The sequence below is a fragment of the Pinus tabuliformis genome, chromosome 1_2 (genome assembly GCF_031772625.1).
Source record: "Pinus tabuliformis cultivar Carrire ecotype Pingquan chromosome 1_2, CPIR1, whole genome shotgun sequence".
In the NCBI taxonomy this organism is placed as follows: domain Eukaryota; kingdom Viridiplantae; phylum Streptophyta; class Pinopsida; order Pinales; family Pinaceae; genus Pinus; species Pinus tabuliformis.
Genome location: NC_142298.1, coordinates 1,001,101,713 through 1,001,245,891, shown reverse-complemented (window position 1 = coordinate 1,001,245,891; position 144,179 = coordinate 1,001,101,713). Strand labels below are relative to the sequence as shown.

At 36.2% G+C, this 144,179-nt stretch overlaps 2 pseudogenes; one reads left to right on the top strand and one right to left on the bottom strand.

The window, feature by feature from the left end:
- The first annotated feature begins 86,911 nt into the window (after nt 1-86,911).
- Nucleotides 86,912-88,004, top strand: LOC149209465 (ACT domain-containing protein ACR4 pseudogene; annotated as a pseudogene).
- A 5,565-nt stretch (nt 88,005-93,569) lies between these two features.
- Nucleotides 93,570-128,103, bottom strand: LOC149209464 (UDP-glucuronic acid decarboxylase 2-like; annotated as a pseudogene).
- Nucleotides 128,104-144,179: the final 16,076 nt, after the last annotated feature.

Genomic DNA, 144,179 nt, shown 5'->3' with positions numbered 1-144,179 from the left:
AGACCTTTGTTACTATTCTAAACCTAAACAGAGAGAGTAGAAGAAGAAGAGGAACCTGGATGGGGTGGACCCTGACCTCCTTAATACTTTTCAAAATTTGGGCATGCCCTTGACTAGAAGAATAGATTGACCAACATTCTTGTAGATGTTCTTTTTGACACTGTTTACATTGCTACCATGCATAGGTAGACTCTATAGGAAGTTGAGGTTATCTTTTGTTCGTTTATAAGGGGTAATTTTGGAGTATATTGATATATTTAGGAAGTAGCTTGGAAACACCACCCCCACATCATTTTATTTCCATTTGTATAAGATAATATTGAATAAAATTATGATCACTTCCATTTCAATTGACCTTATAGAAAATAGCAAACAAGGTTGATGCTTTTAATAGTTATATCCATTATCAAATATAATATATGACAACTATGGCTCATAATTTTAAAGGCTATATCCATTACCAACTATAAGATAAGATATAAGATAGTCATAATATAGTCACTAATAATTAACTAATAGTCATAATTTATAATAAAATATTAGTATGATATGATTAATATTATAGGAAACGGCTATAGGGTCGGACTATGAGAGGCATTGTGACAATATATATACACTTCTCATTGTATTAGACAATCATCTCTCAGAGTGTGATATCCATCCAACGAAATTTACTCCCATATGCCATTGTGGGATTTAAATTTTTTCTTTCAGTGGAAAAGGGATGATATATTTTCTTAGGCCTTAGTGTTCTGCTTCCCTAAGGTTTTGAAACTACTCACAGCTAGCACCTTCATTCAACCAAGTGAGGTACTCATCTTGGAAAGTTGAATCATTTTGTCTCCACAATCCAATATGGTGTTGGATCAATCTCATGATCCTAAAAACATAGGCCATAATAGCAAGGAACTTTTACACTGGTAAAAAGAATATGCAAATTTAAGGAACATGACTCTTTTAGAACAAAAATAAGGATATCTTTTACACTGATCTTTTGTTTCTTCCATTTGTTTTCACAAGTTATCTATTGTCTGATATCTTTAACATGTAACTTGGTATGATTATGCCTAAGGTCTTGTTGAATGTTGAATATTAAGTTCCTAAGGTGTTATTTTCTATGGTGACGTTTTATTTTCTTTGTTTATATAGGTCATATAGTCGCATAGAGGCCACTATCAAATGTTGATGTATATTTCATATAAATATTTTATAGTCTACTTGATTTTATATTCAAGTATTTGTCGTCTTTCATGTCTTATAATCTGCATTGTATCTTCTTTCATTTTTAGGAGAGGAACTCAATATTGATGGTAAGAAGTGACAATTGAAGATTGAAGAAAGAGGAGAACAACAACACTGGAGCAACAAATGCAAAATGAGAGAGACAAGAGAATATGTCTAGTGATGCCCTTAGAGCCCATATCTTTCATAAGACATACTCATAAAGGCTGATGGTCAAGCCTTTAGAGTTAGTGAATTCAGTTGCAATGCTTTGGCAACACAATGATAATGCTTTGAAATGATGAAGCAATGTGTAAATTGTAGTCCAACCGATATTAAGTTGGAAACTCATATTGTAATACTTGATATTTTATACAATAAAATTTATATGGTTTAAATTATTTTTATTTGCACTTGATATTATTTAGTCTTATAATTAACATATGTAACTTTGTGTTATCATATTAGATAAACATGCACATTGTATCGCATTTTTTTTATATTTAATCGCAAAACCATACTAATTAATTTATGTTGATTAATAATTAACACATAAAATTAATCTAAAAATACTAAATTAATAGTTTATATTAATTAATGATGAACAAGAATAAAATTAATATATGACTAAATTAGTCGTTTATAATGATTATAAATGAAATTAAATGAAATGAATAGAAACTACTAAATCAGTCATTTATATAATGAATATGAAAATACCAAAAAAAGATAAATGACTACTGCAAATGATAATTTTTTATTAAAATGATGATAAATTTTGCATATATATGACTATTAGTATCTAATTTAGAGTATCTCATAACGCAACTCAAATTTATGCATTAATTGGTTTCAAATGATGACTAAAATTTCCATATATATGACTATTGGTAGCTAATTTATAATATCTTATAGCACGACCAACATTTTGGTCATATTTCTTTGGTAATTAATTGGTTTTCTCGAGGATTCATATAGTAATATATTTTTTTGTCTATTTTATCATTAATTGTGACAATTAATGACTAAACCAATGAAAAATTTATGACTAAATATACTACTAGATGGTAAAATTGAGGAAACCAATTAATGACTAAGTTAAAAATGACTAAAAGTTGGTCGTGTTATAAGATACTGTAAATTAGCATATAGTAGTCACCGACTAGAAAATGGTCATTTATATACAAATTTTAGTTGTTTTTTTAGTAATTAATTAGTCATTTTGTACTAGTGAAAAAACTCCCATATCCATGTTGCTGAATGAAATCCCATAGATTTCCCTTAAAACAAAGATAGCATTCATATCATCAGTTGTCTTCAAAAGTAGACATGAGTAGCCAAATCAGATATATTTATGTATTTATTATGATATATGATTTTTCTTTTCTCTCTCTCTCTCTCTCTCTCTCTCTCTCTCTCTCTCTCTCTCTCTCTCTCTCTCTCTCTCTATTTTGAGACTTTGTTGGTCGGTTTCCTATTTTTCCAACGAGAGTTAATCTTATTGTGCCTCCAAATAGGTTTTCACAATAAGAAAGATATGTTTTCCTAGTGGCTTGGCTAAAACCAATTTTCCAATGTGACTACGTGATGGAGGTGCTCAAGACTAGGTTTTCACTACCATATCTATTTAGTTTTTTTTTTTCCTTTTTTTATGCCATGACTCAAAGTTACAAAACCAGAGAAGAGGGTGGATTGAAAAAAATTTCTATGACTTCTAAATGAATTTTCTTATTCAATTCTTCAACAAACTCTTCCTTAGATTTACACTTCCAGTACAGTCTCAATCGATGTCCATTAGCCATCAATGGAATTTATGCATGTTCGATTATATGTAATCTCATTGATCCATTGTTGAACAAATCTAGATCTCATAAGGTCCTAACCACTATGTGTGAAATTTTCCTTTAACATCCTTATGTCTTGAATCAAATAAATGGGCCTTATGTCTTGAATCAAATAAATGGGCCCAATCACCTTCTTTAAATTGTTTATTTTTTATGAACGTATCGTGCCATTTTTCCCGTTCTTATTTGATGATAGTCATTTGTTAAATAACTTCTTGTTGCATTTCATCAATCTCATTCAATTGGTCTATTTGATGCTTCTAAGCCTCCTAGAGGTCCATTCCAGATTTTAAGAAAACCCATAATGCTTTTACTTGAAATTCAATAAGAAAGACAACTTGCTTACCATAAACTAGTTCATATCGCTTGAATCCAGTGCAATTTTTGCAACTCTATAGGCTGACAGGGCTTCAAGAAGCTTCTCAAGCCAATATTTATGATGATGTTGGATTTTCTTTATTATGATAATTTCCAAAACCTTATTGGTAACTTTCACTTGTCCATTTTCTTTAGGATGGTATGGAGTGGAAATCCAATTCTTTATTTTGAATTTCTTGCTAATGGAATGAGCCATTTTGGAGTTGAATTGGGTACCTTGATCAAGGACAATTTATTGAGGTATATCAAACCAAAAAAAAAGTCTTCATACAAAAATTTAGTCACTACTTATTTTTTTTCTTTTGGTAGGGCTTTGGCATCAACCCACTAATTTATATAATTATTACATACTAAGAGGTATGCCTTTTGTCTTTATGGAGGGTTGATAGGCCCTACAAAGTCAAGAGCCTACTATTCAAAAGGTTCAATTAGGACTTGGGGTTGTAATGGTATCTCTTGTATTTGTGTTGGTTTCCCCATTCTCTAACACTCATCACAACTTCGAACATACTTCTTAGCATCCTAGAAGATTGTGGGCCAAGAATAACCTTGTCATAGAACTTTATTTGTAGTTCTTTTGTCTGTAAAATGATAACCACAATGTTAATCATGATATGCCTTTAGGATATCATAAATTTCATCTTCTTGGACACATCATTAGATCACATGATCTAGCTCGGTTATGAATAGGTACCCTTGTATCCAAGAGTACATATCACTATTTTTTATGACCCTTTGTTGCTCTTTAGGTGACAAATGCTATGGAAGTTTTTTTGTAGCCTAGTATTTAGAAATATATGTGAAACAAGGTGCATTAATAGATAATTCACACAAATTTTCATCAGGGAAATCATCTTATACTTGAATAAATTCATTAGTATGATGAATTCGGGACAAAAAAACTGCAACAACATTATCCTTTCTAGGTTTATCAATAATGGAAATATCGAATTCCTAGAGAAGGAGAAGCGACGTGGTCACTTTACCATGTGTAACTAGTTTATTCATAAGATAATGATTGGAAGACTGAATAGTATGTACAAAAATATGGTATCCTATAATAAAATGTTGAAATTTATTTATGGCATGGAGTACAACAAGAAATTCTTTTTTAGTTACTATATAATTTAATTCGGGTAGAGTTAAGTTTTTACTAATATAGTAAGCTTAAGGATTTTGTTCGTCCTTTTCACCCAACATAGCGAAAATGGTTGTATATGAGGCATCACTATGTATGTTGAAAGGTAAGGACCAATTAGGTCCAAGAAGAATATGAGCAAAAGATATATTTTCCTTCAGTATTAAAGGATAATTGGCATTGATCATCCCACTGAAATTCAATAGTTTTTTAAGAGGAGAAATAATGGGGAAGCCACCTGTTGACAGTGAAATATGCCATCAACATTATAAGGGGATTTCCCCGATGTGAATTCCCAATTAGAGCTCACACCATTTTGTGTAGGAGTCCCGTCCAGACATATGGCCTGGGAACCATTGGAATGATTTAAATATATGCCTTGGGTACCAACCAACACAAGAGAACACACACTGCTTTGGGGAAGAAATACTGCAAGGTTTTTGAGAAATCCAATGTATGCTTTAATAGGGATACGTCAATGGCTGGTGAGGGAAATGGGCCACTAGTTAGAAAATTAGTAGTACTATCTTAAAGGAGGACCCAAGGGTAAATAGAGAGACTTGTTGAGTACATGCACATTAGTCCACACAATAAACAACAATCGTTAAAGCATAAAAAAATTTGTTCAATAATAGTCATAACTAAGAAATGAATTAGGTAATTAACTTAATATGTAAATAAAACAATATATACCATAAATAGAACCAATAGTCCAATTACATCTTCGATAGATGTATCAATTAATGTCGGCTCATTGACCTTCTGATTAAAACTGTAAGATCCCAAGCACATTGTTACATGAATGAAACACTGTATCCAATAGTGGAACATGAAGATACAAACTACTTCTCCAAATAATTATCTATCTCCTGTCTTACAAGAGAATCCAAGGCAATACCTCTAGAATCTAAAGCCTTCCAAAATCCCTTTGCTTGAGTTATGAGGAGCTATTTATAATAATGGATAATGACCTTTGAGATTCCTCATATCTCTTTGAATTTTATGACTATTCATATTATATACACGACTCATTACATTCCAATATGTGGCTTTTCATATTCCAAATGTGTCCCTTGGACTTCATTACATAACATTTATTACATAAGACAATTTACAAATGAGATCGTGGCCTAATAAGATAAAACTCACAATGAGACAAAACTCATCAAATGGATAAATCATTTGCTTCCTCATGAAGTTCACTTGTAATGTAAGTGTGCCATGCTTTGAACTCCTTTGCGATGGCTTCAACCCAAAGTGGTAAGTCCCCTTTGTAGTGCATATTCATCTCTTGTGCCTTTGTAAGTATGTTCTTGAAGTTTGACTGTACATTATTCCACATCCATGAGAGCTTCATGTATGCTTTGACTGGTGCAAAGGAATATTGTAGAATAATGTCTTTGGCTACCTCCAAGCCTTCTCGTTATGTTTCCTAGTTGACTTTTTCAATAGATTCCCTTATCTCCTTGAATATGACTTCCCTGCCTCTGATTACTTCAAGAGATCTGATGTCGAACATCCCATGTTTATGTGTTAGAGACTCAAAACCACTATGCAACTAATTGTATAAAGCCTTAATTCTAACCAACTCTTATCCAAGATGATATTAAATCTATAGGTGGATTCTGAACTAAGCCCACTCTATTTTTGCAAAAAATTTATCCCTTTCTTGCAAATGTGGAAAAGCATCAAGATATTTGGAATTCCACTCCTACATCTGGTCAACTAGTCTATTTTCTATCTTCAAGAGTTTCACCACTTTTTATATGTTCTTCTAAATGGAAATGAGAGGAACCACAACCCATTTCATAAGTATCATCTCATGATATAGTCTCACCATGGTGTCCTCCATTGGCCCTAACTCTTCTTGCATGGATGACTGTAATTCCATAGCATTGAAGTTCTTTGATGAAAGCCATTGATTCTCTGCAGCAAAATGTTCTGCCTATTGCTTCACCACAAAATAGTTCTCTTCTTAGCCTCAAATTCTCATTGAACAAGTACTTAGAGTTATCATGTGCCATTCTAGAGAATGCAACATTTGCCACCATGACTTCCCTCATATTCTTTCTGGTGTTGCTAGTTATCAACTTCTCTATAGACACTAAGAATGAATTGTGAGGATCTTTGAGAAATGTGTATGCCTTTATTGATGATCCTCTTCCTTAGATGATTGAACGTTACACTACATGCATTTAAGACTTTGTTTACTGATGAAGGCGTGATCCCCATCTCTCCAAATGGAAGATGTCAACTTATGAGAGGATGATCTCCTCAAGTATCTGGTTATTCCTCCATTGGTTGGATGGTATCTTCTTCCTTAAGTTTCTCCTCTTTTAGTTCTTGATTCAACAGTTCTTCTTCTAATATTTGTGATGCTTCTTCCTCCTAGAACTGCCTCTCCTACTCGCCATCTATCCTCCTCTTCTCTTCTTCTTTTGCTTGTTGCTTCTCAAGAAACTCATCCTAATGAATCTTCCTCTCTTCTTATTCTACTTCTCCTCTCTCCTCCTCTTCTTAAATAGTTCCTAAGTTTAAGGGAATAACTTTCCATTTCTTGTGGCTCTCGCATATCAAATAATATTTGATAATTTTCTTGGGAGCTAGATTCCTCACTTGAGGTGTTATCTCGTCCTCCTCCTCACTTGCGAGTCTTGAGCTGGTGGATCATGGGGTGAAATGGAATCCATTAGTGGATGTTTCTTCATGTTGGAATTATACATGTTATTTATCTTCTCACCCTCTCTTGCGGACATTGATGAGTACCTTGTATTATGACCGATCCTTTGACAATGTTGCCTAACAATTTTCCTAGGATCATATCCATGGAAGTATTTAGTGGAAAAATTTAGACGATCTAGCTCCTGTATCTTTTTTTCGTCACCTTGTGACTCTATAATTCATAAAATATGATCCTAAATGGAAGGATAGGCCAAGGATATTTCTTCCTCCTATGGAAAATTCCTCAAAATCCCTTGTCGCGCTGATTGGAAACTTCTTGTATGACCACTTTGTTGGTCATATATCATAGCATAAGATGAGGGGATATCTAAAAATTGAAGCTCCTAATGTATGTACCCTTTGGAGCTAAAAACCAGTATGTGATATCTCGAAGTGTCTCCTTCACTTGATCGATCATTCAAGGAAGGTCAATCTCAAAAATCATGTGAAATATGACTACAAAGAAGTGTTCAACTATTTTTTCATATACGCCTCTGAATATTTTTTCTAATAACACTCTGTAGTGAAGGTAAACTAGGAACTTCTCTTCAGGATTCCAATTCTAGTTCATTCCCAAGAACACACACTACGCACAAATTCCATATAACAAGAATGTAGACAGATAAAGTTTTGGTGCCTAGTTCACCCATAAATATTCATTTGCCTACCTGACAAGACACTGCAACTCAAATGTTAGGATATTCGCCTAGTTGAAAACTCTCCCATGAATAACTACTATATTGAGTGTGTATATCAAATTCTCTTGGAACACCTTGAACATTCATAAGCCCATATAACCAATAATACATGATTATCAAGTACCGATAGACATCTATGAGAATATTTATCAGATAAACTATATATAGGCAATGGAAAAACATGGTAGGATCTCAACACCATGTTATGATAACATCAGTAGTGTTAAGGGTTGTCCATATCATGTAGAAATCATCATTTTCATATTTTTTGGGCTTGAGAATATTATAATATGTCTACATGTATTCACCAAAATAGGTGGTAACCTGATTTCCACTCTCACTGTGTAGCATAATGTGAGAATCATCAATATGTAGAATGATCCATTCAATTACTTATGCACATGGCATGACTGGGAATATGAATGCGATCTTTCATCCTGGACTTCTTGATGTTGATATATGCATACAAATCCTCTAAGTCCCAAGGAAACATCTCCTTCTTGACTGTCTTGTATATTTTTCTCCATGTAACCTAGGTATATTTATCAATAAAGCACTAAGTATCTATGTATATGGGAATATTGGGCCTTGTAGCTTCCACAGGTTCATCAGTGCTTTCTTCTTAAAGTTCTTTGGAGGTCACTTTGTGAGGAAACATGTCTCCAACAGATGATGGCACCATGGCAATACTTGTAGCATGAACACTTGTTTGGGGCAACACACTAATAGTGACAATATTATATTAAAACATCCTAACTGTGTAGTAATACTTATAATTCACGTACAAATAACCATCACAAATGATAGAAAAAGAATAACTATGAATGACAACATAAAATAACTTGCATGCATGAGAAAATGAGCATAAAAACTAGGAGGGTGCACTTTCAAAGAATGAATGTACATGTAGGGTGATTTAGGGCCTTGCAATATGCTCATGTGCTCAAGCAAGGGGAAAAATCAACTAGGGAACATTGTCGCATCCTCAAGGGTCGAAGGGATGGAATAAGGGGCCTTCAGGTCTTCCCTATGGGCCCATGCACTCAAGGAGATAAGGAGGGTGCACTATAACACTCCGAAGGGACGAAGGAGGAGGTTAACAAGGTTTTGGGCCTTCACAATATGCCCATGCACTCAATGAGAAGGAGGGCACACTATCGCATGATGAAGGGATGAATGGAGATGTTTCATGTCTTCATGATGTGCTCATGTGCTCCAGAGAGGGTGCAATACTTCATGGTGAAGAAGTTAACTCTTGAGGAAAAATAGATCAAATAGGGAGAAATTTTTAGGGTTGATTAGGCTTCAAGCTCAAGAAGTATACTCTACCTATTCGAAGCTCAAAAAAAGTTTGAACAACAGAACTTGATGCTAATATAAGGAAGAGAAATACCTACAAACATTTATAGTTGTTGTCGCATGCATGGTGGAAGATGAAAGGTTTCAAGAATGTGAAGAATTTTTGCATGAGATAATAGATAAACACTTGCAACATGAAGATTCAACAAAAAAGCCAGCAAACAAACTGAAAAGTCAAGGATCAACAACAAGAAAAGCAAGATTTAGTAGTGGATTCATGATATGCAATGGAAATATTTGACATGAAACACAAACTTGTTGCACCGATTGATGAAGAGATTCTTGATTCCCACTTGTGCGCCCACCTTAGGTGGAATGATTATGAAATAATAATGATTAATTGATTTGATTTAAATAAGCTAACATGTAAAAGTCATTTATGCATGAGTGCCACTTTTTTTTTACTCAATGGGTTAGCTAAAGAAGTTAAGTGGGATCCTATTTTCTAAGAGTGTGCCTACATGCAACCACGTTGTATTATGCATCCATATAGATAGGGTGTATGTATTTGACATAAAGAAATGTGCTCATAGAGGGTGCATCTATTCAACATGAAGGAGTATGCTCAAGGAAAGCACACTCCTCCGTGTGGAATGAGTGCGCTCAATTTGAGCACATGTATTCATCAACTTTAACTGTGGTTTTACTTAAATCTAAGTTTTTTTCTTGCTTTTTGTTTTCTTTGTCATGCTTTTTGCACTTTTCAAGTGTGTGCATGATGATAAGGTAAGTTTCTAAGTCAAGAAATACTATGAGTTTACATAACAAACAACTAACTAACTCAAACACTTCTAGTGATTAAGTGATGACGCTTAGGAAACATTGACATAGGAGGATGCGAGACTAGGAAAAATCGCGTAGATAACAAAACAAATAATATGATGACTCAAGGGGGCTTGAAATGATAGTCATTGTAGGCTCCAAAATTGACATAAGAAAAAACCTTGGGCGGTTTTTGTCGCAACGAAAACACTTGGAGACACACTGGGAGAACCTGCACTTCTCTCAAATGGTTTGGTTATAAGCACAAATTATCATTCATTCAGGAAGTATTAATTTGATCAGGGGGTTTCCTTAGCTCCCTGCCTTTTCCTGGTTAAAGATATAGCCTTCCCTATTCCATTATTTGGTGTTACACAACAATATAACAAGCCATATCATTATCCTATCGATGTAAGTAAGGGTAATATAATATGGAGAAATAAAAAAATACAATCTGAGTATGAGTTTTGCATTTTTGGCATTGCTCTACTACTAGAAGGCTTGGACATTACCCCAACAAAGTCACTTTAGGAACAAAAATGTTGCTTCGATGCCAGCATAGAAAATACCTCAACGAAGTCACTTGCTTCACCTCCCTACGCAGGAAGCCTTTCTCTTCTTTAACCCTTTATATATATATATATATATATATATATATATATATATATATATATATATATATATATATATATATATATAGGACTATGCATAGGCACTTATTATTTTTCAATAGGTGGAAGAGCGATCCCAACTTATTAAGAGCAGAGGAGGTTTCTGCTTCAGAGAGAGGTTTTATACCTCTTATGCGTTAGTTGCTAAAATCTTTCCCCTTACCTTACTCTACATAGATAGATAATCTAGAACACACATATATTCAAAAACTAGATGGAGCATCAGAATGAGAATCCTAAACGGATGGAGGCTTTGTGGTTTTCTTATAGCCTCCCAACTAAAGTGTTCATATTTTCCATCAAAAAATCGTCGACTCACAGTAATGAACCAAATCAAGAAAGAGGGTAATAGATAAGCCAAGGGTTGTGCAGTACTATTGATCTAGATTTAAACAGGAATGCAAAAAATTACAGCGATAACCATAAACTCAAATATGTAGTGGACATAATACTTCATTTCATTAATGTAAAATACTAATATATGCTTACAAACAGAATATGGAAATAAACAGCTAAGGCGATGGTAGCTTATCTCTGAGAAGAGATGTGGTGGCTACATGCCTCTCAACTGTGTTACAATGAGGCTCGAAGGCCTATTTATTGTTGAGAAACAATGGAAAACCCTAAACATCCAAAAACCTAACGCTAGAAGATGAAACGCCAAACAATGGGCCCCGTTTGGGTAAATTGGTACATCAACTTCCTGAGGCCATAACTTTGGCATACAATCTCCGTTTGACGTGCACAATATCTCATTAGAAAGATCTATCCATGAACTACAACTTTGGGAATAAAAAAAATAGTACATGGACCCATGTTTCTCCCATTTTCCCAAAAATAGTCATTTAGGGCCTCAAAACAGCTTCGAAAGTTCAAAACCCAAAAAACTGCTAAAAATGGTAAACTATGCTATAATTAAGGAAACTAAAATGCTGAAAGAAACAATGGTGGGGGTCCAAGTGTACTTGGAGGGGGGCCAATAATATCCACATGGATCATTCCTCCCCCCTTAGGAAGAAATGGTCCCCATTATGTTGAGTTCCTACATGAGATGAGGAAACTTCTACTGAACTTGGTCCCTGGTGAGCCACTTGCCCTGGTGAAGGAGTGGGCCTTCTTTGACAACTCGATACAATTGAATATTCTACTGGCGAGTGTGCTTGATATGTGTGTCCATGATCTAATCAGTTGCAGCTTGTTCCATGCAATCTAGATTTGACTCTGTGGGTTTGAGTTATTTTGCAATGTTGGATGTGTCTAATAATGGTGGAAAGTATGGCCGAAGGCAGTTCACATTGAACACTAGGTGCAGGCCAAGGAATGGTGGAATGTTGAGTTCAAATTCATTGTCTCCCACAACCTTGGTAATGATGTAAGGACCATATCGGAGTGTTCTGAGTTTCCGATAGGCTCTGGTAAGGCGTTCCTTTTGCAAATGCAACTAGACTTTGTTGCCCACCTAAAACTTTTGTGGCACCCAATGTTGATCATGTCGTTGCTTGTACTTGGCATTTGATTTCTCCAGAATGTCATGGACCTGCTGGAAAATATGTTGGATGTGCTCAATGCAGTTGTTTTCCTTATCTTTTTTGGACTGGACATGAGCCGAATCTACGTGAGTGGCTGCAAATAGCATGACCACATTAATGGGACATAGTGGCTGGAATCCCAAGCCCAGTTGAAAAGGGTTGTGGCCAGTTGAGCTGTTGATCTAAATAGGATCCATGAAAAATAATCAAAGTACCATGACTGTATCAAATTAGGACAAAACTTCGAATTCAAGAGCACAAAGTAATTAGAAAAACCTCTGAACAATGGCAGTTGGCAACCAACATGGAACTACGAGGACCTCGGTCAAAGCGCACTGACCGAGGCCCATGGAGACTGTGCAGGAGGCAAAACTGGCACCTTGGAAGCTCAGATCAGGAAAAGAAGGAAGTTTCTGATGCATGATTAGCGTTGGGAAAACCCCTCAAAAAGGAAAGGCCCCGAAGCGCTCGGTCACATGGAAGCTAGGAAAACCATGGGGAAAGCGCTAAAGCCTAAAGGTGGGACCCGTGCTCCAAAACCTGGCAGTATATCGAGGGCACCCTTGGGCGGCAAGTGGATTTGGCTGAAACCTAGTGATTCCATTCAGCACCTGATGCATGGCAGGAGGAGGAGAGAGAAAACCACCGCTCATTGCACGCTAGCAGTCGAGCAAGTCAACCGTACGAAATGAGCGAATGACATTGGATATGGAGGCCCCAGATCTAACGGCTGAGAATGCACCCGATGAAAGAACCGGATTTGACAGGGGATTAAGCCGAGATCTATAAGGATTTGAGGTCTGATTTGGCCACAGAGTTGGCCGATGACTCATTCCAGAGTGTAACGGGAAAACCAAACTGACGAGGAGGAGCTGGCATAGTTCGCGAGAGGACAAGTGGCCACTCCCTGTGAGCCGATGACCATGATGCAGAGATAGGGAATTACAAGCAAACAGCAGCAGGTGATTCGATGGATGTGGAAGGGGAATCAAACAGTCATGAGATCGATTGGTTTTAAAGCCATGAACAAAGAAGCCAGGACACGGAGAGAAAAGAACTAGAGAGAAGACAAAGAAAGAGAAAAGAAGAGACAGTGAAGCAAAAAGTAGAAACACAGAGGGTCAAGCTGACCACAGGCTACATCGAGCACCAGAGAGCTTGAGAGGTTCAATCCATCCCTGAGGGGATCTATCAGGAATCGAGTACCATATTAGGCTCCTCCCCTTAAAGACCAAAAAGGTCAAGAGCTGGTAAGGAAAAGAGTTTGTGCACTCTAGTGGCTTGGGGAATCCAAGAACCACCCTGCCAAGTAATTCTGTTTCAGGAGACTCAGATTGAGCTCCTCATTGTAATTTTTTGATTAAAGACACAATAAAAGAAGGCCACCACTGAAAGTTGGACCAGAGACGTAGCCCTGGAGGATAGGGTGAACTCCTTATTAATTTGTTGTGTTCTTATTTTTTCTTACTGTGTTTCTCTGTTGTTTTCCATTTTCCAGTGTCTGTATATTTTGCAATCTGATCAATCCTTTGCCTAAAATAACATAGACACACACTAGCACATGAGTTTGTAATACCTTCATTCAATAATTCTTTAACTGAGATCACTCAAAGGGTGGTTTTCAGATCAAGTGGTATCAAAGCTTTAGGTTGTTAAGGTTAGACAAGCTTATGTTGGTTTAGCTGTGAATACTCACTAGATCAAAGCTCAAATTAGGAGAAGGAGAGTTGGTCGAAACTAATCCTGAAATTAGGAGAGTCTATCCTCAGAAGACAATGTCAGAGGAAGGTTCTGTGGGGTTAGACCCTCAATTCATAGAAAGTTTCCTAGCCATAAATTCCATGGTAGAATAAATGTATAAGGACTTTAGTAAACACGACGATGAAGATTCATCAGGCTCTAAACAAGATAAAGGAGAAGATGAATCACATTTCCATGACCACTCAAAAGGAAAAGGGAAAGAGGGAAGCTTTCTCACACCTCCTAATAGCCCTGTACATAACAATAAAACATCTTTGATCAAGCTAGATGTTAAATTTGATTTGCCTATATATGATGGAGAGTTAAATGCATAAAATTTGGACAATTGGATTAGACGAATTGACATGTATTTCAGAGTGAAAAACATCGACCCAGACAAGAGCAAGATTCAACTAGCAAGCCTACGCCTTAGAGGCACTGCCTTGGTTTGGTGGGAAGGAAAAACCCAAGCTAACATGAAAAGACATGGTAAGACTATCTCTCTCTGGAGTGAATTTCTGTCTGCAATCAAAAAGCAGTTCCATCCAATGGCCTATATGCAACAAGCCATGATGAGTTGGTAGACTCTTCAACAATTGAAAGGGAAAAGTGTGCAAGGGTACACTCAAGAATTTAGAAAGAGAGCATTGATTCTAGGAATTTCATTAGACTCACTAGAGACTCTTTTGAAGTACATTGGTGGTCTACACAGCTACATGAGGCATACCATCCTCATGTTTAATCCCACTAGTATAGATGAGGTATCTGTACAAGATACTCATCTAGAAGCTAGAGGAAAGCATGGAAATCCAAAAGTTGGGGGACCATCCCAACCCACTGCAAGCAAGAGCAAGGAGAAAAGAAAGTAGAAGTGAAATGCAAGGAAGGCTAACACTGCATAGAAAAGCAAAGCTTCATGCACTCACTGTAAAAGGGATGGGCATGGTGATAAGCATTGTTGGATTCTACATCCAGAGCTGAGACATAAGAAGTTCGAGGGCAAGAAGAAGAATACTGCTGCAGCTATTAAGAAAGATTTGGGGTCAGACTCGGGAGATGAAAAAAGCATTATAGCCATAGGTATAAAAGGTTGTCTGCTTTAGAGAATACTGAAATCAAGAAGCAGGTGCAGGAGTTACTCGAGAAGGGGTTAATCAGGCCCAGCACATCACCATGTGGGTCACCAATCATTTTGGTGAGAAAGAAAGATGGCTCTTGGAGAATGTGCATTGATTATCGAGCACTCAATAAGATAACAATCAAAAATCATTATCCCCTTCCTTGCATAGATGATCTTTTAGATCAATTGAAAGAATTTGTTTATTTCACCAAGCTAGACTCGCACAGTGGATACCATCAGGTCAGAGTTACATAACAAGATGCATGGAAGACTACTTTCAAAACAAAGCAGGGATTGTATGAGTGGCTGGTTATGCATTTTGGCTTAACTAATGCTCCTTCTACTTTCATGAGAATAATGAATTATGTACTCAGACCTTTTCTTGACGATTTTGTTATTGTGTATCTGGATGACATTCTGATTTTTAGTAAAATGTGGGAAGAACACTTAAAGCATGTTAAGCAAACATTAGATGTTTTGAAAAGAGAAAAACTTCATGTTTAACTCTCAAAATGTGAATTTGGAAAAACATCTTTAAATTATTTGAGTCATATAGTAGGGGCTGGTGAATTGAAGATAGATCCCTCTAAGGTGGTAGTCATCGTAAACTGGCCTAAACCAAAGTCTGCTACAGAAGTGAGAACCTTCTTAGGGGTAGCACAGTATTGGAGGAAGTTCATTTCCAACTTTTCCTCAATTGCAGCTCCCTTACATGCTTTAACAGGATTGAACAAGGTGTTTCAGTGGGGAGGAAAACATCAAAAAGCCTTCGATGCCTTGAAAGAAAAGATTAGCGCAACACCTGTACTAGCACTACCCGATTTTCAAAGGCCATTTGAGATCCAAATAGATGCCAGTGACTATGCCATGGGAGCAGTGTTGACACAGCACGGTAAACCCATATGTTATCATTCTAAGACTTTTAACCCTACAGTAGTTAACTATCCTACATATGAATAAGAATTGTATGCATTAGTTCAGAGTGTGAAAAAGTGGAAGCATTACTTAATTGGAAAAGAGATAGTAATACATACTGATCATCAACCACTTCAATATCTACACTCCCAAACTAAGTTGTAGCAATTAGGACACTACATATGGATGGGTTTTCTACAATAGTTTCATTTAGTCATCAGATATAAAAGGGGCATACATAATAAAGTTGCAGACATGTTATCTAGACCCATTATAAATGCATCCACTATACTTAAGCATAATTCTATGCTACATGAAAGCTACATTGAACGATATACTCAAGATATAGACTTTAAAGATGTATATGCAACTTTGAGTCAAGGCAAACAGGTAGAAGAATTGGATTATAATGTAAAGGATCAACTCTTATACCATTGTGGGAAGTTGTGTATTCCACAAACTGAGAGAGTAAAGATAATTAGAGAAGCACACACTTCTCTGGTATCAGGTCACTTTGGGGTAAGTAAAACAGTTGCACAGCTACAAAGATTTTGTTATTGGCCAAAAATGAATGATATAGTTTCTAGATATGTAAGAGGGTGTACTATGTGTGCTAAAAGCAAGCCCAGCAACAGAAAACTAGGCTTGTACACTCCACTACCAGTACCTTCTCACCCTTGGGAAAGTGTTTCCATGGATTTTGTTGGAGGACTGCCTAATTCTAGGAAAGGTCATGATTATCTATATGTTGTTGTGAATAGGTTCAACAAAATTTTTATTTTGATACCTTGCAATAAACAGAGTACAACTAAACAAACTATAAAATTGTTCTTTGAACATGTATGGGTTCATTTTGGGTTACCCACTTCCATTGTATCTGATCGAGACACCTGATTTGTGGGGAAGTTTTGGTCAAGGTTGTGGGAACTGATGGAAACCAAACTGAAGAAAAACATAGCTTTTCATCCACAAACTGATGGCCAGAAAGAAGTAGTTAATAAGACAGTGATCTAGTTACTCAGAGGATATTGCAATAAACATCCTAAGCTTTGGGATGAACATTTGTGTTATGTGCAGCATGCTTACAACAGAGCAAAACATTCTTCTACATAGAGATCTCCTTTTGAGACCTGTTTTGGTTTCACACCAAGATCTCCTTTGGATTTTGTCTTTGGTAAAGATACCATAGTTGAGGGACATAGTGATGTGGACAAGGCAATTAGGTTCATTGAACAAATCCAAGAGATCCACCAAGCAGTACAGGAATAGCTGGAAAAGAGCCAAGCCAGATACAAGGCAAGGCATGAAAAGCATCGGATGGAGCATAGTTTCCAAGTTGGTGACCAAGTCTAGCTGCATATCAACAAGGACATGATGTAAGGTGAAGGTAAAAAGCTAAAGCCTATCAGGTATGGACCTTTCAAAATACTTGAGAAGAATGGTGAAAAAAAATTTGCCTTGATCTACTAGCTTACATGCACATCTACTCAATCATAAATGTAGATTGCTTGAGATTATTTGAACCCTCTCTAATTGAGGATCTCGAAGAGCAGAGTCAATTTCCTTCTATTGATGACCTGCTCCCTGAATATCTTAATGAATTGCATGAAGACATGGTTCTAGACAACAAGGTGAGGACGATGCACAAAGGAGATGTTGAGTACCTCAGAGTAGGGCTCAAGGGTGTTAGTGTTGGTATCTTCATCCCTTCGTTAGTGATCAAATTCTCTTGTTGCATTGCATGTTAGGTGTCTCACTCGATCAGCTACATTCCATTAGGATCATAAATCATCTGACGGTAGTGGCTTATTGTACATTTTCCCTCATGTCCTTTACCTGCTGGTCCGTTTTCATTCATCTAGATCATCTGCAGTCAATTTTTGTCTTTAAATATGCAAAAGTCATCTTTAGCATTTTAGGTCTCATTAGGTCTAGGGTTTCATCATTAACGTCTCCAAAATTCTCATTAACAGTCAGCAGGCATATGAGGAGGTCAAATAAAGTTCCAGGAACAATAATTTCCATAATCACATACTCAGTGATTGTTTTTTCCTCAAAACCCTGTTTTGAGAAAAAATAGAGTATTTTATGTTTTCATGTGTAAATTTGATGTAATTTCAATTTTTCCATATGTAATAACTTCAGTGGCAACCTTGGTCACCTTTCCAAGCTTTAGCATCTCCATCACCTACAAGGCAAACAAAAAATCAAAGCATTCATTTCATTAAAGGAAAAAATAAAGCAAACTGCCCAAAACAAAGTTTGAAAAGTAAGTCAAATGCAAACATTACAAGGTGGGTTTTTGACAAGTGAAAAATTAAAATATTTTGTATATAAACCATTTCTCATGTTTAAAAAGTTCATTTGCATTTAAAGGAGAAAGAGGGAACAAGAGAAAGGTTGTGTTGGAGAAAAAGAGCAAAATCGCAGCAACTTAGGCAAGTTTCAGGGCCGCGGCGCACTAGGTCGTGGGCGCGGCACATAGGGTTGGCGCGATGCATTGCGCCACCCTCTGCAGTGTTAAACTTACACTGTCACAGCGCATTGAAGTGGTGCGGTGCACTGGGTTTAAAAAGTCATTAAGGTTTTTGAGCATCCTTTAGGGTATTAATCAGTACAAAGCAAGCTCTTGCATCCTAAGGCTCGGATCCAGGAGTGAGTTAGGTATTATTAATAATTAACCTCTTGGAATCAATTCATCCTAAAGTCTTGGTTCCAGGAGTGATCGGGCACAGTCTTTAATAGAATGATGTTCTAGAAGGTCATCTAGAAGGTAAGACTACTGGAGGTGACAACTGTATTACCAGGTGTCAGGAGTCAAGGAGAGAAGGTTTGAGGAGTCAGAGTAAGTGTCAGGAGGTACTGTGAGTGATGGTGTCTTGAAGTCTATATGTTAGAGTTAGGAGATCAAATTTTAATGTCAAGTATTTGGAGGGATAAAGGATGGAGGGATGGAGGTACTATGAGTGATTGTGCTGAAGTCTACATCTCTCATCCTGAAAAAGTTAATGTCAGGACCAATCATTTGGAAGATCTGTCTGGGAGTTTTTGTTGAAAGGAGGGATGAAGGATTTGGATGAAGGAAAATATTTGAGTCAAGGAGGTACTGTGAGTGATGTAGGTGCTGAATTCTTCATCTTAGAAAAGATAAAGGTTTGAAGGTGGGGTGATGGGGCCCCATCAAGGTTGGCCGAAGGCTGGCCGAAGATTTGAGCCTGCCTTGCCGGGTGATGGAGATTTGCAGTTGACCCAAATCTCATTTGAAAGCCATAGGGCTTCAAGCCGATTTCACCCACAAACTCTCCCAAATTTGCAAAATTTTCTCAATCTTTAGGTGTCCAAGTAAGTCAAGCATTCTTCCACTACCAGTGAATGAGTTTTTCTTAGAGTTTATGGTGATTTAATGAGAAAAACTTGAAACCCTACCTCCTTGCAATTTTTTCCAAAAAAACAGTTGCATAGGGTTTACAATTTGTGTTTTTGCTGCCAATTCCACTCCATCACTCCCTCACTCTTTAATTCCTTCATTCATTTTCCAGTTTCATCAAACCATTCCCTAATCCCCATATCCTTAAATTTACTATCCCCATATCCCTAACTTCCACTATCCCAAACCTTAGTTAAAAATCCCCAAACCCTAATTGTTGTCCCAAGAGCCTAAATACTATTCCCTAAACCCCCTATTCCCAAAAATCCTGTCAACAACATTCCCAAAACCCCTCATACCCTCTCCCTCCACATTCCCTCATACATTCTCATACGTTTGGCAACAAAACCTAAAGACACCATAAATCTCTTCATACTCATCTAAGAAAACTCAAACATTAGCAAACATGGAGTCTGATCCTTCCTATGACCAAGATGAGGAGACACTCAGTGATTCTTCTAGAGAAGTGCATGCACCAAGGAGACCTCACAAGGGTGGTAAACATATACAAGAGGAGCCTACTTCACTTTCCGAGTTGTGGGCCTGTCCTCTTTCTATCACATGCTTTCAACACCAATCCTGTTATTAGTTCTGTGAGATGGTAGAGAGAGTCCAGTACCATCATGAGTTGGCCAGGTTGTTTGTGCTCCATCTTCATAATGGCCAAGTCACTCTAGTAGGTGCGACATTCACCTTGACACCGGAGTCTATTTCTCTAGCAACTGGCATTCCAAATGTCGGTGAGCAGTGGAATAAAAGGCAGCATATTGACAGAGAACATTATGAGCCTTACATCAAGGCTGGTTATCAAAGGCATCTCAGTAGAGTTTTTCTCTTCTGGTATCTCATAGATACTTATGCTCCCTTGAGGAAACTCATAATTGAATATTTCAACTGTGAAGGCCAGTTTTCACGCCTGTATGCCTATCACATTAGATTTTTGAAGCACTTTACTAGGGTGAGAATGATGAATCTCCCCTATTTTATTTTCTGGAACATTGAGAAGATGACCACCTTAGTGCACAGGAAGTCTCCTCAGCAACAGTATAACAACATATATCATTTTGCACTAATCAAAATTGTGGTCATACATCAACTTGGTTTATAGAACATCTCATGGGAGGATTTCATTTCACATGAGGTCTTCACAGGTCCTCAAGTACCTCCAGTAGCTTTTCATGAGACAGGTGGACCTTCACATCAGCAGGAGATTCATGAGACATAGGCCGCTAGTGTGCCAGTGTTTGTCACCTACCAAAAGGGCACTAGAAGGTTGTTTGCAGCGGCAAAGCGAGTATTACCTCCACCCGGGGTCGAAGGGGTCTCGCTTCCTCCATCAGTAGAGTAGGTACAGGACAAGGGAAAGCAGCCATTACATGATGAGGGGCCTTTAGGAGGGCAAGAGATAGATTTCATTCTTATTCAGGATGATGACACTGATTTGGGCTCACAAAGCTCAAAGCTCAAGGAGATCATCCAGGAGAAACAAGCAGACATTAATGATTTGTATCTCAACCTAGAAAGAGGCAAGTGGATAATCAAATATCTAGAGCAAAGAAACAAGTAGCTAGAGGATCAGCAAGCCATTATGGAGCTGCAAAACATACGAGAAAATTGGCAAGCTGCCAAGAGGAGGAAAGTGAAGCTCACACCACTTGAACAAGAAATCAATGTTGATCATGAGTCTTGAATTGAGAGGGAAAATATCCACTTGGAAAAGTTTCTAGAGAAGGCCAACAAGGAGAAAACTATGTTGAGGGACATGGCCTACCATTACTTGGCGAGAAACAAAGCGTGCAAAGCAAGAATCAAGAACTTGAAGGCCAAGTTGAAAAAAGAATCAAGGAAGTGAAAAGAGCGAGATAGACTTCAGATCTTGGCTGAAGCTTCCTTGGCCCAACATGGCACTTAGTGGAGGACACTTAGCCAAAATTTCAAAAATTTTGGGACACTTTTTGCAATTTTGCAATTTTTGGCTTAAAAAACATGTTTTTCTACCCGATGCGCCGCGCCACCTGGCGCTTGCTTTTGATGGAGACCTCCTTTTGAGGAAAACTTAGAATTTTTGGATTTTTCATGGAAAAATATGCATGCCCACAAATGGCCCAGAAATTTTGACAGGTTTTGAGCTTCCAAAAAGGTCAAAAACACCTCAAAAATGACCTTTCTGCCCCTTTTTGGACACAAAAGAAGAATTGTTGGGAGAACTCAGTTTTGGAGGGGAAAATGGAGGACAAATTCAAAAATTCCACTTGTTCTAGAAAGTAGACAGGTATACCTTTCCAACAAGCCCACTTGTAGAAAATGTTGACACCGGGAAGGCCTCCAAAATCAATGCAAAATGTCGCTATGCATAGGGAAATCAGTGCGGCGCATTGGAGGAATTTTGCTCAGTTTAACCAAAAAACTCTGTTTTTCGCCTAGTTTCTTGACAGTTTGACTTTTCTCCTTCTAATTGTCAAACTCCTGATGTAATTTAATGTGACTTGATGGATTTTTTTGTAATTATGCTAAATTTTCACTCATAAATGTAGATTCATCCATGAAAAGGTAGTTTGCAACTGAATGAATTAGTTCCCTAGTTTTTAGAAGCAAACTGTTCCACTACCTACTTTTTAGTTCTCAGTTTAGAATTTTTTGGAACAGCTCCTAAACTTATGAGCTTGACTCCTAGAGTCTAGGATGAGTTTTTGATTGCCTATATCTACTTTTTTTTTCATTCATTAGCATGGTTGGACTTTTGGGAAAGCTTGGAGCTTCATTGTATACACATTTCAGCAGTTTGGCTAAGGAATAGAACAAAGTTTGTAGCACTTTATGGGATTCATGTGGCATCTTGCTTTGCTATTTTGTTTCCTTCTGTAATTGTAATTTTACATGTGTTTTATGTATGCCATCATCTCTCTTTGCTTCATCTTAACTAAATCAAACAAGATTAAAGGTAGAATTCATTGATTTGCAGTGCTCTACCTAGGGTTTGTTTAGTTATTTATGTTTTCAGCTGTTTGAAGAGGATCCCTGAGGTCTTCTTTCCCTCTTAAACTCCTCACCTATCTAAGAGCTCTCCATATCACTCAATTTGAAGTACCAAATCATTTGCCTACCTTTCCCCATAGAGATCTCTGCAAAACTAAGCCTCATTCCCCAGACCCAAATCTGCCTTTCCATTTGAGCCAACAAAACATCATCAAATTCAATCAAACCTTTCTAAACACATACCTATCCTAAAACAAATTTTCACATCAGTCATCTCAAGCCTCATTGATCATATTTTGCTGAGATTGACAAGGAGAGAGCCCTCTCCTGACCTGGTATGGCTAGCTACCAGGCTAAGCGTGGTTTGATGTTATCCTAGATCCTACCTTTCTCAGCTTGAGTAGATTTAGGCACTAACAAAGGGTTCAAAGCCGAGAAGTGCAAAGTGGATCGAGATTGGACAAGTGAGACTATAGTACCCTCACTTAATCGATGCTTGAAAACTAACTTTTGGTGCTCCAAAAGCTTTTTCAGTGGGAAGGCCATGATCCGAATTAGATCCATGAAAAATAATCAAAGTACCATGACCATATCAAATTCGGACAAAACTTTGAATTCAAGAGCACAGAGAGATTAGAAAAACCTCTGAAGAGTGGTAGTTGGTAGCCAGCATGGAACGACAAGGACCTTGGTCAAAGCATGCTGACCGAGGCCCATGGAGACTATGCAAGAGGTGAAACTAGCACCTAGGAAGCCCAGATCGAGAAAAGGAGGAAGTTTTTGATGCACGATTAGTGCTAAGTGCTGAGAAAAACCCCTCAAAAGGAAAGGCCCCAAAGTGCTCAATCACATGGAAGACAGGAAAACCATGGGGAAAGCACTAAAGGCTAAAGGCAGGACCCATGCTCGAAAAACTGGCAGTATATTGGGTCACCCTTGGGCAATAATTGGATTTGGCTAAAACCTAGCGATTCCATTCAGCACCCGATGCATGGCAGGCAGAGTAAAGAGAAAACCACCACTCATCGCACGCTAACGGTCGAGCAAGTCAACCGCACGAAATGAGCAAATGACATTAGATCTAGAGGCCCCAGATCTAACGGCTGAGAATGTGCCTAATGAAAGAACCAGATTTAATAAGGGATTCAGCTGAGATCTATAAGGATTTGAGGTCCAATTTGACCACCGAGTTGGCAAACGAATCATTCCATAGTGTAACGGAAAACCAAACCGACGAGGAAGAGCTGGCACAGTTCGTGAGAGGACAAGTGGCCATTCCCTGTGAGCCAATGACCATGATGCAAAGAAAGGGAATTCCATGCAAACAGCAACAGGTGATTCAAAGGAGGTGGAAGGGGAATCAAACAGTCATGAGATCGATTGGTTTTAAAGCCATGAACAAAGAAGAGCGAACATGGAGAGAAAATAACCAGAGAGAAGACGAAAACATAGAAAATAAGAGGCAGTGAAGAAAAAAGTAGAAAGATAGAGGACCGAGCTTACCACAGGCAGTGCCAAGCAACAGAGAGCTTGAGAGGTTAAAGCCATCCCTGAGGGGATCTATCGGGAATCGAGTACCATATTGGGCTCCTCCCCTTAAAGACCAGAAAGGTCAAGAGATGGTAAGGAAAAGAGTCTATGCACTCTTGTGGCTTGGGGATCCAAGAACCACCCTGCTAAGCAATTTTGTTTCAGGAGACTGAGATTGAGCTCCTCATTATAATTCTCTGCTTAAAGACACAATAAAAGAAGTCCACCATTGAAAGTTGGACCGGAGACATAGCCCTGGAGGATAGGGTGAACTACTTATTAATTTGTTGTGTTCTTATATTTGCTTACTTTGTTTCTCTGTTGTTTTCCATTTTCCATTGTTTGTGTATTTTGCAATCTTATCGATCCATTTTCTAAAATAACATAGACACACACCAGCACATGAGTCTGTAATACGTTCATTCAATAATTCTTTAACTGAGATCACTCAAAGGGTGATTTTCAGATCAGCTGTGGAGTGCCCAGTTGTAGCTGTGCTGAACATATGGAAGGCCCTCATCCCATGTGCATGGATGCTTTGAGTTGTACATGTGCAGAACATGTACGATCATCATGTTAACAACCTCTGTCTGGCCATCAGTTTGAGGATGGAAGGCTATGGACCTAGTGAGTTTGGTGTCCAACATCGACCAGAGACTGGACCAAAATGCACTGAGGAACCTACTATCCCGATCTGAGATGATAAACTATGGGATCCCAAAGTGTACCCACACTTGTTCAAAGAAGAGTTTAGCAGTGGATTTTGCTATGATATTCTTCTTGCAGGCCACCATAATGGCCATCTTTGAGAACCTATTGACAACCACAAAAACACAGTCATTTCCATGCTTAGTGGAAGGTAGGCCTGACATGTAATCCATGGAGATGGATTCCCAAGGTCGACTAGTGGTAGGCAACAGGGTATAGAGGACTTGCTTTTTGATGGTTAGTTTTGCAATGGCACAAGCAGTGCATGATCTGATGTACTTCCCAACATCCTGTCAAAGATTTGGCCAATAGAAATACTTCTATAGTATTGCCACCATTTTCTTGACCCCGAAATACCCAATAGCTCAACTGTAGTGTGCTTCCCAAATCATCTTGGCATGCTCACTTGAAGGAACACAAAGGTGACCCATGTGGCATAACAGGGCATCCTGGAGGTGAAATTCCAAAACATGTCGACCCTCTAAGAGTGTCTGGTATATGTGGCCAAATTCTAGATCGCTTTTTGTACATACGTGGCCAATCCGAATTCTCCTACCCACAAAAGTACGGTGGGTAATGCCATGATCGGTGGTCAACTGAGGCAATCTACAACATTATTGGTGTTGCCCTTCTTATACTTGATATTCAAATGGAACTGTTGCAGGTATGTGGACCACTTCTGATGGTGATCATTCTACAATTTCCCTTGGTCTGTATGAACTAGAGGGGTCGGTGGTCTATGTGGATGACCGTTTCCTTCCCCAAAATGTAATGTCTCCATTGTCAGCAGGCCTGCGCAATGGAATACATCTCCTTGTCATAAGTGGGATACTTCTGGACTATGTATGAAAGTGTCTTATTGTGATATGCCACTGGATGCCCATGTTGAGTAAGGACTGCCCCAATAGCATAGTCAAAGGAATCTGTCTCAACCTCAAATGGTTGTTGCAGGTTTGGTAATGCCAGCACTGGTGCCGACCAGAAGCAATCTTTCAACTTTGTGAATGCCTTCTATTGAGATTCAGACCAAACAAAAAATCATTTTGATCCTCCCTTGGTGACTTGACTCAAGGGCCAAGTGATATGAGAAAATCCTGACACGAACCTATGGTAGAAGTTGGCAAGACCTAGAAAGCTACGAAGCTCTGTTAGAGTGGTTGGAGAGGGTCAATCCCGAATGACTTGGATCTTGGCTAAATTCACATGCACCCCCTGTTCATCAATAATGTATCCCAGATAGTGAACCTGGGTCATGCCAAAAGTGCATTTCTCCAAATTGGCACATAACTTGTGTTGCCACAGTGTTTGGAGAACTTTTCGGATGTGGTGGAGGTGCTCTTCCCAACTCTAGCTTAAGATAAGGATGTCATCCAAATATACCACTACAAATGAGTTGGTGAATGGTCACAAGATGTCATCCATTAGCTCATGAAGGTTGCAGGAGCATTCATCAATCCGAAAGGCATAACTAACCATTCAAAAAGGCCCTCCTTGGCTTTAAAGGCAGTCTTCCACACATCAGAGGGTTCTATTGGTACCTGGTGATATCTTGACTTGAAATCGATCTTGTTGAAATATTTTTCCCCCTTCAGTTGGTCCAGGAGGTCATCAATCCATGGGATCAGCTACCTATTATGAACAGTGATCTTGTTAAGCGCCCAATAGTCAATACAGAGTCTCCAAGTCCCATCCTTCTTCTGTACCAACACGATCAGGCTCCCATAGGGCAATGAACTCAGATGGATGTGACCTTTCTGTAGAAGCTCCTGAATCTACCTCTTGATTTCATTGTTCTCCAGAATGGAGTGTCGATAGATTGGTCCATTGGGCAGTAGCGCACCTGGGGTTAGATCAATGGAGTGCTTGACCTGATAGTGTAGAGGAACCCCTGTGAGGGAGATGAAGATGTCCTTGTACTCCTCCATGACCTTGTCCATCTGTAGTTGTCGTGCAAAGGGGCCCTATCTAGAGGTCGTGGCCACCATCTTCTTCTTTCTTTGAGGGCGTATCATTAGGAAAACAAATTTCTGGGTTTTGGAAATGAGCTTACTGCATTGCTTTGTAGTAACCAAAGAGATGGCGGTAGGCAGTGCTACCTCTGGTATCCTGTACAACTTATTTCCCAAAGTAATAATAACAGCATGAGGCCTTGATTCATACACATCATGTCACTTCCACAAGTATGGTTGTCCTAATAATACATCACAAACTTCAAGGGGAGAAGTGTCACACAATACCTCATCTGTGAAGGGCTTGATGTTATATGGAAGGCGACACTGTTGGCTCATGTGAAGATCCCATCCTTAGTGAAGCCACTCGACGATATAAGGTTGTGGATGTGTTGTGGATGGTAAGCCCAACCGCTTCACAACCTCTGCCGAAATGAGGTTCTTTTGGCTCCTGCTGTTGACAATGAACTATATCAGGGATCCCTTTACCCACATCTAAGAGTGGAAGAGATGCTCCTCCTCATTTGGATCTTCAAATTCCTCCTTCTAGATCTTCGTGGTGGTAACAGTGGTGTTGGGCTCCACATCGATAATCTACTTCCCTTTGTCATTCACCTTGTTAGGTTCTAACTCAGAGTCGGAACATGCATGTGATTCTAAAACCTTTAGCTCAATGACCAGTGATTGATTTGCTCGACACTCACTTGTGTTGTGAGTGGAGATCTTATAGAATTCACACCATTTTCCTGTGTCCATTTTCGGCTTCGCAGCGCTATTCTTTTCTTGCAGCTTTGGCGGGTTGTCTTGGGCCGCCCCGCCTTGGCCTTGTCCTTTGTTCTGTGGTTTGGGGGCACCTTTCCCTTGCTTCAGATTCACAGATCCAAAGTCTCATTTCTTCTATTTGAAGTTTTTCTCGACCTTGACGGTATATCGGTATGTCAAGCCGAGCAAGGAGATGTTCAGGAATTCTATTTCTTCCTAGATGTACTTGTGCAAGCAGCCGCGGTATTTGAGTATCAAATTCTACTCTGAATCCTTGATACCCAACTTTGTGCGAAGGGTATGGAAAATATTGGTAAACTCCAGCACGTCTTGGTCCCTTCCCTGCCGCAGCATGGTCCACTTTATGTATTGATTCTCATAGCTTCCGACAGGGTAGTACTACTCCTTGATGGCATCCCAAAATGAATTCCAGGTGGGTGCAGCTGAAAATAGTGAGCCGATACTTTCATCCTTCTGCTTGTAGTAGCTTTCCCGCCAATCCTTGACATCGGGGGTTGCTTTGAGAAGAGCGAAAATAATCTTTTCCCAACTGGAAAAATCATGAACAGAAAAATAACCCTCTAAAAAATTTAACCATTTATCAACAACATCTGCGTTTATTTGACCCTCGAATATGGGGATTTCAAAATTAACTTGTACCTTAAATGGTGTGGAATTTCTAGAGTAGCTGTTGGAAGTCGATGTGTTGCCCCTAGGTAGCTGTTGAAGGATCTGGGCAAAGTTGTCCATCATCCCGTTCCTCTATCACTCGAGGGCTTCTTCGAGCAAGATTTTGATAGGATCTCCTACCCCTCATCTTTATTTTCATCTGCCATGGGAGGCTGTTAGGATTTTCGAGGCTGGTCTTGCAAAGGTTTGACTAGTCCTAGCCCTAACTCCTTATATCCTGACCTCCTTGGGGACATGCAAAGAAAAACAGAGAATAAGCAAACCGCTCTGATACCAGTGATCCAAATTTAAACAAGAATGCAACAAATTACAGAGATAACCATAAACACAAAGATGCAATGGAAATAATACTTCATTTCATTAATGTAAAATATTGAGATATGCTTACAAACAGAAAATGGAAATAAACAGCTAGGGCGATGGTATCTTATCTCTGAGAAGAGATGTGGAGGCTACGTGCCTTTGAAATGTGTTACAATGAGGCTCGAAGGCCTATTTATTGTTGAGAAACAATAGAAAACCCTAAACATCCAAAAACCTAACCCTAGAAGATGAAACGCCAAACAGTGGGCCTCGTTTGGGTAAATTGGAACATCAACTTCCCGAGGTTGTAACTTTGGCATATGATCTTCGTTTGATGCGCACAATATCTCGTTAGAAAGATCTATCCAAGAACTACAACTTTGGGAAGAGCAACATCAATCCATGGACCCATGTTGTTCCTAGTTTTCCCAAAAAATGTCATTTAGGGCCTCAAAACGGCTTTGAAAGTTCAGGACCCGAAAAACTGCTAAAAATAGTAAACTGTGCTACAATTAAGGAAACTAAAAAGCTGAAAGAAACAATGGTGGGGGTCCAAGTGGACTTGGTGGGTGGCCACCAATATGCACCTGGATCAACTACAACTTGCCTTACAAAATATTATCCATGTCATCTCAAAGCTCAAAACCAACTTTATTCAAAGAAAAATAAAACCAAAAGAATAAAATCAAAATGTTAGAAAATTATATATTATGGAGCAATGGAACACATAAAATATTTCAGAAATATAAACACAGAAAACACACAGAACAAGAGAGACACAGATATACGTGGTTCACCCAGTTTGGGCTACGTCCACCCTGAATAGCCAATCCTTCCTTTATATTATCCAGCAAAATGAAGAGACACAACCTACAGCAAATCCGCTGTAATATCCTCTGTTTTCTCTCACAGTCTCACCTCTCTGTTTCTCGCTCACAGAATACACATCTATTTCATAGCCTCAAATACAATACCCTCATACAAAGAGAGGGGCTACCTTCTAGGGCAAAAAACCCTAAACTAAACATAAGTTCTACCGTCAGATCATCCGCCTAATGAATGGCCCAGATTGACTCGAAATTACTATACTTTTACAAGGCAATTTTACATTTGTTTTTAGCTTCGGGGGCGCTGCCCCCGAGCCCCCGTCGGGGGACCGCTAGCCCCTAGACCCCCCAACCGGGGGGGATCAGCCCCCCGGACCCCCGCGGGGGGGAAAAGTCCCCCCCGCACCCCCTCGCGTGGAGGGGTGTACAAGACTTCCTGGGGTATACATCCGGCTGAAACAAAGACCTTTGAACAATCATGCTCCACACACAACACAAAATGTGAAAGATGAAAATGCAATGCAGCTAACCACATGCAACTTATCCTAACCTAACCTAAGTAGTTCAGGGTTGGGTCATGTAAAATCAAATTTCCAATCCAGCCATAAAAGCTACTCCCAACCTTTAGACTACAAGATGTGATTATGAAGAATCAAAACAAAAACAAGTGGAGTGAATGAAAGAAATAGTGCAAACATATGCACTGACCAATGGAAATAGAGAGTGCAACCACAATGGTGTATTTGATTCAACTACTCTTTTAGGAAATAAACTCCACAAGAACAAAAAATATCCAGCCATGACCATACAAGGGTTTGCGAAAATCATGCAAGTACAAGCCATATGACATGGGTCTAGACTGATAAGAATATTCTAATGAGTCTGCAATGAGATCATGGAAGCAACCTCTAGGAAAAGATAAACAAGAAATATTGAACAAGGATAGATCTATGTTATAAGCCATATTTTGAGGTTGACCACAATCCAAGCTATTATGCATGTGGTATTCTTTGATGGATGAGGGAAAAAATTCGCTAAGATTCTTATTTGTCTTTACGTTATAGATCAGATATTTGCTTGAGATGGGATGTAGTGGTGGAAGATCAATATTCAAATTAAATCTCCTCCCTTAGAAGTTGAATAATTTTATGTGGATAAAATTAGCATCCCTCAAGAGAGAGCTAACATCCCATATGAAGACTATTGGGTTTTGTTATATTCTTTCCATGACTAGCCCACGTAGTTAACCAGGGGGGTTAGATGGGGGGCAAAGCCCCCCGTTCATTGCACCGATTGCGTAGCGAGGGGGTCACAGGGGGTTTGAGGGGTGTAGGTAACCCCACTCTATGGGGTCCAGGGCAGCACCCCAGAAAATTTTGGTTTTGGAACCTATGTTAGGTTGGCCGGACCCACCTATGGTTGTGTGCATGATTTTCGCACATGTTTTTGGACGCGATGGTTTTGGTCCATGGTTTTGGACACAATTATTTTCAGTCCATGGTATTGGATGCTTTGGCGTGTATAAATATGTATTATAACATTGAAAGGAAAATAATGAGAATACAAGCTCGCAGTCCTAGTTTTGGGATCCAGGGGAAATCTCTGTGTATATGTGTTTTATGTGTTATGCTCTCACATTATTTATTTTATGTGTTTTAGAATTCGTATGTAAGTAATTTTTGTACGTGGTTAAAACCTACAATGACCTCAATGATAAATATTTGTAAAAGAATTATAAACTGGCCAAATTCACAAACATCGTCATGGTGATAGGAACCTGAAATAACCATCAACTTAGGATGAAGTTTCCTACTAAGAAACAAAATTTCTCATCTAAGAAATGCTAGTGCACATCCTCATTTGGGAATGCATAGCAAAGATGAAGTAATTGATCACTGAAGTTTTCTAGGTATTCATTCGGTTCCATTCTAAGTTGATTGATTTCACTAAGAACATCTTGATATTTGTACTTATTAAAGAAACGATGAATTTTGTTAACCAAATTTTTGAAAGATGTAATAGAAGAAGTGGGTAGAGAGTAGCACCATTGCTTGACATGGCCATCCAATGTAAGGTTAAACAAATGTGCAAGGATTTTCTCAGAATAAATTCCACTTGAAAAGAAAAATCAAATGAATTCAATCACGTAATCAAGGATGGTTGAAACACCCTTTCCATAAAATTTAAGATGTGACAAGTTATGTAAAACCCTTGTAGGGATTGAAATATTTAAAGATTCGTTAAAACACCTTGGGATTATGATTTGGGATGAATCCATTAAAGGTAATAGAATCAAACAAACGTCATAGGCTTAACTTCTAATATGACCTCCTTATAGCACCAAAAATTTTGACAATGTTGGATGTTTCCAACATTGTAAGGGGATCTCCCCGATGTCAAGTCCCAATTAGAACTCACACCATTTGGTGTAGGAGTCCCATCTAGTCATATGGTCCATGCGCCATTGGAATGATTTAAAGATATGCCTTGGGTACCAACCAACACAAGAGAACACACACTACTTTGGGGTAGCAAGACTATGATATTTGCGAGATATCTAATGAAAGGTATACAAGGGAGACTTCCACAACTAGTGAGGGAAATAAGCCACTAGTTAGAAAAGTAGTAGTACTATCCTAAAGGGGGACCCGAGAGTAAACATAAAGACTTGTTGAGTACCTACATATTAGTCCACACAATAAATAACAATTGTTAAGGAATAACAACATTCATTGAATAATAGTCATAGCTAAGCAAAAAATTAGTTCATTAACTTAGTATGTAAATAAAGAAACATATACCATAAACATAACCAAAATATTCCAACTACATCTATGATATATATATTAAGGAATGTCAACTCATTGATCTTGTGATTAAAAGTGTAATATCCCAAGTACATTGTTACATGAATGAAAAACTATATCGAATATTGGAACACGAAGTCATAACTTTCTTCTCCAAAGAATTATATATCTCATATGTCTTACAAGATAAGCCAAAGCGAGACCTCTACAATCTAAAGCCTTCCAAAATCCCTTTGCATGAGTTATGAGGAGCTATTTATAACAATCAAAAATTACCTTTGAGCTTCCTCATAACTCTTTGACTTTGATGACTGCTCATATTCTATACATGACACATTACATTCCAATGTGTGGCTTTTCATATTCCACATGTGTCCCTTGGAAGTCATTACATAACATTTATTAGATAAGAAAATTTACAAATGAGAGGGTGGCCTAATAAGAATAAACTGACAATGGGACATAACTCATCAAATGGAAAAAACATTTTCTTCCTCATGGAGTTCACTTGTAATGTAAGTGTCCCATGCTTTAAAATCCTTTGCAATGGATTTGACTTGAAGTGGAAAGTCCTCTTTGTAGTGCATCTCCACCTCCAGTGCCTCCGTCAATACATTCTTGGAGCTTGACTATACATTATTCCATAGCCATGACAACTTCATGTGCTCTTTGACTTGTGCAAAGGCATAATAGAGAATAATGTCTTTGGCTACCTCCAAGCCTTCCTGTTTTGTTGCCTTCTTGATTTGTTCAATATATTCCCTGATCTCCTGGAAGCTGAATTCCCTACCTCTGGTTGCTTCAAGAGATTTGATGGTGGGAATTGCATGTTTCTCTGTTAGAGACTCAAACCCATTATGAAATCGATTGTACATAGCCATAGTGCTAATCGAGTGTGCTCCAAGATGTGAGAAATTCTATACGTGGAGTCTCAACTAAACATTGTATATTTCTACGGAAATTTTATCCCTTTTTTCCAAATGTGGTGGATCATTAGGAATTTGGCGATTCACTCATGCATATGGTCAATTGCTCTATTTTCTATCTTCAAGAGTTTCACCACTTCCCATGCATTCTTCGGAATGCTAATGAGAGAAGCCATGACCTACTATATAAGTCTCATCTCATCATATAGTCACACCATGGTGTCATCCATTGGTCCCAGCTCTTCTTGCATGGATGCCTACCATTCCATGGCATTAAAGTTGTGTGATGACAATCATTGATTCTCTACTACAAGATGTTCTGCTTGTTGTTTCACCACAGCAAATTCTCTTCTTAGCCTAACATTCGCATTCAAAAAGTACTTTGAGTTTTCATGTGCCGCTATATTGAATGCAATATTTTCTCCCATGACTTCCCTCACATTCTTTCTAGTTTTGGCATTTATCACCTTCTCTGTAGACATTAAGACTTGATTCTTATGATCCTTTGAGAAATATATATGTCTTTATTGCATGATCCTCTTCTTTAGATGATCAAACGTTACACTGCATACATCCATGACTCGGTTTGCTGGTGGACATGTGAACCCCGTCTCTCCAAATGGAAGATGACCACCTATGAGAGGATGCTCTCTTGGTGTATCTAGTTCTTCTTCCATTGTTTGGATGGTATCTTCTTCCTCAAACTACTCCTCTTCCATCTCTTGAGTCAATTGTTCTTCTTCTAATCTTTGTGTTGCTTCTTCCTCCTTAGACTGCCTCTGTTGCTCTTTCTTTATCCTCCTCTTCTCCTATTCTTTTTTTTGTTGCTTCTCAAGCAATTCATCCTGCTGACTCTTCCTATCTTCTTCTTCTAGTTCTCTTGCTCTCTTTTTCTTGGGAGCTAGTTTACTTTCCTGAGGTGTTATCTCCTCCTCCTCCTGCACTTGCAAGTCTTGAGATGGTGGATCATGGGATGAAATGTCCTACATTAGTGGATGTGTCTTCATGTTGGAATTGACCAATTCTTTATCTTCTCATCTTCTGTTGTGCACATTGATGAGTGCCCCTATTGTGACTGATCCTTTGACAATGTTTCTTAGAAATTAACGTAGGATCATACCCATGGAATTGTTTAGTGGTGAAATGTAGATGATCAAAATTTTGTATCTATGTTGTCATCAACTTGTAACTCTTTCATTCATACAATCCATTCCTCAATGGAAATATAGGGAAAGTGGCTTTCTTCCTCCTGTGGATAATTCCTCACAATCCCTTGTCCAACTAATTGGAAACATCTTGCATGAGCACTTTGTTGGTCAGATATCACGACATAAGATGAGGGAATATATAACAACTAAAGCACTTGATGTATGTACCCTCTTGAGCTGCAAACCAATCTGTGATCTGAAGTGACTCCTTCACCTCATCAATCATGTAAGGAGGATCAATCTCAAACATCATGCAAGAGATGGTTGCAAAGAAGTCTTCATATAATTTGTCATATACACCTTTAAATCTTGTTTCTGATAACACTATGCAGTGAAAGTAAATCAGGAACTTCTCTTGAGGTGTCCAGTTCTAGTTCATTCCCTGGAACACATATTATGAACATATTCCTTCTAACAAAAATGTTGACAACTATAATTGTGGTGCCTCGTTCACCCATCAAGATACTTTTTCCTGGCCAACCTGATGTTGCAACTCCAATGATAGGATATTGTCGCAATTGAAAAATCTCCCACAAGTAACTACTATATTGAGTGTGTATATCCAATTCTCCTAAAACACCTCAATGTTCTTAAGCCCATATAACCAAAAATATATGGATACCAAGTACTAATAGACATCTTTGATAATATTTGTCAGATAAAATACAGATGGGTGATGGTGAAACTTGGAAAGCTCCCAAAAAAAATGTTTTGATAACAATAGTAGTGTTAAGAGTTTCCCATCTCATGTAGAAATGGTCATTTTCATATTCATTTGGATTGAGAATCTTATAATATGCTTGTAAGTCTTCACCAGAATAGGTGGCAAGCTGACCATGAATCTCACTACGTAGCATAATTTGAAAACCATCCATATGCATAACGATCCATTCAATTACTTCTGCACATGGCATGACTAGGAATATACATGTGATCCTGTGCATCTTGGACTTATTGATGTTAATATATGCATGCAAACTTCTAAGTCCCAAGGAAACTTATATTACATGAATGTGTTGTAAATTTTTCTCCATGTGACCTACTTATATTTATCAATAAATCATTGAGAATATGCATATATGGGAATATCGGGCCTTGTAACTTCAAAAGGTTCATCAACGCTTGCTTCTCAAATTTACTTGGAGGTCACTTTGTGAGGCAGCATGTCTCCAACAAATGGAAATACAGTGGCAATAATTGTAGCATGAACACTTGTTTGGGGAACACACTTGTAGTGACAATATTAGTGTAAAACAACCTAACTATGTAGTAATACTTGTAAATCATGTACAAAGAGCCATAAACAATGATAAAACATGAATAAATATGAATGAAAACATTAAATAAATTGCATGCATGAGAAAATGATTATGCAAACTAGGATGGCACACTTTCAAAGCACGAAGGGACATGCAGGGTCATTTAGGGCTTTACAGTGTGCTCATGCACTCAAGCGAGGGGAAAAAATCAACTAGGGTACACTATCACACTGTAAGGGTCAAAGGGGTGGAATAAGGGGCCTCTAGGTCTTCCCTATGTGCCCATGCACTCAAGAAGACAAGGAGGGTGCACTTTGGCACTTTGAAGTGATGAAGGAGGTGGTTAAAAAGGCATTGGGCCTTCATAATGCACCCATGCATTCAAGGAAAAGGAGGGTGCACTATCACATGTTGAAGGGATGAATGGAGAGCCCTTGTGCCTCCATGATGTGCTCATGCGATCAAGATAGGGAGAAGTGCTTTGTGGTGAAGAAGTGCACCCTTGATAAAAGCTTGATTAAACAGGGCACAATTTTTTAGTGTTGATCAAGCTTCAAGCTCAAGAAGTGTGCTCTTCCTGTTGGAAGTTCAACAAACAAGTTTGAACAATAGAACTTGATGCTAAGATGAGGAAGAGAAATACCTACGAGGCTTTATAGCTTTTATCACATGCATGGTGGAAGATGAAAGGTTTCAAGAATGTGAAGAGTTTCTGCATGCGATAGTAGATAAGCACTTGGAACATGAAAATTTAGAAAAAGCACTAGCAAACAAACCAAAAAATGAAGGATCAACAACAAGAAAATCAATATTTGTCAATTGAATCATGAAATGCAATGGAAAGATTTGACATGCAAAACTTACAGACTGCACTAGTTGATGAAGAGATTCTTGACTCCCAACTGTGCGCCCAACTCAAATGGAATGATTATGAAAGAAGAATGATTAACTAAGTTGAATTAAAGAAGATAACATGAAAAAATAATTCATGCATGAGTGCCACTTGTCATCGAGTGAATGGGTTACTTAAGGAAGTTAAGTGGGCTCTTATTTTCTAGGAGTGCACTCCCATCCAAGAAGGTTGGTTCATGCATGGATCCAGGTAGGGGGCATGTCTTTGACATGAATAAATGTGCTCATGGAGGGTGCATCTGTTCAACATGAAGGAGTGCACTCAAGGAGGATGTAATTCTTCGAGACGAAGGACCACACTAAAGTTGAGCGCATGTCTTCATCAACTTTAAGTGAAATTTTTATTTTCTAAGTATTTTTCTTGATTTTTGTTTACTTTTTCATGTATTTTGCACTTTTCAGGTGTGTGCATGGTGATATGGCAAGCTTCTAAGTCAGGAAATACCATGAGTTCACCTAACCAAGAACTAAGTAACTTAAATTCTTCTAATGGTTAAGTGATGACATTTACGAAACATTGAGTTAGGATGATGTGATGCTAGGAGAAATCATGTAGATAATAAATCAAACAACATGAAAACTCAAGGGGGCTTGAAACGAAAATCATTGTAGGCTACAAAATTGGCATAAGAAAAGGTTTTTGAGGGTTGTTGTTGCAGTGACAACACTACCTTCATGAAGTTCTCTATGAGTCATTTGTAATACACTGCATATCCCAAGAAGCTACAAACATCCTTTTGGGTAGCTAGATTGGATAATTTAGGGATTACCTCAATTTTAGCTAGGTCCACTCAAATCCCTCAAATGAAATATGTCATCGTAATACAATTCCCTATGTAAAAGGAATTTTACATCTTTCACAACTAAGGGAAGGTTAGTTTCCAAGAATTTGGCCACTACCTTCTCAATATTCATTAGGGCTTCTTCAAATGTTTCCCCATACACCGTGAAGTTATCCATATATACTTCAACCCAATGATTTGTTAAATCAAATAAAATTCCAAGAATAACTCATTGAAATGTTGTTGGAGAATTACACAAGCCAAATGGAAGTACTCAATAAGAAAAATTATCACATGGACATGTAAAGTTGTCTTCTCTTGACCTTGAGGAGTGACTTTAACTTGGTTGTATCCACTAAAACCATAAACAAAGGAAAATAATTTCTTTCCTTCCAAGGTTTCATGGACTTGGTCAATAAATTGGAGGGGGAAATAATGCTTTAATGTAGCTTTGTTTAATTCCCGATAATCGAAACATACTTGCCATTTTGCATTTTTGTTTGGAATAATTATCAGGGGAGAAACCCATTTATTTTTAGAAATAGGGTAAATAAAACTTGCACCTAACAATTTATGTAGCTCTGCTTTAACTATTCCTTTAATGGTTGGGTTCATTCTCTCTTGGGGTTTCGTGATAGGTCTAGAATCCTCCTTTGTATAAATATTATGAGTACACAAGCTAGGAGAAATTCCCTTCATGTCAGTGTAATCCCATGCAAAATATGTAATATTTCTTTTAAGCATTTCCACCAATAGCTCTTGCTGAGAGGGTTCCATTCCAACATAAATATCTAGGGCCTTCCCAAGATAAATTTGAATAGTTTTGGTTTGATCTTCTAAAGCATCAGACAAAACTATTGGTTCCATTTTTTTGATTTATTCAATAGGTGAACATTTTCCTTGGGATTTCTTCTTTAGAATCACATTGATTGGTGGATTTTTATTGATGTGTGGATGTGTCAAAAACATGAAAATTAGGTCATCATCATTATGTTCTTTCAAAAATGGGACTTGATCAGTGGTTAAAAGAGGTTAAGCAAATTCTTCATCGCTATCTTTGAACCACAAGTGTTATAGACATTTTTGTGCCTTACAGCTATAAGCATGAAATGTCCATAATCTAAGGGATCCAAAGTCCCTAAACATGTTGTTCCTACCCCTAGAGGAACAAGGCTAACAAACCACAACAATTCACAGAAGTTCTCCACCAGAAACTGCTCAAAAACAAGTCAATTCAGGATCAATTCAGAGGCTCCACTAGCTGTCTGCGCTGAAATGCAGAGATTACACTGGCTAGGTGCACTGCAACGCAGGTAGAAGCACTACCAGGGTGCGCTGAGTGGGAAGTGACAAATGGAAAGTTCATTCAACGAGGTGGAAAGACCCTGGAAGCTTCCAGAATCTTCTCCAATGACACTTGCCTCAATGAATTCGACTAGTGATGAGTAAGAGGCTCTTAGTCTCCAAGTGGAAGCAAGAACTGACAGAGGGAGAGGACACTAGTCAGATCTCAAGCTGAATCATCCTCTCTCCAAACATCTATATATGGATCTCTCCTCCATGAGATCCAGGAGGCTGGAATTTTGTTATTGCAAAGAATTGTTGTTGGTTTGAGATTGGAATCATTGGGTGCTTAATGCTTTGAAAGGAGGTGAAGATAGGAATTTCATTTGCTGGGAAGGAGATGCTGGATTGGAGCCCTCTTGGTTGTATCTCCTCCTGAACCTTGTTATTCATCAATAAAGCTATCTTGGTTTCTCCTATATACTGATGTATCTTTGATGTATGATTGCATTAGTATGTTTAGTTTATTTCTAATCCTGAACTAGTTATGAATATGAATATATGTCTTTGTGTAGTGTTCTCTTCTTGTGATCTTGCAGGGACCTGTTGAAGCTGGGCGAGCGAGAAGGCAAGTAGTTGGGAACTCTCAAAGAGAAGACAAATGGATCGAGGGACAAACGGAAGACACCGGTTAGTCCATCCATCTCTCTTCATTCTTAATTCATAAAGGAAGAATACTAGAATAGCTGTTTCTGTTTGTTGCTAAGGCACTGTCACACCTTAGGTGGATAGGATCATCCTGCATAGGCATTTTTCCCCACAACAAATTGGCGACTCCACTGGGGAGATCTGTTTAGTCATTTTATTTGTGTCTCTATCATTGTTTGTTTCATAGACTCAACAACAACAATCGAATTGCATCTGCTATTCTCAGATGCAAAGTAGACAGCTGCTGCTTTGATCCAATCACTGGATTTGTCTATGATCTGAACAATGGATTCACAAATGATTTGATGATCCTTTGTGATAGATCTTAGTCCTCCCTCAAAGCATCCCTTTGATTTTACCTTGCTTGTTGCTTTTATTTGGCTTGAAACCATAGATTAATCAGCAAACTGTGACCCAGAACCCAGTGAGGAACTCTCGTTTCTCCTTCAGCGCAGACTCTGTGAAGAGGTTCTGCATTTCAACGCAGGTCCCGTGAAGGCTACCTGCGCTGAATGTCAAAACCTCTGTGTTGAGGGTGCGTTGATCCAGTTAGGCCTTGTGCAGCTGGGGTTCTCTGCTCTGTTTTGCCTTGTTTTGATCTCTGATTTTTGCAGCCTGTAACCAGCATAGGTCCCTGTCTGATAACTCCTTTTCTCTGCTTAAATTCCGCCTCCTTTTGTACAAAAAGACTGTGAGTGTTTTTATGTGTTTGTGGCGTCATTTACAGTTTTCCTTTGCAAGAGTGAAATAATCATCCTGTAGCCCTTGATTCAGATCTGTTGATTGTGATCTTAGGAGAGAGTTCATTGGCTGTTTACAGTTGATTATACATTTACTTTTGCTTTTGGTTTGAGTTTGTCTCTTTTAAGTGTCGAAACAAGTGTTCATTTCGAAAGTCGTAAAGTGTTGTATTCTCTTCTACCCTTTCTGATTTCGAAAAAGCAAACTTGTTTGTGTTTGTCATTTAAAAGAAAATTCAAAGTTGTACAAAAAAGCTTTCTTTTTAGGCATAAATATTAAGAAAGCGGAAAACAAACACCTGCATTGTGCATTTGCATCTTGATAGTTTGCATGCTTGATTTAGGAAAAGTGCATTAGAGTGTGCTGATTGCTCTTTGAGAAAAGATGGTGTCTTTCTTTTCCCTTTGTAGCTAGGATTTTCATTGTTGAAAAGATATAAAAGCTTGCTTATCATCTTTAGACTGCATTTAGGAATTGTATCATACATCTCGTGGTGATCCAAAAAGGCAAACTTCTAAAAAGATCAACCTAAAATAAATTGAATGAACTTAACAACGCTTTGTAACTTAACGCACAACATAGAGGTCTAGGCTAGAGACGTGTTCCGGCGTCGTAAAGCCTGGTGACTGTCGATCTCGCTGATGGTGGGTGATTCCTCCTGAGGGACGATAGCGCCAGTACGGATTGTGCTCCCACGTACCGTCGAGTATATATTGGGAGACCCCTATAGGCATAAAACCTTTATCCTTAGGAAGCTGTGTCGGCCGCCCTACTGATCGCAATGCACTGAACACAGCATTCAGGAAGATTGACCGCCCGTACCTTAAAAAGTATTCTGCGGTTTTGCGAAAAGTTTGGCACACCCTCTACCTAGAACTCTAGAGCAGTTCCTTTTGGCCTTTTTCAAACTCTATAACGGAAAAAGTCCATCCGAGCATTTGTCACTTCGGGCTCGTTAAAACATCGAAGGAGACTAGAGTCATCTTTAGCTTTTTCTCGACTCTTTAAAATTGAAAAAGCAAGTTGTGTCTAAAGCGTCGTTAAAATTTATTTTAAACGGAACAATCACCCCTTCTTCCTGCGTTGATCTTTAGGTTGAAAATGGAGCACACCAACCAAGGAATTCCCCTTGGTGGAAATCCTAGTCCCTTCTCCTCTTGGGGAGATTTTGGTGTGCCCCATATGGCCACATTGTCGCTTCCAGGACTGACAATTGGCTTGCCGGTCTGGCTCTTTTCAACCAATGTCGTTGAGAACACCACTATTCGTGAACAGTCGAATCAACAGTTAGACCAGACCAGAGTTACCCACCAGCCTTCTACTTCATCTAATTTTTCCTCTCCTCCTTCCTCTTCGCTTGACGGAACTGGTAAAACAAAAAACCAAGTTCCTAAGGAGAAGAAGGAAAAGAAGAAGAAAGAGAAGAAGAAGAAGGAGCCAAAAGCGACTGGGGGCAAACAAGTGTCGTCTGACAAAAATCCACACACAGCACTGACTAGGCCTAAATCGCCATGTGTCATATGCAAGGGAGACCACTTCCACAGAGATTTTCCCTGCATCCCTCGGATACTAAGGGACTGGTCTCCCCGTTTGCACAATTCGGTGGCGTCAACCTCTGATAGCCATGTTGACAGCACACCGTCAACTAGTGAAAGTGAAGCCACAGGACAAAGAGGGAAAGCTAGATTTCCCTGCAAACTGTGTGAAGGCGACCATGCCATCCACCGTTGTCCCTTCTTAGACGAGGCTAAAAGAGTTTTGGAAGATCGCCCGGTCTTACCAGCGCGACTTCCTCCTGGATATCAAAAACTCCTGCCAAGTCCTTCACCAGTTGAGAACCCGGCTGGCCCGCTCAGGTGGTCAGCCGAAGCACCTATCATTGAGGATGAACCATCCGAATCCATACCTGACGAAAGTCAAGAGGTCGAGGCGGCAGTTGACCCGGTCTTGCCTTCAGAGGTTCTATCTTCGAATGATACGATCACAGAAGAGAATAAAGACGACACCGTCCAAATTCTCTTCATCAACACAGACTCCAACGAACAAGGGGGCAATTTGCCCATTCCTTTATCGCAGGAAGGAACTTCGTCAGAGTCATACCCAGCCGTCTATTCGGTCCCACCACCAAGCAACCTAGTTGTATCCTTCGACTGGAACCAACTAGGCAGACCCCGGTTGCCAGCAAGCATACCATTCAGAATTATCGTTCAAATATACAGAATGGTAATGGCTGGCACCATCATTGATGAGGGGGCATCTGTGAGTATCCTTTCCTCTATTGCTTGGAAAGCGCTTGGTTCGCCAGCGCTTTTGCCTGAAATGAGAAATCTAACAGGCTTTGATAAAGGAACCAGTCGACCTTTAGGGATCCTCCCCAATGTGCCCATAACATTGAAAGGGAAGACCGTTCAAATGAACGTGATGGTCGTTCAAGGACCCTTGGATTATAACCTACTCCTTGGACGAGACTATATATATTGCATGGGAGCCATCGTCTCCTCACTCTTTAGAGTAATGTGTTTTCCGCACGAAGGAAGAGTGGTCAAGCTCGTGGACCAGCTTTCATTTCCCGGATCACGCATCGCAAATAGTCATATACCATCCCTAAATGGTCTCTTCACGCAAGAAATGTCTCAACACACGGTCCGTCCTCCCGATGAGCGCGAGTGATTCGGAAGGATATGACTGGAACCCAGGGGGCATGCGTCCTGGTCTGCTTCGGCAGGAAAACTTTGGGTATAGGGTAGGTTTCCGCGGGAGAATATGACTAGTCCGTACCCCGTCCGGCATGGAAGAGGGGTTGTTCTAGAATAAGATTCTTTTGTCAAAGTTATGTGAGTTGATAGATGGAGTCTCTCACCTTTGTCTATTTCGGTAGACATCGCTGAAGAAGTGTCTTGTTTGCTGTGCAAATGAAACAATCTTTGGGTAACCTGAAAGAGGTAGGCCTTTCCTGGTAGAACAATTGTTTTATCTGCAAATTGAGGGGTAACCTTGAAATCGTACTTTATGCCTGGGGGCATGCAAACCTTTTTGAGTGCAAGAAAGGGGCGGCTATTTATTTTTTTAAATTTTTAGGTCCTCCCTTTAAACCTGTAGGTCTAACCCTTTAAACTCGTAGGATTAGTCGTTTCCGAACTTGCATAACGAAAGGATCCGGAGCAAAGCTTTGTAAGATCTAAGCTCCATAAAAAATAGCATCTTCAATGAGACATTCTTATCATATGACTGGATTAATCGAGCAGTTTTAGCACACAGTTCATGCTCGTTAAAAAATAAACGCAAGATCCGAGCAGTTTTAGCACATAGTTCATGCTCGTTAAAATATAAACATAAGACTGAGCAGTGTTTTTCCGCGTTTAAGCTCGTTAAAAAATGAACTATCTTCCGGTAAATAACCACTGTGAATGTAACATTATCAGCCATTAAAGCCCTGGTCGTGTTTGCACCGTCACCTCCACTTTTCCATTGGCCGATCGTTCACCTCCATATGATTGTTTACCCATTTTGAGGAACAGCTGCGAAGAGTGATTTCACTAGCCATCCTTGTGACACTATCGTGCTTGGAAAATTCCAACCCTTACCTGGAATCAGCTGCTAACCCGTTTTATCACTCGTTCCTCAAAAGACGAGTCTTCTTTAAGCTCTTTTCATCTGACTCGTAAAATATGAAAAGATTGCCGAGTTTTGGCCTTCCAGCTCGTTAAAGCGACCGGAAGTGCTATCCCTCCTCTAGATTTTAATCTTTTTGGACCTGAGGGATTATTGCACAAAAAGATCGAGCGCTTGTTTTGTTCGGCTCGTTAAAACTATCGAAAACTCATCCCTTCTGTATTGTTTTATACTTTTTCGGACTTAAGGGATTAGATGACGAAAAAGGACTTTCGGAGTTGACTTTACGTACCTTTTCAGACTCTCTAAAAATGAAAAGGACCGAGTTATCTTTATCGTTAGACTTGTTAAAAGCATTAAATAACGACAAACTTGTCTTTAGATGAGAACGAGTTTCACTATCGCTAGGCTCGTTAAAACATAGCGATGGGCTTGCCCGAAGGGCAAGTTATAGAACAAGCATATGTTATCCTCCTCAAGCTTGACAAAAATAAAGAGGTACTGGTCAGCAATGACTGGGGAAAATTGGGAGAAACTCAAGAAAACTTTGATGGTAGCAAGTCGCTCTTGAACATGACACTTTTCCTCCATACCACAATCGGGTTGGGTTGTTTCATTCACCGGTCACATCACCATGGTCTCACCATACCATCCATATTTGGGGTAATGCTACCGATCCATCGCATAAGTGTCGCCATATGTTCAAGAGAAGTCGCTCAGAGAAGTCAACCATGTCCCATCCACTGCCGTACATTATCCTTCATCCTTTCATGACCGCCACCCTGAATCATATGTCATCAGATCGTTTTCACCTCCATCAAAATCATTAGCTCCGTTCCGTGTCATTGATGTGGGATTCATTAAGGCCCTCCTTTGACGGATCGCTTCTTGTCGACATCAGCTCATTATCCAAGAAGTTGATCTAGGAACAACCCCCTTCAGTACTTTGAAGCTTGCATGCCTCAATGGCAAGTTTCTCACTTCCGGCGACAGGTATATATCAATGACCTTCGACCGAAAGATTTTGCGTGGTGTTCGACGCCAAGTCCTTTATTCACACCACGTGAATTGTACTGCAGTACCTTGAGGGTCATTATCATTATCGGTGATTCCTCTCGCGCTTGTTAACGGCTTACCTCATTGACCGGTAATCAAGCGATGTCTTTCCATGTTCGACTTCAGAACATTTCTCACATGGATCGACTTGTACTTAGAGTGAAGATCGAACGAGTTTGAAGACCCCGGATCTAGTTTCATCCATCCGGGCTGCGATATATATTCAGGAAAGATAAAGACATTGACATGTACATCATTGCAGCAGATAATCATCCTACCCAAAGGATGATAATTTCATCAAAATTATCAGTCTACCATCAGACGATTGTCTGTTCTATGTACAGAAAAATGAATTTATAAAGCTGAGCATGGGAATGCCCGCCTCAGCTAAATCATGAAAGCAGTATGAAAAATAATGTATTGTATTGTATCTTATTACAGGTCTCCTCCCAGCATTGGATGAACTTCGAATCCTCCTAATAAAGCATTTCACCCGATAAACGGCCTCATACTTTAGGGGGCAACTGTTATAGACATTTTTGTGCCTTACAGCTATAAGCATGAAATGTCCATAATCTAAGGGATCCAAAGTCCCTAAACATGTTGTTCCTACCCCTAGAGGAACAAGGCTAACAAACCACAGCAATTCACAGAAGTTCTCCACCAGAAACTGCTCAAAAACAAGTCAATTCAGGATCAATTCAGAGGCTCCACTAGCTGTCTGCGCTGAAATGTAGAGATTACACTGGCTAGGTGCACTGCAACGCAGGTAGAAGCACTACCAGGGTGCGCTGAGTGGGAAGTGACAAATGGCAAGTTCATTCAACGAGGTGGAAAGACCCTGGAAGCTTCCAGAATCTTCTCCAATGACACTTGCCTCAATGAATTCGACTAGTGATGAGTAAGAGGCTCTTAGTCTCCAAGTGGAAGCAAGAACTGACAGAGGGAGAGGACACTAGTCAGATCTCAAGCTGACTCATCCTCTCTCCAAACATCTATATATGGATCTCTCCTCCATGAGATCCAGGAGGCTGGAATTTTGTTATTGCAAAGAATTGTTGTTGGTTTGAGATTGGAATCATTGGGTGCTTAATGCTTTGAAAGGAGGTGAAGATAGGAATTTCATTTGCTGGGAAGGAGATGCTAGATTGGAGCCCTCTTGGTTGTATCTCCTCCTGAACCTTGTTATTCATCAATAAAGCTATCTTGGTTTCTCCTATATACTGATGTATCTTTGATGTATGATTGCATTAGTATGTTTAGTTTATTTCTAATCCTGAACTAGTTATGAATATGAATCTATGTCTTTGTGTAGTGTTCTCTTCTTGTGATCTTGCAGGGACCTGTTGAAGCTGGGTGAGCGAGAAGGCAAGTAGCTGGGAACTCTCAAAGAGAAGAGAAATCGGATCGAGGGACAAACGGAAGACACCGGTTAGTACATCCATCTCTCTTCATTCTTAATTCATAAAGGAAGAATACTAGAATAGCTATTTCTATTTGTTGCTAAGGCACTGTCACACCTTAGGTGGATAGGATCGTCCTGCATAGGCATTTTTCCCCACAACAACAAGGGACTTTATGTGTATGAGAAATGATTTTTTGCAGTGTAGAGTGAAAGTATCTTAGTAAAATTTCCATGGGAGATGGTCAAGTCCCCAGACCTACAGCTGATGTGGGCATTTGCTAAGGGTAACTACGACCTCCCAAGAATTAATGGATAACCTCCACGACTTTCCTTGGGTTGGAGTATCATGAAATAAGCTGAGTATTCACAAGAATCTATTGAAACAACAATATACTCTAACACTCCCTCTGGTTTTATAGTGGATATATCAACCATTTAGAGAATTATTGGGGTATGTCGAAGGCTGGGTAGCCCTAGTTTATCAATGGTTTTGTTGGCCATAACATTAATAGTTTGACCTAAATATTTGAAGGTGTTATATATAGGGGTATTATTTATATATATGGTACCAACAAGAGTTCCTAGATCACCATATGTTGTTGTAAAAATCTTACCCAATGTTAAATTATCTAGTTTCCTAACTACATGCACTATTTTGGTATATTTTATCTTTCTTCCTACCTTTTTCAAACAATGTTCCCAAACTTCCTTTGCATAAAGAGGAACATCCTTGATAGATCAAAATAACGGAATATTTACAAAGACATCCTTCAATTCCCCTAGAAAGTCAAATTTAATCTAAGTGAGGGGTTTTTAAAGGCATATCCTCTTTAGATAATAAATATATTTAGGCTCATTTTTAGGAGGTTATTTGAAATTGGAAGAAGGTGTTATTGGCATGGGTAAGTTATGTTCCTCATATTATTATTGAATGATGGGAGGAGTTTTATTTTGTTTGAATTTCCCATAGCTCAAATGAATATCTTTACAGTCCACAACTAAAAGTGGATAGGTAGGAAAAGGAGATAGTTCAGTATTATAGGCAGGTTGAATTGTCTTATTACTGTTTGGATTTGGAATAGGCTCGGTGGGAAATTGAGGTCTCTATTGAGTTTGAGTAGGTTGATTGGAAGGTAACTAAAGTTAATGTCAGTGTGGTTGAGAATGCATCATATTTCCAAAGCGTAAGGGCCCTCTCGAGCCTAGGGTCCACCCTTGAAATTGCACGTGAGGAAGCCATTATGGCCATGGCATAGGAAGATACCATCCAAAAGGGAAAGTAAAATGTTGGAAATGAATGGGAGGTGTAGATGTTCAAGGAGACTATGGTTTTTTCTGGGTTACCAAACAAATTTTCTTAGTCTCCCCATTTGCTTCTTGGAATATTGCTTTGAGTCCAGGAAAGAAGGGCATTCCTGAGTGGAACTCTTTTGTTCAAAAATGCCACACACCTCTAGATTATTTAAGGGATATTATCTAAGAAGATGCTTTTTCTAAAATTTGGAACAAAATATAGCCAAAGGTAGCTCAGATTTTTCCTTCTTCCTTTTAGCTTGTAGGGTGTCCAATTGACAACTAAGTGTACTTAAAATACTAGTTTTAAAATTGTCTAAATGGTTCCCTATTTAAGCCTTAGTCATTATAAAAACCCTGGTGAAAATTCCATGTAATAAAAGTTAATAAAGGAAATATAATAAGCACAGTTGATGGGACACTTATTCCAAGCTTAATGTAGGGCAAGACATCTTAATGTGGGTGTTCATTTGGTTATTAATGGGTAAGGAAATTGGCAAAGGCAATGGCTAAGTCTTCAAAAAGGAAAAATGGCATATTTATTTATTAAAACAATGGAAAATGGGAGAAAAGGGAGGTGAAACATTGCAAGTTGCATGTGAGGAGGAAAATGAAGGAAAAGAATGGAAAATGAAGAAAATAGAGGCCTCATTCATAAAAAGGATTCTGAGGATCAATTGGTAACATTTTGTCATTTCATTTTTAAAGATCTCTTATTATTCTCTCCCTCTCTCATATTCTTGGAGACTTAGAGTTTTCTTGGATCACTCTTGGAGGTTGTGGAATACTTGGATTTTTTGAAGAAAGAAGGAAAATGAAGAGTAGGAAAGTGAAAGAGGAAATTGAGATCAGCAGCTACATCAGATTTTTCCTGCAGGTACTGACTTACATGTATGTTTTCCTCACTAGTTTTTGCATGCATGGAATATGCATGTGGTTTATTAGTTATCATCCATCATGGGCATGGAGGATGGTCAGGATTGACACTGGATTGCCTAGCCTTACCATTTACTAGATAGCCATGGTGATTGTGGATTTGTTTTCCTTGTTTCATTTTGATTGGTTCTCATTTTTCCTTAGCTTGGGTTGAGTTATTATTCCCGAAAGCCCTGGTTGGAAAATGCTCTTGAAGCCCTGTAGCAACTTGGGTTGAGTTACTAGTCCTAGAAGCCTTGGTTGGAGAAATGCTCTGGAAACCCTTGGTAGGTTGAGTTACTAGACGTGGAATCCCTAGATGGAAGAACACTCTGGAAGCCTAGTAAAATTTGTGGGTTAAGTTACTAGTCCTAGAGGCCTTGGTTGGACAAACACTCTAGAAGCCCTAGAAGGCTTGGATAGAGACCAATCTAAAGATGGTTTTGTAATGTTCAAACATGAGGTGGAATCATTGTTTGAGAGGTTGAGGTGGACGGCCTCTGGAAGCCCTAAATGGTTTTGGTTTGATGCGTTCTATGAGATCCCACATTCATGCTTGGAATATGGCACAAGGGTGAATAAATGAAGAGAGAATTTCATAAGCCATTATACGGTCGGTTGGAACGTGGAAGTCCTGTCCCGGGTTTTGGATTTTGCATCATCAATATGAGGTTATTTGTCCTTGTATTTATATGACTATGAAAGTGGTTTATATGTGCATCATAAGGTTGTGATTTCATTGATATTTTTGTTGCTATTATGCTGGTTATATAGGTGTTTTATGATAGTAGCTATGTATGGTTCTCATCATGTTTTTACTTGTAAATGAATGATCAATGTATCTATGACCTAATGGAATTTCCCACTTTTCTTCCTTACTGGCACCAAAGTTCACTACCCAAATGGAAAATCTGATTGGAATGATAATTTTTGCAGCCAACAACCTCTTTGGAAATTAATATGTTGAGACATCAATGTCTCTTAGTGATTCTCAGCTAAGTATGAAACCCCTATGCTCATATATGTTAATTACACATATAGATTACATATGTGTGATATGTTTGATGAAATTCCTATCATGGCTAGAAGGGGTCCATTCAAGGTCTCATTTAAGTGATTTCATTTATATTGTAATTTCCTAGTTATTTTACTGTTTTGAAGATGTGATTCAATTCTAGGCAGTGACCTCAGCTCTCGGCCTAAAAAAGTGGCTCAAATCTCGGGGACACCGGAACATCACTATGAAAAAGAGCCTCTGGATGCTAGCTTGCAAGCCTCTAAGAGCATCTAGAGGTCTGTCGATGTTGGCATGCCAATAGCATGAGAGCGTCCACAGGTCAAGTAGTCCAAAATATCAGTGGGACCCAAGGGCTATTTGGAAGAAAGATTGAGTTAGTTCTTGAGGGTCCTAATGCTGATGTTGGATGTTTTTATGGCATTTTTCCATCGGTTCCACTTCCCTAACGTGACTTAGGAGGTTGAATCATATCATACTAGCCTCCTGTCACATGTTCACCCTGGCTAATTGGTTGCTTGGGTAGATGTGGGAGGAGGGTGTTACAGAGTGGTATCGGGGCATTGTTCACCCCTCATAATGGATGGGTTGTGTGTTGGTCATACATGCATGTCAGTTTCATGTGTCTCTCTTTCACTTGCATTCCATGTTCTTGTTTCATTTTCATGATGTTGATCATCATTATAGTGATGTCATAATGTGGAAGTTGACGTTGTTATTGTGGAGTGCATCATCATGAGTGTATGACTAGATACATGTTGTTATATGTCGCTTGGTTACATTCTTGTATGTTTGGTTTCATTCTTGTAGGTTTGGTTACATGTATCATTATTGTAGGTTTGGTTTCAAGTATCATTCATTTATGCTTGATTACATGTGTTTATGAATGTGTATGGTTGGTTACACATTGCTTATGCATGTTAATGTTTGCATGTTGTCAATTGTATAGCGATGTAGTGGTTGTTTTCATGCATGAGGCTATGGTAGGCGTTGTCAATAAGGTCATGCATTGATGAGAGGACCCTAGCTAGAATGATGGTTTCACGGTTATATGATTATGTGTTATATGTTATCATGATTAGGTTATACATGTATCACGTTTATTTGTTGATCTTGCACGAACAATATCCTCCCTAAGCTAGAATAAAGTACATTGTTTTATTGTGATTTGGTTTAGCTAACAAGGTATACCTTGCAGGAAGAAATATACATGTAGACATAGGGGAAACAAGCAGAGGTAAATGCAATTATACTTGAGAGTTTATCATATTTGTAGTGATAGGGACCACTTCGGATCAGCCATGACTAGGAGGACAAAACTAATGGGCTATATGGTAGTAGGTCGCATGGTGGTGACATGTCAAATGGTGGTGACACAGTCAGAGATGGAAGATTGTTGGACACTCCAGATCGGAGGAGGGATAGACATAGGTACCATTCTAGTCCTGGTTCTGACAGGCATGATGATCGAAATCATTATCATCTTTACAAGAAAAGTGATAGGGGATACTTGTCAGATGAGTTTAAGAAATAAAAGTCAGCTAATTTGGATGGACAGATGGAGAAGGATGCAGAGGCATGGTTTCTTGGTATGAAGAAGTTCTTCAGGTTGCATGATTATTCAGAGAACGTGAAATCCAAATTAGCTACATTTAGTCTCAGAGGTAAAACACACATTTGGTGGGAGGATGTGAATAATGTGAGAGGTATACATGAGGAAGACTTTAACTGGAATGAGGTTGAGAGGTTATTCAAGAAGAATTATCTTTCGGAGAGATATTTTGATGACACGAAAAAATAATTCTATGAGCTAAAGATGGGATCCATGACAGATGATGAGTACACGAGAATGTTCTTGGAGCTACTGAGGTACGTGCCTTAACTTAAGGAGGAGAAGGCCAAGATTTAGAGATTCACTAGTGGGTTACCAATGGAATTCGAAGATAGGATTGAGTTCAATGAGCCTACATCATTCGAGGAGGCCATTCGAAAGCTAAAGCATTGCTATGAACAATCAAAGCGCGGATCTGAGACTAAGCCATACTGGAAGGGAAATGCAAAAATTAAAGGAAAATGGGATAGGAAGTGAGTAATAACACAGCATTCAGGTAATGAGGAGAATTTTGTACCACCTAAGAGATTTAATGCATCAGATAGAGGATAGGGACATTGATCTGAGGAGAAAAATAAGTGTGTAGAATGGAAGCCCATAGAGTGTTGGACTTGTGGCAAAGATCATTGCAGGATATATTGTCCGCAGAATCAAGGTGGCAGGCCTTAGATATATAGTGCGCAAGAGGCATATACTGTTGGGGATGTTGGCCAGAGTGTTCATTGCATCTATGCAACATTGGATAATAAACATGCATACAACTAGGCATCTATCATTGAGATGGATGGTAAGCTTTGTGATCAAGTTATTTCTATTTTGATTTACCTTGGATCTAATTATAGCTATGTTAGTCTTGACTTGGTGGATAAGTGTGGTTTGAGTAAGGAATTGCATGGATAATATTGGTTAGTGAAGTTGGCTATAGGTACAAAGAAGTGAGTTCATCATTAGGTAAGAGCTTATTCATTTGATTCGAATGGTATTCCTACCACAGCACAATTGAATGTATTACTGTTGGGATCATACAATATGTTGTTGACCATGGATTGGTTGTATATTCATAGCACCAAGGTGGATTGTTATGACAAAAATATTGAGTGCTTGGATGACAATGGGGAACCAAGAGTCTTGCAAGGAAATAAGAAATCCACATCATTTAGGATGGTGATAGCTATGCAAGAAAAGAATAGCTACAGGAAAGGGTGTGAGTTATTTGAATACACATTTCTAGTGAAAAAGTAAGGAAGTTGAGGTTGCAGATTGTTTTGTTGATTTAATCACATTTAATTGACTAAGCTACAACCATTTAATTGTCAACCAGGGTAGGTCTGTTTATCTCAATGGTGTCTGCACTATCTGTCTCGATATATAATAGCTAAGGATAGAAATAAAGAAAAAAAATAAATGTTGTTGAACCGATTGCAGAAATTAAACACTCATGCAAAAATCAAAAAGCATTCTACACGAATGAAATCAAACTACATGTTTTATAAAGAAACGGGCGTGCAACGTACAATATCAATGATTGGACCAAATAATCAAATATTACAGCTTAATTCAATCCTGTGTAACAACATATCATAAATCTAGAAAACAAAAGTAAATCTAAAATCCATGCTAAAGAGGAGGGCCCTTCCTCCCTAGGAGGGCACAGGGATGAAATAAGAACTAGTTAAGAATTCAACACATAATCTGGAAAAGCATCACCAATGATGTTCTTGTATTAAAATAGTTGTGAATTACAGAATCAAAATGGTGGTACTATCTTGTGTTGCTTGTTCCCTTCCATGGAGCTAAATCCTTTTACAAATTTTACATGCCCAAAATAGGGAACAAATCAGTCATGAGAATGCTAAGATTCTCATGTTGATCGACATTAAAAGAAAATAGGAATTGTTACAACTGGTTTCTAAATACAATGCCTATTCAAGTTACATCATTTTCTAAAATCATAACCACCTAGATTCTTTGACTGCTAATAGATAATTCATGCTTCTCGACAACTGTGTTGTTGAATAGTACCCATGTTCTTTGACAATTGTGGTGTAACAACATCTCATGGTGTAACAACAACTTGAGGTGTAACAACAAATCCTAAAAACATATTTGTGAATTAACAACACAACTGTCCATCCTTTTGCCTTGAATTCATGGGAAACAACTAAAAGAAAAAGAGTCAAAGAACTTCTTCGCCACTAACCTTGGTTAGCCATGAAATATATATCACTTTATCAATATTTAACAGAAATGGAAAAATAATATGTTGCAACAATATTTTCTTCTTATAACCAGGAAAATCAATAATGAGCATGTAAAGCTCGCAGGTTCAAAGGTAAAATGGTCAAAATGGAGGAAAGATGTATCTAAAGTATGCCCAAAAGCTGCACCTAACATCTCCCCCCAATTGAAGAAACTGCATGTCCCCATGCAAAATTCTCAAATACTGTTGTTGTACATCCATTGTAGATCTATCAAGTTGTAAGCACCGATAGTATCCTCATCAATGGACCTATAGCCCTGAGTGGCCATCAAATGATGCGGCTAGGATTCCTCCTCATAGTAACATACTTGATAATGGGGTCAATACTCCTCCTTTGGCATCCAAATCAAAGGATATTTAAACTTGAGCCCTATCCAGAAGGCTTCGAATGATCTCACAATCCAGGTGTACTCTAGGACCCATGTAACAAAAACCATGAAGTTTGGAAACCCAAAAGGGTCACCCTCCTATAGACTTGTGCTACTGGCCTTAGTGCATTTAAGGAACCCTGTTAGTGCTTAGCTCTTCAGTTATGCAAATAGGTTGAGGCAAAATCCCACAATTCTACTTTTGTAGATAGATTATTTCTATCTGACATCCAAAGTACTCAAAAATATCTTAAAATCATGCCTCAAATCTGTATCTATTACTAGTTCCACCCTTATCCATAATGATGCCTTTTCGTCGTTCTGTCTGTTGACTTCATGGATAGGTTCCATTATATCTGATTTCTCATGAAAGAAATAAAAGCATGCAACTATAGTCCCCCCATGTAGAAGAAAATGCACGTAACCATGTGAAAACTAGCATACTCACAGATTATATTATGAAGAAACATTGGTCGTTAAAATCGTAATCACATAAAACTTCCAAAAAACTTTAGGTATAATTAGCCACATACAATCTATTTTCATATATGACCTTCTATTGAAACAAATAAAATCTTTCCCACAGAAAGATTGGATAAGATGGAGAGGGCCTTCTACACCCTAATATATCTAGGGTGAGTTCATACAAGTTGTGTTTATCATCTGTTAAATCCTGGACTTGTTATTGTAACAACTAGATTTTCTTCTCCTTCTCCTTCCTAGCTTCCTTCTTTTCCCATCTTTCCCATTATTATACCAATTTATTCTCATCCCATTGTTCCTTGAGTGAATCTACAAATTTTTGATGTTCTTCTAGTGTGATCACTCCCTTTTGTAAGGAGAGTGCCTATTGTTTCCATTTCTGCAATTCTGATATCAGTAAAAAAAAAAATCGAACACCATCCAGCTTTATGACCCTGTGTTCCTTCACATGCAATATCACATTGGGGTGTAACAACATCTTGAGGATTGAGCACATGTTGCACATATAGAACTTGGTGTGGTTTCTGCCCTCATTTTGTCTACAACCTCTCCCAAGGTGTCCAGGCCCGAGACTTGTGCTTCTACTTTACTCTCCTATAATTGTAGCCTTAATCTTTCATTTTCTTTTTCTAAACTTTCAATTTTATGCAGCAAAAGTTGGGGCTCTTCCTTACCTAATAAACGGACCTCTTCCAGATGGACCTATTCCCCTTCTTTTTGTTTCCTTATGTCCTTGTGCTTGCTTGGCTACTTTCGAAATGGAGGTGAAGGTTCTTGCTATGAGCTAACTTTCACACTCTTCTTCGGTATCCTACCACCTATCAGCTTCTCTAATGATCTTTTGTTAATCCTAACTCCCGAGGATTTCACTTTTTCTTCAGTCTCCCTAGCTTCCCTTGGAGCATCATCGGGGATTTCAGCTTGCCTTCAATGGGAAGTCCTCGTATTTCTACTCATAAATGCCTCCCAACTCCTGCCTTGGCACTCCAATACATCCAACACAATTAACTTGATGAGGTTGTGGTTGGTAACACAACTCTCTTGGTGTGCAACAATCTTCAAGGGAGTAGACATGTGCCTCATATTTTCTAGCAGGAAATATGGGAGATTGACCAGCTCCCTTTGTTGAAGGTGATTTAACAATGGAAAATGGTAATTAAACACGATCGTTTCCCTTCCTTCACAAGTAATGTACTTGATTATGTACAGGGCGATGTCTCCCAATTGCTGAGGGAGTGGTAACCTCTCAATTCCCCTGCCCTTTTTCTCCAATTTCTCTTCTCCTCGCAAGAATTCCGCCTTAAGGGAGGGGTCATTAATATTTCGTTTAAACCACCTTTTTTCCCTTGTATGCAATGTGTTACTTAGGCAATTAATTCTTCCATAACTTCTAGCTTCAGCCCCCTAACCTCTTTCTGGTTTCTGTCCAAGTTTTTAGTGAATTCCATGGAAACTGACTCCTCTGATCGCTCAAGTCACTCAAAGAACTGAAACCATCCTGCTTCCTTAAAAATATGGCACACCTCAAGGTAATTTTCCAATGCTTCAGTAGAATCACGCTCGTGTTAGACTGCTACTCCTCCCATTTATGTTTCAATTATTGCACTCTGTGTTTTCTCTATTCTTTCTCTGATAATTTTGATGTGAGGGTGCAATGCTTCGCTGAGGTTGATATCAAGGTAGTGAGGTAGGCAATAAAAGCATGAATGTCAGATCAGGGGGAGCATAGTGCACACATTATTATCTCATTATTTATCCTGAATCGTGGAGGTTTGGCTTAAATAAAATTTAACCCTCGACATGATTGGCATACAGAGATAACAATAATTGTAGGGCTTAATAATGATTACATGGTTGACACTTTTAATTTTAGTTTTAAATCACTGATTGCGAAATGATTCACCCTCCCCCCAAGTTTAATGAAACAACCATCCTCGATGGTCAAAGAAAGTGTCATATTAATTGACATAAATGTTAAACAGAGGAAAAAATGATATACCTTCTGTGTTACGTACCTGAGGTGACGCGGCGAAAAGGGACTGGCAAAAAGGTACCAATGATATAATTAATTCTGACAATGACATGTTGGTTGTGTCATTTTCTCCTATAGCAAGATGCTGATGAATATTCTATTTATTGCAACAGACGATTTTTCCTAGGTCACTGCTGCAGGTTGTCAATTATTACACATGTAACAACAAATACAATTGCTAACACTATTTCTATAACATATTCTTATTTACTCTACTCTCACAGATATTTACAAAAATTTGAAAAGAACAAGAAAATACTAAAACTTGTAAGAACATATTGTAAGATGTGCATGAGATACATGATGTTGTTACAGAAAGAAAATAAAGTGTAACAGTCACCACATGGTGGTTTTCAACTGCCACAATTTGTCTACCTACGCCCCTATAAGAGGTTTTCACAGTCAGATTCTTATTTACATATTTTTATTGCATTTTTTTATGTTCATATTTTTTTTACTGGGTGTAAAATCTGCAAACAAAATTTGGTTTTCAGCTGTTACACTTATTGGAAAATTAAAAAATTGGCAGCGCAAGAGAATTTTGCTCTGCCCCTGTAATCTAAAGGTAAGAATCTGTGAAAATGTTGATGAATGAATCCTTTTAAGCTGGTTTGTGATATAGTCGAATATAGTGCCCACTAGCGAGTAATGGTGTCCTAACACTGTCAATGGTAACTAAATTCACAGTCTCATTGTCAAAAATTGTGTCAACTTCACAAGGACCTAGCCATCTGGTGCAAAGCATCCCCTTGAAATCCTTGAATCTCAAATCATATAATAGAACCCACTCTCCTTTTTGAAACTTCTTTTTAATGAATCTATAATGCCACTTAGCCCTTTGTTGTTGAATGATATCTCTTAGATGAATAACAACTAGCCTTTTCTCATCTAGCTCATTGAGTTGATTCAACCATTGCTTTTGTGATGTTTCCAAATCCAAGTTCACCTGTAGCAATGTTCTTAATGTCTTGATTTCGAACTATATGGGAAATAAAGGATTTTTACCATACATTAATTCATATGATGAGAATCTTGTAGTATTCCTCCATGTAGTCATCTATGCCCACAACACCTCTAGAAGTTTATCAGCCTAATTCCTCTGATGGTTGGCCACAATCTTGGTAAGAATTCCCTCAATAACCCTGTTGGTGCTCTCCACTTGGCCATTCACTTCTGGACGATAAGGTGAAGTAATCTTATGGCATATTTTGTATTTTTCAATTAGCTTCTGAATCAAAAGAGATGTGAATTGGGACCCTCCATCTGTCACTATTTCTTTAGGTATCCCAAAGCGAAAAAAAAATGTCTTCAAACAAAAAGTGTGAAACAACCCACTCTGTGGCTCTAGTCAATGCCTTCGCCTCGACCCATTTTGTGACATAGTCTGTGCAGACTAGGATGTAGGAATTTTTCTGGGACGAAGTGTTAATTGGTCCTACAAAATCTAGGGCCCATTTCTCAAATGGCTCTAAAACGATTTGAGGTCGTAATGGCTTCTCATCTGACTAGAGTGGTTGACCCATTCTTTGGGAGATGTCACATCCCTGCACAAATTTCTTATCATCCTGAAATATTGTGGGCCAATAGTATCCTATTGAGAGCACCTTGTATCATGTCGTCTTATCTGGAAAGTGTCCTCCACAAGGTTCCTCATGAAAAGCTCTCAAGACATCAAATATATCATCCTCCTTCACAGAGCACCTGATCTGATGATCTAGCCTAGTGCGATAGATATTTCCCTTAATCCAAGAATATCTAGCACTTTGCTTGAAAATTCTTTTCTTTTATATGGAGGATAGGTATTATGGAAATCTTCCTGGTGCAAGATAATTAGCTATGTATGCATACCATGGTTAGTCAGCTGAAATAGAGAAAAGGTATTCATCAGGAAAAGAATCTTCAATAGTCATGCCTTTCACTAACAGTTAGCCTAGAAAGAAAATCAAAACTACATTATCTTTTCCAGGTTTATTTAGGATTGTTATATCAAATTCCTGTAACAACAGTAACCATTGTGTAATCCTACCATTAGTGATTGGTTTATTCATTAAAAAGTGAATAACAGAGTGGTCAGTGTGTACAAAAGCTTGATATCCTGTAATGCAATGTCAAAGTTTGCTGACCGCATGTAGTATCGCAAGAAACTCTTTTTCTATCACCATGTAATTTAGTTTAGCTGGAGTCAAGTTCTTTCTTATGTAATAGATAACATACGACTTTCTATCCTCCAACTGGCCCAATAAAGCTCCCATAGTGGTATCAGATGCATCTTTAGCTATGTGAAACGCCATACTCCAGTTTGGTCCTTACAAAATAGGAGTTGTTGATACATAGTTCTTTAATTCCATAAAGGCTTGCCCACACTTCCCTATCCATATAAATTCGACATCATTCATAAGTTAAGAGAATAAAGGAGATGCAATCTTTGAATTTTTTCCTATAAACCTCCTATAGTACCCTGCATGACCCAAAAAATTGTGTACCTATTTCTATGCCTTGGGAATTTGGATTTTAAGGATTACCTCTATCTTAGCAGGGTCTACTTTAATCTCATCAGCAGAAATAAGATGTCCCAGATCAATCCCTTCATTCATCATCATGTGACACATGACAATACTCAAAGCAACATTAGTCTGCACACATCATTCTAATACTTTGTTTAAATTAACTAATGTTGTTTCAAAGGCATCACCATAAGGTGTAAAGTCATCCATGAAGATTTCTAGACAGTCATTCAACATATCCAAGAAAATTCCCAATATTTCCCTTTCGAAAGTTGTTGGCGCATTACAGAGTCCAAAAGGAAAAACCCTGTATGTGAAGGTTCCCCAAGGGCAAGTCAAGGTTGCTTTATCCTGATCTTCCGAGGTAATCTATATCTAGTTGTAGCCACTAAACCTGTTGAAAAATGAAAAAAAAATATTCCCAGATAGGGTATCAAGGACCTCATCTATGAATGACAGAGGGAAATGGTCCTTTTGGGTGGCTTTGATGAGTTCTCTATAATCTTGTGGTGAAAAAATTATAAGTGCGGACATGAATGAATTCATCTAGCCTGATAATGGGTCTAGCCACAACAAATACATTCTATGGAAGATTTCCTTAGGTTAGAAGCAATCAAGAGGGCCTACCTCTTGGTCGCTTATCCTTCTTGATGATTTCCTCGCTTGCTCGCTCCAATAATCTCTCGCTTCATTCTTCAAGATCTGGAAACAAGTAAGCAACAACATCACACAAACATAATAATAGACAAATTGCAATGCAACCTACTTAATGGGTCAAGAAGCATTAAGACACGAATATGTAATATTACAAAACATGTAGGAAATCAATCGATAGTTGCATATATTAATATCAAAGAGAGATTACAACCATTCATCTTGATGTCCCAGTCTTCCTCTGACAAAACCGGGTTCCCACACACTTCTACTAGCATTCCATGATGGCTTCAAACAATAATAGTTTTAAAGGCTCTTCCCTTTGAGTTTCACTCCGAACCAAACACACTTCTCCCTCACACAACTAGATGGCTATAATTAGTAATATCTTGCTTGTCTAATCAAAATAGTATACTCACACTCAGCCAACACGCTAACTAGCTTGTGCTTGGGAAGAAGGGAGGTTTATATAGAGAATATGGATGAGAGATGGATCCTCTTCTCATGGGAGAAGGACTTATCTATTGAGGTAGTTCCATTATTATAGGGGAAAGGAGCCCAAACTATCATCCTCGAGCCCATCCGACCAAACCATTTACCAGACTTCCATTACGAAGCTTATGAAGATGGAAGCTTCGGTTCTAATTCAAAAAACTTTCTATGACAAGACCGGCGTGACTGGAACACAGCTCAGTCACACAGATCGACATAGCGATTAGTGCTAATCTCTACACATCAGCATGGGGGAGACAAAGGTCATTAGCGCCAGCCTTGTAAACTGGGAAAAACAAAAATTTTAGGGGAAATGGTGCAAAAGGGAAATGATCTGCTCATGAAGAGGGACATAATGGGAATTTTTTAATGAAGGAAAAACATGTAGGGTTCACTGTAGATGTCCTCTAGAATCAAGGAACGGGGAGTACAGGGATAGTGACAAAATGTTGTGTAACAGATGCCCCCTAAAGCGTGAAGGTTGTGCCAGAGTGAGAGATGAAATGCTTTATAAATCAATGCGCGAAAACCAGTTTGTCATCAGAAAACTTGCAAGCAAGTACAGATACATATACATAAACTGAGATCTCTGTCAAATGATACATGAATTATGGCATGGACACAACTATCTAGAGAATGATCATGTAGATGGATCCAGGTATGGGCACAGCCATCCAATAATGAGAAGAATCACATATGCTAACTCATGGTCTGGTTGCAGCCAACCATCAGATAGAGAAATGCATATCATCATAACCATGTCACATTGCTTCGCAACCTAAACTTTTGTGATCTAAGTCCAGTGCCTTGCACTCCAACATGACCCGATTAAAGTACAGATGCTAGCATGTGAATAGATGTGTTGATGTCGAACATGCTAGAAAGTCGCTTGATTACCAGTCAATGATGTAAACTATTAACAAGCACGAGATAAACCACCAATAATGACAATGGCCCTCAAGGTACTATCAGCACAATTCACAGAATGTGAATACAGGAACTGAAGTCGAACACTCGTGAAATCACTCGATCAAAAGCCAATGATGTGAGCTTGTCATCGAGTGCGAAGAAATTGCCATTAGGGCATGCAAGCTCTAAAGTACTGGAAGGGAGTCTCTCGGTCAACTTCCCAGATAATGAGTCGATGTCGATGGAAAGTGACCATGTCAAAGGAGGGCCATAATAAATCCCACATCATCAATGTGAGATGAGAGGATGGAAAATGATTTTGGATGATACAGAGAATCAGAGTTAAGTGTAACTATAGAAGGACAACTATTGAACATATTAGCGACACAACTAGAAGTTTGGCAGCTTTTGGATCCATCGGATCAGTGTTCATGATGACGTGGCAGAGATCAAATGGAACGCAAAAATGAATGGCCCAAACCAAGGAAGGTCAATGATACAAAGGAGGATGTCCCAACCCGACATGAAGCAAAGAGTGTCATGTTCAAGAGTAAGCTGCCGACACGACTCAATAGATTTCCAAATTTTCACCCACCATTTTTGGCGATTACCTCAATTATTTTTTAATAGCAAGCTTGAGGGGGATAGCATATGCTTGCACTGTAAGTTCATCCTTCAGATGAATCTGACCTAGTAAGTGATCCAGGTCCAGGTGTGAAGAAGGACCTTCCCAAGACCTTTTACTTTCGTGATGTGTTAAAATTGCTTTTAAAGAAACATTAAGGAATCCATTTGCATACTGTAAAGAAGAGGAACATAACAATCATCAGGACATGAAAAAAAAAGCCATTGATAATGGAGTTCATCTGGGAGGGACTACGTCTCCGGGCCCTGGTGTCAAGATGGTGTAGGGCGCTGCATTATGTGTTGTCAATAAAGATGATGTACACAGAGATGATGTCTCGATCATACAAGGAAGAATGCCCTCGCACAGGAGTGGCTCTAAGAGATGTTCCGCACTAGAACTCTCAATCAAAAGACTCCTATCAGTATGACACAAAACAAGCATAGTGCACATCCCGCCAACATGGCATAAAAGCGATGTCAAAGCAAAACACATGCATGATGACAACAAGAGTATCCCAACAACATACAACAACGGATCTCAAAGCATAACATAAAGAGTTATGATAGAATGTACATCACATAGAAAAATTCTGCATAACATAAAGCAAGGAATCATGACAACATGAAATAACAAGATTCTGCGTCAATCATCAATCATGGATCTATACAACATAATGCAGAAAGAAGAAGTACATGAACACATCATATCTCTCACCACCAAGGGCCATTTGAAGCAAAGGCTGTCAAAGTGTTGAAGCTTGTTGAAGCATCGATCTCACAACATCGATCGCAAGAAGAAGATTGTTCGCACATGAAGATGGAAATCTGCACTAGCACTTAGAAAAGTGACTGAAAGAAGAAATCAGAGAAAGACAAATATGAAGGCACCATCAGATTTGTGGCGTCGAGTAGTGCTAAAACGACTATCCAAAATATGAATTCTGAGAATTTGAAAATTCGGAGCACAAGGTATCTTTTAGATTCCCTCGGGATTCCTCGAAGATTCTATTTCAGGGATGAGCTGAAAATCCACTACTTAGATGTCAAATCTGATTTCACCATTAGGATCCCTGCGGAAAACCATGAAAAACAAATATAAACTTGACCATATTCTGACAAAATGAAATTTTCCCTGTTTGGGAAAATTTCATGGCTCATGGTCTCACTCCCTGAAATCATGGTTCCACGTGCATTCTGGAAATCACTAGAAGATGCAGAACTCAAATTGAAAAATGGATAGCGCCATCGTGTTCTTGGCGACGAGAAATATAAAATCCATATAAAATTTGTCAATTTCTAAGAAGTTGAAAATTTTACCATCTTACAAAATTCATGGCCCTGCGTTAAAAAATTATTAAACACCCTCAATTCGCATGTCTGCGCCTATCTCGAAATTCTTGCAGTGCTCCTCCTCCTCCCTTGGCAATGGTTAAAAAATGAGTTTATATAAAATTTAGGCGGATTAAACCATAATATGGTTATGGGCTATTTTTACCAAAACCCACTTTTAAAATAACCATATTCCAAACTTTACCAAACCGTATACCATACATGTAAATAAAAAATTATATTTGGTTTTAATGGGCTGTACTTGAGGCTGTACGTGGAGGATTTTCAGCTGTCACCATATCTCCTTGTATCCCGTGCGACCATATCCGTGAACCACGGCATACGATGGTTTCAATTGCAACGGTTATAACTTATTTATATCCCAACTTTACCATATGCAACGGTTTTGGGATATGTACGTTGGCTCCAGGGTTTGGTATGGGGTTATTAATATATATATTATGGTTTTGGTTAACCAGATAACATCCTCCTTTTGTAACCACCATGCCATTTCATACGTTGGATTTTTTTATATGGTTTTTGTAACATGTTTTTTTTATAACCATATGATATTAACCCAACAACCTTCCACGTGACATTCACGTTGGTTGTTTTGAATTTTGTTTTATTGAAGTTTGTTTTTTAATGATTTGTTTTGATTTATATATTTTTGTAACATGTTTTTATAACCATATAATATTAACCCAACAACCTTCCACGTGACATTCACGTTGGTTGTTTTGAATTTTATTTTATTGAAGTTTGTTTTTTAATGATTTTTTTATATATATATATATATATATATAAAATTTTGGGTCACTTTTAGTTATATATATATATATATTTGTCTTTTTGTGCAGGGCTAGAAGCAAATGCTAATTCGCCATGTGTCGATGGTTTAGTGGCTATCACATGGGTCTCATTTGCTCATTGGGATGCCATGTGGCACACTGTGGATCCCACTTTTTCCTTGTTATGTCAAAACTTTGAAGAGCTCTATCTCATGCATACGAGCTCAAATTGACAAACTGTTCGCGCCACCACGATCAGGAAGACGAGCTCTACGATCTAGTCCTATGTCAAATTCATTCTGATGACTTTGATTTTTGAGCATCCCTGACTCCTCCTTGTCTTGTGTGTGTTCCTGAAGATCCACCTGGATGAGTGAGTTTAACGAGACCTAGGAAGAAGAAGTTGATGTCTATCATGATAACGAATCTGATGTCGTTTGATAGTTTAACAATTCCAACAAAGGTGTAACTCAATATCTTTTTCATGTTTAGAGAGTTTGAAAAGACACATAAAAGAAAACTCCACATGGTCCCTTTTCGTACGTTTGTGTCTCTCGAGCCCGAAAAGGTAGAAAACAATACTTGAGAGAACCGCTTGACCATTTGAGTTAAGGAGTACCTTTTTCGTAAATAGTGCCTCCCAACCCGAAAAAGGGGTAAACTTATACTGTGCGCATGACATTTTGCATCCATTAACGAGTCCGAAATGACAAGGGCTCGGCCATCTTTTCGTTTTTAAAGGGTTGCAAATGAGTTGAAAGAGGAACCCCCATTTGATTCTCTTTAACAAGTTAAAAGGGAAAAATACTCAGCGATCTTTTTATTTTTATGAGTCAGAAAACAGCTTAAAGGTGACTTGTCTTGGAGGAAAGAGTGGTATAAAGGGTAGCAACTGTTTCTCAAAACATGTAATGGTCAAGAGGATAACAAAACCACTCATCATTGTGGTCCCTCAGGAAAGGGAAAAACAACCAAGTGAATGCATATGATCGGCCAAGGAGATGGTAATGATGGAATGAAACAACCAAGCCTCATCTAGAATAAATTAGCTGATAAAAACGATAATCACGAGATGTAAATTTGGCATGAGTTCATTTTTACACAAGCTTGAACCATGGAGAAATCTACTTGGGTTTAGTTTCATTTTTACACAAGCTTGAAATGAAAAGCTATGCATGAATAAGTTCGCATGCCCCTAGCATAATGATTCAATTCGAGGGACATGCCCCCCAAGCTTCATTTCATTCATTTAGGTGAATGGAATGGAGGTTCACTTTAGAGATGTAGGAAAGACTTGACTGGGATTTTACAAGATCTTAATCAAAGACTCGATTTGGAAAAGGGAGGTGTTTCATTTTTTAATGAGGTTGACACAGTAGAAGAACTATCCTTGAACATATGTTTCATTTTTTAATGAGGTTGATACAAGAAGAAACTATCCTCAAGACCCTTGTTTCATTTTTTAACGAGCTTGACACAAGCCAAAGAACTACGCTCACACCCTTTGTTTCATTTTTTAACGAGGCTGACACAAGACCAGAAACTATCCTCATACGATGTTCCATTTTTTAATGAGGTTGACACAGAAAAAGAACTATCCTTGTGACTCCTTGATTCATTTTCTAACGAGCTTGACACAAGACAAGGAACTATGCTCACACCCTTTGTTTCATTTTTTAATGAGGTCGACACAAGACCACGAACTATCCTCATTAACATATGTTCATGAACCATACGAGAACATGGCTCCCAAGAGGTCTTCACTAGATGGAAGAACCACACTCTAGGAGGAATACATGTCAATTGTTACCATAGATAGATAAGGTTCCAATGCCCCTAATACATAATGTACTATATCATCTGTGTGATCATTAGTAGATGTGGAGACGGAACAGGTAGCCACATAATTGACCTGTGGCGGGGAAGGTATTGCTTGAAAACAATAGCCGATAAGGGACGATGGTTGCAAAGGAGGCACCTGGTGACCAATAAATGAAAGTTGATCAATGGCCACAATTCTCCCTTCGCGCGGAAAACAAACCACATGAAAAAAGTGAAGAAAATGGAGCTCCCATTACATAAACATAGTCACATCCAAGGAGAAGATTGAAATCTAAAGGACCTTGGACTACCATCACGTCTATATAGAAGACCTTTCCTCCCAAAGTAATAGGGAACTTTGGAAGGATCCTTAAGGGCTAACTAGTTCCTCTGTTAAAAGCCAACATATTCTGGGTGACAGGCACAAGCTATGGGGAACCCAAAGCTTGCCAAGTAGTAGAATACATGATGCTAACAGACGCACCTTCATCTAATATATTGCCAGGTACTACCATATTATAGGCTTGTATGGTGATCTGGAAAGGCACATAAGATGGAAGGTGGAAAGTAGTCAATGGACCCCAATTGAAAGAGACGACATAACTACTTGGTGGGGATATCATATGATTGCACCCATGTTGTATAGGAGTAGGAGAAGGACTCTCTTAAACAACCAGGATGAGAGGGTCACTTTTCGATTCATGAGAATCTGAGGAGACAAGAAAAACATGAGCAGTATGATCACTACTCTCTTTCGAAACAGAGTGAACAACTAAATGCAGAGCCAAGTCGACACTCTTTTCGACTAATGGTTGGTTGGAAACATACATAAGGGAGTCACACTTAGGAAGAGTAGGATGAGCAAGAAATGAATCCAAGCCAATCTCTTTAGCAACCAGGAGAGGGTTAGAAGAAAGCCTCTGATAACCAACAAGAAGTTGGGGTGGAGGCGCTGCAAGGTTTTCCAAAAGTTTGGAAGATTTATCCATAAGAGGAGAAAGGTGAAGAAGATGTTCTCCTTCACATAACCTATAAGGGAATCTAATCTTTCCCTTATTCTTACCATCATTATCTGAAGGTGTAGCATCGACATGATCTCCAGAGGACATTGGGGATGGTCGATTCAGGTTTTGAGACCATACCTCTAAGACTCTGGGAATGCCAGGATAGACTTGAAGGAGATGGTCACCCTTACACAACCTACAAGGGAATTTTACCTTCCACGAAGGATCAAAATGTTTGTCAACAAGGGGTGCTTTTGGATTAATAGTTGCACGGTTGGCCTCTCGCTTATCTAACTTCTTCTTCTTCGTCCTCACCTTCTTCTTCTTAGCATCCTGGTTACTGGATTTCAAATTTTCACCAAGCCAAGTAGAAGAAGAGGGTGAAGAAATAGGGGAAGAAGGTAAGGGGTCAACCTGAGAAACATCATGATGTGATTCAAATGAAGGACATGACGGGATAGGAGTTGAGACATTCAGGATCACCGAGGTCGAAAATAACCAGACAGGTAAACCAATGGTTAACCCAGGGAGGGACAATGTTTCCATATAAGGAGCACCAACATTTTGAAAAGAAGGAAAAAGACTAGTATTCCCATCCGAGGGGAACCCTTGACTGGTAGACTCTGGCAATGTTGCCATTGGAATCAACTTTTAAAGAATTCCTAAAGAAGATAATTTTTACCAGGAATATTTCGTGGGAAATTAATTTTAATACACTAAAACAAAACTTTTCCTTTTCATATTTTAAGAGTCAAGAAAAGGACGAAATGTGACTCTATCGCTTTCGATTGGAAACAAGCTCAAAAGGACAAGTGCTCAAATGATATTTTAATTTTAATGAGTCAAAAGATCAAATGACTGCTCTGGATGATCTAGGTAAACAAGATTACTAGGAAACCATGAAATGTAGAATACTTCCTTGAATGTTGTGTTTGGTGTATCACATTTGTAAGGCGGCCAACTCAACTTCCTATGGATAAAGGATTGTAGCCTAAAGGGGTCTCCCATTATATACTTGATGGTATGGGGAGCACAAATCCGTACTAGCATTGTCTAATGCCAAAGCTAACGACAACTTCTAGGATTAAAGACGTTGGAACACATCTCTAGCCTAGACCACTAAATGTGAGCGTTAAGTTTCAATGCTTCCTTAGGATAATTCAATAAATTTTAACGGTTGATCTTGAATTAGGTTTCAATTACAAGGCCCTACCATTGTCATCTAAAAACTCCTATATGCAGCTATATGAGAAGAGATATCTTTGTCTTCGATGAAATTTATCACTAATTAAGAGATAGAGAACGCAAAATTAATGCAACAATCGAAGAATCAAATCTTTCACTAATAAATCTCTCAAATGCACTTAATCTTCCTATAACAACAAAAGAGGTTTCATTTCATTTCCAATTCTTATGGTGATTCAATTCTAGCTTCTCAATAACGCTACTAATGCAATATTCTCGTTTAAGTAAACTAGAATGATGTTCTCCTTTTCATAAAATGCGAAATGAATCTTTCACATAAAGCACTTCAATGAAAATTTTCACAATTCCGAACAAACAAGCATCGATCAAATCCAAAGCATGATAAAAGAAACTAAAAGCAACTTTTTCCCTGAATCAAACAAACCAAACACATAAATGCTTCAATGGATAAACCAAGCAAAGTAATCTATGCTTCGAAAGAGAAAAGAGACACTCAAAATAAGAGAACAAACGAGACTCTTTCACTCATTTAATTGAAAATGAAGCAAGAAAAGAATCCTAGTCACCTCTGGTGAAAGAAGAGAGGTTGAGGGTCAAGACACACTAGCATTGGAATGAGAGAAATTGTGATTTTTTCTTAACTCAGAGACCAATCTGACTGAACAATACTGCAACTAGCGCCAATTGGCACGACCGACACGACTGACTAGTACTACAACTAGTGTTGATGGTTTATTGGCATGACTGCCTAACTAACAACTAGCACTGATCAAGGGATTCAAAGAAAAAATAAAAAAGAACTTCACACAGGGCTAGAGTTAACACATCAGAGGGTGGGCTAAACCAAGCAAGCACACAAAGCAAGCTAAATGAATATTTCTAGTTAGGGAGAAGATGTTCAAAAAAGCTTACGGGGTCAAAAAAACAAGAGCAAAACACACTGGCCAAGATTGGGGTCTAGCCCTAATATTCACTTACAGATATCGTTGTGACTACCTAACTGGCAACAAGCGCATGAGGTTGGTCAGCGCGATTGTTCCTCTGCAATTCGTGTTGGTCAGAACAACTATTAGCCGATTAAACATGTTGTCCGAGGGAACTAAGGAAGAAAAAAAAACAGGGACCATATATGCTACTATGAATTTTTAGACTTAGGCTAGTAAGTAGAAGAAAAGAAACAGAACCAAAGGGAAAACATGAAACTAGCAAAGTTCTCATGAAATCATGAAATCCAAAAAAAAAATATGGGATCTCCCCAATGGAGTCACCAATTTGTGGTGAAGTAAAATTATAAGTGCGGACACAAAGGAATTCCTTTAGCCTGATAATGGGTCTAGCCACAACAGATACATTCTATGGAAGAATTCCTTAGGTTAGAATCAATCAAGAGGGCCTACCTCTTGGTTGCTTATCCTTCTTGATGATGTCCTTGCTTGCTTGCTCCAGGAATCTCTTGCTTCCTTCTTCAAGCTCCTGAAACAAGTAAACCACAACGTAACACAAACATGATAATAGACAAATTGCAATTCAACCTACCTAATGGGTCAAGAAGCATTAACACATGAATATGTAATATTACAAAACATGTAGGAAATCAGTCGATAGTTGCATATATTAATATCAAAGAGAGATTACAACCATTCATCATGACATTGCAGTCTTCCTTTGGTAAGACCGGTTTTCCACACACTTCTGCTAGCATTCCATGATGGCTTCAAAAAACAATAGTCTTAAAGGCTCTTCCCTTTGAGCTTCACTCCAAGCCAAACACACTTCTCCTTCACACAATTACATGGTTACAACTAGTAATAGCTTGCTTTTCTAATCAAAATAGTATACTCACACTCAGCCAACACCCTAACTAGCTCGTGCTTGGGAGGAAGGGAGGTTTATATAGGGAATATGGATGAAAGATGGATCCTCTTCTCATGGGAGAAGGACTTATCCCTTGAGGTAGTTCCATCATTATAGGGGAAAGGAGACCAAACTATCATCCTCGACCCCATCCGACCAAACCATTTACTAGACTTCCATTACGAAGCTTCTAGAGTTGGAAGCTTTGGCTTTAATTTTAAAAAAAATTCCATAACACAACCAACATGATTAGAACATAGCTCAGTTGCACCGATCGACGCAGGTAATAGTGCTAATCTCTACACATCAACGTAGAGGAGACAAAGGTCATTACGACCAGCCTTGTAAAGTGGGTAAAGTAGAAGTTTCAGGGGAAATGGTGCAAAAGGGAAATGATCTGCTCATGAAGAGGGACATAATGGGAGTTTCTTCATGAAGGAAAATCATGCGGGGTTCAATGTAGAGGACCTCCAAGATCAAGGAACAGGGAGTACAGGGACAATGACAAAATGTTGTGTAACAAATCTACATAGACTCTCCACTTGCCATTCATTTTAGGGACAATGACACGTGGGGACACCCATTGACTATCAAAAATTTGATAAATGAAGTTGGCATTCAGGTGTTTGTGTAGTTCTTCTTTCACTACCTCCTTTAGTGCAGAGCTCATACGTCACTGTGGTTGTCTAACTAGATTGCAGGCATCCTTTAAATAAATGTGGTGAGTGCATAAGCTGGGATGGATCCCTTTCATGTTTGTATAATCCCATGCAAATGCCTTTTTATAATTCTATAACAGTTGTAACAACAATCTGTTTTGCTCAATAGTCAGGTTTGGATTGACATTTGGATATTTACATGGTTCTATTTCAACTGGACTGTTGTTGATGTTTGGAGTGGTCTTCATATGTTCAAATCTTGGGTCTTCTACAACATCTTCGTCCCTCGAGTCCTCAATATAAGTAACAGAAAGTGAATTACTAATAAAACTATTTATGATATCATTGTATGTCACATCCTTCAAGTAATGGGCTTTCTCGAGGGTGAGAAGTGGCTAGGAGTAATCTTATTCGTGTTCAAATTCATCCCACAAGGGGTTTCCCGAATCCATACTTGGTTTTGTTGGGAGGTAGAGACTAAGGTTCTTTGTGGCCTGGCCAACTGAAATTATCATAGACCTAGACATACATCCTATGAATGCATCGATGTTGGCTAGCCAAGGCTTCCCTAGAATCAAAGGATTCCCCCCATGTTTGTTTTAGTTTATAAAATAAGGAAGTCAGCTGGATATATCCAAGAATCCACTGTGATCACTACATATTCTAACACTCCCTCAAGTTTGACATGGGACCTATCTTCTACTTCCAACACTGTAGGTGTGTGTCTTAGTTCGTGTAACCCCAAGGTGGTGAAGAGCTCCTTGGTCATTACATTAATGGTTGCCCCTAAATCAATCAATATATTGGCAACGGGCTTATCATTGATGTAAATAGTGACGTGGGATTTCCTAGATCATTATATTTGGTTAAGAGAGGCTGATTAGTCATTAATTTGGACAAATTTCCCATCACATGAACAGTAGCGACGTCCTTAGGCTTCCTCCCAAACTTTTTAACACAGATCTCTTATTTTTTTGTATAAATATGTACATATTTAATAGGCTGCAGTAGAGGAATCTATATGTATAAAGTTTTTAACTCCCTAAGGAAATCAGATTCTGGTTGTGAAGTCGTCCCAACTTCGGCTAATCTTTGGGGATACAGAGGATCCTTAGTTATCATAGTCAAGTCAGGTGTTACAGGTGTATCATCTTTACTCGACTTGGCTATTACAGACACAATAGTCCTTTCTGAGTTAGTTGTTACAGGGGTGACAACATCTTCAATATTTGTGCTACCTTCTTTGGGTGACTCACACTCTTATCCAATGATAATAGGAGAGTGTTTTGGGCTAATCACTTTCCTTGCTCGAAGATCAATTTCATTACATTCGACAGGAGTGATGTAATAAATCTGGCAGGTAGTCAGGGTCTCAATGTTCTGGGCTACCTTATTGTTCGAGTTAGGGTTAGGTTGCACAAGTAATTAGGGTCGTATAGGAGGTGTTTTAAGATTTGGTAGTTGTAATTATTGTTGCATTCACATTGTAGGAGGGGCTCGACCTAGGGAATTTCCTCTCCAATTCTGAGTCCAAGTATATGACTAAGATGGAGGGTATTGGAGAGGTGGAGAGGGGGACCACTAGTCCCAAGGTGAAGGAAACTGTGCTAGAGGAGGAGTAGAATACTAGAAAAGGGAAGTGTTGAGAATTATATATATTATTCCATTGATTAAAAGAAGAGAAGTCTTGAGACATACCCAGGGGTTGTGGTTGCCATGGTTTCCTAGATCCAATGAAATAATAAGGCTGAACTTCCTTACTTGATTATTTGAGCACCACTTTTAGTCTGGGAAGCTCTGGGCAATAGCCTGTAGAATGCTCTAGATAAAATATGTTGCACAAGCTGATGTTATTTACTCTACATTCCTTCAGGGAATACTTCTCCCTGCATTTCGAGAAAAATGCAGCTAAAGCTCTATCAGTGTCATCCCATGTTTTCTCAACTTTTGTCATCATTATTTAGCAGATAAGGTACCGAGGAGATCAGTTTTAAGGTTTTTGAATAAATTTATGATTTCAACTCTAGTCACACCTCTGTTTGGATATTTTTGTATTTCGACAAAGGCATCTCGTACCATGCTTCTTCCTCTGGATGACCCTCTCTAGGATCTTAAGCAGAGATTTATTAGCTCATCAAACGATTCTTGAGATATGTCTCCTTTTCCTAGTAGATTCAAGGTATCAAGGCAGTCATATCTCATGTCCCTTATGAATATGGTTTTCAAGATTTTGGGATCTAAATCACTATGTTTAGATCTCTGCAAGTTATAATGGAATCATTCCACGTAATACTCCAATATTTATTCCTCCTTTTGTGTCATCCTGAATATTTCTTCCCTCAAGTCCCTTTTTTGACAATAGTGCCGATACTTGGATAGGAATGTAGCTTTCATGTTGCCCCATTTCTGAATAGTAGCAGAGCCTAGTCCCATAAACCATCTCAGTGCTTCTCCTTCTAGAGTAGTAGGGAATAATTTCATCTTTTGAGAATCTGAAGTATAATCATAGACCCTGAACAAGACATCAAATTCAAACAAGAAGGTGTCAAGGTCTTCTATAGCCATTCCTTGAAAAGATGGAAGAGCTGGCAAAGGAATGTTTTTCATGGGAGATTCACCCCATCTATCACCTATTGGGAACTCAAAGGTGGTAATGGTGGCATATGTTTTGTTATTGTTATTTTTTCCCCCATTGTTTATCCTCCTATCTCTTGTTGTGATGAGTCTCCTTTTTCAGACCATCTAGGTGATTGTCGTGTGGGTGAAGATTCGTGAGATGATAGCTCAGGCTGCTCCGGGACTGGTTATTTCACCACACTGCTTGAATACGGATATTGATAAGTAAATGAATGCTCTTATGATTCAGGCCCTTGGTGTTCCCCAATATTTTCCCCTTGGCCCTCAAACCTATGGTCTTGACCACAAGTTTCCCCCTGTGGGTACACTAGTTTGAGGATGATGAGGTCCAGAGACAGAGGAACCAGATGCTTCTAGCCTTCCTATGGGGGTAAAAATTTTTGTGGCCCTATTTTTCTTGTATACCCCTACGAGTTTGAATTTTCTTTCTCTTCTTTTGAGATTAGCTCCTAAATAAATGTTTTTCTCCTCAAATCTGTGCTCTTCTTGTTCCTTTTATGACTGAATTTTCATGTGATTTATTAGCGTGGTTTTGTTTTGGTATCTTTGCTACTCCCACACCTTACACATGGACCCTATGTGTGTTTATTTCACACCATAAGTGTCTCAGCTTCTACAATGGTGAGCCCGCTCAGATGTATTAGAGTGAAGCACATGATCTTACCTCTCGTTTTACTGCCCAACGTCTGTAATGTTCAAAACACATCTAAAGAAAATCCAAAAATTTCACACACCCTAAATGTCGTAATGATCACAGTGGTGAGCCTTCCTAGGTATGCTAAAGTGATGCGCAGGTTGTTATCTCTAGTCTTACCTCCAAACACTTGTGCATTACTAACACTATATTAACGAAAAACACTTGGATGATTGTACCATCAACTGCCTTCCCTGGTAACAACGACAAAATGTTGTGTTGATTTAATTACTATTTAATTGACTGAACCGTAACCATTTAATTTTCAACTAGGGTAGGTATGTTTATCTCAAAGGTGTCTACACTATCTATGCTGACACATAACATCCAAGGGTAGAAATAAAGAATGAAAAGAAATGTCGTTGAACCAATTGCAGAAATTAAACACTCATGGAAAAAACAAAAATCATTCTACAGGAATGAAATCACACGTCATGTTTTACCAAGAAATGGGCACACCACGTGTAATATCAATGACTAAGCTAGCTGACAGTTGCAGTGTAACGACAACTTGAGGTGTAACAACAATGGTCTGTAACAACAAATCCTCAAAAAATATTTGTGAATTAACAACACAATTGTCCATCCTTTGGCCTTGAATTCATGGGCAACACCTAAAATAAAAAGAGCCAGAGAACTTCTTCCACACTTACCCTGGTTAGCCATAAAATATATATCACTTCATTCATATTTAAAAAAAAATGACAAAATAATATGTCGCAATAAGAGTTTTTTCTTATAACTAGGAAAAGCGATAATTAGGACGTAAAGCTCGCGGGTTTAAAGGTAAAATGGTAAAAAATAGGGGAAAGGGGTATCTAAAATATGCCCAAAAGTTGCACTCAACAGAGATGTTTTGAGTATGTACCCAGTTTTACAATAGTTCAAGGATGTACTTCCTGAGGATATTTCAGAGTTTCCACCTCACAAGGTGGTAGAATTTTCTATTGAGCTGGTGCCAGGGGAAACTATGGCATCAAAAGCAACTTACAGGATGAGCGCACCTAATTTGGGGGAGTTGAAGCTATAGTTGAAGGAAATGTTGGACAAGGGGTACATTAGGCCAAGTGTATCACCATGGGGCACACCGATATTGTTTGTGAAGAATAAATATGGTACTCAGATTATGCATTGACTATAGGGAGTTGAACAAAGTGACCATCAAGAACAGGTATTCGTTACCGAGGATTGTTGACTTGTTCGATGAGTTGAAGGGAGAAACAGTGTTCTCGAAGATTGATATGAGATCTGGATATCATTAGGTATGCATCAAAGAGGAGGACATTGCCAAGACAACTTTCCATACCAAGTATTGGAATTATGAGTTTGTTGTAGTTCAATTTGGCTTAACTAATGCTCTAGAAACATTTATGTGCTTGATGAATAGTGCATCGCATCTGTACTTGGATAAATTTATTATTGTGTTCATTCATGACATATTCGTATATTCTAAAAATGAGGAAGAACATGTTGAGCATTTCGGAGCATTGTTGAGGTTGTTGAGAGAGCATCAGTTGTATGCTAAGCTCAACAAGTGTAGTTTATTTCGCACTGAGGTACACTACTTGGGACATGTTTTCTCCAAGGAGGGCATTCTAGTAGATCCAGAAAAGATAAGGGCAATCATGGAGTGGGTAACTCCTAAGAATGTGGATGAGGTGAGATCTTTTATGGGGTTGGTAGGATATTATTGGATTTTCATCAAGAAATTCTCATAGATTATTTATCTTATCACATCGTTGCAGAGGAAAGGTAAGAAGTTCGAATGGAAAAAGGAGTTTGAGGCTAGTTTTAAGCAACTTAAGCAATTTTCGACATATGCACCTGTGCTAAATATTGAAGATCTGAAAAAAGAGTTTCTAGTATGCACAGATGCCAACGATAAAGGAATTGGTGGAGTCCTTATGCAAGATGTATAGATGGTATGCTATGAGTCACAGAAAGTGAATGAGCATGAGAAGAAGTATTCCATGCATGATCTTGAATTGGAAGTGATTATACATGCATTAAAGATGTGGAGATACTATCTCTTAGGCAACAAGTTTACATTGATAAGTGATCACAGTGGTTTGTGATACCTATTTGACCAACTGAATCTGACTGGTAGGCAGGCTCGGTGGTTGGATATGATCAATGAGTTTGATTTTTAGATCAGGTACATCAAAGGCAAAGAGAATAGAGTGGGAGATGGTCGTAGCAGGTCGATACAGGTAAAACACTTAGAAGCTATGAGCTCCTATGAGATAGACTTACAGGATAGGATCTCATAGGCAAGTTAGCAGGATATCAAAAATATGGAGATTATGCACAGGTTGCAGAAGAGTACTGGTATAGGTATAGGTAGTGGTACAAGTATAGGTATAGGTGCAGGTACACAGGATGTGGACTATTTCCTTACAACAGATGGATTGGTTAGATTCATATACATGATATATGTGTCAGAGAGTAGTGAGCTCAAGAAGGTTATCTTGAGGGAGTTTCATGTGAAACCATATTTGTGTCATCTAGGTTATTAATAGACATTAACAACAATGAAAAGATTTTATTATTGATCGAATCTAAAGAGGGATGTAATAGAGTTTGTGGCTAGGTGTTTTCATTGTCGGTGTGTGAAGATAGAGTGTAAACATATAGGTGGACTCCTACAGCTGATTGTAATTCCATAGTGGAAATGGGAGGTCATTTCCATGGACTTCATCACAGGGTTTTCAAGGACAGTGAGACAATATGATTCCATAATGGTTGTTATGAATAGGTTGAAAAAGATTGCACACTTCATTCCAGTGAATTCTATATTCTCGGCTAGCAATGTACCATAGGTATTCATCAGAGATGTAGTCAGATTTCATGGTGTTTCGAAGAAGATTATGTCAGACAGAGATGCAAAGTTTACTTCCAAGTTTTGGAAGGAGTTATTTGCAGGTTTGGGCACAAATTTGGCCTTCAGTACAACTTATGATCCGCAAACATATGAACAGTCAGAGAAGGTCAACAAGATATTTGAGGACATGTTGAGGATGTATGTGATGCATAAAAAATTAAAGTGGGAAGATTATCTTCCACTGTTAGAGTTTGCTTAAAACAACGGGTATCAGGAATCTTTGAAGATGAGTTTTTTTGAGGCATTGTATGGGTGGAGTTGCAACACTCATGTTAGTTGGAGTGATCCAGTTAACATGTTTTTGATTGGAGAAGACATGTTGACTGACATGGAATAGGAAATGTAGGTTATAAAGAAGAATCTAACGACATCACAAGATAGGCAAAAAAGCTATTCAGATCAGAACAGGTTGTTCAAGGAGTTCAAGGTTGGGGAACAAGTGTATTTTCACATCAAGCCAAAGAACATCTCCTTACGGATTGGATCATGTGCCAAGATGGCACCACAGTTTTGTGGAGCCTTCAATATCACTGAGACGATTAGGCCAGTATCCTATCGACTTGCACTTCCTTCGCCGGGAAAATTCCATGATGTTTTCCATGTGTCATTGCTTAAAATGTATGTTAGGGATGTTGATCATGTGACTGAATGGTCTATATTGCAAGTGGAACTAGATGGAGAATTCCACGCGGAGCCTCAGTGTATATTGTAGAAAAAAGTGCTCATGCTCTAGAACCGAGAAATAGAGCAAGTTAAGTTGCAATTGAAGTACCTTGGGCCCAATGAAGCTTCATGGGAGATGGAAGATCAAATGCAGGCTATGTATCCTTCCTTGTTTTTCGGTTGAGGCAAAGCAATTTTGGTATGGTGTTTTGGTATATGTTTTTTTATATGTTTTGGTGATGTTTCTATATGTACATATGTATATGGATGTAAATACTGCCATGAGTTGTGTTATAATACTCCAATAAGTGGTATGGGTGTCATGTCATTATGATGTTATGTTTTCATGTTGTTTTGCTTCTTAGCAAGTTGATCATTATAAATACTACACAACGCTAAGTTATAAATATCCATCGATAGTATAATTTTCTTACAACAGATTTGTGGTTATAGGTGTTATTGAACACCGAAGATGGTGTTCCCCCAAGAGGGAAGGTTCTGTAACAACCCTGATGAAAATTCCATGTAATAAAATTTAATAAAGGAAAAATAATAACCACAATTGATGGGACACTTATTCAAAGCTAAATATTGGGAAAACCATCTTTGTGTGGGTGTTCATTTGGTTATTAATGGCTAAGGAAATTGTGAAAGGCAATGGCTAAGGCTTTGGAAAGGCAAAATGGCATTTTGGCACATTTATTTATGAAAATAAAGGAAAATATGAGAAAAAGCAGGTGAAAGGACACAAGTTGCATGTGAGGAGGAAAATGAAGGAAAATAATGGAAAATGAAGAAAATAGAGGCCCCATTCATAAAAAGGCTTATGAGGATCAATTGGTAACCTTCTGTCAGTTCAGTTTTGGAGCTCTCTTATTATTCTCTGTCTCTCTCATATTCATGGAGACCTAAATTTTTCTTGGAGAACTCTTGGAGGGTGTGGAATAATTGGATTCTTTGAGAAATAAGGCAAAGGAAGAGCAGGAAAGTCAAAGAGGACATAGGGATCGATAGCTACATTAGATTTTGCTTGTGGGTACCGAGCTGGATGCATTTTTTCCCCACTAGTTTTTGCATGCATGGAATATGCATGTGGTTGTTGATTGTGATATGTCATGGGCATGGAGGATGGACAAGATTGATAGTGGATTGCCTAGCCTTGCCGTTTCCTGGATAGCCATGGTGATTGTGGATTTTGTTTCCTTGTTTTGTTTTGGTTGGTTGTCATGTTTCCTTAGCTTGGGTTGAGTTATTAGTCCTAGAATGCCTAGCTGGAAAAACACTACGGAAGCCCCATAATAAGTTGGGTTGAGCTACTAGTCCTGGAAGCCTATTTTAGACAAACGTTGTGGAAGCCCTTATTTGGATGAGCTACTAGTCGTGGAAGCCCTGGTTGGACAAACGATTTGGAAGGTCAGTAAAAGTTGTGGGTTGAGTTACTAGTCCTGGAAGCCTTGGTTGGACAAATGCTTTGGAAGCATTGGAAGGCTTGGATACAGACCAATTTGATGATGGTTTTGTGATTTATGACCGTGAGGTGGAAACACTGTTTGATGGGTTGAGGTGGATGGACTTGGAAGCCCTCTATGGTTTTGGATTGATGTTTTCTATGAGATCCCACATTCATGCTTGGAATATTGCATGGGGGTGAATGACTATAGAGAGATTTGGTTCAGCGATTCTATGGTTGGGTGGAACGTGGAAGTCCCATCCCAGGTTTGGATTTTTCATCATCAATATGAGGTCATTTCCCCTTATATTTATGAGTATTATACTGGATTATATGTGTTTTATATGGATGCGATTTCATTGGTATTTCTTCTGCTATTATACTGGTTATATATGTGTTTTATGATAGTAGCAATGTATGGCTCTCAGGGCTCTGGGCCTGGAAAAGTGGTTCAAATCCTAGTGACGCTGGTACAACACTGACAAAAAAGAGTCCCTAGACAATGACTGGCAGGCCTCTGAGAGTGTTGAGAGGCTATTGGATGGTGGCATACCCATAGCATGAGAGCGTTTAGAGGCAAAGTAGTCCAAAATGTTAGTGGGACCTAGGGTTTGGTTGGCAGAAAGGTTGGGTGGGTTCTTGAGGGTCCTAATGCTAATGTTGGATGTCTGTATGGTGTGCTTCTATGATTTCCACTTCCTTAACATAACTTAAGAGGTTGAATCATATCATAGTTCCCTTTCATCACATGTTTACCCTAGCTGGTTGATTGCTTGGGTAGATATGGGATGAGGGTGTTACAATCATCCTTGTTCCACTTGATCTACTAATCCAAGATATGATATCTTGAGAATTTTTCCCATATTTTACACTTCCTCTGGAATACTGTTTACATAATTCACAAATTTCCTCATATGTTAATTGAGAAACATCTCCTGCACCCATTAAATTCAATGTCTCTAAACAATCCTCTCATTTCCCATTGAAAAAGAGAATATGTAAGTTTTGTTTAGTTCTTTGCAAAGTTTATTAGAATCGCTTCATATAGTCTTCTAGGCTTTTTCCATCCGCTGAGACATTTTAAAAATTTCTTCCTTAATGTCCCTAAGTTTGCAATAGTCTTGGTATTTAATCAAAAATTTATTTTTCATATCATCCCAAGGTTGGATAGTGTTTCCCCCTAATACCATAAACATTGCATCTTTGAATGTGGTAGGAAAACATTTTAACTTTTTGGGCATTTATTGAGCAATCATAACTTCGACAAAGAACATCAAAATAAAATATGAAAGTGTCAGCATCTTCCTTATATAAGCCACGAATGTTTGGAAGAGCAGAGACAACAATAATTTTCATTTGTACTATAGCTTTGGGATCCTAAATGGAAAATTCAAAAGTGAATGGTTTTTTCTTTTCTTTAGGTTTGTTAACTTCCTCATCTTCCATCTTTTCTTCTTGTGTAGTTTCAAGAGTTTTAATTTTTTTGGATCCTATAGAACATTCAAATTCCTCTTCAAAATGGGTTTCTTTACTTTTGGTGTCTCTAGCCTAATGATGGCCTTACGATACTATAAGAAAAAGTGACCTTTGGAAGATTCCCTTCCGGGCTTGCGAGCACGCTGTCAGGAGTGCTCCCCACCATACCTCGTGTGGGGTTTTGTAACACCCATTTTTTTTCTTTTTTTCTCCGTACCTATTTTGTTTTGAATGCATTTATCATTATATAATATAAAGGAAAAGGGTGCCTAAGTTACTGAAAGGTGAAATTACAACCCCTTTTGTCATTTCTAGCCCTAATTTCATTTATAATATTTATGTGAGAAGTCTTGAATCCTTGAGAGCCTCTCCAACAATGACCCCAAAAATGATGAGCGTTTTTATTGATTTTGAATATTTTTAATTATACATTGTATTTTAATTGTCAATCGAGTTAGTAGACTTGTGAGACCCCAAAGCAATATAAATACATGATGAGACTTTTCACTTATTAAGTGACTTATACTAAATGTATAGGAATGGTGGTTTTATTAAAAAAGTCCTACTTCTAAAGCTCTAACTTGGTGGCTCCTCAGTTACCCAATATATTTAATGGGTAAGATCAATGTAGCTTGAAAGTGGTATAAAATATTTTAATTATTTATTTTATAGCAAGTTAATATGGTATAATCCTTTTAAAAAGAAAAACTAATCACCAAAACATTCCTAACAAACCAAAGGAAAATTATTATAATACTTTGCATCCATACTAAACTACATTATCAAATGAAACACATTCAAAATCAAAGAAATACATTCAAAAATACGTGCGCGCATGTGTGTGGGTCGAGACTTCAATATCACATTCGTAGATAGTGATAGTTGAGAGTTATTCAACTTTCATTGAAGCTATAATCAAACAATAACTATGTAAATAAAAAATTATTTGAATGATATATAAAACAACTAATCCAATCACACAAAAACCACTATGGCACGTTACCACACCTTGACCTCAAGGCTTGGTTCGTGCCTCTATTCTTTCAATTATTAAGCATGGAATGATGAAAAATAAATGAAATATCAACACATACTCCAACACAAAGCACAACTATTAGATTGAACCTTCCCCTATCACTCAAACACAATAAACTTATTATTATATCTCAAGGATAAAAGGTAGAAACAACAGTGTATGCACTATGAGCGTGTTCTCCTTTATATAAAGTTTACAAAATAAACAATTGGAACTCTAAGGGTTCGACACCATCTATGCTAACCGATTGAAAACAAAAACTCAAAAAATATTACAACCATACATCAGCTTCAATCATGGATCAACCAGTTCATACTAATATTAGCCTTGAGAGATATGAACTAGAGATGGTTCAAGAAAATTATATATCCTATAATTAACACTTTGGATCAAGTAATCTCTGAAACGTATGATTGATCGAGAAGACGTATATCGACAGTAACCCAATTTACCTGAACAGTTATAAAAATCCGAGATGATTTCTAACGGTTGGGATATCAAGGTGATTTATCCATCGCCAGATAACCGCTTCCTCGGAATAGAATTGAGCTCATACAAGGTATCTTTTTGAGGTATATTAACATAATTTCCTCTCAAAATCCTCATAAAAAGTCAATAGAATTGATTCTAAATTGTAATTGTTTCCCTTGCAACTTACATACATAATTGAAGTTGTAAGTTCATCCTATTGGCATTCAAACATGTTCATGAACATCTCCAATTGGCAGTTCATGAGAGCCTTAAAAATATCACTTTGTCGATAGGCATATAATACCATGTATAATCATGTAATCAAACAATTAAATCTTGAAATAGTAGCCTAAGCCACTTATTATAAACCACACCCAATATATATAATATAATATTATTAAAACCAAACACACCCATATGCTACTTTTAGTCCATATTTTTAGTTTTTTAGTTCGAAACATAAGAGTCTAGGTATAAAAACACAAACACTAGTATACATGTGATGAAGTATAGGGTTGGGATAGATTAGGAGTGAAAATGATAAGGTTTTATTCAAAAATTATGTACTTCAAGAACAAAAATATTGTCATAATAGGAACAAAACATCCTCAAAGTATAATAAACAAGATTATTTATAGTTTACGATGTTTTTATGGATGCATTTTATTTGTTTTTGACATTCTTCATGCTTTGAGTGTTTGGTGAGGTTCTTGTATATTATTGCATCTTCTTTTGATATTGGAAGCTTCAACATCATATACTGTGTCGATTAAATTCCATGAATTGTTATTTAAAGTTTGTATTATAACTTCCCAAATATATCAATCATTTTGCACCTACCACAATATCCATTTCATCATGTGGTAGAGGGTAGTGTTATGTTTATAGTTCCAATTTTTGTATTTGAATTGAAACCTTATAAAATTTTCCTACTTGAATTTTTTCCCATTATAAACCTTGATAGTGAGGTACTTAGCAAGGTACATAAAGAAATTAAGTTGTCTTGCAAGAGTAATATTCATGAAATTGTGGTGACTCCCATAATCTACTAATATTATGATTTGTTTTCATTTTAGGCTTCCTTTTATCTTGAACATATTTTTTTTCCTTTCTTCTGTAATTTTGAGACTATTATGGATAGTAATTTTCTTTCTTAATTTTGGTGGGTATATCGAACTATAGGGGTTTGGGTGTTCTCTCCTTGTAACAATTCCTTTCAGTTATCTTCCATAGGAGTTTGTATTATGCAGGTGATTGATGGCAATGCCATTTTCATTGAGTTTTCATCTTCATCATTGTCCATCTTGTCTTCTTGATTAACATCCTACACCTCCTTCCCATCTATAATTTTACAGTGATATGTGTGGTTGGTTGCATATTTATGGCTCTTGGCCCATCTTTGTGCATATTTACAATATTTTTTTCCTTTTATTTCATTTCGCCATCAAATTTTCTATAAGAAGAGCTAGTGCCTTTTTTGGATTCATATATCTAATATTTTTGGGCCTTTGTGTCCCAATGTCCTTTTGTCTCCATGGAAGGGAAAATTGCTTTCTTTTCAACATGACCAGGTTTTATCAAAGTTTGGTAATAATGATATTTCACATCTCTTCTCTACAACTATTACTTTATGAAATGCATCTTCTCGAGTAACAATGTCATGTAGCTTTAGCTCATTCTCGATGTGTGGTTTTATTATAGTAATATAATATTGTACCAAACATATTGTTGATAATCTAGGTATTCTCATAGCTAGTTCTTTCCATTCACGTGTGAATTCATCCACCTTTCCTCATTGGTGTAACCTAGTGAAATCTATGAAAAAATTCTCTTCTTTGATGCCCTAAAATCATTTGAAGAATCCATCCTTAAATTTTTTCCAACTTATTGCATATGCTTATTTTTTCCACCATATGTAACAATTGTATGCATTTCCATCCAGTTGCATAGATGCATATATGATCTTTTCATTGTCATTATAAAAGCTACAGATATTAGAATATTCTTCTTCCTTATTGAACTAGGCCACACCTTATTTTTTCTTTCTATCGTATTTTAATAATTCCATTTTTTATTAGGGAGGATATTAAAAAAAGGTTGGCTATATGGTTGGTATTGGCTTTGGATCATCATAACATCATTAGGTTATTTAATTGCGGGTTTGGAATATTATGCGAAGTCTAAGGTACATTTAGTTGAGGGTTTTGCATGTGAGGAAAGTTAGGTGAATTATAGATTTTAGAAACGTTTTATTCTAGATTGGATATGTTTTGTGACGGAGAAAAACTAAGTAGAAGCATTTCTAATGAGGTGAATTTTTGTTGTAATTCAACATGATTTTTTCCAACCATTGTCTTTAGCTCTGGTTGATCGTATTGTATAAAATTGTGATTTTGATTGATATGTGGTTCTAACTATGCATGTTTATCCCTTAATCCCTTCTCAAGTACATCATCCCATTCATCCATCTATGCCAACTTCTTACTAAACATGCTCATAATCATTGTCCTGAGGACCAATGACATTTTTTAATCTACTTTGATATTATTTTTAAGTAATAATTTTCCTTAATTTTATTTTAAAGTTTAATTAATTAATTTTATTTATATTTTTTAAATCATAATTTATATATTAATATTATTATAGTGATAGTACATTAATTAATTATCTTAATTAAATATTGATTAAGTATATTAATTATTAACTACTCATTAGTATTGGCTATTTTATTAATAATATATATTAACTAATTACTAACTATACTATTCCACTATATTAATTATCAATTATTATTACATCAACTTAAGTTAGTAACTATAATATTATTTAACTATACTATTTACTAGTACAACCACATTAAAAATATTAATGTGGTTGATAAATATAACCAAAAAAAATAATTGCAATATGAAGAATGCCTTAAGAATGCACACATTTATGTGATTAACCATGTATAAAATGGTTTTGGTTCAACTTTAAGTTAACAAAAAAAGGGAATTATAAAATAATGTTATAAATAATAATGAGGAGAAGAACTTATTAGAATTGGAATAATCTCCAATCCCTAGGAAATTGGTGGGTGGGAGCCCATACTAGTATAATTTTTTAAATTTATTAAAAGTAATAGACCATTTTTCCAAATAAAATTTGCTTATATATAAATGAATGTTATAAATAATAATGAGGAACTTATCATGGAGGACTTATTAGAATTGAAATAATCTCAAATCCCTAGGAAATTGGTGAGATGAGAGCTACTCATAGCGACTCACATAAATCTAATTTTTAAAATTTATTAGAAGTCAATGCAACCTAACAAACGCTTTAATACACTACAACTCTTGATAAGCATTAAAACTAAGCATATGTTGAGCATATTCCTTTCACAATCAATTTGTAGTCTAACTAATATACAAATGACCGTGTATTTTTTTTAGTGATTTTTTCTCTAAATTGGATAGAGTTTTTTTAATGATCATAAGTTTAAGGCATTTAGTTTATAGAGATTAAGTGGTTAAGGAAATTTTCATTGTGTTAAACCTATTTATGCTTTCAAAATTACATTTTAAACGACAAAAATCATAACACTACTAGAAATTGTATTTCCAAATTCCAACAAAAATTCATTTAGTTTATTAGTTTGTTCCCTTTCAATTATTATACTAACAATACAAAATTTTAATTATTCTTATTTTATTCTAGATTAATTTTTTTTGTTTTATTATATTTTGAAAAAGTTACTTCTATGAAAACAAATTACCATTGTAATTTATTTTTATTTTGATATATGATAGAATATGCCATGTGCCCATGGTTTACTCAAACCATGGGTTTATGAACAACCTAGAGTAAAAGTTAAAATTTACTTTCCCTTTTTCTTAATCTTATTTTTCTAATACCATGAAAAAATATAATGAGTTGTTTAAATCACCAAATATTATGTAAAAGTGTATAGGTAATAAATAAATAAATATAATTAATTTTAATATTTAAATAATGAATATTATGATAGAATCTCACTATAAATACCTAGGTTGGAGTTACACAAAATGACATGTCTATTCACTAATTAATTAATTATTATGTTATCATGTGGTTGGTACAATGGAATATCAATCCCTCTATTCAGTTTCAAAACCAATAAGGAGAATCTTTGGCACATCATAATAAAGCTCAAGGAATAGACTCCCCACCCTCATGAAATCTCAATTCTTACCAAGTCATAAATTCCTAGCATATATAGAGTTGTTAAATATACTCTTAATATTATACTGATTTACCAATTTATTATAGAAATTATAAATAATAATAATTATAATCATATTTTATATTTATAATGAAAATACATTTATTAACCTACATTTACACTAATACATTTTTATTATATATAAAATTTTACTTTAATTAATAAATATTAATAAATGATAAAATGCATTAATACTAAAAAGAATCTCTTATATTCCCATTTGCAACATCATAATTGGAAAAAAATCTATTGACCTCAACATTTTACATATCAAACTCGTAAATTCTCTCATAAACATATAGATAGTGAAATCAAAAGTAATGATGACCATAATGATACTTTCATCTCTACAACATTATATATCATTTATATCATTTAGTATAAATTTAAGAAAAGCAACCACTTTTCTACTCACTTTGCTTCACTATTTTAGAATTTATCTTCACTATCAATTTTAGAGAAATTAAAGCAACATATTATATATTATTTTATAGGAATATAAAAAATAAATCCCAAAAATTATTTAAGTGAATTTGTTTTTTATTTTAGTAATTTGTAATTTATTTATATTATTAATTTATTTAATTAACCTATTAAATTAAATGGATAATGACCATGTTATGTTATAAAGTATTATACAGTTAATAAGATTAAAAATTTAAAATATATATACACACTATCAATTCCAACTAAATTAAACCAAAAAATTGCATATATCTCCCGTATTATGCAGATAATAAGATTAAAAATTAAAAATATATATACACACCATCAATTCCAACTAAATTAAACCAAAAAAAAATGCATATATCTCCCTAAATTCTCATTCCCTTAGTACGTGCAAAATTAGTTTAATAAGAACATTAAGGATGTGGTCTTAGAGATATCAACATTTCTCATATGAGAGCATTTTCGATTCACAATGCATTGGTAATCTCGTCCACCTATCATTATTATCAATGTTTTTATTTTTTTTATGTATAGTTTATGAAAGTGTATTGAGACTAGTTTTTAATATCCACCAATTAGAAAATTACTTAAGATCTCGTGCGCCTATTATTATTGTGGTAATATGTGTATGCATTTATGGCTTTTCCTTTATTATCTATCACAGCAGGAACCCATTCAAAATATACATTTATTTAGAGTTGCACAAGTAGTGATAAGTAATTATGCCGTAAGGCGTTTCCCTCTGAAATCCATCCCCTTTTTGCCTACGTGTCATCCTTGGACACCGTACGATTAGATGTTAGACGGTTACAAACACTTGAATCGTCAATCAAAACAGTTAGTTATTGAGGCAGTCCAGGTAATGAAGAGCGCGGGGTGCCAAATCGCCAATCCAGAGGTAGGTTTCTCCAGTGGTGTTCTCCAGGTGGGCGTCAGGACTTGCCTCTCCTGGATCCCTCCAGGCCGCTCTGGATCCCTCTGAATCATCCATGCGTTATATTGTAGAGGTTGGCAACAAACCCTTGCGTAGTGCCTTTGTTTGGAAAACCAGTAGGTCTAGATGCCACCGCTGAACATACGACAATTGAATTAACACAGAGAAGCTAAAACAATGGTGTCAATGGGATTCACTCACACAGAAAGGCGGCTTCATCAATTGATGTTTGCTGACCGTGACTATGATAAACTCGATGGAACTGGAGACAGGGCATCTCTTTCTCTCAAGGACAACGACAACACCAAGCCTCTTGTGATTGTTGACAACTGTTTGGAGAGGGGGTATTCTGTGGTGATTGTTCAGTGTAAAGACAGACCTAAGCTTCTCTTTGATATTGTTTGCAGCTTGATAGATATGGAGTATGTTGTCTTTCATGCCACTATAGACTCTCAAGGCCCACAAACTTTTCAGGTATATCTCCAGCAACTACAAGGGACTTGATTTTTCATAGGATCTTTGTTTTTTTTCAAATGTTTATTTCCTAATTTGATTTTGTTAAACCAGGTATAGGTGGTTTCAGATCACATCCCTAATGAGATTAATATTGAATCTAAATTAGGTTAAATAAGAGTTGGGGTATTTATTTCCGTTCTTCTCTTTTGTGATACAGGAGTACTACATCAGGCATACTGATGGTTGCCCCGTGTATTCAGAAGTAGAGAAGCAGCGTGTGATTCAGTGTTTGGAGGCTGCCATTAGACGAAGAACATCAGAGGTATGAGTCCAAGGATCGAATCCATGGTGGAAATTTATTCAAAACCCTACGACTTGGGATTCCCGGTGCATTCAAATTTGATCCTTTTTAAATTTTAGTCAGCTTAGTGTGAGTTTTGTTGATGATATTTTGTGAATGCAGGGTATGCGACTGGAACTCTACACCAACGACTATGTTGGGCTTCTGTCGGAGGTGAATCGCATATTTAGAGAAAATGGGATGTCAGTTACAAAAGCAGAGGTGTCAACGCGGGGTGATAAGGTAGCTGACGTGTTCTATGTGACTGATACAGCTGGAAACCCCGTTGATGCCAAGACAGTAGAAGCTGTTTGCCAAGAAATTGGACTAACAATCTTGCAAGTAAAAGACGACTGTATGCATACAAAATCTCCTCCAAGGGAACCTGCCATCCGATTCTCCCTTGGTGATCTCTTCAAATCAAAGTCAGTGCGTTTTCTCTACAGTCTTGGATTGATAAAATCCTATTCTTAGATGTTGTATTTTGGGCCTCTTGCAATGGAATTAAGTAATTTCCTTTGAAGGTTGTATGTATGGATGATGGTTCTCTAAAAACCATCGTCATTCATCTGTTTTCCACTGTGACAATTACCTTGCTAAAGACAAAAATTGGGTACAACAATGCCAGGATCTGGAAAGCACAATACCACTGGGATTTGCCAAATATGATTTGTTGATCATCGAACAGAAGACCAGCAATGGAAAACTATTCACCACACTGGCCGAACATGGCCCTATCATTTGATGACCCAGGAATTGCGAAATTGACCTCATCATAGAGAAGTGTGCAAAATTGGTAGATCTGAAAGAAGACAACACTAATTATAGTGGTGGTAGGAGAAAGGATATAAATCCACCTAATCTAGAATTGCTTATACAAGTTGTGCAAATTACAAGCTGATAAATAGTCTTTGTTCTACAGAATGACAACTCTTCAAACTACACAGGTAAAGACCATTGATGAATCACAGTGTTAACATAGATTCTAGTGCTTGACATAGATTCTTAGCACTTCTTGGCCTTGTAGGAAGTAAAATACGCCTTTTAGCCACTGGAGGTTTCCTTTGAAAAGTAGAAGGCACGATCCCAAGTCTATTTGCAAATATTGGGCAGACTGATGGAGAAGGCGTTGGATTCTGGACTTCTTGCTGAACATCTGAATTTGAAAGGAGTGTGATTTGGTAGGAGATTGGTACAGCACGAGGTGACAATTTGGGGCAGTTGCTGGTATTTTTTGCTTTCCTTCATCGAATAGGAAGTGCACCCCACCTTTCTGTTTAGAGATTCCTAGTTGGTGGTATGTTTTCACTGGATCAGCTAATACAGTGCTTCCCCCTTCTTTCTTAAATCATTTGAATCCACTGGCACTTCTGATCACTTGCACTTCTTATACCGTTGTATTGATGATGTAAAATATGTAAATAATTGTATAGAAAATTGAATGGAGTTGGCCTCTGGATGATCATAGTTCATTGTTTGTGATCGACTTGACTGGGGGTTGGCCTCTGTATAGCTCTGTATCCTCTGTTTCTTTATCAGCCCATAATAATAAAAGTTTATTACAAATGTGTGTGGTTCTTGTTTGTGCTATTGTTCTTTGTATTATGTTTGGCACTTTTTATGAAGTAACCGCGATGATGATACTTCAGGTATTTCGTGGCAATGTTGATTTTCTCTGTCTGATTTATAAGATTTCTGTTGTTATTTCACGGGAGGTTGCTATGCACTGTATCATCTTCAAGTGCAGTCGAGGATAGTTAACAACAAATCGTGAACTCCTATGGAAAATGAGCTTTCAAAGGATCTAAAGAAAGTGAATTCTCAAGGAATTTATGTCTTATTTTTAAAACTAGGGTTTTAAGTATATCACAATGTTCTTTAAATGTCCTCAAGTCAATGGTAATGGTTGTTAGAGAGCCGTGGACTTACAGGAATGAAGAATAATGAATTTCAAGAAAATGTTGTGTTCAAAGATATCTTTACAGTGTTGAAGTACAAGTAAGCAATGCTTGACACAAAATGGATAACTAAATAATTTTAATGATAAGACAATCGGTATGATTTATATATGGCTTAAAATTAAAAGTAACTCATCTAAAATAGGAAAAACAATCAACGTTAATCATCTTAAATGCATTTGGATCTTCATCTCAGATACTTTGATTTGCAAAGCTTGGGGACCTATCTTAGATACTTCGACTTGCATAACTTGGGGACCTTGGACGAATCTAACCAATTAGTAATTTGACCTTCCATTGTGAATCAACAATATCCATAAAAGGTCAAATTGTATGATGAAATTGATGTTTCAAAGCTCATTTGTCAACACAACTATCTGAAACTTTTTAGAGGTGAAATTTTCTTATGTACACTCTACCATGATTGCAATTTTTTAAATCCAAAACATAGTTCAAAGTTTCGTAAACTTGTCTTTTGTTAATGACTTTGCAAAAATATTAAGGATGCGATCACTTATCTTGCAATAAATAAGATTCACAATATCTTTATTTTGTCAAATAATGGGCATGAAGCCTCCACATACACTATTTTATTATGAACAAGAAGATTCACAATATCTTTATGTTTTCAAATAATGGGCATGAAGACTCCACATACACTATTTTACTATGAACAAGAAGATTTTGTATTGCATAATACATTGGAATCTATTGCTCAAACGAGAAGCCAACCTCATCCATTATGTGGATTCACATTGATTTTGTCAACATTAAATGCACCCTTATATTCAATTTTAGTGGTCAATAGTTCTGCCTGCTTCTTACAAGACCAAAGTAACTGACTAGTTTCATATTCTTAATGCAGTACTTCATACTATGCTAATATGTATCTTTCATAAACAATCCTTTTTGTGGCCTCTAAGCAGCTCTCTTTCATATCCTACATGGATTTGTAGACCACACTAACATCAAATAATATATCAAATCTGCTATGAATCAAGTAAATGAGGCTCCAGTAGTCTTCTTGTAGAGAGTACCATTAATTTTCAAAGGCACACTCAGTCAATTTCTCTCTTGATTGATATGGTGCCAAAAATGGTTTATAGTGTTCCATCCTAAACATGTATAATGAATGGCGATTTATATTTAGGTAAATAAATATATTGTTATCCATTTGCAAAACTTGCTTCCATAAGGAAAAATACAACACACTCAGGTTTGTAATTCTAAATATCTCTATTTATTGTTTTTTCAAACCCAAAATTAGGTTGACACTACTTCAATTTATGATTAAGTCACCAACATGTAAGTATTGTCGCTTGCACATTTATGATTAAGTCACCAACATGTAAGTATCATCATTTGCAAAATATAAACACTACAATCAAATTCATGATGCTTGAAACCAAAACTAATAATCAATCAATCTTCTTATACCACACTATGGAGGCTTGCTTCAAAGTGTAAAAGGATTTCTTTAGTAGGATGTATGTTATAACTCTTATACAGAATGAATAATGTGTGAAAGAATAAGTAGATAAGAGTTCATATTTGCAATAGGTGCAAAGATTTCAATGTAGTCAACATGAATATGATCTTGTTGAGAGAAGATTTTTGTCACAATTAAATTTATGTTTCTCAATAACACTTGCAGATGGTAAATTTAGTCTTATATACCATTAGACATTTCATCACATTCTTTCTTTATGCCTGGGGAACTAAGTCTCAACTTTTATTTTTCATCAAAGGAATTGCACTCTTTAGTCATATCATTCTCCCATTTAGATTAAACTTGTGCATCTGAATGTCTATTGAGATCAATTCCTTTAGGATACATGCCATGAAAGCAACACTAACACACTATTTCTATCAAGTCTTTCTTGAGTCATTTATCGTACCTACATTAACATTGACAACTTCAATTGTCTTAGTCAACCATTAGAGAAGACAAATGTCCCTTATAGATGGAATTTTTGTATCAGATTCACCATGAGAATTCATAGTCAAATGATTAGATAAGCCATTGCTTGTAGTCAATTATATTGGAAAAGATCCACTCGAAGTGAAATCCGTTACACTAGTTGATTGCCTAGTGGAAAAGCTAGTCAATGCATTAGTTAAGGTTGTATAATAATATGCTGATATAGAATTTGTCCTAATCTCAAATGCATCATTGCTTAATAATCCATATGGGGACTTTAGTTTGGCAATCCTTGGAAGTCTACTTGTTAAAAGACAACATCCCACCTGCAAATAACTTTTCATTTTATTAGAATGAACAATTTGTAGGCATTTGCCAATTTGTAGCAATTTGTAACCTTCATGGCCAACCTTCAAGCAACAAAATTTGTTACAATTAGATGATTTATCAAATAAAGAACAGAGCTTCATACATGTATGATTTTTCTTTTTGCAATCATGACTCCCATCATGACCTACCAAGTTTTGGCATTCCTCCAATTCATTTCCTTGGTGTGATTCAAGAGAGCAATATGTGCACTTTTCATCGCAACAATGGTTACCAGAGGAATGGCCCTTCTCTAGAACACATCACCAAAAACATATAGAACATTTACAAACACATATAGAGAGTCCCTGTTTTAGTTCTGCAAGTGATAAAATTGCCTCCAGTTGCAACTTTTGTACATCAGCATTCCCAGAAAATTTTGCAGTGTTGCAGTGAAGCCACTTTTCAAAACGATCGCGCCGTCTATCAGACAATGCCACTAAGAAATCGAGAAATTTAGAGTGCCAAAAATCACCATTTTTGCCTCTCCTTTCCAAGACACATTCTAGTTTCGATCTGTGACGATACAAAATTTTGCCATTTGACATAGATTCATCCAGAGCTGCAAGCTCCAAGCCAGTGTCCTGCAAATCTAGAAGGAGATCCCCAATTACCATTGGAGCGTCACTTACCTCTTCCTCTAAGTCAAATTGGCAACCTCCAAACATTGAATCATGATTAGATAAGCCATTGCTTGTAGTCAATCATGCATGGATTCATTTGACTATGAATTGGCTCTGGATAATACAAATGTATTTCCTGCATTCCAAATTGTGGTCAAGGAGATTTACACTAATGTGAGAAAGAAAATGTTGAATTCAGATTCCTATAAGTCTCAATTGTCTCTCAACAGAGTTAATATTATGGATGTATATGGAGATGGGGATGGAGTGGAACCACCCAAGACAAAGAATTCTTGCTGCTGAGGATTCAGAGAAAAAGCTCCTTTGTTTCTAGGCCTTCTTCAAACAATTGTCTGTGTGTCCTTAATTGGAAGAACAAATATGCAACATAAGCTATTAGCATGATGATGCTGCTGATTCTAGACAGTGGTGATGTTGATACAACTGCTTCACTATATGCCATAGATTGTTGAAGGGCCAAGGGTGGCATGAGACACAGTGAAGCCATCATGAGAAGACTGGAGTCGATTCCAGAAATAACCTACATCATATAGCAATACAACACCCATGGTTAGGCCCTAATGAATGAATATCATGAGCAAGTCGGACTTGTTTTGGTGGCCTAGGTTGTTAAAGAAAAACTAAAAATATATCACATGCCTTTTGTTCTTTTTTCATGTTGGCAATTCCTCCACAAAAGAGAGATGTGCCAAGCACAAAAATTAAGTTGGAAAGCACAGAGCCTAGTAGAGAATACTTGACCACATTGGTCTTGCCATGGTAAAGTGCAAACAATGTAATGAGCATCTCTGTTGCATTTCCACATGTGTCGTTGAGCAGCTCGCCAACTATAGGAGAATTAATTAACAATATATTTGCATCAGTTACTTCGAAATGTCAAACACTTTCTCATATATATCAATTAGCTCATATGTTGTATCCACAAATATGAGTACATAGTCCATATACATATAAGAATCTCACTTGTTGGTCCAGTGTAGAATGCAATTTGTCTGCAACAATTTACAACAAAACATCAGATTGTAGAACCAACAAACATAATATTTTATGAAGTCACTGCACTGCAGTGACCATTCCAAGTGTATAAACAATTGCAGTACAAGGTATAGATTACACGTAACCTATGTACATATACCATGCAATTTTTCGCTTACTCGGTGACAAAGCCTATACGTTCAGCAAGAGCTGCAAGGCCAAGCAAACTTATGATGAACACCCAAACCTGCAAACAAAAGAATGTGGAAAATGATGCCAGAAAAACTTACAAAAAATGTCAGAAATGATAAACTTTCAAGTAGCATGAACCCTTCGTCCTTTCTATTGATAAACTTATAGAAATGATGCTACTTTCAATAAAGAGCTTGAAAGACAACTTGTTATTGTTATATTGCTTACAATAGATGGGCTAGAGCTTCCATTTCTAGTTGCTCTGTTTCTTCCACTCAAAGAGGATGCGTTCATTTCCATCACGTTTTCCTCCAACATGGTTATCTGCAGTGTTTGCATCCATATTCAAATTAATGTTGTTCACAGGCCTAAGACATTGATACCTATTTCCAACATCCGCACTTAAGGTCCACAAAACAGACTGCTCTGCCTTGTCATGATTATAATCTGCCAAGTATATCTGTTCAACAACATTCAACAAAAACTATGGATTAGGGGACCACCATTGTAAACAACTCTGTTGTAGCCCATAATGCCCAAGATCCTGGCATTCCGAAACCCTGAGTTAAGGTGGTTTATAGCATTGCAGTGAATAAGACTTCTCTACATATCCAAAGGAGAGGCTATATTAAACAATGAAACTAAAAGGAAAAGGGAAATAGAAAGTTTTACCTGGTCCCATTCTTTATCCCCATGTTTCAGAGCATGTCTGGCATTCCGAAACCCTGAGTTAAGGTGGTTTATAGCATTTCGGTGAATAAGACTTCTCTACATATCCAGAGGAGAGGCTATATTAAACAATGAAACTAAAAGGAAAAAGGAAATAGAAAGTTTTACCTGGTCCCATTCTTTATCCCCGTGTTTCAAAGCATGTATGGTGGCCTTGTATATCGATATGGATACCTAGTTGTTGTTCGCGTGAATTCATTTGTTTAACTTCACCTTCAACTAGGCAATCTTTAAGGTATCTAAACAAGTTCAATGGATATTTATGACTACTTTTATTCTATTTCATAGCCACTTTAACCCCCGAATAGGGTTTTTGGCATGGCTTCCTCAATTCAAACTCATTATCATCGACCCTTACTTTCAAAAAAGCCCATTCACATTTCAATATTCTTCCACACACTATGCCTTACGGCGTTTCCTTTGCAACATTAGGTGCAAATGCTAGTTAATACGTCTCCCAGAGACACCCATCTTAATAAACCATATACATTTCATTCTACAGCCAATGTGGAGTGAATGCAGGGTGGTATTTTAGTTATTATTTGACTTATATGTCATCCTGTTTAAAGAGTAAATAAGTTACAAAATAATTTATTGACGGTTTTATTCATTTTACTATATTTTATACATTAAAGGGTTATTTCTTGTTTTATGAACTTTTTACAATTAGTTATAATAAATATATTATTACATAGTATATATTTATATTAACAAATAATAGTAAATAATTATTTGTATTTATTAGTGTTAATTATAATAAATATTAATATTTTTTTATAATTTATTTGTAATTTCAAGGATTAATTTAAAGCCTACTAAATAATGATTTAGAAGTATCTAAACATTCAAAATCACTTAAAAATTATATGTATTTTGAACCACATCAATTCATATTTTTTGTTATCTTGTTTTTCACTAGTAACATATGTTGGAAATCGAGAGGCTTTATAGTTTAATCTGGATTTCCTTATCCATAGTAATTGCTTGTGAAATTATTTGAGTTTTTATTAAAAAAAAATTATGATTTTTTTCATCAAATTATGACTATAACATGAACATGAATATCACATAAACAAAAGATCACAAGATGTAGGCTCCAAGCTAGAGAAAAACCCCTCCAAGGGGAAAGCTCAGACAAATTGTTTTATTATAGAATTCGATCAAATGAGATATCCTAGACCCATAACCGTAGAAAGTTCCACTTCTAGATTTCATGTCAATCCCTCCTTCCTTCCAATAGATTCATCAACAAGAGATGTACAAGGCAAATCTTCCAAAAACTCTAGCTCAAGAACAAACCATTTCTTTCAAATTTCACCCTCCTCATCTTCTCTATAATCTCTACAATATTTTAGACTAAAAACATTCAAGTGCATGTCTCCACAAGAGCTCCATATTCCCTTAATTTATACAGTTCAGAGGGGGTGCGAATAGACATGTCCATTGGGGTAGAGCTGACTTGTCATAGTGGCGAACTTGGCACCTAAAGGTGTTTTTGTCCCAAAATTATATTTAAAAAATTATTTTTATTTTTATTTTACGATAGGTCCAAAATAGGACTTTAAATCTTTGACTAAAAAACTAGAAGAATGAAGAACATGCTTTTCTAGAAAAATAGTAATAATTTTCTTTTTCATTTATTTTTCTTTTTACATAAAATACACAAAGGTACAAATTATGAAGACTGAAACTAGTTACATTCTCCAACACTCCATCTTAACTAGGGAGGTATTTCATAATTATACAACCAATACAAGGATAATCTCAAACTAAAATATTTTCATAAGAAGAGTCAGAATGATAATCCATCTTTAATCATCAACATCATAACCAACATTGTCAACATAGTAAGGCCTTTAACTGACAAGATCTACTTATTTCAGAGCATAGTACTGAGAGGCTTTATGTGAGTTAGAAAATTAACTCTTAAGACACATATCCTATTTGAATTTTCACTAGGTATTTCCTTTTAGGACTATTGTTATCTTCGACTACCCATCCTCAAATAATTCCAGTCCTCTTCAACCATTCTTATCTTGGATACCTACCCAGTGCTGAAAGAGTGTCAGTCTACCTCCTATCCTAGATTCTTTGTCCTCAAGGAGTATCAATCTCAGATGTTGATCCAACCCTTCAGACCCCATTTTCCCTCCATGGCCTTCACTAGACATGCATAAAGTAGGCCTGGGCTAGTGCATGACACATGAAGAAGAGAATATGATGTCCATCTCACTCTCAACTAGAGAGGAGATCCTCATTCCCTCTTGATCAAGAAATATATCCTTCCTCATTTTCAAACATTTAAGGAGGCTTCTTAATCCATGTTAAGCATAGAGGATATTCCTTACTTCCTTTTAATTAGGACATCATAACCACAAGTTCTTTTAGCATGTATTCATCAATATATAAACTACTAGTCATTCATGAATATCTTCAACTAGATACATGGTTCCTTATTTTTTTTGCATATCATCAAATGAAGCTTTAGTCTTCCTGAAACCAAACAATGACAGGATTGATGCCATAAACCTTTCATATCAGTTTCATTTGTTAACAAAGGCATTATATTGAGCCAATTCAGGTAGAGCTAGGCATAGCTTCTTCTCATTATGAAAGTGATCTTCATCATCATATGAACATTAACTTATCATTTTGTACTTCTACCTTTCCACCCCAATATTATATAGGCATCTTGACCACATAATCTTCCAAGTATTACCAAAGGCGTCAACTCAATCCATATATTCATTAAATTGAGCTAAAAAGAAATAGTTGTAATACACATGGTTCAACTACCATTATGCATTTATGTAACATTCTTTTAGGTAGCAAAACCATATACTAACTAGATAACCAACACCAAAACATCAATAACATAATTATCCCAACATTATTTTGTTTTGTCAATATATCATATTCTGGTTACTTGTTTCCTTTAAGATGAACATCTTTCCACATATATGCAAAAATTCCTTCTCTGTGATTTTCACTTTTCAATCAAACTTCTCATGCAACGAGCTAATCAGAAAGCTACACTATATTCTACCTTGGAGTTTTCATTGTGAACTCCCTTTATTTCTTCAAGCTACCATATAAGATGTCGATCAAATGAGCTCTCCTTCCAGCCTCTTGACATGCTTTTGAAATATGACCTACCCGGTCTCCAAGCCATATCCCACACAAATAATCAATATCATAGTTTGTCAAATTATAACAACTTCTTGGAAAGGGTGTCAAATTTTTCTATATGCTCCCTCAGAAATCAACATTTCTTTGCAAACTTAATCTTCATATTACAACAAGATTTTACTTCATAGAACTCATCAACTAGAAGCTTCAACATTATGTACATCAGGGTCTTTAAAATTCCCTCTTTCCATCATCCTCATCATCATCAAGCATGGTTCTTTGTCAACTTTTTTCTTCCATACTTCTCATCTTGCTTCCTTTATTATGTATGGGCAATCATTTTACCAACAAGTACAACCAAGAAAAATATACAAAGACAAAAGAATGATGTCAATTTTGTCAATATAGGGTTTCCATGGATTCTCAAAGGCTATACTTCTAGGGTTTTAGTTACAAACCTTATATTTCTTTATCTAACCCTTATTATGATTTTGACTTTCAACAAAAACATTAACCCTAGGGATTTGACCTATGTTTCACTTTTACCGCAACCCTTATGAGGGATTTACCATGTCTCCTAGATTCTTCTTACAAAACCTAGATATCAAGAGTTAGGGTTTCCTTAGAGGGGATAATCTATTAGGGTCAGGGCTTTGATTACTGTATGGTTTTCTAATCCAAATCCCATCTAGGGTTTATGAACCTTAGGTACCAAAATCCTTTAAAAGTGTAAGGTCTACAAACCCTAGATTCTTTATCATGTAAAATATGCTACAAAACCCTAATGCATTTCATCTCAAGAACATGTGATATCTTTCTCTAGTAATTATGCAGACCCTTTACCCATCACAAGATAAAAATTCATATAACAATTATACATACCTCATAGAAAAATACTATGTAACTCTACTTTTGTTTATTACAGGGAACTAGGCACTATGAAATGAGCTCTTTTAAAAACCTATAGGCGCTCTTTTAAAAACATTTAGGTGCTACAAAATGAGATTGCAATGCTTCAAAAAATACTATGTTTTTGAATTTTGAAAGGCGAAACGAGTCAATCCCCTATAGAATCAATTCATCCATGGTTTAACTCAATTACAAACTCAAAGAAAATTCTCCTCATGCATATTCTTGTCCAGGATTTACATCAATCAAATTAATCGCCCAAATTTCAATTGAAGGAACAAATTTCTGCCTGCAAAAATAGAGGTGCTACAAAAGTAGCCCAAAGGTAAAAGTAAAAGGGGAATGCATAAACAACCACTTCTCACAATCAAATATTAATAGACATATAACATTACAAAGATGGTCAAAACAGATTCTGAAACTTAAAGAAGTACATACACAACTTGATTGGAAACAAGTGAGAAGAAACACATAGATTTATGAATAATACACAGTTTGCAGAAACTTCCTTAATATTCACTTCGTACCTACATAATCATAGGAAGGAAAAGAGTTTATCCTCCTCCCATTCGATGCTTCTTTTATTCACAACTTAATAAAATATCTTGTTTCTCCTTCTGTCCAAATGAGGGAAGTAAAAAAGACACTTTATGAGATAGAAAATAAATCCTAAACTCTAACTCTTAAACTTACTCCAATCCTACATTTACATTAGGTCTTTAGAATTCCAAAAAAAATAAATAACAAAATCAATTTGCTAGCTTAATAGGTGGCTAGTCCACCACATTGTCAATATCTACTCCATTTCTTCATCTTGAGCTCAGTTTAATGCTCCTACATCAGACTCCCTAGAAAGGAAAACTCATGAGCTCTTTCTCATAAGGTCCTCTATAAAGAAGCCTACCTTTTGTAGAGTTGCAACATTGATCCATGTAGAATCCTCCATCAGACAGTCCTTCAACCTCACCAAAAATTCTAAATATTCTCCCCCCTAGTGTTCTTTGCAACTCTGGTGTCCAAAATTCTCTCAGCATGTGGACCCTCTTTTATAGGCATCTGCTTCATCCAACTATGTTCACTAACTTCTCCACTCCTCTCATTTGTTGTAGGTGCACCTTCATCACTAGCTTGATAGGGATACAAATTAGCCACATAGAAAATAGGTGACATACCTATGCCTGTAAGTAACTCCAATTCATAAGAATTTGCATAAAATTTCTTAAGTACCCTGAAAGGTCTTATTTTCTTCATCTTTAGTTTATTATATTATCCTCTTGAGAATCTCTCCTTCCTCAAGTGGGCTAAGACCATGTACCCTACCTCGAAGTTTACCTCTTTTCTTCTTGAATATGCTCTTTGTTTGTACTTGTAGCTATTGCCATGTGTCAGGCCAGTCAGTAACTCCATAAGGAAAAAATGATTTGACTGTTCTATTCCATCAGGTAGGTCTTCATTATATACATGAGGGAGAGACTATTTAGTTCATCTCCCGATGACTGTTCATATTTCCTATTTATCTATTTACATAAATTCACCCAATCACAAGGATTAGGTGTCAACATTTCCCCCCTTAATCTAAAGGGATGTTGGTGAGTCCAAGCATCATTCTAAATCGTTCAAGCTTTTCTCTTCCAAGCGCTTTGGTGAAGATGTCTGAAATTTTCTCATTTGTGGAAAAATGACGGAGATGGATTGTTTTGGCCTCAACATGATGTCGAATCAAATGATATTTAGTATTGACGTGCTTCGTTCGATCATGGAACTTTGGGTTCTTGGCCAACTTTATTGTAGAGGTATTGTCAATCATGAGTGGAGTTGATTGTACTTGTTTTACCTGCAAATATTCAAGAATTTTCCTGAGCCACAAAATTTCTTTTGTTGCTTCAGCTGCTTCCATGTATTCTGCTTCTATTGTGGAATCTGCTGGAACTGATTGTTTGCATGATCTCCAAGAGACAGTTCCTAATCCAAGACTCATAGCATATCCTAAAGTTGATACCCCAGTTTCTTTGTCTCCATCGAGGTTTGAATCAGAGTATCCAATCAAACTAAAGTCATCCACCTGTGTATACTTGATTCCAAAGTCTTGAGTTCCCTTCAAGTACCTTAGAACTCTTTTTGCAGCAGACCAATGTCCCTCACAAGGCTTTTGCATAAACCTAGAGAGGATTCCAATAGAAAATGAAATGTCTGGTCTGGTAGTAGTTAGGTAGTTGAGACTTCCTACAAGCTGTCTATACTTTGTTGCATCCTAAAATTCTTTTCCTTCAATAAATGTGAGCTTTAAGTTTTGTTCCATTGGAGTAGTAAGAGGATTTCACTCTGTCATGCCAAACCTATTCAACAGATCTCCAAAGTATTTCTTTTGAGAAAGAAATATCGACTTTGGATGTTGGGTTACTTCAATGCTAAGATAGTAATGAACATAGCCCAAATCAGTTATTTCAAAACCTTTCCCCAATTCCTTCTTTATGGATGCAATGTAGCTTTCATTGTTCCCTGTCATCAAAATATCATCTACATATACCACAAGATATACAACTATTTTTCCAACTTTCTTGACAAATAAAGTTGCATCATCAAGATCAAAATGTTTGAAATTGAGTTTCAGAAGATGCTCAGTTAGTTTTTCATACCAGGCTCACGGTGCTTGTTTGAGGCCATACAAGGACTTCACAAGTTTGCATACTTTATGTTCATGTCCTTTGACGACAAATCCTTCAGGTTGGGACATAAAAACATTCTATTTTAGATCTCCATTTAAGAAAGCAGTTTTTACATCCATTTGGTGGAATTTCCAACCGTTCTGAGCTGCTAGTGCAAAGAGTGTCCGGATGGTAGCCCATTTTGTTGTGGGGGAAAAAGTCTCCTCATAATCGACCCCTTCCTTCTATGCAAAACCTTTTGCCACAAGCCTAGCTTTGTGCTTGTCAAGTGAGCCATCAGCTTTATACTTGTTCTTGTAGACCCACTTGCAGCCAATTGGTTTGGTTCCTAATGGAGGATCAACCAGCTTCCAAGTGCCATTCTTTATGAGGGAATCATACTTATTTTGCATCGCTTCTTTCCATTCATCATGAGAAGCAGTTTCTTTGAAGGAAGTTGGTTCAAAATCTGTAGACAAGTTCAATTCACAATCATAAGAAACATCCATATCAACAGGTGAATTAGAGTCATCTACATCACCTCCATTTTTCCTGTTTGAATTTCTGGTTCTTGTCTGTCCAACTTCATCAGGATGAACACTTTCAAGTGTCTTTGTCAGCCACTTTGGGGGACCTTTTTCATATGGTCCAGGTTGCTCAGTTGATTGAGTTGGGACTGAATCAAGATTGAGTCTCCAATTCTATCAATCACATCACTTAAAGCATCATCCGTTGTTGGAGTTTCATGTGGGGGAGAGTGTTCTTCAGAAGAAGAATCCACATGTTGATCTAGTATAGGAATCCCCCCTTCAAGATGTGGAATTTGATTATCAAATTCTTGAAATGATTTTTCTTTTGCGAATCTATCCAAGCGATCAAGTTGCCGCTCAACAACATTGTCAGTTTTGGATGATTCAAGGAAAATTACATCTCTAGATACAACAAAATTCTTATTTACTTCATCATAGAGGCAGTATGCTTTGGAGATGTTTGAATATCCCAGAAAGATACACTTACCACTTCTAGCACCAAGTTTGTTTCTATGCACCTTTGGTATCAAGGCATAACAAGTGGAACCAAAGACCCTGAGATGCTTTACCGAAGGAACATGTCCATACCACATTTCATATGGGGTCTTGTTTCTTATAGCATTAGATGGACATCTATTATTATATATGCAGCACATAGAACAACATTAGCCCAAAACATTATCTTTACATTTTTGAAGAAGAGCATGGATCGTACCATATTTAAGATTGTCCTATTCATTCTTTCAACTACACCATTATGTTGAGGATTATAAGGCACAGTTGTTTGATGTTTGATCCCATGTTGGCGAAGATAGTTTTCAAATTCATTTTATGTGTATTCATTTCCATTATTAGTGCGAATAGACCCAATATGAGATTGTGCATCATTTTCAATTGATTTATGAAAATTCTTGAATGTTTGAAAAGCATCAGATTTGTTCTTCAATAAATAAACCCAACACATTCCGGTGTAGTCATCAATAAATGTAATGATATATTTATTTCCATTTGCAGAAGGAACAGGCATTGGACCACATAAATCTGAATGAATGAGTTCAATTTTTCTATGTGCTCTTGAATGTGAATCATGAAAAGACAGTTTGCCATGCTTTCCTAGAATGCAAGCATCACATTGCTTAAGTTTCCTAGGAATTGTAGGCAAACCAGCAACACCATTTTTCTTCAACAAGCGGACACTGTCATAGTTCAAATGTCCAAATCTAGCATGCCATAATAAACTTGATGGAAGTGTACCTTCTTCATGATGAGAATTGTATGAGAAATGCTGTGCATGAGCAGAGGTTCCTTGCAGTTTGAGAATCCTTTAATCTTCTATTCCCCTCATGACAAGTAAGTGGTCAGATGCTTTTCTTACCTCAAGCTTGCCATCAAACATATGAATGGAGTGACCTTGCTGGCGGATGTGGACCAAGGACAACAAGTTTCTCTTGAGCTGTGGGAGATATAGAACATGATGTAGAAGAAAGTCTGGAAGACTAGGCAGTTTAAGCCTGATTGTGCCAAGCCCTGATGGCTTGATTTTTGATTGATATGCAAAGTATACTGCTCCATCAACATTGTCAGTGAAATCTTCAAAAAAATCTTTTCTATGAGTCATGTGGCAGGTTGGTCCTAAATCAAGCAACCAATCATTTTTCCAAGGAGCAAGTGAAGCATTAAATAAATCTTCATTTACTCCAATGTTACATTGTGCCACAACATAGTGAGAAGATTCAGGTGCTTTACCTTTGTCTGTATCATCAGTTTTAACTTTCTGTGGGTTTCCTTTTTGCTCCATTTTGTCCCATGGTAGCTTGCATGTAGAGGCATCATGTGATCCATTTCTTTTGCAGCAAATGCAGTGAAAATCTTCCTTTTCTCCTTGAGAATGTCTGCCCCCCCTGCCTATGAAATATCTTCCTCTTCCTCTTCGATCTCCTCTTCCTCTTGAAGAATCTTGAGCAAGATGTTTTTCTTTATGAGCAAGGCACACGACCTCTTTAGAAGATTCAAGGGTTGTCTTCTTTCCAAAAGCTTTCTCTCTTTCAACAAACGTTTTCACAAGAGAGTGAAAGGTTATATCTTTGAGATTTCCATTTGCTTGCAATGACTCAAGATAATTGGAGTAAGTAGGATAAAGTGCCTTGAGAAAAGTGATAAGAGGAATATCCGATTAAACCCTAGTGGATTTGATATCATGCATTATAGACTTAACTTCAGATGCAAGAGCAAGAGGATCATTATTTTGTAGTTCAAGAGTGAAGAGTTTAATCATGAGTTGAACAACTTCAAGTGCAGAATGTGAGTCATAGAGTTCTTTCAGCTTTTGTAAGGCTTCAAAGGTAGTTGAATATGAAAAAATATGGTGACTGACCTCTTCATTTACAGATGCTGTGATTAATGCATAAGCTTTGTTGTTCTTGTTTTACCAAATGACGAGCTTTTAGTCTGAGGTAGGCTATACTAGTTCATTGTCTCCGTCTCCGACACACTCCTTTCCACAACTCATTGAAAATGAGGGTGTGTTTTAGCATTCGGGACCATTCAGGATAGTTCTCCTTACCAGTGAGAACTATTCCCACCATGGATATGATTGAATGCATACTGTAGCAAAAAACTTCTATTGCAAAACTTGTACTCTTAATGGAAAAAAAAAATAAAGTTTTGATGTGACTGGACAACAAACTCAAATGTCAATTCACATTCATCTACACAACGTTAAAGTATAGAATATGGCAGTATACTAAGTCCAAAAAAATACCCTCAACAACATAAAGCACTGCATCCAGTAAAAGGCTGAAGAACATAGTCTAGACGTATTTGGACTCTCAATATCACAAGTTACAAGCCCTCTTAGAAATATATGAAGTCATCCCTTTGTCCATATCCATGCGGTTATACTTAAAATTAACCAAAAAATGTTGGTTTTCAAATAAGACTTTACTAGTCGACATTCAATTGTTGACTGTGCTAAAACTAGTCTATTAATGTTTTTTTTTTTTTTTTTTTAACTTCTCATGCTCCTTAGGTGCACAACAATATGGGCTTCGAATGTATAATGCTGTCAGGTGCATTACCTAATACAGAACCAGAGTGAACAGAGTTAAAAAATATGAAGTCTTCATGTGAAAAGAAAAGAGAATTCTAATCTGTGATACCATAGACCTCTGTTACCATCACCATGGTAGAAGGCGGCTTTCAGTGGCCAGTTTCTTCAATATCGGCCTATTATGAGGGGTCATCGCTGCTAATCGAATTCCCTTGGTTGTCACGCGAGGGGCCGAGCTTCATATGTTTTTGGGCCAGCAGAAACATTCATCGATTGCTTCTTTCTTGTCAGAAAATTACATTACAAACATTTGATGTCCCTCTGAGCACACGTCGAATACCTGAAAACAATGCCATTTCCGCTGTGGGGATAGTGAGCACCTGCAATTAGATTCGAAATGGATATGGAGAGCTACAGAAATGCAAAGAAGTGGTGCATTTCATTACGTTGTATGAGATTGATGTCATCAATAGCAAGACGCAAGGGTTTTTGGCCCTCTTTACAGGAGACAAGGAGAAATACGTGGTTTGAAACAGAATCGCAGGCCCTTCAAAAAAGAATTTAATGCACAATGCTTATTTTATGAAATGTTTATGGACAGTCAGGACAACGCTTCTTTTATGAAACGTTTATGGATAGTTAGGACATCTCTTTTTTTTATGAAACGTTTATGGACAGTTAAGACAATGCTTTTTTTTATGAAATGTTCATGGATAGTCCAAAGAGCATAGGTAAAGCTGCGTTTAGACTTGGCAGCGACTGTGGAGGGGGCAGGTCTGTATATATGGAAAATGGCAGACAGAGGGTGCAACTAATTGTATGGAGGAGCAGCGCAGGTATATGGAGAGCAGACAAGGGAGTTACAAGCGACATAAGAGCTAAAAAGGAGATGGCTTTGATACCATGTCAGGCCAGGAAGTAACTCCATAATGCAAAAATGATTCGACTGTTCTATTCCATCAGGTAGGTCTTTATTATATACATGAGGGAGACACTGTCCAGTTTGTCTCCCGATGACTGTTCATATTTCCTATTTATCTATTTACATAAATTCACCCAATCAGAAGGATTAGGTGTCAACAGTATGTAACTTCTATTTTATTTCCTCATGTAAGTCACTCATTTTTACTATAAAATCTTCACCGTCAACACTCCTTTGCTCAAGTTTTCTCAAATCTCTCAGTTCACAAACTCCTCTAGGGTTCATTTTCTTCTGCTCCTATTTGGCGAATCATTGTATGAAAACTCAACTTGAGCTAACACACGATCCCATTTCTTGGGATTCTCACCCACAAGGCTTCTTGATATGTTTCTGAGACTCATGTTCAAAACATCAGTTTTCCCATCAAATTGTGGATGATAGGCTAAACTGAGTTCAAATTTATTCCACAACTCTTCCCTAAGGTCCTCAAAAAATGCCCTATGAACGTTATTTCCCTATCATAGATTATACTCTTTGGCAAGCCATGCAATCAGGCAATCTCATTGAAAAAAATGAGCCACATGTGTAGCATCACTAATCTTGTAACATGGGATAAAATGATCCATCTTTGTAAATTTGCCTATAACTACAAGTATGGAGTCCTTACCTCCCTTTGTCCTTGGTAAACCTAAAACAAATTCCATACTCACTGAGTCCCATGGTATGCTAGGAATGGGAAAAGGAGTATATAGTCCAGCATTTTGAATCCTCCATTTCGCATGTTGACAAACCCTGCAATTGATCACATATTTCTATACATTTATCCTAATATTTGGCCAAAAATAGAAGTGTTCTAGCTGCCCAAGTGTGTTGTCCACACCAAAATTCCTGACCAATCCTCTACTGTGATTTTCTTGTATCAAATTATCCCTCATTGAGAAACAAGGAACACATAATTGATTGTTCTTGAACAACAAACCATATTACAAAATAAACTCTCTCCATGGGCTATTATCTTTGCTCACAAGGTTTTTGCATGCTTCAAAGGCCTCTCAAAAATCAACATCATCCTCATACAAATCCTTTAAATAATCAAAGCCAAAAATCTGTACATGGAACTCCTGCATGATCAAACTCCTCCTGCTCGAAGCACTAGCTACCTTGTTCTCTTATCCATTCACATGTTTCATAACAATGGTGAAACTTTGTAGGAATTCCACCCACATGGCATGCTTATGGTTCAACTTGTGTTGCTACATTATATATTGTAATGTAGAATTACCAGAGAACAAAACCAACTCCCTGGGCATCAATTAATGTCTCCAATGCGTCAAATCTTGAATTACTGAATAAAATTCCTTGTCATAAGAGGATATTTTTTGTTTTGAATCATTCGACTTCTCACTTAAATATGCAACAACTTTACCTTCTTGACTCAATGTTGCTACATTGGTTGTTTCACTGGCATCACATATGACTTGGAAAATATGATTGAAGACAGGTAGCTTCAACATTGTTCTTTTAGTGATTTTCCACTTCAAAATATATAAACTTTTCTCTATTGCCATTATCCAATAAAATGGTTGTCTATCTTTCTTGATTATTTCAGAGATGGGTGAAAAAATACCATTGAAGTTCTTAATGAACTTCTGGTAGAATCTATCTAAGCCATGAAATCTCCAAACTTATAAATTGCTCTTAAGTGAAGGCTAACATACAATTTCTTCTATTTTCTTCAGATCCATTTTTAGCCCATCCTTTGAAATGAGAAAGCCTAAATATACCAACTCAAACTTCGTGAAATTACATTTCTTCAGATTAATCAATAGTTTCTCTTGTTGCAACCTTTCTACATGGGGGCTTCACTCAATGAACCTTTGACACCCCCAAGATCTAAAAAATTGAATTGGATCTTAGGGGAGAGGCCCCAAAAATCTGAAAAATTGCAATGCCAGAAAGAAAATGACAGAAAGGACAGTAAATGAAACCACAAAGGAACTTGAGACTTTTACTTTGGTAAGGTCTGGGTAAGGCTCTATTCTCTACCTCTTGGTTATTGGCAAATTGAATTGTTAGCTGCTATGAATAACAAATTAGGTCATTTTTTCAAAGCATTTGAAGCCACAAGAAGGGGAAAATTTACTTCCTTTGCAAGGATTTGTGTGAAAATGGATCTGTCTAGAGCTCTTCCGGATGAGGTAATCTTGGAAGTTTTTGATGAAGAATGGGTTCAAATAGTAGACTATGAGCACATTCCGTTCAGATGCCATAAATGCCATGAACATGGGCACCTATTCATAGATTTCCCTCTCAGCAAAGCAGAAAATAAGAGCAAACCTAACACAATGAAGGACACTGAAAGATTTCACAAAGTGGTAAATAAAGGAAGAGGAGGAAAAAGAGGACCAAAACAACATCAAAATGAAGGGCAAAAGGTTAGCCAGAACAAGTTCCAAGTCCCTCAAGAGGTTGAAGAGATTTCAAAAGAAGACCAAGTAATGGAAGGAAATCCTAAGGAAAAGGAGAAAGAATAGAACCATGAACAAACACAGGATATTGATAATCAGAAAGAGACTATGATGAGTGATGCAGAATTGGAGATGGATCAGGAAATGACCCAAAGTGAAATGGAACAAGAGGACCATGAGCTACAAGATATTCTTGACAAGGAACACCTAGATCTGGAAGGGTTCTTGATTCAGGGAACCACGAGAGGGGTAGATTCATTACCTCAAGAAGAGCTCAATAGAATACAACAGTTGTTTTTATGGAAAACACAAGCTAAGGAGTTGGAGAAAGGAAAAAACATGGAAAAGCAGGATAACAGAGGTGTGAAAACAATGAAAACAACTCCTGGATTAGCAACTAGAAATCCAGGAAAAAAAAGAGGTAGAAAAAAGAAGAATGAGCTCTTGATGGAGTGTGGAAAGCTAATGATAGATTCAGGTAAGATGAAAGATCTAGCCAGCTACTTTTTTACAAATCTTTAATAATGAAGTTCACATCTTGGAATATCAGGGGTCTTGGTAGTAAAAGAAAATAGAGATTGTTGAGTAATAGAATGAAACAAGCAATGCTGGATATAATCTTCATCCAAGAAACAAAATGTTCCATTCAAAAATTAAGACAAATTTACACCAAATGGCTCGGCAGATTTGAGTTTTTAGAAGTCAAAGCAGAGAATACAACAGGGGGCATACTCACTCTTTGGAACCCCCAAATAATTAGCATAATAGATGTTGAGGCATCTAGGAATTATCTATCTATAGTGATTAAGCCTGTAGGAGACATGAATACCTATCTAGTCACAAATGTCTATAGCCCACAAAGAATAAATGATAAACTTAGGTTTCTAGATTCACTGGTGAATCTTAGGGACAGACATGCAGGGATACCTTGGATCTTGAGAGGGGACTTCAACATGATCAAATATTTTTCGGAGAAAAAAGGAGGAACCAGAGCTCTAAGCAAGGACTCTAGCATTTCCAACCTTTACAAACAATATGAAACTAGTGGATACTGATATGAATAATGGCCTCTTTACTTGGAATAATAAAAGAGGAGGAGAGGCTCAGGTAGCCTCCATGTTAGACAGATTCATTATCTTAGAGGATCTTATGCTTCTAGATAAGGAAATAATAACAAAATTTCTCCCATTTAGAGGCTCAGACCACTGGTCGGTTCAACTGGAGATCACAGGCATAGGTACTCCCAGGAACAGACCTTTTAGATTTGAAAATATCTGGATTTCCCACCCAGAATTCATCAACAATATTAAAAGATGGTGGTTAGAAGATTTGCAGATTCAAGGAACGAGAATGTTCCTTCTACATAAAAGGCTAAAGCACATCAAGCTCAGGGTTAAAGATTAGAACAAGAATGATTTTGGCAACATTTTTGTGGATAAAAAATTTGTCGAAAATAAAATGCAAGAACTCAACCAAGCTTTGATCATGGAAGGCTTTGATAAAGTCGAAAGTGATCAGGTTGATAAACATCATCAAGAATGGGAGAATTTGTGTAAACAAGAGGAAATATTTTGGAAACAAAAGTCCAGGGTACAATGGCTAAAAGAAGGAGAACGTAACACTAAATTGTTTCATAGATCCACCATGGCTAATAAAGCTCATAACATAATCTCTTTGATCAAGGATGAGGATGGCGAACTTCATAGCTCCCAGGAGGACATAGAAGCTATGTTTGTTCAGCACATATGAGGCATAACTCAGGAAAACAATTCAAATAGAGAGCGGTTCATCAAGGACGTAACTAGACACATACCTAAACTAGTGTCTGGAGAGGACAATTTCAACCTTAATAAGTCAGTTACTGAAGAGGAGGTCAATGAGGTCCTCAAAGAAATGCAGAATGGCAAAGCACCAGGCTTAGATGGTGTCAATGTGGATTTTTTTAAAGCTTGCTAGAATATTGTTAAACAGGATATATTGAATGTAGTGGAGGATTCCAGGTTGAATAGAACTATTCTGAAAGCACTCAATACCTCCTTCATCTCCCTGATCCCTAAGTAGGACATAGCTCAAAATCCTGATAAGTATAGACCCATAGCTTTATGAAATGTGGTATACAAGATCATTTCCAAGGTAGTGGCTAATAGACTCAAACCTCTACTTCCTACTCTTACTTCAGAGGAACAATCCAGTTATGTGGAAGGCAGACAAATCCTAAATAACATCATCCAAGCTCATGAGGTGGTTCACTCGTTAACCAGCAAGAGGCAGGCTGGAATGATCATGCAACTAGACATAGCTAAGGCTTATGATAAGGTGAATTGGACCTACATCAAAAAAGTCCTAATTGCTTTTGGATTTGATCATAATTGGGTCAAATGGGTTATGGCCCTGGTGACTTCCTCTAACTTTTCAATATTGGTGAATGGCTCTCCCTCTGAGATTTTTATTCCTTCTAGAGGCCTCAGGCAGGGAGACTCGCTCTCTTCCTTTCTTTTCATCCTTATGATGGAAGGACTTGGTTGGTCTATCAAGCAGGCTAAAGCAATGGGTAAGATTAAAGGCCTACAAGTAATGGAGAATGGTTAGGCACTGAATCATCAACAATTTGTAGATGATACCATGTTACAGGGAATCCCCACAGTCAAAGAAGCTACAACATACAAAAAAATCCTGAATGACTTTGCCATGGCTACAGGTATGGAAGTTAATCTCTCCAAATCAAAAATCTTTTTCTTTAATACTAATATTGCTATTTAGAGAAATATCACCAGAATTCTAAGCTTTCAAAGGGGTTCCCTCCACTCAAAATATTTGGGAGTTCCCCTAATGGCTAAACCGATGCACAAGAGCATTTGGGAACCGTTGATCAACAAGATGCAGGACAAAGTTAGAAAACAGACCATCAGATCTTTAAATTTGGCAAGTAGGTTGGTTCTTACAAAGACGGTACTTCAATCAATCCCTGTTTTCATGTTATCAGCTCTCCCAGCTCCAAAATGAGTCCTACAACAATTCAGAAACATCCAAAGAGACTTTCTTTGGGGTAAGGAGGAGACAAGGAAGAAGTGGGCCTTAGTTTCTTGGGAAGAAATCTGTAGACCCAAGAACCACGGGGGCCTAGGTTTGGATGACCCAGATATTCTAAGCAATGTTTTAGGGGCCAAACTATGGTGGTGCTAGGTGCATGATCCAAAGGCTCAGTGGGCAAGAATCTAGAAAGAAAAGTATGCCAGCTCCTAGCAAACCTATGATCTCATCAAAATGTCTAGAAATATAAAGGGCTCTTACATCTGGAATAAAGCCTGGGAGAACAGAAGCCTAGTACAAAAACATAGTTTCTGGGAAATCAAAGAGGGAGATCTAGTGCTATTCTGGGAGGATAAATGGCAACAAGAACCTACACTATTAGAAGAGAAATTTTTGGGCCTTAAACACGAGTCAGACACCCAAGGTTCAGGATTTCTTGGATCACACTTATAATACAAGAAAGTAGAGAATATGGAGAAGCATTGACTGCAGAGAGGACAAGCCTTTGAAAACATAAGCATAGGCTCTTATGAGAATGTTGGAACAAAGGATGATCTTAGTAACAGGGGGGGCTAATATGGGGAAACAATAAAGAGGGTACCTTTAATCTTAAGGAAGTAAAGGATATTCTCCTTGAGCTAGATTCCCATGTTCCGGATAAGATATGGCAGAACCTATGGAAGCACCAAGGATGGATGAAGATCAAGCTATTCATGTGGCTAGTGCATCACAAGGAAATCTTGACGTGGGACAATATTAGGAAGAGAGGTGTTCTGGGGCCTTCTGGATGCCAACTCTGTGAAGCTCAAGAGGAGACTATGGAGCATATTCTCAATAGATGTATTTTCACCTCCTGGTTATGGGATTCATTCACTACCATTTTTCAACAAACCAACAGGGACAACGGGAGTATCATTAATACCCTAAATAATTGGAGAAGAAACTTTTTGGATTATGAAGTCCTTAGCTTGACTTGGGCCCTAACGCCAAGCTTCATTATACGGAATGGTTGGAAAGAAAGGAACAACAAAATATTCAAGGATTACAGGAATCCCCCACATCGACTGTTTGAGCTGATCTTGAAACAAATCAAGGAGACAGTTGGCACCAAAGTACGTAATCACCCTAAGAATTCTCCCTCAGTGGATGATTTAAGAATTCTTAGGCAACTAAATATGTTGGGGCTCTTTCCTCAAGGCCTAGATAGGAAAGTAATCACAATGGAAAGGGAGAAATATTTCTGGCATCCTCCCCCGAAAGGTTATTTGAAATACAACATTCATGATGCTTCGAAAGGAAACTCAGGAACTGCTAGATTTGGAGGAGTTTTGAGGGATGAAGAAGGTTGCATCATCTTTATCTTCCATTGCCACTTAGGTAGAGCCACCAATAACATGGTTGAATTAATGGCTTTGGAGTATTCTTAGAGTTTCTGAAGCAGGACAATTGCTCAAATGTCATCATAGAAGCAGACTATGAGTTGATTATTAACTTGGTGAAAAGAATTAGTTGTGGAACAATGTCAGAGAAAGTCTCAAAACACTGGAGGCTAATCTGGGTTTTCCAAAAGAATTTAGAGTCACCTTCAAGGACTTTGTACAGTAAGTTTCAACCATGTTCGAAGAAAGGCCAATAAACTGGCAGATATTCTAGCTAACTAGGGGGTGAGTTGTACAGAATGTAGGGTTTCGATGGAGTGGCAGAAGATGCCACAGAGTAGACTAAAAACTCTTCATTGCGAGCAAGCAGAAGAGGACAGGGAAGCACTTAGACACAAAGCCGAGGAGGCTGGTTCGAAATGATCAGATCTCATAACGGTTCACAATCAGCTGTCAGAATGTTCTGTAAAAGGAGGCAGGCCACTATCAGCCTCAGAAAACCCAGGTGTACAATCGATCGGATTTCTCAGATTCCTGAGATGGTGCACATTGAGAAGGATCTCAACTTTCCATGGCTTCAAGTCCAAGCATAGTAGCAAGAATGCAAAGGATGGAAAGCAAGTCTTTTCCAGTAGCCATAACTTCCCCTTTTCCAATTTTCGGGAGGCAAAATCGCTTCCTTGGTGGTTTTTGGCTAATCGCACCACTCGAAAGCGGGATATGGTTTCAGTGAATTGGAAGAGATGTCATTCAGCTTCCTACACGTGGCAGAGGGGTGGTACAAAATACTGCCCCCATTGCACACTATTGTTCGGTTATCTTGTCCCGTGCGATATTTCTCTCGGTCGTTGGATTTCGTGAAGAAAATCTATGGATAGGATTGATCGTGCAGATTGGTGGGGCTGGGATGGTAATCACTGATCATCTTTGCTGGGTGATTTCTTCCTCGGCTATTGGATTGCGCATGCAGATTGGATGGTTAGGATCAAAGATGCAAGTCAGTGGAGCAAGGCGAGGAAGATTCTAGGGTTTTTCTTTCGTAATTCTGACCACTTTGCACAAACTTTGTAGGTTTTCCAAGGGTTCAAAAGTAAATTTTGTAAGGTTGGGGGTCATGCCATAGGCAATTAGCATTTTAATTTTCCTGGATCCACGGTGTTGGGTGGATGTTTGTATATTATGTAAATTATTTTCTGGCTTAATGAAATAGAAGGAAAGACTCTTGCTTCAGCGAAAAAAAGAAACCACAAAGGAACTTTTTTTATTAAAAAAGATAATAACTATAAAATCTATATTGCGCTAGACAATCTGTCATTTTATAAAGAACATAGTTACCGATGAAACGGGAACTATTACCTCAAAATGGGTACTCGAGCCCAGAAATCCCAAAAAAGCATGAAAAAACAACCCAAAAATGAAATTTGTTTATGCCAGAACGATGTTTTTATTTGAGGGTAAATTTTCAACATTTTTTTAAATGGAAGTAAAAACCATTTTTTTTACATGGATGAAAAAAGCACCCTTATATATATATATATATATATATATATATATATATATATATATATATATATATATATATATATATATATATATATATTTTGGAATAACAAAAATGAAAATCGGGTTACAATTTTGACATTTATTAGCAATGGAGTTAAAGATAAAATATCTTGACTTTAAAAAACCTTGAAATTGTAATTGTTTTCGACCATAGCATTAAAGATAAAATATTATGACTTAAAAAAAATATTAAAATCTGGACAATTTTTCAACCATGCAAATAAAACCAAAGATTATGACTACAAAAAATCTCAAGTTTTCAAAATATTTCAAGCATGAAAAAGGAAAATATTTTATGACAAAAAACTTTCAAAATGAACACCCAAGAGTAATTTATTTTTTAAATGCAAAATATGTAGCAATTTTAAAATCTTAGCATAAGACAACTCGTTACATTGCAACAAAAATTTACAAATCAATCATCAAATTGACACGTGGTGTAGGTGAACTCGACCCATTGTAATGAAAACTTAAAGACCAACAATGAAATTGATACATTGTGGGGGCAGACTCGATTCATTATAACAAAAATTTTAAAATCAACTATCAAATTGCCCACAATGGAATCGGGTTGTTAGCGTAGAAAAAAAATGAAAATGAAAACCAAAATAAAAAAAATAAATGTATAAAGAAATAAAAATGAAAAATACAAAAGAAAAAAAAAAATCAGATATTGAAAAAAAAAACACAAAAAAAGAATACAAAAGATTTTTTTTTTAATATTTATAAAAAGAAAAAACAATGAAAAAAAATAAAAAGAAAGCAAATTTTAAATATTAAAAAAAAACATAAATAAAGGAAACACAAAAATAATAAAAAAGAAAAAGAAATTTAAATATTGAAAAAATAATAATACTAAAGAAAAAAATACTATAAAAAATTAAAAACATTAAAAAAAACACAAAATAATACAAAAACACCAAAAGTTCAAACATAGAAAAAAAAACAATAAAAAAAACATGTATTTCTTTTAAAAATAATAACAAGAAATAAAGCATAAAAAGAAACTTAAAAACATGACAAAAAAAAGGAAAGAAAGAGAGACAAAAAAAACTAAAAAAATTGTAAAAAATAACATAACTTTAACTTATAAATACAAAAAATTAGATAAAAGAAAAAAAGAAAAGAAAAAAAAAAGAAAAAAAACCACAATTTAACAAAAAAAAAAATTAACAAAATAAAAATGAAAACATTTTTTTAAAATAAAAAACATTTTATTTAAATACAAAACATTCTTTTAAATAAAAAATAATAATAATCTGTTTAACTCCATAAAGTGTACCATGGAGCGAGAAGTAGAGGGTTTCCATCCTTTCGTTGATGTCCTCATTTCAAGGAAAGCTGATGGATCTTTCTCCCATCAAGTGTATAAAAAAAAGACTCATAGTGAGAAGTATCTTCATGCGAGTTCCTATCATTTTCTCGCTCAGAAGTTAGGTGTTCTTAGCACGTTAATCACTAGTGCTCTAAGGATTTATGATGAAGACCACCTTTCTAAAGAAAGGTCCCATCTCCTTAATGTTTTTGTCCAGAATGTTTATAGTAGGCAGCAGGGTGTTAAAGCTTTCCTCAAAGCAAGTAAGGGTCCTAAGGTTAAAATAAACACTTTTGATCATTTTTCAGGAGTTCACCTCCCCTTCATCCAAGGGACGACATACAAGATTGCAAGAATTCTAAAGAAGCATAATGTTTCCTCAACCTTTAGACCACTCAACACCATTAGAAGCTCCCTAAAACCTGTTAAAGACCCTCTGAACCCTATGGATATGAAATTTTTTTATATCATCCCATGTTCTTGTGGAACCTCATAAATTGGCGAAAAGGGATGATCTATTAACCAAAGGATTAAGGAACACATTGTTGATATCAAGTACAGGAGAACCAAATCTTCAACTTTGGTGAAACATGTAAAGAAGACCAAGCATCATATATGCATTGAGGAGGCTAGGATTATCACAAAGATTTGTCATTTTCATCACTGCAAGTTTAGGGAAGCCATTAAAATTGAGAGGTCTTCCATTAATATTAATAGAGATGGCGGCTAGAAAATTAGTACCTGTTGGATTCTCACCCTCTCTTCTTAGTTTTTCTTTGTCATTATCTGAGATTTTTATCCCATTTCTTGTTTGTTTTACGTTCTAATCCTTTTTTTCCATAGAAAATTTTAGGGGTGAATGTTCGCCCTTTGGCAAAATTAAGGGGTTTTAAATTTTTAGTGGGCGAATATTTTGTATCATAGTAAATTTTTACAAATCACCTCAAATAGCCCACCTTATTTTAAGGGAGAGGGTAAAAAAGGTAAATTTAGCCCTTGAAATTAGGAGTTACAACCTTCCATTCGCCCATTTTCAAGAATAGGTTTTATTTAAGTGAATCCATTCGCCCATTTTCAAGAATAGGTTTTATTTATGTGAATCCTATGGGCCAAATACCATATATATAAAAGAGGTATAGTAAATTAATAAAAATATAAATAAATGAGAGGTGTGGTAAATAAATAAAACATTTTTTCTATTTACTCCATAAGTCACCTTATATACATGCAAGGGTGTAAACAAATAAAAATATAAGTAAAGTGGAGGTATGGTAAATAAATAAAACGTCTTTTTATACTTACTCAAAAGGTATGGTAAATACATAAAAATATAAATAAACTAGACGTATGGTAAATAAATAAAACCTCTTTTTATATTTAGTCCATAACCCTCGTTCTATTTATGAAGGCCCAAGAAAGAGGTTTTATTTAAGTGAATCCTATGGGCCAAATACCATATTTGTAAAAGAGGTATGGTAAATTAATAAAAATATAAATAAACAAGAGGTATGGTAAACAAATAAAACATTTTTTTATATTTACGAACACTCAAAAAATTTGTTATATTTAGGTGAAACCTATGGGCAAAATACTATGGGACAAATACCATGGACTAGATTGTTATTAATACCATGCAAAAAACCATTATTAACCCTAATATTAGAATTAATAAAAATAAAAATAGCACATGGTATTGACGCATGGTATCCACCAAAATGGCACATGGTATTGACCCATGGTATCCACCAAAATGGCACATGGTATTGACCCATGGTATTCATGTGGAATGTAGCCTATTTAAATGGGGGAATTAAACTACCATAGATCCATCTTTACTCTGGATCTACTAACCTCCGAGAGGTATCAAATATCGTGATATGCAAACTAGCATAGAGTGAAAAAATATTTGATCCTCTTGGGGCTTGGTGGATCAAGAGTAAAAATGGATGTTGTAATTTAATGTATGTTAAACATTTTAGCTTGGTTAAAATAAAAAATAAAATAAAAATCAACTATTAATTTTATTAATTTTTATAAATTACTAATAGTAATTTTTAAGCTCCAGGTTTATGATAACCCATGGTATTGACCCAGGGTAATAGCATGGTATTCATTTGAGCATAGACTATTTAAAGGGGAAATTCTATCATCTTAGATCCATCTTAATTCTGGGTCTACCAAGTGCTCAGAGGGATAAATAGATTTCATCCCCCTAAGAGTGGTAGATGTGGAGTTAAGATGGATATAGGTTGGTTTTTATGATAATGAAGATATTAAATAGACTTAAGAAATGATATTGTAAAAACATCTTAACGTGAATGGTTAAAGCATAGACACTGGACAAGTATATTTGTATACTTCTATTTTAAACTGAAATAAATCCAGGGCTAAAAGGAATGGATTGATTGCACTAGTCATCCTTCTATAACTTTTCAACATATGCTGGAGTAAATAGATTGTAATTTGGGTAATTTTTCTAGCTGCAAACAGGAACATACTTGTGTATTGGCAGGGTGGTTACGAGGCCCCTAGAAGTGATGAATTTGAATTTTTCTTGGTTTTATATATAGTATTAGGTTTTTTCTCAGGCTTTCTGTGAATGACATGGGTGAATTTTATCCTACACCCACTAGGTTATCAATATGTAATTTCGGTAATTTTGATTTCAAAAGATATTTTAAAGAAATGAAATGATTTCATTTGTGTATTCAATAAACACAATATTCTAATGGAATTCTGCATTTGTGGTTTACCTATACAGATTCCATGGAGAAGTGTTAGTGGTGTGACATCAATTGTCCTCAAGCAGAGGCTTTAGTTTTACTCTTTTCTGGAAGCAAATACTTTCTTCCAACATTTTTGAGTTCCATGAAAAATTTGAAAGTCCTAATAGTATTCAATTATGGGTTCAAGAGAGACATAGTATTCAATTATGGGTTAAAGAGATCCACACTGAATGATCTATTAACCTTATCTTCAATTAGTTTTAGCTATTCACTTGGAGAGCCTGCATGTGCCCCCACTTCAAGAGCATAGTAAATTCATGTAGGACTTAGAGAAGCTATCTTTAAGCTTTTAGTGAAGATTGAAAAAATGTCTGGGTTCAATAACACCCAGTCGAGCATTAAGCTTCCAATAATGCTAGATTTTAACCTGGAGCACTTTTGTGATTTGGAGGAGATGCCCCTTCGTATTTGTGACACATCTTCAGTTGTGAATTGGACTATTACTAACTGTCATTTCCTTTGAAAGTTACCTGATGACTTGGGGAACCTCAACTCTTTAAGAATGTTAAGGAAGGAAAGAAAGTACATTATGCTAAGTTCTCTTATGCTTTTCAAGTTTTTCTTGGATATCTACAACATTTCAGGTAGGAAAGTACATTCTATTAATGAAAATTTATCTTGATAGAAAGGCCCAATTTCAAATTCTAATGCTTTCAAAAAAACATTGTATAACTGTAATGTTTCTAAAAGGAAAGCATATTTTTCAATTTAAGTATCATGATCCCATATTCCAACTTATTTTTCAGTAACCCATTAGGCTTTGTATCTTTGAATAAATCCATGTCTTTTGATAAGATCCTCTTCCAAATTAGAATGCAGTTTCCTTTTGGAAATAACCACATACAATGTCTTGATTTTGTTATTGAGAAAATAGAGGTTGTGAAACAAGCTTGTGCCATACAAGGACTTGATTCATTGATTATGTATCAATTATGGCTCTTGTTGTAACAATGTCTTGATTTTGTTGCTTGAAAATAGAGGTTATGCATTACTATTTCACAGAATTTCTTACAATCTTTCCATAAGTATTGATTTGTAATCTCAGTCACTGAGGGATGATAGTAATGAAAAAGGTAATATTCCATGGTTTGAATTTCCCCTCTTACTAGATATTTAAATATATCACCACAATTTAACTGTTAGTTGAAGGAATTGTATTTGATTTGTAAACAATTCATTGCTTGATTTATAGATTTTGATTTTTTCCCTTTTTGATTTTTTTCTCGGATTTGGTATGAGATATCTTCAAAGATTTGGGTTCCCTAGTTTCCCCACCATAGCTATGAGGTTCAGATGCTATCATTAAATATTCTCGAAGCATTACAACTTTTCCAGTAAGTGTGCTTTGAAACATTGTTGTTGCTTTTCCATGGTGTTAATGCAAATAAGCACTACAACTAGTGCCATTATTTAGATTAAGTGCCGAAATATAGGTGGTCTTGTAAGGATGGAGTGATTGTTTTCTAGCTACTAAGGCCATATGCATTTTTATCTCTTATGTTGTCTTGAGATATTCAAATTCAGAATAAGAATTGAGGTCTCATTTCCACTATAGATTGCAGTCAGTTTCTTGAACATAATATATAGTAGATTATCTTTTACTAATCAGCTGTGGATGTGATCCCTCACAGGAAAGGAAATTGAAAGTGACTTTGATTTCACATTGATTTTTCAAAACATCCACACAGGAAAGGAGATTCAAAGTGATACTGATTTCACACTGATTTGTCAAAATGGAGGCAAGAGAAAAGGAAACTTTGTATTCAACAATGCTATTAATTTCATATGTACATGCACAGACATATTAGTAGAAAATATTGAAGGGTTGCCTAAGTAATATTTTACCTTCCACTACATTCCTTACAGCTTGTAAATAAATAACTTGGAAGAATTCATTACACTACTTGTTATTCTTTAGTAATCAGTGGTTAAGATTTTGATATTGAACTGGCTAAGATTTTTCTTCCTTCTGTGAAATTGTGTGTTCTATAATGCTTCTTTTCCATTCACTATGTATAGCATATAAAGTGTGTTTAATGGAGTAGGAAGATTGGAAAGTCTTGTGATCCTTGAAATATGTTACAAGGCAGAAACCCAACGAGGCAGGGTAGGTGCATCCCCACAAAGTGGTCACAAATACCAAAGTTGGTATCGGCTAGTGCCTTGAGCTAGAAAATTTCCTTTAGCTTTGTATGAAAAATGAATTTGGAGAGGATTCTAATATTATCTTTATAAGATTTATATTAGTTAAGATTGATGAATAAAATTCATGAGACATGAGCTAGGATGTCCTTGCAAGGTGTTTGTTGATTATTGGAAGTTATGATGACCATTATGTCAGGCTAGGTGGTCGCACTCCCTTAATCGTGAGCACAATTGTGATCAAGATGGAAGACTTCATAGTCTAGATTGATTGTTTAGCAGTGATAGTTAGTGGGCTCATTCACAAAAGCTTCTATTTCACTAATCCTTTTTATAGAGTTGTTAGATTCAATTTCTAAAGGTTTTAATTACACTATAGAGTTGAGTTCTGAGAGAGTTGTGGTTCACAGTGTTAAGTATAGCAGATATGACACTTGAATGAAGGCAAGCATAGTAGAGGTATCAGACTCTGTTATAAGCTTACTTGCATATTATAAGGGGCTTGGTTGGCTTTTTTATAATTTATAAACAAGTTCCATGTCGTGGAAATGTGAAAAAAAAAACAGTGATCTTGCTACCATGTGGCTCTTGTCATATATGGTTTTATACTTTTTCAAAAGATTCTCTAAATGTTCACAATGCTAAGATTCACTAGGACTTTACAAAGTTTTATTATTTAGTGAAAGATTCACCAAGATCTTACAAGATTTTATAATTGTGTAAAATATTTGCCATGCCTGGTGAGAGATTCGCCAAAAAATTATATATACATATTATATTATTGATAAAATCGCCTTCCATTTTTCCTATATACCATGGAGATTCGCCAATTTATTATATTTATAAATTTGGGGGGTTCTTAAATTTTACCCTGTTTTTTCATTCTTCCTTTTATTTATTTTTCATTAGGTAGAGAGGATTACCCTCTCTATTTATTTTATTTATTAATTTTTTATTAGTAATATTATTTACATATATGGATATAGAAATTAGGTAGAGAGGAATACCCTCTCTATTTTCTATTTATTTATTTGTTTATTTAGGTAGAGAGGAACACCCTCCCTATTTATTTTAGTAATTAATTTTTATTAGTATTATTACTTATTTATATTATTAATATTATTATGATTAAGAACCATTTTATTCCTACTTTATACCAAATTAATAATTTTTTATGATCCTTGATTTTTTCCAAGTTGGATTGAGTGATTAAAAAAGATAATAATAACAATAATAATAATAATAATAATCGAATAAATAAAAGAATAAGTAAGTAAATGAATAAATAAATAAATAAATATTATTAAGTAATAAAAAATTATTTAAACAATTTAAAATATTCCTTTTTCCTCCCATGGTCAAATATAGCTATTTAAATGAATTAGTAAATAAATAAATTAAATATTAATAATATATATATATATATATATATATATATATATATATATATATATATATATATATATATATATATATATATATATATATATATAAACCATATAATTTCCCTTTTACTCCCTTAGTCAAATATAGCCAATGTCTTCTAACTGTTAGGATGACCTGTCTCTTCATCTTGTCCTAAAGATGAACCACAGTGGTTAGTTCAAAATGCGTCGATCAAATATTTTCAATGTGATTTATTCTGAAAATTTACTTATATTAACATGTTATGGATCACAAAAGCTTGAATTCGAATAAGAAAATGGAACAATTAAGAAAATAAAAATTAAAAATTAAAAAAGAAAAGAAAAACAATTAAAAACATTAAAATAAAAAATATAAAAAAAATAAAAATCAAAAATCAAAATAAAACAATAAATAACTCTTAAAAAAAATAGAAATCTAAATTTGAAAAATAAAAAATAAAAATAAAAATAAAAATTAATAAAAAAACTTAATAAAAATAAAAAATAAAAAAAATAAAAATTAATAAAAAAAAATTTGGCCACCCCCAGGCGGGTTTCGCTGTGGGCATGGGCAGGGAGATGGGATGCATGCAACCACCTCTTGTGTCTTTATGCCACCCCCGATTTAGCCTTAGGTGGTTTTGGCTGGAATTTAAAGCTAGCTTAGGAAGTCTATGATCATCTATGTTATTGAGTTTGTGCTTATACAACAGAAACCTAATCATAGCTAGGCTCTCAATAGGTGAAGGACCTGCTTCTATAAGCAGAATAGGATAGGGTGTATTACTTTTAATTTTCAGGTTATGAGTTATAAAACGCTTATGGATTTGCTCAATCTTTCTCCATGATTCTCTGGAGATGCTGCAACCCCAAACCTCACAGCCATATGAGATAACATGAGTGACTAAAGTTTCAAAAAGGAACTTCTTTTTATCCCACATTACAAGGTTTGTTGTTTTACAATTATTTTCAAGACCAGAATAAGGTTTCCACCCCCATTAATCCTTTTCCTAATGCTATTTTTATTTTTTATTTTTCTTAATATTCAATTTTTTTCTTTAAATTTTATGATTTTTGAAATATTTTCCATTTTTTATTTATTTTTTATTTTTTACAATTTAATTTTGTTTAATTTTTACATTTTTATGGGTGTTTTTTTAGTTATATATATATATATATATATATATATATATATATATATATATATATATATATATATATATATATATATATATATATTTTTCTTTGAGTTTTTTTGGTCATGTTTTCTATTTTTATCTTTACGTTTTATTACCAACATGAAAATCATAAACATTTTAAAAAAATATCCACACTTAATACATTAGAAAATTTAAAGTGTAAAAAATAAGCCCTCTAAATAAAAAGGGTTGATGATGCATCAACTCTTTTCAAAATCAACATGAAAATCACAAACATTTAAAAAATGTGTTCATACTTGGTATATAAAAAACAAATTAAAGTGTTAAATCTAAGACTTTTGTGATCCATAATTTAGAAAGTAGTCTTCTGGATTAATCATAGTGTAAGAATTGGGTCAATGTTTCGAACCAGCTAATGTGGTTCATCCTCAGGATGAACCACATTAGCTGGTTTGAAATGTCGACCGAATCCTTACACTATGATTAACCTGGAAGACTATTTTCTAAAAAATTTAAAGTGTAAAAAATAAACTCTTTAAAAAAATGTGTTGATGCTCAATCAACACTTTTCAAAATCAAGATGAAAATCTCTAACATTTAAAAAAAAATGTTCATACTTGATACATAAGAAAATTTAAAGTGCTAAAAATATGCTAAAAAAAGTGTATTGTGGCATCACCACTTTTCAAAATCGGGTGATTTTTTGCTACCTCAAAAAAAAGGGTACCAGTTCATTTTCTCGTTTGATTGGTAACTAGGTTAAAATGCAACTTATTACTTATAACTCTTTTTTGTTACAATACCACAGATGAATACCATGGGTGAATGAATACCATAGGTGGATGTTGCAATACCATGGATGAATGAATACCATGGGTGTATGCCACTTACAATACCATAATGGATAAATACCATGGGTGGATGCCACTTACAATACCATCGGCAGATGAATAGTATGGGTGGATGAATACCATGGATTGATGCCATTTTCTATTCGGATCATTCCTCCCTCCTTGAAAAGAAATGGTCCCCATTCCGTGAAGTTCCCTCCCCCAAAACCTTTGTTGAATATGAAGAGCCGTTGAAGAAGGGTTTTATGTGGTTAACCCATTACCATGAATAATGAAGATTCAATGATAGAGATACCCTGTAATGCTTGTGATCAACTGTGATACTGATAATGTGAAGTCTAGCAAATGGACTTCGATGAAGCATGGGCTTGTGGATGACCCATAACCATGATGAATAAATATCCAATGATAGAAATACCCTGTAATGCTTGTGACCAACTATGATACTGACAGTGTGTGACCTAGCAAATGTTCTTCGATGAAGTGTGGGTTTGTGGATGACCCATAACCATGACAAACGAAGATTCGATGATATAGATACCCTATAATGGTGGTGGCCAACTTTAATACTAACAATGTGCGGCCTAGCAAATGGACATCGATGACAAGGATTTTGTGCGGTTGACCCATAACCGTGATGTTGATTGTTGATGAAGTAGCAGGTGCCTACATAGCCTAGGGTGAGAGGGCACATCTCCAAAGAACCCAAACTAGATGCTGCTATGCTGAAACTGATGAATGTGAAGCAGGTGCCTACTAAAACGGGGAGGGAGGACACGTCTCCAAAGGAAACGTGCTCCGAATGTTGCTCTAGATTTCAAATTGATAGAACTCGGTCAATATAACTTAGAATCTTTATTATAACTTGTTTTTAGAAACATAATGACCATTCTGCATCTTCTCATGTGCTGGAAATCCTTATCTGGACATTCTGAATTTGCACTGCAACTGTTTCTTCATCACAAATGTTCTGAAAAAATAGTTGATTTTAGATCAGTGATATCTCCCACACCCGAACTCCGATTCAACCCTTTTTTTTTGAAATTGGGTGATTTTTAAAGAGGAGATTAGATATGCTTTGAAATTCTACACAAAAACTGCAAAAATGATAGAAGATCCGTCGTCCATGAATTGTTGTCAGAAAAATTTCTACAACATAGCTGATTTTAAATCAACGATATCTCCCTCATTTGGACTCCGATTTGACCAATTTGTTTTATAATAGGTCCAAAATAGGATTTTGAATCTTTAAATCAAAACCTAAAAGCATGAAGAACATGTTTTTATAGAAAAATAATAATAATTTTCCTTTTCTTTCGCTTTTTACATAAATTACATAAAGGTACAACTTATGAAGACCTAAACTAGTTACATTCTCCAAAAAGATAAATTTTAAATCTCTAACTATTTTAAAAAACAAAACTCTTAAATCTCAATTATATGATAGTCTCCCAATACAACTACATTAAAAACATTTAACAATATAATATTATATATAACCTCAACACAAAAATAAAGTTAAATAAAATTACAACTAATATAAATGATCAAAAAATAAAAAAAGTAATACCTTCTTATATATAATATTTTCCTTAGTATAAATTTAAATTAATTTTTGTCTTGTAAAGGGATGATAGGGTGGTTGGTAAAAGAGGATGCTATTCTCTCCACCCAATTTCAAATCTCATACTGAATCACAAATGCTTGATATGTTGAATATACTCTTAATTTTATATTGACAACTTAAAGCTCACCTAAATTACTAACAAATTACTAATTCACCATGATTTGAGATACATTACAAATTGTGTAACCATTTCTTCATTAATACAAAATAATATTAATTATTTTCAACTCCCCCCTTTAATGGAGAAAGGATTATCCTGAACTCCTAGCATCCCTCTAAACAATTCAAACTTTACACGCCCAAGAGGCTTAGTAAACATATCAGCCATGTTATCACAAGTTTTACAATATTCAACAGATATCTCTTTTGACTGTTGTTTCTCTCGATGAAGGAGAGCTACAGTGCTCTACTTTTTTCTGCTCCATGCTATGACCCTGGATCCAATGCTGAATGCGTAACTTATGATAGATCTTCGATCATCCAAGTTACCTACCCAATCGAAATCTAAAAAACCTGCTAGAATAACATCAGAAGTGTCAGTGTACAAAATGCCATAATTACTAGTACCACTAAGATACCTCAACACACTTTTTGTTGCAACCCAGTGACTTTCGAGTGGTTTTGACATGAACTGGCTCAACACATTAACAGAATATGCCAAATCTAGTCTAGTTGTAGTCAGATATATCAAAATGCGAACTAGCTATCTGTACATGGTTGCATCCACCTCTTTAGTACCGTCGTCACTGCTCAACTTTAAGTTCTGCTATAATGGTGTTGCTATTGATCTGCACTGCTCCATTCTGAGCCTTTCCAGCAAGCTTCTGGCATACTTCCCTTGAGTAAGAAAGGTTTGTCTAGAGTCTTTCCATACCTCCAATCCTAAGAAATAATGAAGGTTTCCGAGGTCTTTCCATCTCATACACTTGTGACATCTGATTTCTTTGATAAGATTGTTAGCATTCCCTGTTATGATCATATCATCTACATACAAAGAAATCAAAATAATTTGCCTCTATTTATTAAACTTGGTATACAGATTTGGATCATTCAAGCTCCTATGAAAGCCATGCTGCACAAAAAATGAGTCAGTTTTCTCATACCACAACCTGGGTGCCTATTTTAAACCATAAAGTACCTTTTTCAATTTACACACAAGATGTTCCTGCCCCTTTCTCACAAAACGTTCAGGTTGTACTAAATAAATTTCTTCCTTCAAGTCACCATTTGGAAATGCAGACTTAACATCTAGCTGGTGTAACTACCATTTGTGTTTTGTTCCTAAGGAAACTAGCATTCTAATGGTGTTTAATTTGGCTACAAGAGCAAAGGTGTCATCGAAATCTATTCCCTCTTGTTGTGAGTAACCCTTTGCTACCAGTCTAGCTTTAAGTTTCTATACTCCCATCTGCATTTATTTTTGGTTTATACAGCCATTTGCATCCTATGGGGGTTTTACCTTCAGACAATTCAACCAAATCCCAAGTATGGTTTCTGTTTATTGATTCTATTTCCTCATACATTACAGCGCTCCATGCATCAGATTTACTTGCTTCCTCATAATTTGCAGGTTCTAAAATGTTTAAAAACTTTGACATTAATGCATATTCTTTCAATTTAGAAGGTAATCGAGTATTCCTACTTGATCTCCTTGGTAGGGGACTTACCTCAAATCTCTCTATTTCAGCCTTTTCTGGGCTTACATTATTGATTACATTTCCTGTTACTTCTTCTTCTTGTTTCTGCTCCTGCTCTTCATCTTCCTCACTGTTTTCTTCCATTAGCAATGGAATGTGCCAATCACTGTTAGAGTCATCCTTTCCTTCTTTAACCTGTTCTAGTTCTAACATTGTAAAGTCCCTAGGATTCCCAAGATTAAAAGGACCAACATGTTCGTCGTCCATAAGTCGCATAAGGCCTTCAACCAGATCAGAAATGAACTGGAAGCTCCTTGTCTGTTTCCCATTTCCATAGACTGTCAAAAGCTCCTTGCGCAAAGCCTAAGCAACAAAATTACTTGCAACCCGACCATCATCACGGCACATTCGCGGAACATATGTATTGAAAATTCAAGCAATCTGAACCTCAACATTTTCTCTCCTGTGATAATCCATAGTCAAAGTTTCGGTTGTTCTCTTACCCTCATCATAGCAACTATGGACTCCGATGGGATTAACATTGCCCCAGTAAGCTTCAGTTTCAGGCTGTTTAAGAGGATCTCCATAAACCTCACTAGTACTTGTAAGCAAAAAATGTGCCCCAACACACTTGGCAAGTCTGGATATGTTCAAGATTCCCACATCATTAGTTTTGATAGTCTTCACAGAATTGTGTTTGTAATGCATAGGGGAAGCGGGCAAGCCAAATGGTAGATCTGATCAACCTCCAACAATAAGGGTTCCACAACATCATGCTTATCCGTTCAAACCTCGGATTGCCAAAATGATGCAAAACATTCTCCTTCCTTCCTGTGAATAAATTGTCGACAACAATAACACTGTCGCCTCTTGCCATGAGCCTGTCAAGTAGATGACTGCCAAAAAAGCCAGTTCCACCCGTCACGACAACTTGCAGGGACTTTCTCTTCAAACCTAAGGGCACTTTAACCCTTGAATTCACCATCGAACCCGAATGATACTGAGCAAACCGAGAAAGAGGAGTCTCATAAACAACCTGATGAGGTTTTTCGGGCACAAACCTTCCATTTTCATTAGCATTAGAAGCCAAAAAAATAGGCTGAAGGATAAAAAAATTCGATACGATGGTGATTCCTATCAAAATAAACAGCAGCCACTGCTCCCTGAGCAAATAGTCTACTGGCCTGATAATAGACCACGCCTTTTCTGGCTTAAGAGAGTACTCATCATTGTTATTCATATTGGACTGATAAAATTTCTGATCCTCTGATGAATAAGTCTTCAATGAGCCACCACCGGGCAAGTCCGATCTGCTGCCACCAAATAGATCAGGAACTCTAATGTGCCACCACCGGGCAAGTCCGATCTGCTGCCACCAAACAGATCATGAACTCTAATGTGCCACCACCGGGCAAATCCGATCTGCTACCACCGAACAGATTAGGAACTCCAATGCGCCACCACCCGGCAAGTCCGATCTGCTGCCACTGAACAAACCAAGAACTCCAATGCGCCATCACCGGGCAAGTCCGATCTGCTGCCACCGAACAGATTAGGAACTCCAATGCGCCACCACCGAGCAAATCCGATCTGCTACCATCGAACAGATCAGAAACTCCAATGTGCCACCACCGGGCAAATCCGATATGCTGCCACCGAGTAGATCAGGAACTCCAATGTGCCACCACCGGGCAACTCCGATCTGCTGCCACCGAGTAGATCAGGAACTCCAATGCGCCACCACCAGGCAACTCCGATCTGCTACCACCGAGTAGATCAGGAAATTCAATGCACCACCACCGGGCAAGTCCGATCTGCTGCCACAGAGTAGATCAGGAACTTCAATGCACCACCACCTGGCAACTCCGATCTGCTGCCACTGAAAAGATCTAAAATTTCAAAGTGCCACCACCGGGCAAGGCCGATCTGCAAAAAATTGTAGATCTTCCAAAGAGAAAGAGGTTGGCGCTACTCGACGGTGAAATACCCGCGCTGAAAAAAAAATCGACTCACGAAATTGCCACGATTAAGGCTTTTTTTTTTGCGCCAATGGCAATTTCTGGCGCGCTGGCGCGATTATCACTCTCAAAATAGCGCCAAATGGCACAACTGTTCCTTAATAAATAGCGCCAACCCTTTCTTCCACTCAAAAATGGTGCAACTGTTCATGACAAAACCACGCCAACCCTATTTTCCGCTCAAAGATGATCAGTCATCTGAGACCTGTCTTCAGGTGTTACTGCAGTCCACCTGATTCTACAAATGCTTCTGTACACTCCACCGCCACTACAGTTATGTAATCAATGATGCATCCTAAAAAAATTAAGGCTATCCCTACTCTGTGCTCCGATACCAAGCTAAAAATCAGACTTGAATTGAAAAAGAAGGAGTTACAGCTCACAGGTGAGTACTGCACCTAGAGAATGCACTCAAACAAAGAGAACTCTCTCCGTACACTCTACATTCATCAAATGAACAATTACATCATTAAGTACATCACTAGAGATCAAGAAGTTGCAACCAAACTCCTAAACTCTAAGAACAAATCCTAAACTAAGGAGATACGTTACAACTTGTGTAACCATTTCTCCATTAATACAAAATAATATTAATTATTTTCAACTATTAAAAATTAAATTTGAACTAATTATTTAGCCATTAATTAATATTTAATTTATTGAAAACTTCATTTTCTAATTCTATAAAATCCCTTTTTTAAGATTTTGTTTTCAATAAATCTCTTTAATATTTTCCATTTTTCACAACAAATAACCCTTACCTAAAGCTCACCTAAATTATTAACAAATTACTAATTCACCATCATTAAAAAATAAATTTAAACTAATTAGTTAACCATTAATTAATATTTAATTTATTAAAAACTTTATTTTTAATTCTATAAAATCCCTTTTTAAGATTTTGTTTTCAATAAATCTCTTTAATATTTTCCATTTTTCACAACAAATAACCTTTTTTTTTATTATTTTTTTTTTTTTAAATATATTTAATCCACTAAAATATGTAGGACATCATTGGTTATAGTTTAATCATTTCAATTTCATAAATTTAAACTCAATCAATGTACTTGTGATAGCGCAATCATTTCAATTTCATGAGCTTACACCTTACATATCCATGAATTGGAAAGTATGTACTTTTACATCATTGATTATAGTTTAATCATTTCAATTTCATAAACTTCAACGCAATCAATGTACTTGATAGCGCAATCATTTCAATTTCATGAGGTTAGAACTTACACGTATTATGTTCATGTCCTCTATAATATTGTAATCATTTAGTTTCACTAAAGAGAGTTAATAAAATCTTGGAAGGTTGCAACAATATTTTAAGTAACAATTTTCACAAATAGTATATTCATGGCGATTTTGAAGGTTATAATTAAATGGAACATAATGATAAAGCTACCTGAACATAAGATAATGATTTTTTTTTTTTTTTTTTAAATATAAATAAATTGTTCTTTTATCTAATCGAGTTAACATTCAACTTTCTATAAAAATTAAATAGATTTAATATAATTTTAAATTTAGTTACAAAGTAGTTGAATTGACAAGTGTCTTAAAAATGAACTATTATGTATTAAAAATTTATAAGTTTAAATATCACCAACTTCTCAAACTTCTCTGTGTTTGAGAAAAATATATATATATATATATATTATAAAATTGAGGGGAGTAAGACCCTATAGAAGCTTTATATTAACTTTATACAATATGATACAACATGATACAATAATCGTACAGATGTTACATCATCCAACAACAATCCAGTGTAATCTTTACATATGTTGCGCACAACAACCCGACATATATAACTTGTATGGAATGCAGATGAGAAGGACAATATTGCACCTTCCCAACTACCCAAGACAACAATGCATATAATATATATATAGATAGATATAATAAATTCAAATAACACCCAATTATCTGGGTCTGGGCAAGTCTTTGACCAAGAGGCATACATAGACACTTGCACCTAAAATTCATAGTGTAACGATAGTATTACCCACCTATAAATAGAGTTGACAATTATTTTTTTCATCTTACAGAAATAAAAAAAGAAAAAGTAATTTAATTATCTTTTATTATTCTATTCCAGGCCGGTTATGCTCAGTTTGAACGTGAAAATTCACACTGGAAGCATGACACCACATTAAAACAACCTCGGCAACAATTACGTGTCCAAGTGGCTGTCGAGCCACGCTCCAAGCACTCTGAGAATACTCTATTCATCCACTTGTCTCTGCCCCTGATCTCATATAAATATGGCCAACCCAAGCACCCATTATCAATGTCCATTAATCCCTTCTTTGCCTTCAACTAATCCTGCTCATCCTCTCCTGCCCCATTCCCAAAGATGGCTGCACCCAGATCATCCGCTAAATTGGCTGCACTTTTGGCAATACTGCTCATAGTTGCGGCAGCGCAGGCTCAAGATTGCTCAAATGCCATGGACAAATTGGCTCCATGCACTTCAGCAGTGGGACTGTCTAGCAATGGAGTGAAGCCCTCATCTGAGTGCTGTGATGCCCTCAAAGGAACCAGTACTGGCTGCGTCTGCAAGTCTGTGAGAGCAGTGATATCACTTCCTGCTAAGTGCAATCTCCCAGCCATAACCTGTAAGTGCAGTGTTTCTGCTTGGTTGGTTTTGTTTTTCTTGCATGGGATTTGAATTTTGAATTTTATGGTTTATAATATATATAACCGTTTATAATTTGAATTTTGAATTTTTAGATTTACACAATAATGTGTAATAAGGAAACGAACCATTTAACTGTCACAGTCGGCTCATCTCATTTAGATATTTGAAAAAATCTTCATAATAAATTTTCTTTCTAGTTTACATTTCTTAATATGGTTGTTGCAGGCTCTGGATCTCGCTGAAGGCTTTCTGTTATGACGATTCTCAGATCGTGGATCTCTTTAAGATTTTCAGCAAGCAAGTGATAGAATAAATTCTCAGATTTTGAGATATCTATATAGCGATTTTCAGTATCGGATTGTCTACAGTACTCATATATTTAAGTGATTGGATAAAATTCTCGGATTCCGAGTTAGAAATACAGACACAATGAAAGTTGCTGGATCGGAATGTTTTAATTTCGAGAATGATTATAAATAATAAATAATTGATTTTCTCTCCGGAAATTTTGCTATTAAAAACCATTGAGTATGCTAAATGGAGAATACAAAATTTAGGGAGGTTAAAATTTAGTTTGTTTTTGTTTTACTTTACTTCGGTGATTTGTATTTGCTTTATCAATTTCAACCCAATTGAATAAATACATAAAATAAAATAGGCCTTAAAAATATTATTTTTTATTTACTGTTATTGAATTTAAAGGGTTATTTTACAATTTTGAGATGTATAATTCTGTGATTAACTCAATTTAGGATTAATAATCACAATTTAGGATTAATATATATCTCGTTAATTTATATTAAAAACACTATAAATCATTAATGATTCCATTCTCATTGTGTTTACTTCATTCGTTGATATTTCACTTTCATTAAAAAAATATTTAGATGCCGATGTTAAATAATATAATTTTATATAACTTTACAAAAATAAAGTAATTAAAATTAAAAAATAAAAAAAAAATCTCTTAGAAATATTTCAATATAGGACTTGAATAAACAGTTTGAAGATCATATTAACTAATATATTTCAATATGAACACTTTTTCTATATATATATATCGATAGAAAGTGTAAGTGTCATATATATATATATATATATATATATATATATATATATATATATATAACTTGTGTGTATACATGTGTGTTAATGTTTACCTTACCTTAGTGAAATATTTTAATGCTTGAAAAGAAAAAGCAATTAAAAGAAATATAGTCTAGTTACTTTTAAATAAGAGGAAAATGTGTAACTCATTCAATTTTTAATATAAAATATTAATAATAATAAATTATCATTCTTGAAGCTTAAATTTACCAGTCATTTTGTAGGAATGTCTAGGTGGGGTTCATAAATGATGTGTCCAAAATTTATGGTAGCATGGAAAAGATAAGGAATTTTTTTCTATTCAAAAATACAAATTAAACCATGAACAATTACACATGGTCTATATAGAGAGACAAAAAATTGCTATATATCTATCTTAATCATGATTTATCAGTACTAAAAAGGATTAAATATCTTGATGTGTAAATCTTTTTTGAAATTTTGCATTCTAAAAATAAATTTTCATATAATGAGACTTAATCCCTTTCTACTATTAGAATATCTCTACTTAAGATGGATCTTATTCACACAACATTATTTTAAGATTTTATTTAAAGAAAATGATTTAGCTTTTCTTTTACTATATTGTCTCTCAAAACATTAATTCATTGAAATGCACAAGTAGAGTCCATGCGATTGAGCTGAGAGGCTCATTCTACAACCTAGTACGAGGGGATGTGTAAGTTTGTCCTTCCCTCCATGCCTCACTGGAAATTTTGGGGTTAGGTTAGGGAGCAAGGCTGCCTTGTCTGATGTCTCGTGGGTCCACCGGTGAAGAGTGGTCCTTTTCTCTCCTAGCCTCCTCCTTGTGGGAGGGGTTGTCCCAACACAACTTTTTCTCTATCTAAAGAGTGCGCTAAAGCCTATGGGACTTTTTCTAAAAATTAAAAATTATGTTCTAAATACAAAAATAATGTGGCCTATAATGAAAAAATGAATACACTCTAAAGTAATTAAAAGTGAAAAAAATGTGTGATCAGATATTTAAATCTTATACTTTTCAAAAATATTTCAACTAGAGATTTAAATAAACTATTTGAAAATCTATATTAACTATTTATGTTGGTATCAACTTCATATATATTAATATATAGAAAAAATTAAGTTTTTACGGTTAAATTTTTTTATTTCGTCCTATATATACTCTATTAAGCATTCAAAAATACAATTTAAACAATGAAAAATAACACATTGTATTTTCCACTATAAAAATGTTTGTATGTAAAGAAATTTGATCCCTCTGCACTCATGTTAGATCTGTACTTATGATGAATCTATACCCATAAATAACTAATTAATCTCAAAAAAAACCATCTACATTTTTTTCTATTAAGAATGTGCTAGGTCACACCAAGCTCAAAAATAAATAACACATCTTTCAATAAATATCTTTGAAAAAACCCACACTGACGTTTATGCCAACTGAGAATCGCCCTCCCAATTCGAAATTTTTCCCTAGAAGTTGAAACCCTTACAGAAGTGAAACCCTAACAGAAGTGCACTTTTGCTAACAGAAATGAAACCCTAACAGAAGTGCGCTTTTGCATTCATTCAATTTGATTGACAGGAAAATCGAACTCTCATCCAATTCACTTCAACAGACACGCATGGTTCAGCAGTCGGGGCAACTTCGTCACTTTCGATCGTATCTTTCATCTTCTTTGTCTGTCTCTATATAGCTACTTAGATTCTCCTTTTTCGCTCGAGATTCTATTTCCTTATCTTTCGCTCGTCTCTAAATAAATACGCCTCCTCAATTATTGAGACCTCTCCTCAATTATTGAGAAAAATGTAGGTTGGTATTTTAATTTTTATTTCACTTTTGTGATCACGATTAAAGAGTAAATAAATTGCAAAATAATTTATTAACAATGATTTTATTAATTTTTATTAATAGTATATTTAAATTTTTGTATATTGATTGCAATAAAAATATTATTATATAAAATATATTATATTTAAATAATAATCATAATAAATTATTTTTTAATTTATTGATATTTATTATAACAAATTATCTATATATATATATTTTCAGAACGAAAAAACTGTATATATTATATGAGAGATATAAGAGTCAAAAAAACATGTATATCTGAAGATGACTCAAAAAACATATGGTCAAAAAGGATCAGCATGAGAGCATATCCAGCTAATAATAGCAGAATCTAACCAAGATATATATATACATATATATATATATATATATATATATATATATATATATTATTTTTTATTTATTATAACGAATTATATATATGAAAAAATAATTTTAGTTATTTGAAGAATAGTTTAAAACTTATCAAACTATCATTTAAAAGTATCTAAACTTTCAAACATCATTTAATTTTTATTGAAAAGTATTTAAACTTTCAACCACATCATTTAATTTTTTTAATTTTCAATGCAACCATAAATTTTGAATTTCAATTATTTTGAAAAAAAAAACATTAAAACTCAATTATACAAAGCCCTCCCAATACAATAACATTAAAAACATTTAACAAGGTAATATTATTTATTACCAAAACTGAAAAAAATAAAAATAAAAAATTATAATTAATATAAACTTATTTTTAAAAAATAGAACCTTTCTATACGATTTTAATTTAAACTAATTTCAAAGCCTTTTAATTAATATACACTTTAGTGAAGACTTCCCTTGCTTCCTTTTTCTTTATATTTTCTTATTTTAATAATATATTTAATCCACGAAAATATGTACTCTCTACCTCATTGGTTATATTTTAATCATTTGAATTTCATAAGATTATATTTTAATCATTTCAAAGTTCATAAATTTAACCTCAATCATATACTTGTGTTTGTGGCCTTCGATCATATACGATAACGCAATCCTTTCAATTTCACAAGTATATCCATGGATTAGGATCATATATTCTTTTGGTATCCTCTATTATATTGTAATCATTTACCTTCACTAAAAAGAATTAATAAATTCTTGGAAGTTTACAACCACATTTGATGTAACAATTTTCACCTAGAGTGGATTAATGGCAATTCTCAAAATTACAAATGGTAAAGTCATCTAAATTTGAAATAATGATTTTTTGAAAGATGAAAATATATTATTCAATCTTTTATAAAAATTAAATGAATTGTTAGTGATTTCTAGAATAATATTGTGTAACAAGTGTGATCTGTCTCAAGTTTTGGAGGTGATTTTATTTATTTATAGAGAATCCATCATAAGGTTCTCTATAGTCCCTGATGATAGATAGAGTCACCATCTGAAACATTGGACAAATCACACATGTTACACATCATTATTCGAGGAATCACTAACAATATGACAAACTGTGGAAGTCTCCAATCACTCACAATTAAAACATTTTTTAATATAATTATATTTAATTTTTAAGATACAATTTAATTGGCCATTTTCCTAAAAAATAAACAGTCAAATTAGCAAATGTGTGAAAATAAACAATTATATACTAAAAATTCAAAGTTTAAATACCCAACTTAATTTAATTGTTATTGAGAAAGAGAGATGCTTAGTCACTCATGGCACTCGTGTTTACCAAATAGACATACGTAAACACCTGCACCTAAAAGTTATAATGATAACATGCATACACCCCTACAACGTACGTAGTCACCTGCAGCTAGAACTTAAACCCCTACAACAAACATAACCACCTGCCCCAAGAAGTTATAATAATAACATGCATAGAACCCTTGCGATAAATTTTTTTATCTCCAATTATTATTAATCTACTACAGGCCAGCCATACTCAGCTTGAACGTGAAAATTCACACTGGAAGCATGACACCACATTAAAATAACCTCGGCAACATTTTCATGTCCAAGTGGCCGGCCAGCCACGCTCCTCGCACTCTGAGAATACTCTATTCATCCACTTGTCTCTGCCCGGGAACTCATATAAATATGGCCAACCCAAGCACCCATTATCCATGCCCATTAATCCTTTCTTTGCCTTCAACTAATCCTGCTCACCCTCTCCTGCCCCCATTCCCAGAGATGGTTGCACCCAGATCATCCGCTAAATTGGCTGCACTTTTGGCAATACTGCTCATAGTTGCGGCAGCGCAGGCTCAAGATTGCTCAAATGCCATGGACAAATTGGCTCCATGCACTTCAGCAGTGGGACTGTCTAGCAATGGAGTGAAGCCCTCATCTGAGTGCTGTGATGCCCTCAAAGGAACCAGTACTGGCTGCGTCTGCAAGTCTGTGAGAGCAGTGATATCACTTCCTGCTAAGTGTAATCTCCCAGCCATAACCTGTAAGTGCAGTGTTAGCGATTCTGCTTATTTGTTTTTTATTTTTATTTTTATGTGTGTTTTTCCGGGATTTTAACTTTGAATATCATAGTTTAGAACTTTATACAAAGAAATTACTGGTTCAGCTATCCTTTACCTCTGCTAATTTGGTTACTTGAGAAAAAATCGTCGGACCTATTTTTATTTCTAATTTATATTGCTTTATATCGTTGTTACAGGCTCTGGATCTCGCTGAAGGCTCTCTGTTATGGCGATTCTCAGATCGTGGATCTCTTTAAGATTTTCAGCAAGCAAGTGATAGAATAAATTCTCAGATGTTGAGATATCTATATAGCGATTTTCAGTATCAGATTGTCTACAGTACCAATATATTTAAGTGATTGAATGAAATTCTCGGATTCTGAGATAGAAATACATGCACAGAATGTGGCCGGAGGAATGTTCGAATTCGAGAATGATAATAAATAATAAATGATTGATTTCTCTCTCCAAATTTTGCTATTAAGATCAATTGAAGTATGCTAAATGGAGAATTAAAAGTTTAGGTATGTTTCAAGAGAGTATTTCTGGTGGAGCGGCTTAAGTTTACCACAAGTCCCGTTTGATTCTTAATGTGTTTTTAAAGTGCTCAGTTATCTAAGCTAACAGATTCACTCCTGTGAGCATCACCCGATGCAATGAGTGCTAAGTGAACTATTCAAAAATCATGAGATATTAGTCACTTTACGACTACCTCTCATGGAAATGGTCATACTTTGAATGACTTACTTAACGCAGTTGAATCCCAAAAATGATATCTAATATAATGCACTGCGTAAATCCCCATACTTAAAAAATAAAGTGGACAATTTGATTTATTTGACATTTTTTTTTTTTAATCTTCAATTTGTTTCAATGTAAATTTCAACTTCAAATTTATCAAGTTTTAAAAAAATCATATTTATAAAATATAAATTTTATTATTATTTAAATTTAATAAAATAAATTTAAACAGTTTGTTATCTACGGTAAGTTTATGTTAATTAGTATAAAATTTGGCGGTTTTATCTCCAAATATTTTTGAAACGATGGTAAAGTTTTTGTTTTTCTGAAGAGTGTTTTCATTCATCAATAAAATAATGCTTTATGTCATAACCATTTTAAAATAAAATAACCCTATTGAACATGGTTGGATTATTTAGAAAAAAATATTATTATAAGCGAAATTAATAATTTATTTATTTATCTATAATTATGATGATATGGTTGTGATAACAACTAAAATAATAAATAAGAGGGATGAGATTTTGTATTGTTTTTTTCTTCTTATTTGATGTTGTTTATATGATAATCAACGATGTATACAAAATGGTTTTGACGCACTCAACTATTGGAGATAATGATGCATGCTTTGAGCTCATTAATGACTCCCAACAATAGGAGGGGAATGTTTTCCTTAACAAGTGTGCTGGTGTTAACACTTGTCTTCTCCATGTCCTTTAATGGAATGTAAACGATATTCCCACTCCATTGTATGTCTCTTCATCCTACCATTATAAATGCCTTGGATTAGGTACAGGGTGGCAAGGGTATGACATAATCTATGGTGGTGGAGGAAGGTTTTTTTCCCTTTGTTGGTCATTTCACTATGTCATGCTTTGCACTACATGTTGGTTGTGTTGGAGTCCATCTAGTGGCAAGTTGAGCTAGCGTCATCCTTCAAAAGGAATTGAGGTCTCGACGACCATACTTTTATGAGGTTTCAAATGCTTTAAAGATTTCAATGCTGTTTATCCTTTTTTTTCACAACATAGTCTTGAGGCCCATCTTTGAGTTGGTGGTTTTTCTTCCCTCGTCGACGTTACAAGGGTTTGATTTTCTAGGTATCTCGTTCAATTGCCCTATTTTGGTGTGTGGGGTATGGCACCTTGGGAATTTCTTTATATGTTTTTACTAATGTCTTCTACCTTTATACTTTATAAATGCAATTGGGAGATTTCTAGCTTATTGTTGTTGGTCTTGGGCTACATGGTTTCAAGTTGTTGTCTTAGGACAAACCTTGGTCTACAATCGGTAAATCTCTACTCTCATATTATGTGAGAGGTACCAAAGAGAGCCATGTTATATCTTGTCACCTCCACTAGGTCAAGGAATTTCCTAATTTGTTAAGTTGGCAAATTTTTGGGTATATTTATTACTCCAATTTTGTTTGTTCGACATGTATTTGCATCTCGTCAAAGAATACAAGAGCTTATAGTCTGAATTCCAATGTCAATTCCGTTGTCATTTTTCTTTTACAAATTATTTCTTTCTTTCAAGGGTAACCATAGTATATGGTCATCCTTCTTTTCTATTTTTGGGAAGATATAACTTTGTGTGGGGTCAAGGTTTCAAAGTTTAGAGTGTTGTCCAATTCCTCTTTTTGTGAGTCTAGATTTTGGTCTTGGGGTCATTCAAGTCAAAATCACTACTACATATCTCTTTGTCACTATGCCACCAAACCAGAGAATGGCAAATCGACGGGGAGGTGCCAACAATTTTAGTCGTCATCACATATGCGTATTTGGATGGAATTCAATGGCAAATTTGTTTGAATAGGTGCCTCTAGAGATTAGAAAGGAGATTCGACATTTGGAGTCAAGAGATTTTAGTGACAAGCATTACTTATTTGGTTCAGAGGTGGGTGTTCAAGACCTCAAATGGATTATTGACCCTACAAAATTTAGAAGGACACTACATTTTTTACACGCCATTGCAGTACATCAAAAACTTGACGCACTATTTCATTTGGTGCTTTGAGATAAGAAGATGGACAATTACAAGATTTTTGTAGGTCAAGAGGATGTTAAATGCCTCCTCGGTAATGATCTCTTATGTCTTGATGATATACTCACACGCTTGCAAAGGGTGGAAAAATATGTGGTGTATGGTTTTTACTTTGAGTCTGGAGATATTGATAATCACCCTACGGTTATCAATGGTCAACCAGTCAATACTTTTCCACCATCTAACACATACCCCCTCTCGTCAGTTATCGTGTCAGACTAAATGGTATCACCACTTCATAAATAGTGGAAGCATTGCCTGCACAGAATCTTTTTGGCAGTATATCTACAACATGACCTACACATCAGTGGGTACGATGGTCTTCATGGAATCAATTAGGAAAACATATGGTGTTTTTTTGTTTTTCCTTTGTCTTACCTCTCAAACCTTCTACATGGCCTCACTGTAACAAATGATAACAAATGTTCCTAACATAGTTTTGGTTTTGCTATATTACTGATTATCCATTGTATTAGCCCTGTAAGACTAGTGGTAAATAGTTGAAATTCAATCCTACTTCTTGGAAGTTTTGATACTCTTTAGGGATATCTAGTCATAGATTTATAGTCACAGATTACTCTTTTTGGAAAATCATGATATAAATGTAAAATATTTATATTAATAGAATTTTTTTGTTCCAACTTACAAAAAAACCAACAAACCAACAAAAATGAATTCGTTTTATGGTAACTAGACTTTAGATATATTTGAAGTATAGATCTAGCAACATTGTTATAGTAATTAGAGTATAGATATATTTTATGTAAAAATTTAGTAAGCATCAAGGAGATCAAATCGTTTAAAGTGAAGTTTGCTTTTAAAATGCAATAATTTATAATCAAGATGGATTTACACATACACTATGTGTAATTTTTCATTACTTAGATTGTATGCTTTTAAACATAAATGGACTCAATTCCTTGGAAATTTCCTTAGACACTTGGATTGTCTACACTATACAAATTATTCTTGCAATTCATCTTTAATTGATTTCTAACCAAATTTATAGAAAATGTAAAGGAGTAAAAATACTTCAAATGTTTTAATCATAAGAATTCATTTTTTTTAAATTGCTTTATATTATATATACATAATTTTTTAACCATATATATATATATATATATATATATATATATATATATATATATATATATATATATATATATATTTGAAATTGAAATATTTTACAGAACATGTGTATAGAAATATTTTGTGGACCATATTATCCACATTTTTTTTAATTAATATATTTTTAAATACATGTCAATATTATTTAATCTTGCTTATCAAAATATTTTATTTGTAATTCACATTCACTTTTTTCTAAATGCTAAAATTATTTTCATATTAAAAATTAAATTAATTACACATCTCCCTCTTATTATACCTACTGGCACGCACGATATAACATATTCAGTTTTTCATTGACTTTCTATTAGTTTTTCTTCTAAAAAAAAATATATCCAAAGACTAACATTATGAAATTAAATTTATTATTTTAAAATTAAATTTATTTCTATTTATCTCAAATATGATTATTGAAATGTCTCCACTCTTATTGTGTAATGATGGCAAGAATTGACTTTTGTATACTTTATTATTAATTACTATGTACTATATCACTACTTACTATGTACAATAAGTATAGATAATTTGAAAAATAACATTATATATTAATTACTATGTATTTTAAACACAAATGGTTTGTAATTAAATTTAAAAAATTTCATTTTTTCATTGGTGTAAGGTATTGAATAGACAATTTTTATGGGTTTTATTTTATAATTTACAAAATCATAATTTAAAAAATATAAATTTGAAAAAAACATGTAAAAATAACATGTGTACAATTTGTACAACTCTCATTATATCAATCTACACTCTAATGACATGACATGACATGTGTACTATAATATGAGCATTATATAAAAAAATTGTCATCATTCAATATTAAATAAATAATTATTAACTTGTTATCATTCTCTTCAATGCCAATTATATATATATATATATATATATATAACCTTTATCTACAAAAAAGATGTTTAATTATATTAAAAAAATTAATATAAAAAAGGTTAAACAAATATTCATATAACTCATTTTACAATTTTATTATTGTTTGGAGTACATACAACACATCATGACATTAAAATATTTTATTAAACTAACCGGTAGTGAATGCTAGCTATCTGGCCTTGTTACTAGGATGTGATTCAATTTTCTCAGTTTTAATCATTGGTTATCAAACTTACTCGTATGATTTTTATTTTCAAGTATGGATGATAACTATGAGGCTAAACATTAAAATTGAACATTTCTATGAGAACGCAAATATTTATTACTATAATGAAATTTTGTTAATTATTCTTATTTTGGAAATATTAGAGGAGCCACTATGTGAGTACTTAGACTTGAAAGAAACAGTTAACAATTAGTTGTGGTCCAAGAAAGCGACAAAAAAGTAAAAATCCTCCATCTTCTAAGGGATGATTTTCCCTACAACCATAATTTTCATGATGGGAGAGAAAGGTCATGGGTGGATAATCCAGATCTGTTGCTTCAAGGATGCATCAAGAATTGCATATAAAAGAGCATATTAACCAAGTAACTTAAGGGTGAAAACGTGAATTTGGGTTACAATTTTGTGAGAAATGCCACCGAAAAATTCACAATCTCAATTTTTCGGTTGAACCAAAATTTTATTCAGTCGAATTTTCTATATTTATTTGGCCAAATTATTATATTCACATTTGGCCGAACAATTGGCCATTTAAATTAACATTGATCGTTAAACAAATTTTTTGTCGGAGTTCAAAATCACCAAAAAACCTAGTTCGAATGAACTATTTATTTCGGTCAAACAAATAGTTCAACCAAATATATAGTTCGGCTTAAATATATATTTCGCTAAACTATTTTTTTGACCGAAAAAATCTGTATATATATGAGGGACCTGACGTTGTTGTAGAATTTTCTATGATGTTATTGTGTTGAGCATTGTTATTTTGGTTTGCCCATCGGTTCACTGGAGGCTATTATTGTGTCGAGCACTACTATTTTGGCTGGCCCATCTGTTCATTGGAGGCAATTATGTATGTGCATGATTATTTTTTTTTGCATTTTTTTAATCATTTTTGTGTGGTTTTACTAATTTTTTTCATGGTTGGTTGGCGCAAGAGGAATTTTTGTAGGATTCTTGCACGAGGTCGGTTGGTTTGCGTCATGGTTGGTTACACCACATCATTGTAGGAGGAATTTTGTCAGCTTCCTTAGCCTCCTTGTCCGGACCAGATATGTTTTCCTATGGTTGTCAGCTTCCTCAGCCTCCTCGTTTATTTATAAACTTAATAACCATTCTAGTAAATTTTTTATGTGGAATAATTAAACAATTTAATTTAATTTTATGTGTATATAGTAAAGAAACATACAAAAAAAGTCCAAACATCTAGCAACCATAGAAAAAAGGCACCTCATTGCAATAAGAAAAAAATGTTACTTCATACTTTGATTAGCATGATGATATGAACAAATTTTGTTAAGATTAAAACACTGACACCCACCCGACATTAGAACCATAGCCATCAGAGCTACGCATGGGATAGGGAAGGGAGATAGATATCGGTTTATCCTCCTCCTTATGAATATGATAAATAGGAATATCCCTATGTATGTATCTCTCAAAACGATAGTAGGCATTTCCATGTAGCAGTTAGGTTTCCGCAAGTTAGTTCTGTAGACAAATGCAAGAATCCTCTCATTCATTTGATGGGTCCATAAATATAAAATTTCTCAAAGGTTGGGTTCTGTCTTTCTTCTTATATTCTTCCTCATTAAATGGGATTAAAGATAAAAAAAAGGAGGAAACTAATGGCATCTATCCATGGTCATTATTGTTGGGAATTTTGACTGCCTCCAAACTAACATGCGAGGTACGTAGGAATTTGTTCAATGTCATTTAAGGGTGACTGAGGAATATCATTGTGTTGGATATGTGCGTAGATTTGTCTCGTCTCCTGCCCACTCACCTACATTATTGCTTCCACACTTTTTGAACCTATGTTGGTTAGACCCCTGATGGAACAGCTGAGGTGTTTCCAGCAATCAAAACTTGGCATGTTAGTGAAAGACAAACCTCATAGCAAATTATCCCCACTCATTAACATAGATTAGAATGTGACATGCGTCATCTATGTTAACCTATCAATCGAAGCAAGCAAAAATCTTGAGCATCTATGGAAATTCTTTGAATATTCGAGTAGTCCATATATATGTTTGTGTGTCCTCAGTTTAGGCTTGAAGAGCCATGAATTAATGTGTGAATTATTTTTTGGTCATGTCCAATTATGAAGAGACATGCAATATTGGATACCACCACAAACCACTTGACAATGAACAATGTAGTGTACGAAAAGTACTGAAGCATGCCATGCATCCTAGATACATTTGTTATTATCATATTGTCACAAT